General features: G+C 42.7%; 2 protein-coding genes across 3 annotated transcripts; one reads left to right on the forward strand and one right to left on the reverse strand.

Moving 5' to 3' along the window:
• Positions 1 to 70,318: 70,318 nt before the first annotated feature.
• LOC114448122 (teashirt homolog 1-like) lies at positions 70,319 to 104,446 on the reverse strand. Of its 2 annotated transcripts, none has more exons than XM_028424862.1 (3): positions 104,318 to 104,446; positions 101,672 to 102,257; positions 70,319 to 75,166 (listed from the first exon to the last, which is right to left on the reverse strand). In XM_028424862.1, exons 2-3 carry the CDS (start codon positions 101,709 to 101,711, stop codon positions 71,631 to 71,633), a joined length of 3,576 nt encoding a protein of 1,191 aa, XP_028280663.1. In that variant the 5' UTR covers positions 101,712 to 102,257; positions 104,318 to 104,446; the 3' UTR covers positions 70,319 to 71,630. The 2 variants fall into 2 exon arrangements, with proteins under 2 accessions (XP_028280663.1, XP_028280661.1); XM_028424860.1 differs by lacking the exon at positions 104,318 to 104,446 and adding an exon at positions 102,471 to 102,830.
• On the forward strand, positions 103,447 to 107,166 carry LOC114448123 (prostaglandin reductase 3-like). Its single transcript, XM_028424863.1, has 2 exons — positions 103,447 to 104,145; positions 106,022 to 107,166. Exons 1-2 carry the CDS (start codon positions 103,862 to 103,864, stop codon positions 106,950 to 106,952), a joined length of 1,215 nt encoding a protein of 404 aa, XP_028280664.1. The 5' UTR covers positions 103,447 to 103,861; the 3' UTR covers positions 106,953 to 107,166.
• The last annotated feature ends 19,933 nt before the right edge of the window (positions 107,167 to 127,099 follow it).

A 127,099-nucleotide genomic window follows, 5' to 3' on the forward strand; every position in this document is an offset into this window, starting at 1 on the left:
TTCTGAGTGAAAGTGCATGTACCTCTACCATTCCCAGCATAGCTCCTTATGTGGACTTCTGTAGCTGTTTCCGTTCTATCATTTGATGATGTCAGGCAATATTGATCATATTTTATGTTATCCTAAACCTAACCATGTGACAGATCTGGCGGATGTGTTATCCACCAAATATGACGTTTCTTCTCTTATCTACAGCCAGAAAACAAAATGTCTCTTCTCAAAAAGACATCTTTGCTACATTCACCAAAAAAACTGTCTTTTCTACATACAGTTAAGGAATCTGTGAATTTTATACATGAAAAAAAAAAAAGTTCTACCCCCCGAAATATGTCTTTTCTATGTCCTATAAAACGTGTCCTTTCCATGGGTGAAAGTTTCGACATCCAGGAAAATATGTCTTCTAAAAGACTATTGTAATCTCTGTGAGAATTGAGTGACGTGGACACATGCTTCCATTTAAACCCAGCGGTCGAGGGCCAGGGAACACTGTCAGCACACCATGCACTCGTGTGTAGACTTCATACAGTATGTCAGTTTGGAAACAGGCATTTGGCAGACACGTTGTCAACCAGGTGTTGTCAGCTCTGCATGTTTAACACAGTTTGACCTTGTGTCAAACATGAAATGAGTTTGTCATATTTCATCATGCTTCTCCAAGACGCTCCAAAGAACTCTGCAGACATTCGAGCATATTGACTTATCTGGCATCATCAAACGCAGATTTCCAGATTTTCAGTGGGAGAATTGTTGTCAATCACAGCTGTCACAAGCTCTTGTCTGATTTATCTCCGCATATTTGCTTCTTTTATGATTGATTGCCACTTATCAGAGTCAACAACAGTCATTTGATATCTTCTATGATATAATTTAGTTCTTATCTTCCAGCAAGACTGAGAAACAACCAGCAAAGCTTTAAAAACATGACTTCATCTTTCTGATAATAACATCTTTAGACCCCAGAGATGTTATTGATAGGAGCAGGTCACAATGTTTCAGCTGCAAATGACATCATATTTACAGACTTTGCCAGAGTCCCTGCAGAGTCCCACAGAGTTTAGTCCCCCCAAAAAAGCCTCATTAAAAGAGTAGACATGGATTTAGTTTGTGCACTGAGCAAGATGCAGGACTTCCAAAACCACAAACACTGTGCGATACGATGAAAATAAATGTACAACTAATGCCAGAAGTTATCCCTGCTGTGAGCATACTTTTATTTTACCATAGAAAATAATAAAAAAAAAACACACAGAAGGAATGATTAAAGTACATTGTGATCCACAGTCACTAATGAGCTGCAGGAACCTGTAGTGAAGACTTGATTGGGACAAGGCTATAGTATACTTGCATTTTTTATTTATTTATTTATTTGGGAAAAAGAACACCTGTCATCCCTGGCCGTCCATTGCACCATCCGACCATCGGTTCCCAAAAGCCCCGGAGGGAGGAGGGCAGTGTGTGATGAATGAGCGGCACTGGCGAACACCCAAAGCAGTGATATCTGATCCGCCTCCCACATCTCAGCACAGGCAGAAGGACAAGGGGAAGAAAAAAGTCACATCCCAGCCCTCAAAACAGAGAGAGAGAGAGTTTAAGAGATGTGTTTCCTGTTACCCCACCTCCCTCACACACACACACACACACATCTCCCCATTCTCCTCCTCCTTCTTCTATTTTGATTTAAGAGCTGAGCCACTTTACTGGAGATATGTGGGGCTGGGACACAATAACATGGCCTACTGAGAGATTAAGCCTTTAGCCACATGACTGTTATTGGAGAAGATACTCTATGATCGCATCCAGTAAAATACACTTCAAAAGTTTACATTATCCTTTTGTGGTATGTTCACTGACAAGTCACAATATTACAACAGTGGATCGAGATTTCCTTTGCAGCCTAATATAAATTTTGTAATAGTGTAAGAACTGTGTGATCTACTGTATTTCTCTCCTAATAACAACCAGCCATTCTCAGACTGTAAAAAATAGCTGCACCAAACAAGTGGGAGCAAGTACAGAAATCAGTTTCAGTTAGCGAGTCGTGTTTTCCTTTGTGTGTTTACAGAGAATGTCCTTCACTTGGATCTTAGCAGCTGTGTCAGCATGCATCCTGCCTGCAGACGGCTCTTTGATCAACACACAGTCCCTACGAGCTGTTCTGCCGCTGACCCTGACCTCTGACCTTTGTGAAGCCAAATGAGCACACAGCGTCTCAAGACATTCATGAAGTACTGCATGAGTTTTGTCTTGTTTTCCTTGACAGACTTTCCAATTTTTATAACCACAGTGGTCTGTTTTTAGAAGATTGGTGGCTGTGAATCCAAGATGTTATATTCTGTACTAAGAGAGAACTTAATATTGTGTTTATTCCTTTTTATAATTTTGTGTAGGTACACAGTAAAAACCAGAGTGTTAATTTACCTCTTAGAATTTAACTCTGTTCCAGATAATATTTGGTCCCACTCAAAAATAGTACAGAGTAAGATCTAATAGAGTAAAATCTACTCTATGGCCAGTGTCAATTTTTCAAAATTAACAATGAAATGTGTAAAGATATTTAACACTGGGGTTTGTTGCCACTGTCCAGAGTAATATGATTACACTTACATAGAGTTAATTTTACAAGTTTTTCAATAATGTGTAATAATATTTGTTATTTATTTTTACATAGGTCATATGATGCTATTTATGTTGCATTGCTGTGATCCAACTTATCAAATGGAAATAAACACAAGCATACAGTGTTACTTCAACAGCATTTATTATGTTTTGCAAGTGAGATAACATAAATTACCCATATGTGCCTTGACAGTCATTTTTAAAAACTTTTTTTTAAATTATGTTCTTGAAAAGTTACTGTAAATGAAAGTGAAGTGAGCAGCATCAATTTCTCCTTACCAGAACTATCTAAAAAAAGAGCCATCAAAGATGTACATAAGACATAAGACATAATGGGCCGTAAAGAGTTCATCAAGGGCTTCCACTGAACCTGTCACCGTACATGGAGTCCATGCTTGTCAATCATAATAAAGAAGGTGTGAATGCTGCTTCTTGTGTGTCCCTCAGCACTAAGGTAGGGCTGACTGCATTGAGGTGATGTCATCAAGATGCTGCTGTACTCTGGTTCCAGCCTGGAACACATTCAACAGCAGTATTTAGTAACAAACCTCTGACAATAGATCAGATTACCTCAAACTGTGCAAGACACTGATGGTGATGGAAACTTCAGCATACTTTGATGAATCTGATGAGGTGATCCACCGCTTTTGATGCAGACATCTTTCCTGGCCTCTTCCATCCTTGTGCAGGTGTAGTAGCAGATAGTAGACATGTCACTGTCCCAGCCTACAATAAAGCATAAGGTTAGCAGAATGCCACATGCATCTTAAATTGGCACAATTATCTATATAACCACCAACAACGGCAACTATAATGACAACAAGACCCTAACAGGTTGCTCCTGGTGCTAGCAAATGAGTTTTCAGTCCATTTATCTCCGCTACAAATAATTGCAGCTGGGCCGAACTATAATCTATGTGGTTCAAGCGAATTAGCTTGGTTAGTGATTAGCAAATAGCATACTAATAAACAACTAGAAAAGCATTTCCTGAAGAAAATGCAAGTTTGATTGCTGCAGCTGAAGCATTGCTCTAAACACTGATGTGAAGGATTGCTCTCAATTGCTAAACTCAAAACTAGGGTTATGGTTTCACAGTTAGGAAGGTCACACTCACTTGAGGCTCTATGTCTCATAACGGCCGAGATGCTAACACTAGCTCTGCATTAGGGTTAGGGTTGAGGTCACACTAGGGTTAGGGTTGAGGTCAAAACTAGGGTTAGGGTTTCACAGTTAGGAAGGTCACAGAGTTGTGGTTCAAAGTTTAATGCATTCGGCTCACTGAGACCATTACGGCAATGTCTCACTTGAGGCTCTATGTCTCACGACGGCCGAGATGCTAACCCTAGCTCTGCATTAGGGTTAGGGTTAGGGTTGAGGTCAAAACTAGAGTTAGGGTTTCACAGTTAGGAAGGTCACAGAGTTGTGGTTCAAAGTTTAATGCATTCGGCTCACTGAGACCATTACAGAAATGTCTCACTTGAGGCTCTATGTCTTACGACGGCCGAGAACCTAACCCTAGCTTGCCTTGCAGCAATCAAACTAATAATTTGGCTGCTATGCTTGCTATGCCATACGACAAGCAGTATGCATCCACATACCCACAGCATTACAAAAAGACTCATTATGTGCCACATACAGGGGCGTCTCAATAAGAACATGACGAACTTTTGAACTGTTAGCAAAGCTTACAACTTAATAGCTACTTCCAATAGCTACTCAATAATACTGAACAGAGGAGTACATTTTAGCAACATATCCTCAGTCGACATCTATGAAACTATAAAGTTGCGTTTAGTTGAAACACAGTAATTAAATGAAGTTACCGTCATGGGAGCGTTAACGTTACTGACCGGACTATGGCACCGCTGTCTCCTTACTAACAGAGCTTCCCCCCTCACGCAGACAGGCACACAGTTAACACTCCGTAGAGTTATTCTTCTTTTTGGCGGTTGGCAAACACTCTGTAGAGTTAAATTTTACATTAAAGGTTACCGCTGAATAAACACATTTTAATATCATGTATTACATTTAAAAAAATACCTCTATCACCCTAATCATGTTTTAAATCCCAAGATTGAAACTACAAATGATAAGCCAGAGGCATCTGCGAATCACCTGACCAGTGGATGGCTGCACACACACCTCTGTGGATGTCAGTTTTCAGGTCAAAATTGGAGGTTAGAGTTCTGCAGATACACTGAATACACACATGCCAGGGAGACAGTGTGTTTTGAGAGCCTGTCCACACTTTATAATTCATCATTAGAAGAGTACATGGACACACAGATGGTGTTAAACTGCTGGCGAGAAATAATTCCAAATTATCCAGAAATCTTGTCCTTGTCTGCGTACTGTACTTTGGAAAAGAAGTCAATGACAATCTGTTCCCACCAACAAAGTGCTGTATACGATTCAGAGCTATTTTAAAACTGTTGATCAGACGTTGCTTTTTGTATAGTAAGCAAAATATACTATATACATATTTTTCTTTCCTCCTGTTGGAGGAAATACGTCTGGCTGCACTGGAGCATGCACTTCTGCATGCAATAGGAAGATACACAAGCACAAATATATTACAATATGAACAAATCATCAAAAACTCAAACCAAAAATAATCAAAGGACTAATTGTCCAAAGTGTATCTGCATTTATTCCTCATTGAAAAGGTTCCTTTGTGCATTATTATACCCTCTTCTCATTGTTGGGTATACTCTCTTACTAATTCATATTCATTTACAGGCATATTCTTTAAAAATTGTGATTGTTTTCTCACAAAACTGTCAGTAGTCAAGGATAATAAGAGCAGGACAGACCCCTTTCTGTGCTCTTCTGGTGTACATTTCTATGTGACTTTTAGCCTCATTCTGGCCTTAAAACTTGCTCTCATCCAAAAACATTTTTTCTTTGACTTGTCACGTCAAATGACATATTTTTTTTTATCAACAGGTATGAATTAATTTAATCTTTCCTTGAGATAAATGAACAGATTGGTCACTGTTAATCATCTCTGTGTCGCTGACTTTTACAAAAAAAAAGAAAAAGGAGAGATAATCTCTAAAGAACCCCGATAAGCTTAACATTCACTGCATAGTGCGTTTCATTTCCTCCTCTGCAGGGACAGAATATCAAAACCAGAAAAAACATAAAAATACATTGTAAATTACCAGATGATGGGTGACATGGTTGTTCCCAACACACACACACACAGACAGCACTTCCCTTTTCTTTTTCCCCTCCCTTGTACGTAATCTGCAGAACAATCACACAGAAGCCACACATCACAGTGACAGAGATGCACCTCCTCTCTACCTCTCAGTATCGATCTCCCATCCAATCTAAATGACCCTGTTAACCATTCCCTTAGCCCACCCCACCTCTCTCCTCTTTACTACCCCTCGCTGCTTTGAGCTCTACTTAGCAGCAGCCCTAACCCCCCCCCCTTTTTTTTTTCCACACACACCAACCCACCCGCCACCTTACTCCTCTTAGTTTAAAATGGCCCGGTGTGAAATAACTCACATCACTACAAGAGGGATGAGGTCATTAGAACATGTGACGCCCTCTTGAAACAGCAAGCATGATTGAAAAATCAATTTTGATGCCTGTTTTTCTCTCTTTCTCTCTCTCTCTCTCTCTCTCCCCTCCTCTCTCTCTGCTCTCCCCTTATGCCGTCTATGTTTGCATTTTACTTTCAACAACACACTTCCACCATCTGAATCAAGAGGCATAAAACTATTAGAGCTGCGCTCCTTGTTCTTCAAATAGCCTTTATCTGAGTCTACCTCTCTTAGCCTTTTCATCCTGCTGCTCTGATATTTCTGGGTTTTGAATATGCAGAAAGAATAAATTCAGCCAAAGCAGAAAGTTCAGGGTGGGCTCTGGAGTACAAACTAGGCTGTCACACTGAAATGATGCTGTGCTAATATGTTATCATACACATACCATACCCCCCCCCCCACCCCCCCACCCCTCATCCTCATCCTCTCCTCTTCGGTAATATTTCAATCTAGCTCATTACTTGGAGCCTCTCGATATGACTGCGGTCTTTTGGGAGTGCGGCAGTGGCTTTGAGTGATTTCTGAGTTTTTTGATCTTTTTAGCAGATCGCTCTAGGTTAGCTCTTCCGCTCACCTCACATCTCCTATCCATTAAACCGGAGTCATTTTGAAGCATGTTCTTATTAAACAGCTCCTGTGTTCTTTTGGTTGAATATTTTCACGTTAGAAACCCAAGGACAGGGCCTGCCCACGGCGAGAGAGAGAGAGAGAGAGAGAGAGGAGGGAGACGTCAGTGTTTTTTATTCTTTTTTCTTTACCAGCCGTCAACCTTGTTGGGTTCAGTGTAACTTTCATTAGAGAAGGAGATTTAGTGCACTTGAAAAGACAGATGAAAGAGTTAGAGGCTAATTATCAGGAAATTGAAAAAAGATAGATGTACTGCAGCGACTACAATTAGTGAAGCACAGAATATCAAAGACTTATCAAGAGCAAGTGAAAAGGCTGCCTTGAAGAGCGAGCACAATTAAGGCATCTGCAGCCCATGTGAAATGAGAGAGAAGAGGAGGAATAAAAATATGCCGACTTGAATAGAAGTCCTTTTTTTTCAACATTTCAGGGATAGAGGGGGCTTTAGCAAGCCAGCAGATGACATTAAATCACAGTGTTTGATGAGCTTCACTGGCTGTGGCATGAGTTCTGCTGCTCCTCTTCCTCACTTGCCCTTCTTCCATCCTCACTTCCCCTTTTGCTTTTTTTTTTTTATATATATCCATAGTGCTTTTTCCAACCCCATTCCGTCCCCCCACATATTCCACCCACACACACACACACACACACACTTCCTGTGGATGGAAGAGATGGGGGTGATGTCTAGCCTCTGCTCTGACGGGACTCTCCTGCACGCTTCATTGCCTCACAAATTTGCACTGATCGACAGTCACAGGTCACACATGCTCACAAATAGGTCATTTTGGGGCGACGTGTGTGGGAGTGTGTGTGTGTGTGTATCCGCCCATTCAGTGCTAAACATTTTGTCATTGGCTGGCCAACAGTGTCATTAAAATAAATGATTAAATAATTTTCAATATTATAGAATGATAGATTTTCTCAGTATTGAAATAATAATGTATAATTAAATTATTGAATTAATGAACAAAGTATTTTTAACATGAAGAATTTAGAAAAAAAATAATTTTATCTTATATAATTCTCTGATTACAAGCCAGACCTCCCTTTGTAATTAAAATAAAATCCCCAAATAGTCGCATAACATACGTATGTCATTTTTTTATGGTTTGTGTGAACAGCCTTCTACACTAAATGTATGACTTTAACCCAGTTATACCTCATTTTGGAGCTCTGTTTTGACTGTGAGTAATCTCAGGATTAAATATTATCCAACAATTTGACTAAATAAAACAATATTCTCATCTGGTTAAAAACTCCCGGGTGACAGAAAAAAGAGAAACTGTAGTATTTCAGTAATGACCGACATTAGGGGCATCTCACTTTGCAGCCTGGCCATGATTGTGACTCCTCAATATGTGAGAGATGCTTCGGGGGTCTGTGCTCTTTCCAGACAGGCTTTTACATAAACTGCATGGCAGAGGCCTCGCCAAATCTACCATCTGTTGGATCTCTCTCTCTCTCTCTCTCTCTCTCTCTCTTCTTCCTTTCTCTTCTCTCTTGTCTGTCTGTTTTTTTCTCCTTTATTACAAATATGGATCAAAAAATCGCAGATTCTCAGAGTGTTTACAAAACAAGAGCTTTTTGCTGGTAAGAACAGAGAGCTCAGTTAAGGCGAGTCGTCACATTTTTTTTTCAGAGCATTTGTTACAAGAGATCTTTAGGGATACCGCAGTCTTTAGTCAGAGGACCTGCTTTTTTTGCCATTAGTAGAATGATATAAAACATGACAAAACAGCGTCTCTGTGAAGCCGGGTGTTAGACGGGTCTATTCTCTCCGGGACTGATATGTAGGGCAAGAGAGGAACAGCAGGAGGAAGAGAGAAAGAAAAAAAAAAAGGAGGGAGGAGGGGGGAAGGGGATGGGCCTCGACTTGAGAGCTAGGGGGCGCAATAGCACATGCACATCACACTGTGGACTGTGGCCCAAACACACACAGGAGAGTTCCCAATTGGCATCAGTATCCATTACTGCCAAGAAGAAAATGTACAATCTTTGTGATTTTTCTCATGAAAAGTTCTACAAAAATCACAGGGCGCAGTGTGTGTGTGTGTTTTTATGAGTGAGAGCACACACACACACACACACCGTCTCACATTCACACCCGCACATACTGAGACACGAGATGAGATATTGGGAGGTGGTGGTGGTGGTGGTGGTGGTGTCTCTTTGACTGTTGCGCCTGAGGCTCTAGCACATGGGATGGGGGTAAAACAAATGCTAATGTCTCTCAGCCAACTAGCACTCATCTCTTGCAGGGTGGAAGAGAGAGAGAGAGAGAGAGAGAGAAAGTGAGAGGGAGACTGGCATCTGTCTGTTAGCATAAAACTCGACAATACAGTGGAGTGTTGTTTTAGACGCTTATTGTTTTACTTGCTGTACAAGCTCCCAAAATGAGGTGCCAGGAAATTAATTACTCTCTTTGGGAAATTTCTCTTTCTGTCAAGTTGAACACTTTGAATTGTATCAATTGCTAAACATTAAAAGCGTGTGTGAAGTATTGGCAGATCTTCACCAGCTAAAAAAAAAAAAAACAATACTTGTGCATAATGCTGAGACCCTCGTCTTGCAGCTGCCATTGTTTTTCACTCTGACAGAACAGCCATCGGTAAATATCGGTGAGTGACAGTGGAATCCTTCGGCTGAAAAAACAGGATTTGAATTAGGATTTATTTTTAAGGGGTTAGCATCTGCAAATGCCTTTGCATGCATGCATGCATGCATTCATGCACATGTTAATGTCTTCTGTTTGTGTGTGTGTGTGTGTGTGCACGTGTGTCGACAAACCAGAGCAGCTATCTGCTGCCTCCTCATTCATTCCCACCACCTGATCTCCATCTGAATTGACAGCTGTAATGCTGACTCTTTTCATCCGTGCTACAGTTGAAAACAGCCAATAACAGTGAGCACGGCACTGCAGCACACTGATGGCTTCCGTGTGTGTGTGTGTGTTTACGTGTATGTCACTCACCGCAGACAGTGTTATAAAGTCACCCTGTATTTTTAACTCATCTCCAGCAGAACTGTAATCTTGCCCATTGAACCTTCAAATTGTTGGATGTTACCTCAAAGGGAATTGGAGAAGAAAAACATTACCTATTGCTTATCGTCACCTCTCCTACCTCTGTCAAACCTGTGTTTGCTTCCTCGCCACTTCTTTCATTCTACCTGCTACTTTCCCCTGATTTGTTTTTCTTTTTTTTTCTGAATGGGAGCACAGTCTTGTTGTGTTCAAAGACTTTATTGGAATCTGTGTACAATATCTCTACAGCAAAATGTGAGCATTCCTACACTGAAGATGATGAAATCTGTGAAGAGATGTTCATTAATTTAAGCATAAGTCATCAGTTAACAGAAGCAGCTGCATTGTTCAAATGCCAGCGGAGAGCCGGAGACACAGTAACAATGAAGAGTGTGTGTTCTGTTTCGTTACATTACATCTCTGTTTGCTCCGTGCCTTCTCTCTCATGCTTCACCCCCTGCTGCCTCTCTCTCCCTCTCTCTGTTTTGTTTTCTCTCTCTCTCTCTCTCTCTTACCACATGTCTCTCGTCCTTTTCTCTGGTTACAGGATTATAGGGCTGAGGGTCAGAGTCGGTGTGCACTGGACTATGGGGCAGAGATTAGCTTCCAAAGTTCCTACCCAGCTCAGTTCATAAAAAAATGGAGGAGGTGGAGGTAGGGTGGGTGAGAAGGGGTTGGGGGATTAGTCTGAGAGAGAGAGACAGAGAGAAAGAGAGAGAGAGAGACCAAGCTTCAACTCTGTAAGCAGACACCCACAGTCTCTGCCACCTATCCCACCCCTCTATACAAAGAAATGGTATGGCCCTGTTTGAGTTTGTGGCTCTGCCCTGTCAGGCTTTTTTGGTAGGGTCCAGCCCAGGAGGAATGCTAACTCACAGAGCTAGTGCCTGTCACAGCTTCTCCACTCTCAACCTGCAATCACACACACACGCACACACATACATGCACACACGTTTAGCTTGTCACGGCTCCTCCACACCAGGCTGGTAATTAAACTCCCACTGATTTATTGAGTGACACCAACAAATCCCAACCCAGCTTTTTTTATGACAGCCATACCTCCTCAGGCAACAGTCACCATCTTTTTTCTTTCTTTGTGTATATATTTTTTTTTAATGCTGTCTTTGAATGAGGCTTGGGGGCAACGAAATACTTCAACACATAAATTACAAAGAGTTCATGCTCACATGAAAAAAAAAGATCTATAAACTTAGACTGTTTGTACCATGTTGTGCTCTTTCATTGCTCCTGCCCCTCAGCCTCAAGTCACAAGATTGAAATGTGCATGTCTAAGTTATAAATGAAGCCTATTATGAAGCCCTGCATGCCCAAGCAGTCTGCCTCCTCCCCAACATGGATTGTAAAAACTATAATTAGCCATTCCCTGTGACAGGAAGCCTTGTGGGTGTCTGGCTGACCACTCACGTTGACACTGTGGGATGCTTCACCTTTGTAATTACATCAGGGTAAGTGATTGACAGCTAACTCAAAGCATTCAGTATCATCACAAGACGACAATGGGTGTCTTCTAAATCCAATTCCTTTCCCCAACACAAGGTTGCCAAAACCACAAGAAAGCCTCTTGTTTGTCGACAAGTGCTATCATTTACCCTTCCTCAGTCTGGCAGCATTAGCCAGAACACAGGCAGATGAGGGACTGCTGGTGTATCTGATTCCTCTGTCGAGGCTCTGAGACGATGCTTGGGTGGGCGCACCGGTGGGATAAAGCGTCTCAGATCCTTGGCAGCTGCCAATCAAGCGTCTCTCTCTGAAGTGCAATCAATATCATCAGGCAGCTCGTCAACCTGATCCACCTCAGAAGAAGAAAACATGTCTTAGTTTATTTGGCGAGAAAGAAAATATCACTTGTGAAGTAAATGTCAAAACGTATCATTCAAATTCTATTTGATCCGTGTCTTGCCATCGCAGCAGATGTTTTAGTGAAAAAGTTTTGCAGGAATGGCGATTAGGTAGGGGGTGGATGGGTGGGGCTGAAGGATCCCCTAGACTGTGGGACTAAAGGTGTGCCATGGAGGCGGTGGTGGAAAAGGGGCGGGGTGGTGGCGGATTTGTGCTGACAGCTCGACACATGGAGGGTTGCCGGTTCCCTCATGACAGAAAGAACGGCATACTAAATGCCTACCTGAGGTGCTACAGATGGAGAAGTCAAAGACAGAGGATCCTTTACAAGGCATTTTGGAAGGCACCATTAATATTTCATCAAAACTGCGTTTACACACGCAAACAAACAAAAAAGGAAGCGTGTCGCCTTAATCTACCCTGCAGTCTCTCACTCACTCACACACACATATGCTCTGTTCTATACTTCTGATCCCCCCCCCCCCTCCTTCACTCGCTCCTCTTTCTCTCTTTATTGCTTCACCCACAAGCCCAAGCTCAACAGTACAGTTTGTTCTTTCTCTCTTTTTTTTGTTTTACTGACTGCTGTAGCAAATAGGTTAAACCATATTTAGGGATGACATCCTAAACTGTTAGTTGTAGTCAGTTATTTGGTTTAGTCTAATTTGCTATTTTTACATCTCCCAGCATGAGTGGATGTTATGCAGACTTTTGCCTTGCCATTTCACTGTATTTTCTTCTGATGTTCTGCTTTAAATTTTCCTTAAACCTGCTCTGATAAATATTTTATATGCACAAAAGATCAGGTGGAAAAAAAGAAACCCTGCTATTCTAAAACTCCTTGAAACATTTTAACATCTTTCAGCAAATTGTTTTGGTCCTTTATCCAGGAACTTTACTATTGTGGTGGACATTTAGCAGCTTGTTGGAGTTAGAGCCTCTTTCACACTTGCACCACTGACTGAGCAGCATGTGAGAAGTCAAATATCTGAAGCTGGACGTTGAACAGACCCTACCATGCCAGCTCTTAGAGCAGGTAACTGCCTGGACAACTGAGAGTATAAGCAGGCCTATTGATGCTGTTGCACAGAGTGTACTGTAGCTGCTTCATACTCTTTTTTCTGCTCGCCTCCATTCCTGCTCTCCATTCTTTCATCGATATTGCTGCAAGTTCAAACACATGTAGTATTGATATCAGGCAAAAAAAAAACACCAGTCATTATTAACATTCCCATTTTATGTCTCACCAGGCTTCACCTAAACAAAGTGGATTTTTTACAGTAGGTATGTAGAATGTGTCTCACCTACATGGACAATTGTCTTTTGTCCAATGGGCCACTTCAGACAATGATCAAATGATTAGGTCTCATCAACCTGTTCATATAAGAACATGGCATAAAACAGTGAGTTTTGAAGTAGCATTTAGCAGGAGGCTAATAACAATGAACAGTTAAAATGCTAATTGTGGCACCGCTACCATAATACAGTATAATGATGTTTACAGCTTGTTTTACTGACTGCAAATAACTTTAATAGAACAAATATAACTCTGTCTTATTTAATACTAAATGAAATATGATATATAGAACACATGACTTAAACAGGGGTGACTTCAGTTAATGAACAAATCCAGAGATGATGCCTGCAATAACTGCCAAATATAAATAAATTCTTCCTCCTCTGATCACAGTGTGCTTCACTCATGCATTGTGTGGCACTCTTGGATTGTTGGCCAACGTGATCTGAAGCCATCAAAGATATTTATGGAAGCTGTCAGTAACCACGGAAATCAAGAGAGCAGCAGGGTGGCGCTGCATTGGCATGTTATCTAAAGGCATGGACTGTTTAGATTAGAGATTTTGGGAAAGGCTGGAAATCTGTGTTGCATGTTGCAGTCACAGTAAATCTAGTGTAAATAATATTTGCACTGGTATGACAAACAATCACTCCAATCCACTTAATCCAAACACACAATGGGCTGACCTGACTTTATTTGCACAGAATGGAGTACATACAGTAAAGCAAAACAACGGAGAGAACATAGGAAATTAAACCTATATAAAGAATAATGCCAACACACACACACACTCAGACACACATGGCACGGTGGTAGATCAACATGTGACGGTGAGAGATAGCAGCAGCTTGCTGTCTTTGCCGGGAGCAGCCATTAAATAAACATGTCAAGTTGTGCGCGTTTTAATGATGATCAGCCGAGCCCGGTTTCCCTGTGAAGCACCAGCCAAAAAGGATCGACAGAGTGCAACTCCCCAGACCTCCTCTCTCTCTCTCCCTCCCTCTCTCTCTCTCTCTCTCTTTCTTTCTGCCTCTCTTCGACACTTCCCTCACACTGACAGAGATGGAAAGAAAGAAAGAACAAGAGACAGGCCCCTTTGAATCAGGTTTGGGGGTGAAGGGAGTTGTTTGTATGATGATTTTTCATTTGAAAAGAAAGAAAAACATCAGTCAAGTGCAGGCTTTTGTGAGGGCTTTAACACAGCTCTATCCCCGGTAGTGTGTGTGTTAGTTCTGAGTGCTATGTGTTTGACATGAGAGTGAATAACGGGCCGGCTGGTAAACGCTCTGTTTGTGTGTTTACGGCGTTGCACGCCCTTAGGTGAGGCGTCTCTCTCTCTCTCTCTCTCTCTCTCTTTTTCTTTCTTACTTCCGTCTCGGCTTTGAAGAGCAGGGGCTCGGCGTCGGATTAAAGTTTGTTTGTTTTACGTTTAGCGAGCGAGAGCTGCCATTTCTCTCCTCCTTTCTCCTCATCTTCTCCCACTCGCCTCATGAACACTCACACTCCCTCACACACATGCACAGTAAATCTCACAAACACACCCTTACACACACACACACATACACACATACACCTCACATCAGAAGTAGTGTGGAGTGCTGAGGCTGCATATGTAAATGCTGAGAGATTGTCAAGTGTCTGGGTGTGCATACATCAGGGTAATCAAGCCAGCGCTGATGGGGAGAGCTCGCTCCAGGAGCAGATCCGCAGTACTGGCAGTCACACAGCCGTCACTGAACTGCTGCCAATAATGGGTTTGAGAGGTGCTGGAGGAGGGGGGGTAGAGAGCATGTGTGTCTGTGTGTATGTGTGTGTGTGTTTACTCGCACACAAACATGCCCATCTGCAACTTGCCATCTATTTTGTATGGCATGTGTGCATGCATGTATGTTAATGTGACACCTCTATGATAGAAAAGCTGATTGAGAGTGTGAAGGTGAAGCCAATCTGCCCACAGTGGCATTGGAGTTGTAGTTGGAGTGCTGCTGAGTTACAATCTGATAGAAAAATGCCTGTAGATAAACTGGCCTAGCTTCACCTTCCTTTGCAAAGCTAGTGTGTCCAATGCAATAACAACATTTGAGCTCCCAACCAACCTCATTCTATCATGCTCTGTGTGTTTGTCTGTCACACCAATCAAAGCCCAAGGAATGAACAATGAAACAGCATCTATCAAACAGCCAGTTTCAACCTACATCTTAGCTTCACACAAATACACATGTGAAGTGAATACATCAATGCACTTGATGTCAATCAATATGTATCACAGCTAGTGTTCAGCTTTTTATAAATACTTGTATAACTTAATCTACAAAGCCAATTTCAGACATACTCTAATTGTATTAGTTGTGTCTCAGTTATTACATTTTATTATTATTTATGTTTTTTATTATTTATTTTATTTATGTTTATTATTATTTTATTTATTATTTATTATCTGCATCCTTTGAAAGATGCATTTGTGTCACAGTCACACATCTGGTCTGACAATGGAAGGTTGCCTCCTAACCAAGCATTCTTTGTGTGTACATACAACACGAATGATAAGAAATAGCTAAAGGGTCATATTTTGAATGATATGCACCATCAAAATTGATAGGCATGGCTCACTTTGTTTGGTAATGACCACTCGGGTCATGTGTCACTCTCTACATGACCTATGTGAAAGGCATTTGGTCATTTGTTTTGGAGAAACATACAAACCCAGGAAACAAGTCCAGACACCAGATAGAAGACTTCTGAGGACCTGCACAGGCTTTTGAAACCTTCCAGGTGCAGATGGAATATGAGGACAGGGACTGTCAAGAGGTAGAAGAGTAGGAAGGAGAGAAGACTGGTCAGGTGGGTAGCAGCATGAAAGACTTAGAAAAGAATTCCAATCTAGCAGATCTGGTTAATAATATGTACACACCATACTTTTCTCCATAACTGAGAAAGCAATAATGACATGAGAGTGACTGAATGCCTTCCTTATCTATGTTAACCCATGAGATCTTGCACAAACATACTATGTTAATGTATACCAAAGACCGTACCATACTACACTGTCTTGTCCTTTCTTGTGTTATTCATGCTTAGCTTTACAATGCTATTCTACTCAGCAGTAGCCTTTATCTCATCCTTGTCTGTCACGCCCTGCTCTCTTATTGTATCCTGCACTACTCTGTTCCCGAGCCTGGCAAGAGCACTGGCACGTCTGATCAACTAAACAGATCCCCCAGCAGGCCTCGCTCTCCCCTGTGGAGAGCCTGGGATCGGGAGGAATGTTAACATTGCATTACAGCACACCGCCACGTACACAATGTCCTCGATGAACGACATGGCTTTATCTGTCTCTCTTGGGATCTCAGCTATGCCTTCTTCTCTCCCCCTTTCTATTCCTATGATATTCTTACTGTCCCTTCCTCTCACCTCCCCCTCCCTTTCTCTGCACACATGTGCGATAGACAGAATATCAGGATTACAGTATGAGCTGACATGGTGACACAGTGTTAATCGTCAGAGTCGTGTTTGTTTCCGCCCAGAAACTGTCACCCTCTAATAACGAGCCCCCAAAACCCAACACAATTGGCGCTGGAATGGCAGGAGTGGCACAATAGGCACAAAAACCCAGCAATCTTGTCAACATATACAAATGGAAGGCAGGGAAGGAAGCTACACACATCCTCTTTTCTCTTGTTGTCATAGAACACACATGTGTACCCTTCATGTCTTCTTCCTGAGTCGTGTCAGCAGAGGTCTGCAATTAATTTGTGTAATTGCTCACCCCTCATACACACAAATCTACACACACACATATCCATCCCAACCCCACCTATCCCTCCATCCCATCCTTTCATCCTCTTTTGAATTAGGCAGCCCAGTCCTCTTGTTTCAACAAGAAATCCAACAGCTTTGGTTCAGTAATACAACCAGACTTTTAATAATTTGATGACTAATGTACTTACAAAGCAATTTCAGTGTTTACTTACTTTGGACTTGAACTTTGATATTGGATATTTAAATATTATCATTCAGTGTTTAAAAAAAATCCAGAATCCATGACAACGTACCAGCAAATCAGCACACTGTTAACATCTCTAAATTCTAACCTTAGACCATTAGCAAGATCTTGATCCGGATATTTATTATCCAGGTATCTGCTGGCCACGCCAGACGCCCTGTAACATCATCCATTGCCACTTCAACAGAATTTATATTGCTCAACTTTTCTTCTTAACTATCTTTTCTGCTTTCTGGTACTCTTATTACAGAAACAGCAGAATAACCTTTGCCTTTCGATTTGCGAGTGGACTTGCCTTTTCATTAGACCTGAACTGTAACCCATGATGGTCGAGGGCTTATGGCAAATGGTGTTCTCAGAGGAGTGAATCATACGTGACTTATTATGAAGATGAATGTGATTGAAACACCAAGACTGATTTTAAAAACATTCATTTTTACATTTTCTGCAAAACATTAAAAAAAGTTTTTTTTTTCCCCCAAATAATGACTTTTTTATGACAGTAAGAACTTGTTAATTATCTTCCATCCAGGACTAATTACACTGATGATTTCATATCTATATTTGAATTAAAGGCCTCTATTGATGGAACAGTATATCAGTCTAATGTCAGCGTCTGTGTGTTTGTGTGTGTGCTTTAATAGCGGCGCTCCTGTGCTGCCATAGGGAAAGTACATGTAGAGCGGCAGCTGCAAAAAAGGGCCCTCCCAAACCCGAGCTGACGCGAAGTGACAGCTCTGTATATCTCTCACTGGCACTGACAGCTGACAGATGGATAGCACTCATACACCGCAGGAAAAAAAAGACTGGGGAGTGTGAGGAGGGGAGGGACGGAGAGAGAGAAAGAAAGAGAGAGAGAGAGAGAGAGAGAGAGAAAGCCCCCAGGATGATTCGCCAGCATTGCTCTCTGTTCAGAGGGCCGGCGTTTGATTGAGTGCTACAGAGAATAATAAACCCTCCACTACCCGGTGCAGTGCCAAGCTTTCTCTCCCTCCTTATCTCTCGCTTTCCCCTCCCTTTCTCTCTAACCCCTCTCCTCCCTTAATTCTCTCCTTCTCTCCCCAACCCTTTTATTGTCGCCCCTCCTTTGGCGTTTTGCTCTTGCTCCTTTATGCTATGCCTTCAATTCCCCAGGCCCGTCTTCAACACCTCGTGGTCTATCTTTATGTTTTTCTCTCTCTCTCTGCTCTCTCTTTCAATCGTCTGCTATCTGCCTCTATCTGCCATCCCTGTGTATTTGTCTCTCTGTATCTGAGGTGTGAGAGACAGGGGTAAGAGGTCCCTGTCAAACAAACCAACACTACTCACTCACAGCTATTCCCCTGTGTATCTGACTGTGTATCTGGATCTGTACAGTGCTCTCTGTTTCCACAACTACAGATACAGCAAGCACACACACACACACACACACACACACACACGGCAGCTTTCACCACAGCGGGGGAGCATGTGATCTGCAATACGAGCAAAAGCATTATATCAAAGGCAAGTACACATTCATTATGCCTGGAAACTGGTTGTGTGAGGATGAATAAACCCTTATGCAATTTAATGACCTTATCTGAACAGTGTAGCAGTGTAATTTGATTACTGCACATAAATGTAATACCTTAGATAAATAGTAGTAGTTGCACAAGTAATCTTGTAAGCAGATGCCAAAACAGAGAGCTTCTAATAATATAGTAAAAAAGCTCTGCATCTTTTAGTTCGGACCGAACTTATTGGTGACTGGATTGGACTCAGATTAACACCATCACAACAGAAGTCATAAATAGGAAGAAAACGTAAGGTCTAACATGGGACAAGAATACAACAAAAGTTCATGACTATCCACATCTATTTATTGGCATCATCCTCAATTAGTGATCATTGGCACCATCTATCATTTAACCATTAGGGTGTATTGGGGAGACTAAGCAGCTGCTGAGTTGTGGTTGCTAAGGTTCTAAAAAAAGACTCTCATTCATTTGTCAGAACACTGTATCAATAGTTTTAAAAATCAGATCTAAACAACTTCATAAATAGGTGTTAATGTTAGTCTAAACAATCCAAGCAATGCAAGTGTCAGCTGACCTTCCAATCTGAAACTGGATCTACTCATGACTGCACAAACACACACTCAGGTATAGAACACAAACTTCCTGTCACACAGACAGGCTGAACTTTATACCATGTCTATGAATGAAGGTTTGGCACAAACCATCCCCTCTTTGCACCCCCATCCCTGCCCTGTCCTCCCTTTTCTCTGCTGCTTTTATTTGGAAGTGTGAAGGAGAGGATTAGCAGTGGCTGCTGGAAAGGAAGATGGGTGTAGGGAGGGAGAGATGGACGGGTTGCATTGAAGAATTAAAGGTGTGTATTTGCTGCTTCTTTTATGTCCACTGCATGGCAGAGACATAAAATGGACACCCCTGTGTTGTGGTGCCCAGACATGTCTGAATGTCGCTGTTCATTCCTTCTCTGCATTTCCCTTTGCACACACACACACAGAAAAACACACAGGCGCGCATGCACATACACACACGCTTACGTGCAGTTCCGCTCTATTTTCCATCTCATCCATGAGGGTTAATCTGTGGATGTGTTCCAGTGCCCTCCTTCTCTCTTTCTCTGTCTCTTTCTCCCTCCCTCCTCTGCTTCCTTTTCTTTTTCCTCTCATCCCTCCATCCCCTGGGTCTGTAGATGGCCTGTTTCCCTGCATCCCCACATTGAAGGGAGAACCTAGGAGGCCGCCCGACCGGTCGTCCGGCCGGCTGGCATAGAACTGAAAGATGTTTACTAAATAGCCCCCATGTCCCTGTGCCTAGTATTTAGTAGTCAAGACTCTGCTTGCCTGTTACAGGGAAATATGAAAAGGGAGAATGACTCATAGCTTGCTGTAGTGACATGCAGCATGCGTTGTGCTCTCTATCAGGGCCCGGCGTTCACAGTTTTCAAACATTTTAATAAGTCATTTTAATTTAACGCTCAGTTTTGACACATATTTTGTTCTCCTGATTTATCTGGGGAAACACAAGAGCATCACTTCCGAAACACCTGCTTTACAGACATTCACACCGGATGCTACAGCGCCTCCTAGTTACTGAGGGATAGCAGTGTTAAATTGCACCTTCATTAATGTAATTTCAGATGCAAGTGAACCCGAGTGTTCTATTAATGACTTGGGAAAAGGTACATTTTTTGATGGTGGAAGTCATTTGTGGAACATCTTCTCAGTCACACACACACATACAGTACATGCACACACACACATCATCCTGACTGTGAGAGGCTCATCATAAATCAAGATGATAAATCCTGATCATAAGTCAGTCAGGCTGGTGTCAGAGACAGCAGGCAGAGACATGCCCTCGGACGACAGGGACACCGGTGACACCCATCACCTTCACATGTCACCCAGCTGAGACACATACAGTGTATACTCACACACACACATACACACACACACACATTCTTCTCTGTCCACTACCACTTGCTGTCCTGTCCTTCAAATATGCCGCCAAGGACATGGAGGCAAAACACACACTAAGGTACACACAGCACATATTCCACTCAAAGATAGAGCTATCTGTTACCAAGATACAGTACAAGACAGAAAACAATGACTGTGTTCACTCCTTTTTAAGAGAATTTCAGACAGAAACGGCCTCAGTTATTAGCCTACGCTGACCCTCATTAACACATTGCCATTGATTCCTCCCAACGAGCTGTTTACCTAATTAAAACCTGAAACCTCATATTGGTTTGTCTAAATAAATGTCTATTAAAATATCCCTTCACCATGTACAGACAAAGGCAACGAGTAGCTCATTTCTCAGTACTGTGCTGCCAGGCTTTGTAGGGAGACACAGAGCTAAATCACACTCGGAGAGGCGAGTGTTTGACAGACCTGGTCCTTGTGCCGCTTGTCACGCACATTTGATATTTTGATAGCTTCCCGTCTCTTCCCATTAGCCCCTGGGGTCCCAAAACCATTTTAGATGTTTATCGGCAAAGCGCTGGGGGTTAATTTCGTGTCTCGTCAGAAGCGCCGGCGAAGAGCGGTATCGCACTGTCACCCATCGTGGCCAATCGCCGCAATCGGCTGGCTTATCAGGGAGAGTTGTGTTACACTGACTGACACATGACAATGACCCTGGTGACTCTCAGTGGGCTGATAGCATCTGGGTTTTCTTTTCGTTACTCTCCCGCTCTTTTCCTCCCGCTCAACCCCCTCCCAACCCCATCTTTCTCTCCTGACTGCAGGCAATGGAGAAATTGGGACTTTGTCTCTGGGGAAGTGGAAAGAGTAGGAGGGAGAGTGTATGGTGTCTTTGAAGGAGTGTATTACTCGCACACACGCACACAGATAGCACACATAAAACTAACCCCTGTAAGCTTAGTGCGTCCACACACACATACAGTAGCTTTGACTGAGCTGAGTGTGTGTGTGTGTGTGTGTGTGATAATATGCATGCCTATCTCTGGCCATCCAGTTTTATCAGTGACAAAAAGGTATTGGTTTCACTGTTTGGTGTGGAACAGCATGGAGCCACGGGGCATGCCTGCTCAATAATCTGCTAACACACATATACACAAAATGTGCACACACACACAGGTTCATGAATGCAAACCAATATGCATAAGTATGCTGAACACAAATGGGTGGTACATATAAGGCTGTACATGCATGGTGCACACCAACAAATACATATTTAAGAAAAAAGAAAATGCATACACAGTCTGGACTGTGACTGTCCATGAAGTCTCTTCCTGTCATTTCCACTCTTCCTTGTCCTCTCTGAGACATGGACCACTCCTTTTTTCTTTGACTCTGCTTTAATCCCCTATTTACTTTCAGCTGCTGGTACTGAGGTAGGGTTTATCTTCACTCACACACACACACACACACACACACACACACACACACACACACAGTGTGATATGAATTAGCTTATATTTGTGAGACTGATTTTATTTGCAATACATCACAACTGAATGATGATAAAAAGAATCGTGATACATAAATAAAGCGTGATGACATGTTATTAAGATGACAACCATAAAGAAACCAGGCTGTTGCTACATTTGAGTTATTAAATGGTGAATGTTGTGATACATTTGGGGATTTCAATACAAATCAGTAATAGCACTATAAGGAGCAATCTGTAAAAAACAGTTAGTAAAAAGAAGTTATGGGTGTTTGCTGCTGTTTATGTTGAATTGTCCTGAGATCCTGAAGCTACTTTCAGCATGATATGCTGTGTTAGGGTGCACATAGGTGTGTTTACTGAATCTAAGAGTAATTAAATCACTGTAGCAGCAGATTAGGAGGGATTATGTATAGAAAGAAACATGACCTGTGGGGTTGATCGACTGCTCTCACAGTAATGAGAAGTAGCTCAAAACTTGCACTTAGTCGCTGTAAACAAATCATAAAACACTGTGAGTCTTATCGCACTGTGCTACAGTTATGTGTGTAAAAAGTACAAGAGTCTGTGTAAGTGAATGACGGTGTCTCTATCATGTGACAATGAAGGCGCAGCAGTCTGCTATAGTCCAAGTTATTGTGCAGGTAGCAGCTGTCAGTCTGCTCTGTGGACAGATGACAGATGAACTGTGTGTGTGTGAGAGAGAGAGAGAGAGAGAGACTTACAGCTGCTAACAGGCTATGGTTCATTTATAGTGTGGACACCCAGGTTTCTTCCCATGTTTACACTCTTTATTAGGCAAACCGAGGCCTTGTCCTTTCTGAGATCACACATGTCTATGTGGCAGATCATGTGTGTAGGCTTGTTGTTACAATGTCAGCCTGGCTTGAGATGACACAGTCTCACTAGCCTATCTAATGCTATTGCATAAATGTGGTATTCCACCACTACCCTCTTAGCATGATATCTATAGTGGTACTGCTGCAACATAATACAAAATTGTCCATAAGATCATTACTGTTATTACTGTTATACATCACATTTTGCTGTTCATTTTAGTTTAGTTTTAGTTCATTATCCTGAAAAACACTGGCAAAAGTTACTTAACAAGTAATGTCATTGGTGGTTTCCAATCTAAATAAATCTTACATTCAGCAGGGAAAGCTCATCAGACAGCTGTGTTGGAGTATCTCCAAAACAGTATAGTCTTGCTCCCTGTTAGAAGCAGTGACAGAACAAGTCTGATCTGCTATAGCTTCTCTGCACAACTCTCAAGGATGTACTGCTCTAACATCTTGCTGCCAGATACCACAACACACCTTCAGAGGTGTTACAGAGTCCATGCCTCAGTCGGTGGGAGCTGTTTTGGCTGCATGTACAGGTCCAACAGTAGGGGTGGTCACATTTATTTGGCTTATCTGTGTATTATTGCTGGAGTAAATTGAATCAGAGTAATTCTAGTAATTCATATATTGACTCCTATAATTTTCCAGTTGGACTGCTGTAACACTGAATGTGGTACTCAGTTACTAGACGATACATTTGTGGATATTTGCACAAGCAAAGAAGGCAAAAGGCAAATGTGTGTGTGTGTGTGTGTGTGAGAGAGAGATTCTTTGGGCGCCAGCCATGTCAATCAGCCCCCTGCAGCGCAACTGCCCTTCACACTTCTGTTTATCTGCTGCTGCTGAGGACTGGGAAGACTGATAAGAGTACATCACTCCCTGTCTCCCTCTCCTCTCTCTCTCTCTCCCCCTCCCATCTCTCTGTCTGTCTCTCTCACATATTATATACAAACACACACAGTTGTTAGCTGTCCCCTTTAGCATTCTTCATCATCAGTCAAGTTCATCTGGGGTATGTTTCTGCACCGCCGCAAAGACCGTCATGATGTTTGAAGCAAGACCTGTTCATTGTTCATATTTGCCCCTTGATGTTTGCTTTGCTCGCTGCATCCCTGATGTACTCCTCAGAATCAGATGTTTAATCTGTGTACGCTGAGCATGTATGGCTTACAGTAGAACAGTCATGTTTATTCCTTTTAAAGTAAGATTTTAAAGAAAGCGTCACAATGACACATCTAATGGTCAAGTAGAGACAATTTCCTTGGTTTTCAGCTTGCTTGTTCAGGCACTGCGTGTGTTTGAGCTGCTTCAGATTGTGCCCTATATTATAATCAAGGATCAGAATCCATTTTCCCTATCAAAGCGATTGCCAGCGGCAATGTTGATTAGCACAAGCCCCCAAAATGCTTTTTTTTTCTTTCTTTTTTTTTTCTCTCACTGCCACCTGAAATGTTCTCTTTTCATGTTTGAAGGCCGGCGACTGCAAAGCTCCACATTTCCCTGGAGACCGACCATTGTTACCATGGTCTCTGGACAATATTGGCGGCCATTGTGCCACCCATGTACACCTGTCACTCAAGGATGGAGAGGCCACTCTTGAGCACACAGACACAGGCTACTGGGCTGAAAGTGAGTGTATGGATGTGCTGAGTGTTTAGGGAGTCCATGCGTGTACATTGAGTGGGTTGTGTTTGCACGTCTGCGTGTGTGTGTCCTCGCTCAGTCTGTGTGTGTCCTCACTCAGTCAGCCAGCTGAGTCTGCAGTCAGTTTACGTTTGACTGCAGGGCAAAAGCTCGAGCAAGAAATGAATTCTGACTCGCCGAGCGCCTCACATAAATTCCTTTTCTCATATTCCGTCACAAAAGACAACATATCTGCATTGCATTAGCCCTGGGACTCCTTTCTCATTCTGACGATGATTTAGGGATGTTGAGATCTCCCCATGAACATCAGAGCCGAGACAGAGAGAGAAACAGTAAGACAGAGATAAAGAGGAAAGACACAATGAGATGGTTTTGGGTTAGAAGCCTGCTAAGAAAGGATAAAATGACATTTAGATTTCATGTCTAGCCAGGAATTCATTTTTTTTATATAGCAAATGGTTTGTCCAATTATTATATACCTCTAGCAGCATTGATGTTTTGACATGTATTGGCACATTCTTTGCACTTTTTCACGCAAAATAATCGCACAAAGCCAAGATGAATTCCAATGAGAGACATGCATGGTCCGTTTTTGTTTTTCTCTCACTCTTTCTTTTTCACACACACACACACACTCGTCCTTGAGGTGTACAGAGTGACATGCTGGATAATGTTTTCTTTTGACTGAGGTGACAGCCCTCGATTACCACCAGGTCCCAGTGATGCCACTGTCTCAGAGAGAGAGAGAGAGAGAGAGAGAGGAAGTGAGATGTAGAAACAGACACGATTGATTTCAGTTCTTTTATTCAAGCACCTGTTGTTTGTAAAGGTTGTATGTGTGGCAGAAAGATATTTCAAAGAAGGAAAAATACTGTATGTGCTCAGCGTGACAAATTCATAGAGGAAATAGTCCCCGGTTGTGAGAAGGGCCATTTCTATTTTTGTGTGTGTTTTATTGTGAAAAACTTCACTCTGCTCAGAGTCATTTCAAACCATCAGATGAGTTTTTTTTTGTTGTTGTTGCTTTTTTTTAAGTACATCTGTGAGGACGTGTCAGGTTGTGTTGTAAAATGACAGAATGCCCTGTGCTCATATTGTGTTAACGTTCTGCTTTCATGCAGTGCATCACCTCGGCTCTCTGTGCTGCTACCATGTTTTTTGTGATGACTCCTTCACCATTCATTAGAAGTGGATGAATGGAAGAGTGTCATTTGTGGTTTGTGTACAAATGTCACATGAAAATCAATTAAAACACTGATCACAAATTTAAATACTGCAAGGTTGAGTGCCATATAATTTGTCGAGTTAATCCCTATGTTTAAAGCGCTGTAACTGTGTCAGTCAATTTGGAGGACCGTGTAAAAACAAAAAACAAAAATACAGCTTCCATTTTGTATCCAAACATTGACCTTTCCATATTACTTTTACACAACATACTAAAGGGTGACTGCACTGTTTACTATATGTTTATTGTTGTCTTGTCATGGCTGCCATGTCTAGGGCACAGTGGAGTTGTTGTCATTGGTTTTAACCTTCATTTGGAGCTCTGGGAGGAACAGGAGGTGGTTTACAAGAGTGCGTGGGTTTGGGGGTTGTGTGTGTGTGTGTGTGTGTGTGTAGGGGGGGGGGTCCCTTGGTATCAGAAAGGAAAGGGTAAGATGCAGGTGTGAACCTCTCATTATCGAGTGGCATGTGTCCTGTCACTCATTCATTGTTACTGGCCATGTTCACATCTGAGCTCTTTCACATTACTCATCCTCTGTTTGCCCCACCTGACCTCTCTCTCTCTCTGACAAACACACACACACACACACACAACATACAATACAGCTGAGTATTCAGGCAGACAAAGCCTCTCTGCACTACAATATTTATACATCTCAGTTGTTCTTGTGTGCATAGCTTAGAATAGGGAAAATTGTTTTACAAAATACTGCTTATGCATTATTTACCCTTTTTATCCTTTGTTTGCTCTGCTCACCACTCCTTTGTATCACCACTTTGTGAACATGTGCACTGACTATATGCCCATACCCTAACCACTAAACTCTGCTCTGGAAGTGAATTAATATGACATAAAGTGTGACTGCAAGGTTTCATTTGAAGAAATTTGGAAACTATGACACATAAAAGCATGGAGAACCAGAAGTGTGGTCTCTGGAAGCTCTTAGGAGCAGGAGATGAAGTCTTTGAGGTGTAAGAAGGAGATTCTCTTCTCTATATGCTGGATTTAGGTGAAAGGGAAGTGGGTGAGAGCAGTGTGTGTGTGGTGGTGGTGGCGGCAGGGGTGGGGGTGTTGCATTGGGCTGTACTGTACGCATCATTTCATGGGTGACAGAAAATGTAGAGCCCCCCAGTGGGTGCCAGAGGAGACAGACTTTAGGGACTTAAAGAAAGAGTTTAAGAAATGGAGTGAGAGACTGTGGTGGTGAGGTTGGGAAGGGGAGAGTCCGGCCATCACATGGGACGGATCAAACCACAGCTGGCTGATTTCATTCGTCCCTTGCCTCCCACTCTCCACATCCACTCCTCCGTCTCCTTGAAACTCCTCCTTCCTCCTCTGTCTCCTTTCAGAGATGCTCTGTGGCACACAGAGATCATAATGTTTTCAGCCTGTTGATTATGTCCAATGAAAAGTTCATGAATATGACTTGTGCTTTTATGCACCCGCTGATGAAATGCATGAGATCCTATGGCTTTGATCTGCAAAATAAAACATGATGAGTGAAACATATATATGTGCTCTGGTTTTTATATAAACAACAATACAATCATCAATTACAATGTATTTGTTTTTGACAGGTTATCTTGTCCTTAAGTAACAGAGGACGATAGCATGATCTTCTTTGTCGATAACCGCATATACATTGCATGTTCATATAAACATATGCGTGTGTCATATCTACGGGATGTATTATCAAGCAACTGAAGTATTCTTTCTTGAAGACATGTTGGTTTTAGTAGCCTGACAATCCCATAAAAACTGATTTCCTCCATCCGTTACAGTAGGTATATACACATCATCTGCTCCTATGTCCATGTCGCCCTCCATTTGTGTTCTCCTTACCAATAAAGAAAACTACACTCATTTAAACTTGCACAGGGCATCAAGTATAAATCTAGCTTATGATGTTGACCATATTCACCTTCTGTTTATCTTGTTAACGTGAATATTTAGTATACTTGTTGAGACTGATAGAGGAACATCAGTCTTTCTAATATGATGCAAAGTATAATACATTTGTCATAATTACTACTGTTATGTTACTGTCTTATTTTTGTGTTCGAGCGAGCTGACCAAAGTTGATACAGGATTCATCTATTGCAGACCGATGATATGTGTAGAAAGTTTCATACCAGTCTACTCATTGAGTTTCTTTCTATTCTGGACCAAACTGCCAGACGAATTAACCTGCCATCCCTGAAGCTGGCTGGTTTTGCCTGTCATAGTTTATAACTCAATTAATGACATATGTCTGCGCTCAGAGTAGATCTGTCTCTGCCAAGAAGAGATGGTGTGGAGATGTAGGAGCTTCTTAAAATAAAATGTTTGCATTTGGCACTTTAGCTGAGTGTGAGTACTAAATATAAACTTTTTAATTTATTTTGATAAATTCATGCATGGTGCCTTTTTCCTTTCCTTTTAGTCAGGGTAACTCCTTTCACTCCAAAAAGATCATTTTGAAGATACTGTGACAGGTTAAAAACTGTATTAACCATCTTTCTCTATTACTACACATTACCAAGCTCAAGGCCAGAAACAATGAAGGGCAAAAAGTCCACACGACGACCAACCCGTAGCTATATTTCAATCAGCGCTGTTACCCCCACCTCCTACGCTTCCTGCTTCATGCTCTCCCTTTTTTTTCCCATGCAGAGAAGGCGGAGGACGGCGAGAGATCAGACCACACATACAGATCCAGGCCTCCACCCTCCACCCCCAGCCTCCAGTTCCCCCGCCATCTGTGCACGTCCCTCTGCCTGCAACTCCACAACAACAAGGCCCTGAACCTCCGCCGAGGAGTCAATCCATCACCAGAGAAAGAGAGAAGGAGACAGAGAAAGGAAGTAAAAGGACGAGAGAAAGAGGGAATAGGTGGGGGGTTAGGGGGGAGCAGGGGGGCGCAGGAAAAAAAGGAGAGGTGAGGAAAAACGAAAGTGAGATGCCATGAAACTTAATCACAGAAAGGGTCGTGTCGGGCAGAGGAGGGGAACAGATTAAATTAGCATAGCATTAGATATGGAAAATGATCTCTGTCAAAATCATCCGCTGCACAATTATAATATGTTAATTACTTATTTCATTAAGGAAGTTTATTATGGCCTCGCAGATGAAATCATGCAGGCCAAAGACACCTGGAGGAAAAGCACTGATGCCTGAATCTCTCTCTCTCTCCCTCCCTCTCTACCGTCACTTCTCAGTCTCATCTGCGCCCCCCCCCCCCCTCCTCCCCCCATCATTCCTTCAGTCTATTCTCTTTGTTCCTCCCTGCATCAGGAACCGTGTCACACTTTAAAACATGATGTTTAATAATCGCAGCAGTTGTGTTACACTGACGACCACCAGAGAAGAGGTTTGATGTTTACCTCTCCGTCTCCTGTCTCATGTGGTCCGTCAGTAAAAAGCAGGCATATAAATAGTCAGGATGTGGAAGCACAGAGCCAGACACACACATGGTTGCTGTAGGAACATCTTTACATGCGGATTTATTTATAAAGACTTTTCAGCAGCTGTCAGGATAATGTTGAAAGAGTTGTTTAAGTTTGAACTGGTATAAAACTAAATTAAAGATCAGTAAAGGCTTTTGTCAAATGATTATAGAGGCCTTATGTCTCAGTGTATCTGAAGGACTTTTCAGTTAGATCTGTATCGTTGTTACATTAGTGCATCACTGAGCACGATCTTTTCTATAACCATTAAAGTCAGCAAATATTTCCTGTCCCTACAAACCAATAATAATAACCAATGACCAATAACTTCCCTAATACATATTAATTACTGAATGGCTGGTAGTATTCACTCCAAGCCCCAGCGGTTACTAACACACATCACATTCACATTGTTGCATTTCAAAAGTTTGGACTTTTGCTAAAAGTTGGATTTGAACAGGGGACACGGGGCAGTTTGCATTTGTCTCCACAGCTCGGCTGTCTAGTTATAGCTGGCTCACTGCCTTTCTGGCTCGTCAACGCCGGTCGGACAGACAGACGATGATGATGATGACAGTCATCAGGGATGCAGCAGCCTTTCTGCATGTCCATCCGACAGAAGAGAGCGAGAGGAGCAGGTGCAGAAAATCTAGAACAAAGAGGAAAGAGTGAGATTGATCAAGACAGAGGATAACAAAGAGTCTCTTCTTTGTAGCTGGCAGTAATGTGTTCCAGGTTGCGTTGGATTAAAATCAAGGTCAGAAAGACACAGCAAATCCAGGTGTAAGAGTGGTCTGACCAAGGAAGCTAACTTCTAAAGGTGAAATGCATTTTTCCCAAAGTAAAAATCCAGTCCATCCAACATAAGCATAGATAATAGTAACATAGTGGGATTCTATTTTACAACTCCTCCCCATTTGGATGCAATTCCTGCAGAAACTCTGTGTGTGCAGAAACGCTGTGTGATTATTGTCATAAGCTTCAGCTATCTTATTTTTCTTATTATTCTTATTTTTTCCCAATTTGAAAAGTCAAGAGTTGATGGGAGAGATGTTCCAACCATCCTTTGTTGATTCATGTATCACATCCATCTATTCATCCATCCATTGTCAAGCGCTTATCCAGGGCCGGGGGTAGCAGTCTAAGCAGAGATGCCAGGACTTCCCTCTCACTGGACACTTCTTCCAGCTCTTCTGGGGGAATCCTGAGGTGTTCCCAGGCCAGCCCAGAGACATAGTCCCTCTACCTTGTCCTGGGTCTCCCCCGGGGTCTCCTCCCAGTGGGACATGCCCGGAGACGTCAAGAGGGCATCCGAAACAGACGACCGAACCTGTTGTTGTTAACAGTTAATAGCAATCTAAAACAACTTTGTTGTAACATGCTTGCACTGCCTCAAAACCAAATCATCCATGTAACTTGATGCAATGTAAAACCAGCACCAGTGCACCAGGAATCCTCTCATGAGCTAAACTTTCTGTTTTAAAGTTGTATTAAGAGCATACAGCAATCATGCAAAGGCTCAGAGCTGGTGATACTGTGTTAGTTTCAAATGAAGCAAACTGATTTTCAAAGTAAATTTTTAAATATATAAATATGCATTTCACATGTTCATTTTATAACGATAACTGCTACATCCCTCATTTAGTGATTCGCTAATAGATTCAAATGCAAGAATCAGATATAGTATATAAAAAGCAACAGGGAGATCAAAGATAGCTGATAAAAAGCCATAACATCTGATGCATGTACAGTATGCAGCTGGGAACTGGGAAAAACAAATTCAGACGTTTAACATCTCTCCGATGATCCCAAATTTTCAAAACATCTTCGCTGTTTAACATGTTTAGCATTCTAACTTCAAAAATCCCGTAGCTCCTCTCATATTGGCCACGAGGCTTCAAGCGAAAAACGTATTGATCGCAAACTGAGAGGACTTGCAGAACATAAATAAAAGGGAAAAAGAAAGGAGATGAGAGAAGAGAATCAGGAGATATATATGGCAAGAGAAAGAGAAAAAGAGAGAGACAGAGACAGGCCAAATAAACCAGGGGCAATATCTTCAGTATCTGGGGCTCTGTTCTGCAAGGAACACAAGGATGAGGGAGGGAGCTGAGGAGGAGGAAAAAAAGAGGAGAAAAGAGGAGGAGAGCGAAAACATCTTAGGGAGTGTGTACAAAGAGAATAAAAACACACACACACACCCGAAGGCTGGGGTCACAGTCAGAATGCTAGAGAGGTGCAGCAGACCCGGAGGCTACACAGGAACACCTCGCTCTGCCTTTAATATACCCTGCCCACCGCACAGATTTCAAAACAGATAGTCAAAAACAAAAATCAACGCCCCCAAACACAAACACACACACGCCTGTCTCGAACACAGCCTCCACCATGTACATAAACTCTGCAGCCCCCATGCAGATGTTGTGTAGTCTTGTTAGGTCGAGCTCAGAGGGTGGGAATGGGTAAATTCGACAACAATGGCACACTCCTGGGAATTGCAGAGCAGTCTCACATGTACACTAAACACTCTCTCTCCACATCATATTGTCCCTATCTTGATCTCTCTCTCTCCCCTCACACACACACACACACACACACACACACACACACACACACAGGGAGAGAGAAGAAATGAAAGGTAAGCTTTACTTACATTTTCATGCATAATTCTGCCTCACAGCGCTAAATATTGTGATGAATTTTCACGGGGGAAGTTTTTTTTGTTGTTGTTTTCATCCCTTTTGTGTTTATAGTTGTGTATTTTAAGGCCACAAGGTGCCATGACGACAAGATAGTTAAGTTGGTTTTGGGAAACAGCTTGTTTTCAATCAGGACATTTATGAGGGGTTGAATCATTTATGCACCCGGCGTCCCGGGCGTATGACAGATCCCTTGGAAACACAAATTATCATGTTGACTTGCAACAAACACTGTGTAATTACATCATGGCCTGTCGAGAAGCATTAAGGAATCTTCTCCCTATCTCCAAAGTAATGAGACGCTAATGCAGCTACATATGACACAGTCATTGGCAGTTAAAAGATTCACCCAAATACACTGCCACTGAATAATTATGAAACATCACAGTTTTATAGGTTATGATATTAGAGGGGCTCTAGCATTTCAGTTTAATTTCAATAAAGGATTCAGTAATAGATTCACTATCAGGGACAAATGTCTCTGTGGCCTGCTGTTGCATCTGCCATATCCCCTGTGTATCAGACCTGCCTCTGATTTCATTTATACATTTCTATTCTTAGTTGAGGAAAAGAAAAAGCTATTCCGACTTTAAGTCCCATTTGAAATCCAGCAGCTCCTGCCATGTAAAAAGAGCCAGAAATGGGACAGTCCTCCTGCATGTGTTAGCACTCCACTTGATCCATCAGGCATCTATCTATTCACAGAGGTCTCTTTAGGAGCAGACTGCTCAGGGCTGTTTGCCTTCCCAATGTAAGTGTGAGAGAAATTGGGAGGGCCGTAGCCCTTAATGGTGTTGCCCCTCCCCACCCACCCCAAGCCTCCTATCCTTAAATCTGCGGGGAATAAAGAGTGCTGTTAAACCAAACTGGAAGACAAATGGTTTTGTTCAATGGGAAGCCGCCTCAATAAATCCCCACTTAATGCGGTGGAGGAAGGCTGAAGCAGAAACAGGTGAATTCGCCGCAGTGAGGGAAGCCATTCATTACCTCTCAGGAGAGGGGTGGGGGCTGGAGGGGGGGAGGCCAGGTAGATGGACCGATGGATGGACATGTGGACAGGCAGATAGAAGTTAAGGGAATACAGCTGTTTTCTGGTCTTAATAAGACAGAACAACAACAACAAATGTCTTAAAAGTGAGAACATGGACAGTGCACCTTGCAGTTATCTTTGTTGGATTTGTTGATTTATTGATAAATTAGTACAAGTATTAGTATTAAATCCAGACTAAAGAGTAAAAATTATTTTATGTGGACAGATTCAACCGAGTTGATAAAGATGCTTTTACGACAATACAGAGTTAAAAGTGAGTGAGTATAAAAACGTGCGACACATCATTGGTTGTGGTCTGAAAGTGCTGGTAACTCTATCAAAATACAAAAATCTAAATAATGAGGCTTGACAGAAACACTTAATATGTACGATAACACTGGTCTAGGACCGATTTGGAGTCCCTGAATGTTGCCAAAGAGCTAAAAGTGATTTCTGTTCAATAATGTAATATCTGGGCACATATCCGTGGAAAGAAGATATGCTGCGAAGAGATGAGGCGAGGATAAGATGGGACGAGAGGCTATGAAGGGTGAGATAAGTGAAGGGGGAGGAGGGGGGGAAAGGTAGCACAGGGGGGTTTGGGGTGGTGGGGTGTTGGAGAAACAGTGGTACAGGAAAGAGGACTGGAGTTTGGAGTGAGCAGTAAGTGAGTTATATTTAAACCATTAGGCAGCTTATTCGCTCAGTACAAATGCAAATGAACCGGCATTATCATCACGGCCTCTTCCCTGGAAATCGACTCCCTCTGTAATACCTCGGCAGAAGTGGACCGGTCATGAACCCTCCTCCTCTGCAGTGCCAGCTAGCCCTCAAATGGCCTACATAGACAGCTTGATGCATACACACATGCACACACACACATGCTGAGTACCCCTCCTCTCCCAGGCACCCACCCAAATCAGAGATCAAAGGCTGGATTTGTAAAGCTAATGGCTGCTGCGCTGCAGCCAGGGACAGGGAATGAGGGAAGAGAGAAATAGAGGGAAAGAGGGCAAAACAGACAGAAACAGCGGAGGCAGAGTGACACAGAGGAAGAAAATATCTTTGTATTTTTAAACACGCAAAAAATCACTAAACACCACATAGCATGTGGATGGCTACTGCAAATGCCACCCTATTTAAAAATAAGGCAATACTGATTATAGTGGGAGGTACAGTATCTCCAAAACACCTAGACAAACGCCACACTGAGGCGTTCACACTTTAACTTTTGCTGGGTACAGTTTTACTTTTAGGCAAAGTGATGAGAAACACATCCACAGATGGTGACTATCTCTCGCTCATCACTGTGTGGGATTGTGGGATTGATGGTGTTGAAACAGACCTTTCTCTTTGTCTCACACATGGCGCAAGTGCTGCTGCTATTCCCACAGTGCACTGAGGGGCCATTGAGATAAATGGCATGAATACAAGAAAAGGAGTGAAAAAGAAGAAAAGAAAGCAGGAAAAAAATGTGTCTTTGCCATACAGAAAGAGAAATCTTAAGCATTCAGTCTGCCAGTTTGTATTGTCCCAACATTTATAATGCTTTAAGCTTGTCAGTAGTGTTCTGTCACTCCCCCTCATTACATTGAAAATCCTCGCTGTCATGTAAAAAAAACAAAAAAACATCCACAGAAAACAAAAATCATTTTATCTCGTGCAATAATTTGGTGATCACAGAAACATATTGAGGAGCATATTTCACAGCTAAATTTAAAACTCCACAGCATGTATACTGAATCTCATACATTAACAGCTCAATTCTTGGCTTACTGTTTCCAGTTCGCTCAATTAGGAGCCATTTTGGTGGCGAGCGGCTCACTGACAGTGATGAGAGAGGAAAAGTGGCTCTTGCATACATTAGCAGTGGAACCAGGCCAAAATGCTAGATTTCTCCTGATGACACCAACACTGTGACTTCATTATCATGACAATAAACAAGCGAAATGAGCAAAAATAAAAGTGTCAGAGCTGCAAAAAATAAAAAAAACGTGCTTGTGGCTGGTTAGAGCCTCTGCTATGATGTCAATACCTTATTCAATGTGTTAATCAAGACAGCTGGTAATTCTCAATGGAGATTTGATGGGTTTTGTTTCAATTTCTGACAGTGAACCAACAGTATTTAAAGTCCTTCTTATCATTTGTTGCCATAAACAGTCATCCTGTGATGAAGATCACCATTGAGCGTGTTGTAACCCCCACCTTCCTCCTCCTCACCCAGCCCTGAGACTCCATCAGTCATCATGATAGGGTGCTGAGGCCCCTCTATATCCCCGTGAGAGAGAGGATGAGGAAGAGGATGATGCAGAAGGATGAGGGCCAAAGCCAGAGCTCTTTGTCAGGTGACAAAAGCTTTCCAACACAACAATAGCTATCAGTCACTCCCGGAGCCTGTCGGATTATACGGATCACTATACGGCTGCAGTGGTATGTGTAGGTGTCTGTTTAAGGGTTGTGGGGAGTTGGGGGGTGGGGGGTTAGAGGTAAGAAAGGAGGGGGTGGGTATATTGCGTGAAAATCTGGTCATGGTTACAACCTGCTCTGCCCTTCTACACACTGAACATTAGTTGTAGATCACTATCCTTACATAAGAGGCTGTTGCAAAGCAGATCTCTAATGCCAGTGCTTCAGTCTTTCTTTAAAAATCTCATGCAGGTCTAGTGAAAGGTTGATTGACAAATCTGACCTGGTATTCTGGATTTACACATAGTGCTTGTTTTAACCACCAAGACACACTTTGCAAGTCCTTTTCCCCAAATCATAAAGTAACATTTCATAAATAAAACATGCAAACATCCATAATTACTACATTGCTTTGATCTTTCTTAAAAAAAAACCTATTTGTGAGTTATTACCTTGTGTGAAAAAAAGGGATGGAGATGCCTCAGTGGGGCTTTGACAGTGACCTCCATCTCCACTCTCTCTCAGGTCAAAGTTCAGGGTGAGCATGATGCTGAAGGATCCTGGAGTCTGAGAGGAGGGACCGGCTTCTAGCACACACAAAAAAAAAAAAAAAAATCAATGCATGGCTGGTGGTGGGTCTCCTTCTCAATCAGCCACTATGACAGCTGCTCCAGATGGCCACTGGGTAAGTTGGTTGCCAGGCCATCAGTATCATCATTACCCATAAGGCCCTGCACGGTCAAAAGGTCAAGGGGTGGCCCCTGTAGATTTCTCAACCTGAAACACCAGGGAAACACCAAATATTTGTATCACTGTCGATGTGTGTGACATTTATCTGTTTTTTTCCCTTTCTTTCTTTTTTTTTGTAAAAGGCATATTATATTTTACTGCTGAACGTATGCACACAAACTCCAAAGCAGCGGAGCAGAAAAGGATAATTCATCATGAGAAGTCAACATTTCACATTTCATTTCTTTTCCGAATGGCATAAATGGCATACAGACAACTGCAGTAACACGTTTTTCCCTTTGTTTTGATACCATAGTTTATGTAACAGTTACCCTTCACTGAGAAGTGGATGCTCTGCCTGTAGGACGGGTCTTCAAGGAGTGTGTCAATGGCTGCTGGGGGGGCTCTGTGTGTCTTTGAACAGTAGATGACCCCACCGAACTCAGTGGTAACATTGCCCTGATGAATCTGAGGTTACGGGGTCATGGCGTGGTCAGGGGTCACTGAGAGGACTCCTGTCTGACCTTTAGCACCGTGTCTCACCGATAACCTTGCTGTGGAATGAGGAAGCAGGGTGTTAAAAGAAAGTAAAAGGGAAGCATTAGCCCCTTCAATCTTAAGTATTGGAGCTATAGATGCTTTGTGGTAGGTTGACCACATGTTGTTCACTTTCAGAGACACACCATCTCCTTTAACCTCATAACATTCATCATTTCAGCAGGCCGTCTGTTAATAGATGGTGATGCATCTGTAATAAGAAAGAAGAAAAAAATTATGATGTAAACACTTGAATGAGAGAGCAGAGAGAATATGTGGGCAAGAAGGAACAGACCATGCAGGTGGAGGCTTGGAACTACTTTGACTGAATGAAACTATGAGCAACATAAACATCAAAGTGGCCAATGTAAAGTGACAGAAATCAGTCAATTTAACAGATTGATGAAGCCAGTGTTACATACCCCATGTCTCAAATGGATCAGAAGACCTCTGTCAAACATTTTTTCCCCAAATATATACAGCTGGACCCATCAGCTGATCAGCTTAGCTCACTTGCTGCTGCCTTATGTTAACAGAATCTGACTACAACCCACTAAAAGTTAGTTTAATCTGCAGATAAAAATTTGAAATGTTATGATTGTACAGTTGATATCCACTTCATCTAATGCACAAGAACATTGTCAAAATACTTCCCTAAGTCTTTACATCTCAGCTGCTCCAATAATCTGATGATCTTATTTTGAACCAGCTAATAGCAGTCATGTCTGTGATTGGTGTAATTATATGACATGCCACTAAAACACACTATATATTGTGAATGTCCTCATGGGCTGTATTCTTCTAAATACAATGCAAATGCTGTGAATATTCAGTAAAGCTACAATTTGTTATATTAAAAGGCAGTACAAGTGAAGACAATGTTGTAGTGCCACCTTTGACAGACAACAATAATGATATATGTTCAGTTTCTTTTGCTGCCGTTCTCCGATTAAACACAATGATGGATCAACAGCATGTTGTTTTTACGACTGCTGTCTGTTTACTGCTTTGCCTGGTCAAAGATTCCAAGTGTGTGTATATAAACATTATGTGCTGTCTTTCACCAACACACACACATACACACACGCCTGTATGGGAAAACAGCAGTCGTGTAGGAGGGAATGCAGTTGCAGTACATCTGATGAAGCCACAGTCTGACATGACCCTCTAAACAACAGATGCAGACGCACACACTCCAGCAGATTCATGCACGATGAAACACACACACAGATAGCAATTCTGACTAACAGAAGCATGAACACATCCACATATGTACATAGTACACGCACTAAACATGACCTCGCCCCTTGACAGTGGCACCCACCTACACCACAATCTGTGTGGCAGTATAAAAAGAGATGAGATGTCCATTCTTTTTTTCTTCTTGGCATGTGAACGTTCTGGTCTGCAGGCTCAGTACTGTATTTGAAACAGAAATGTAGCTTTTATAAGCAAATGATTCAGAGACTGAGAAGGTAAATAAAGAATTAGACAGGTCAGTTTATAAAGGTTTAAATTCTTACTTTAATTGAATTCAAATTGTTGAATAAGGTCTTGTGTAACCCACCTCAGCTCTAACTGTCAATGGTAAAGCCTGGGTGACACAGATATATTAATTATCTTGTGGACCAGTAAATCAGAAGTCTAAGGAGAAAGGGATAGGATAGGAGAAAAGGGAATCAGCAATTTTCATTGAATTAAAACTCACAGAACCAACAGGTTTATTGTAAGAAAACAGAGCATCTATGAACACATGAAGCATCATTCACATAATAGATCTCCAAATTATACACAGGATGGCAGTTTTTGGTTTGGATGACTCACCATGACCACTGAGGTCCCCCTCTACCTTTACAGAGCAGGGAGAATCCCAGCAGAAGAATACAGATCTTGAAACCAGGAACCCACACAAAGAAAAAGACGGCCTTGTGTAGGCCAAAAAAAGAGTTACAATAATGTTCTCATAGCAAAATATGTCTTTACATATAGATAAGGGGCATAAAAACACATGTATACACATCCATGTACATTAAAACATGGTCTCTCAATGATCATTATAACTATTCTCATTGTCCATCAACTGAACTGAAGACAATTTGGCTGGACCGTTACTATTCTATACTAGAACTACTCATCTACCATTTTTCTTTTTGCCACTACTCTGAGAGAGTGGGAACTGTATCTTAACAATTTCTAAACACAGCACATGAATTGAATGCCTCTTTACTCCATATATATACATATATGCATGTTTTACCTCCACTTACAAGACTAGTATCAATGTTTTACTCACCAGAGGCTCAAACATCATATACACACACACACTCCGGCATAAATGCAATCACACGGCTCTCATCAATCCGGGTTCAGTCTTTGAAGAAACAGGGACACAGGAGTTTAGCAATGCAAAGCTCATGTGGCTACCAGCCCAAGCTAGCGGCATAGCGACAAATAAGCACAACTTACTTTCTCCTTGGTTTCCCTTGCAAAATATACTGTCCACTAACCAACCCACGGCAAAAGAATCTTTGCTCCCCACGCCGATGATCATAGCGACAAAGAAGTACAGATATCAGGCTCTCTAGACCAAAAAAAAGGCAATAACATCCGCAACAAAACAGAGTTAGCGCGCAGCCACCTTGACGTTGGCCCAACAACAACAACCCGTACGCCATTAACAGCATCTGATTGGTCACATCGCATCACGTGAACTCCTCATGTTGCCTGTACGCTTTAGAAACGCATATTCGTCACAACTATAGCCAAAATACTAGTTTTTAACAGATATAACAACTTATATGTATTATTTCTTATTTCTTTGTTGACATTTTAATAAGAAATACTATTCATTCCCTGTTCTCTCTCTTGTAAGGTTATTTCAATCAAACCTATTTATTGATTTCACTATTTATTTCACCAATGAATTGGTAAACTGCACCACTAATACAAATCTGTTAACCTGGGTTACACTTGTTTACACAGACCCTATTTCTAAGTTTCGGCCTTACATCTTCACCCAAATACAGTTTTAGATCACAGAATGTCTTTGGAATCCTGTGCCAGGATCTTCTGCAGCATCAACATGTAGTCATGTAGTATTTTTGGCTTGTGACACCAGAATGAGTGTCGTTATCTCTGTTGTTTACATATTTTCATGCAGGGGTGGACATGAGCAAAATAGTGCTGTTTCTGAGTTGGCCAACAAACCTTTTGTTTTTTACATGTTTATACATAAATTTACAGTTTCTCCTTCACTATTGAGGAGTAGACAAAGGTCATAATCCAGCTCACATGCAGATCAGAGCCAGCAGGCTGCTTTATTTCAGGCTTCTGATTGGACAACATTTGCTTTCAGGTTAAGGTTATGTCATTGTCTCTTTGTTTGGTGTGTTCATGTGGACAACAACCTTCTTTTTTAAGAATTATTGTGAAGAAAATGCTCTTTTTTAATACATGGAATGGGCTATTGACCTTGTCTTTTAGCCTTAATCAGTTTTTCTTTCTTAAGTTTTAGTTTAGTTTTTTTGTCAGAGGTTTGAAACTGAGATAAAGGGGAATAGTTCTTAAGCGTAAGGCTGACAATAAATACACTATATGTGTGTTAATAATAAAATAGTACAAATTCCCCACTTATACGACTTTCCTAAAATTATCAGTTAGATATCTAGACATATCAAATTTATCTGCTTTCATAATCATTAAAACCTTGATCTGCACAGTCTATGTGAAAAACATGTAAGGAAGTGGGCAACATAACACCCTAAAGACTGTTGAACTACATTTGTCTCTCAGACAGCACCTACAGTCTGCTCTACCAGCTAGGAAAACAAGAAAGGAGCAACCAGACAGAGGGGGGCTGTTGTATTATTCTCCTCACAGAGGGGTGGAGGATGATGGTGTGCGTGCGTGTGTGTGTTGTGGGGTGGGGGGGGGGGGGGATCTCTCTGCCATGTTATTGAAATCTCCAAGTCCTGAAGCACTCTGCTGTACTTCTCATTAACCAGCGCTACGTTTGCCGGGGTGTCTCTTTCCTCTTTAATAATAAAACAACGCTCCCCTCTTTTCTGCCGACTTAAAGGATTTCCTAATTTAATCAACACAGGCAGGAACAATAACAACAAAAGCATCAACAATGGTAACATGGCCTCCAGTGTCTTGTCGTACTTTTGCAGAGCAGAGAATACTCCTGGATGTGGGGAAAAGTCATGTGCGTGTATGCTTGTGTTTCAGTTTGTGTGAAGCGGGGGGAAGGGGGGGTGGAGTAAACTGTGCAGAGGAGCTGACAGTTGTTCTCTATGAGCTAATCATGGAGCTGCCAATCCATCAACTGCTAAGTGATTGATGCAGGTGAAAAGAATACCGTGTGTGTGTGTGAGGGAACGTTTACACTAAGGGGTGATTAGCACACAAACCAACAGGAAAGTTCCTCAAAGTGAGCCTGTGACCAGTGATTGACCCACAGACTAAGTGTACATAGGCAACCTGACCTGACTCTCACCCCGAGTATCAACCCAACACCCGCACACTCCCTCACACACACACACACACACACACACACACATGCATAGGTTTCTAGGGTCTACTGACCTCATGATCACCCTCTCATAGTCCAGCTGGCCTTTCTTTCACCCCTGACCTCTGATTCACCCCAGACAACACTCTGAGAGAGAGACAGAAGGGGTGGTGATAGGTGAAAGGTTAGGGTCCTTTTCCTTTCAATGGGTTTGAAGAAATCCGGTTTCCATCTTGGGACAGTTTACAAACTGTAGATAAGATAGAAGAACATAGGACAGGTCCTTGTGATCCAACGTAAGCAATTCACAATACACTTCCGTAGAAACAAATCAACCTTTCACATTTTTTATTGAATTCTTATTGAATAAAAACGTACTGTTGTTCATTTCTCTGCTTTATGCGGTTTAAATAAGCAGTGCTGTGCTATGGATAACACAGTCCTAGGCAAAATCATTCTGGGAAGACAATAGAGCGTGTGTAAGAAAATATCTAATTTTGTCTTCCAGTCAGGTGAAACATGCTACAAACAGGAATGCAGGCAAACATTGCAGTGAAAGGGTAGGATTTTGTGCACAATATGCAATAGCTCCATCATATTTGAAATGCAAACTGGCTCTTTTGGTGAGAGACTAGTGGGAGTTGGAGGTGCACTGCAATGGCTTCTGGGAGTAGAAAACAAACAGCGCTGTCAAAACAAATGCTTTAATGCCTGCGGAGGCTGTCCTGCACTCTGCAGTTAGCAAGACTGGTCCATACCAGCCAGCTTAATGGGCTAATATGGATGAGAGATTTTTTTTTCCTGGTGCTTTTGTAAGCTGAACTTTACATCAAAGACCCATGATTAATTACTGATAAGGGGTTAATAAAACATTAATGCTTTTTGTAATTAACTACGACTGAGATACAGTACACCACCTCCCCTTCCCCCCAGTGCCACCACCACTTCTCTCCTCATTCACCCCCAGCTATGTCTTGTCTTCATCTTTTTATGTCACATTCTGCTGCATCGTGCCATTTTTTTTTTTCTGAGGTTGAAGTGAAATCATTAAAATAGAGTATAGGATGGGCCAGAAGGGAACAAACACAGCCCCAGATTTGTTTATCCTGCTCCAGAGGAGGACGGGGTGGTGGGTTTTTAATTAAGGGCTTTTGAATATTAATTTGGAAGGGTGATGGAGGCTCCAACAAGGTCAAGATAAAAAACAAGAGCTTCATCACGCTGACTTTCACAAGAACTGAGCCTCCAGAAAACAAAACACTTTCATTAATTGTCTTGCGCAGGCCAGTGTGAGGGTTCAGACAGTTGCAACATTGCATCATCTACATGGGGATTCTTCTCACTGTTTTCTTCCACCTGATTCAAACGCACACAGCCAAACTTAAGGGCTGGAATAAAAACATTTGAGTTAAAGAATTTTGCCTGTGGTCTTAAAAGCTGGGTGTACATCACATGCTTGTACAAAAGTGACAGAATAGGTGGATTGGCAACCACTCCACAGTGGACATATATGGTCTTTTGGGTGAAGTAATTTAAAGACTGACCACAAAAATGAAGGTGTCCAGGTCTGGTTCACTGATTTGTCACTCAGCTGTTAATGTTTAAAAACTGTAGTCCAACTTTATAGAAATAGACCTTCCCAATATGCTGCATAGATTACATAGAATAGATTATGCAGAATATTAGTGAGGGAGGGTGGATTTTAAGTAGATAATGGCCTAATTAAGAAATAAACAGCAGCATTGCCAGATGGGAAATGTTGAATTATCATACCAGAGGCTTAACATTAATAGATTAATAGATTCCACAAAAGAACACCTCTCCCTGTGTGGAGGGCTGGATGAACCTACAGCTTCCATCAGCATAGTGTCAGAACTACACATGTACACAAAAGTGACTGCTTCCTGGAATCTACAGCAGTTTCTGAATCAGGTAGTTTAAGGGATGATGCATTGATCGCAACTTTTTTAATTACTTCAAGCGTCAAGTTATCATCATATCTAGATGGAGTGGAAACCTATCATGTATTAAATCAGATAATTGTGCCATAAAACTAGATGTCATGAACTGGCCAAGTTGTCATACATTGTGTGTCAGTCAGTGCAGAACTGAGATGTCTTGTGTGGTCGAAGATATCATGCCAGGGAAAAGCATGTCATTCACTTCCTACAATATATTTGTCATACTTCAGTTTCATTAATCATGGCAGAAAAGCCTTTGGAAATTGGCTACATTTACAGCATAGGTGCGTGCGGTGTGCTTCTATTAACGTCATGTAATGCACTTCATTAATTGCATTAGTGCGTCAGTGTTAATGCAGCCATTTTTATAGTGAGATTTTGCCAGCAGAAACCGACCCCTTACACCCTGAAGGCGGAAACAACAAGGCCCAAGATAGAAGTGGTCTGAGGAACGTCTTTACTATTACACTAGCCAATTCGCATGTAGCAGCTCAAACCCCCCCACCCCACACACACACAAAGACTTGAGGCGCATACAGTATACGTAAAAAAACATGGCCACAAATAGAAAGGTTGCGCACGTAGCTTTCTCTATCTCCCAAACACCCACATGCTTACACCTATACACAGTGGATGAGACAGCAGGAATGTGTGGTTAATATTTAACAAACAGGAACAGAAATAGATGAGCTTGTGTGTTCTGAACTGAATAGGTTTCACCAGAGTGGCCTCTGTGGCACATGAAACATTTAACACACTCCAAACAGTAAATCATAGGAAATAGAAGAGCAAAGTTTATATCAAGATAGACTTGTAAAAGAGGGTTCGATGTGACATGAATGTGACCGTGCTTGTTTTTTTACCTCCCTTTGCGCTTGATTACAAAAAAGTGCTTCTCAGCTGGATTTTATTGCAATCAAAAACTGTATGTGCTGTATTTTCTGTCACAAAGAGGTGAATGAAAGCATAATGATAAATAATCTCTACTTTTACTTGGATGCAGGAACAAAACAGATTCATAGATGCTGCATATAACAGATTAAAGCAATCACCAGGGCTCATTTAAAGTCATCATATCACCAGTTTTACCGTATGTGGGGATCATGTTGCCTCAGAATGAAACAAACATCTGGTCCATGAGTTTGTGAGCATGTGTTGTTTTTGTGCTTTTCTCTGCCTTTTTCGGAGCTTGTACATGAGCTACCTTTGTGTATGATAAATCTGTTCCCTCTCATAATCTATGTGATTCAAAATGTGATATATGTGAGCGTGAACTTTGAATTATGACCCAAACAGTGGATCGTAAATCTCTCCTCCCAAACTCTCTCTGAGTATACACTCTTAGACTCTTTGGTTTGGTCCACTCATAAATCTCTCCAAACTGGAGCGGAGGTACACACTCTTTCTCTCTTTCCAGCATTCTCCTCTCTCTCTCTTTCTTTCTTTCTCTCACACACACACATGCACACAGTTGGAGACTTCAGGTTGGACAAAACAACAGTGAAGAGGCCAGCTGACTTTTTTTAAACACACACAGAGGCAACAGAAAGGAATGGTCGACTTTAAGAGAAGCTGTCTGATAGTTTGCTTTGAGTGAGTGAGAACCTATTTCTGTGCAATCCCTGAAAAGGTTTTGTTTTTCTCATTTTACATATCAAATTACTAGAATTAAACCCCAGCATTAGGAGTATTAATGTACTCATGTAATAGTGAAGAAATAGAATAGAACACACTTTGAACTCAATGAAATAATAACACACGTCTTGGCCAAAGCCTCCCACAGCTTCCAGACTGACCACCGGTTCAGAGACTGGAGCCTCGAGGGTGTTTTCCAGACGGTGTTTTCTCTCTCTCTCTCTTTCTTTCTCTCTCTGTCTCATTTGTGTCACAGCCAAAGTGGATTTCAGGAGAATCACAGCATCAGCAGTTGAAGCCCCAAGTGGTGAGAGGACAAAAGAGTCGTCTGCTATTGTTACCCTGGCTCTCAATAATTTGCAGGTTAGCATGAGGTGCGATATCACAAACAAACGCCCCTAATACAAAGCAAAAAAAATATATTGCTATCTCGGCATTTCTTCTGTCACCTGTGAGGAGAAACACCTGTGATGTGAAGCCAGTCGGTTCACTGTGATAGAATGATTGTTGAGTAAATATTCACCTAAGCTATTTTTACCAACTCATTCAAGATGCTGTATGTGTGAGTAGTCAGTGTTAGATAGCCACAAGATGATCCGGGTTAAATTAAATCTCATTATTTCAGAATGAACTTCTGAATGTCAAGGTACAACAAAGCCTTCCTGTGGAGGACACACACACACACAACAGTAATAAAACATATAGAACTTGAAAAATCTTGAGTTAATATATATCCACTTGAACACCAAAACAGCAATGTTGCGACCTTTGTTATACCCACCTGCACATAGAGGCATCTTTCAGAGTCTTTGGATAGCGTGAACTAGGGATGTCCCAATCAGTATTTTTGCCCCCGAGTCCAAGTCTGAGTCATTTGATTTTGAGTATCTGCTGATACCGAGTCCTGATCCGATACTTTAAGAATTCTCTACAAAGGCAAATGGCAGCTCACTCATTGCGCTCATTTGTGCTGTCTTGCTGTGATGTCCTGCACCTTCACGCTGTCATGGGGCATATAAATGTTACTAGAATAAATTGAGCAAAACTTTGTGTGTGTGTGTCGAGAACGCTTACTGCTGACTGGTCATCGCAGCCGCATCAACTCCCCCTTTCGGTACAATACTTCCACAAACTGCCCAAAACGCATTGCGGCAGATTCTAAATACTTCTGTTCAAACTGGTGACTTTCACAAAGCAACCGCCTCGCACCCAACCCAAAAATCACACCCCTGCACTACAAGCCAGAGAACCATCCTACGCAGCACTATGCTAGATTAATCAGCGTCTTGAAGTTGACAACGTTGAGTCCTGATCGGGAGATAACGGCCGATTCTGATCGAGTCTGAAACCACACAATCAGGCCCGATTTCCGATAACGTGATCGGATCGGGACATCCATAGTGTGAACCATCCACTGCATTGACTTTTCACTAAGTATGTGCATGTGTGCCATGAGTGCATGCAGAAATATCTCAGCAACCATCAATGGATGAAATGATGGTAGCTGATTTTAACATATTGCCCAACCGTAATGTAGTACTCTAATAATGTACCAATCAAAGAGGTGGTTGAAATGGAACTGATTTAAAATATAAAGTATCATGTGTAGATAAAAACACTCTGGTCAACCTCAGAATTGGAGTTAAGTACAGCGTTTGACTGACGTCAGATACATTCCACAATCTAAAATCTGGTCCATTTATCATTTGGAAGTGCTCATCTGTAATACTGCTTCTCCAATTTGTCCCCTCGAAATTCAGGCCTAGTGATTTTTTATATCAGACACAGCTTGCATTTAGTGAACTGATGCACCTGATATGCTTCATTATGATTGTCATTTCCACTTCTGCTCCTACTGGTGCCGCTGCAGTCGTTTTGCTGCCGGTAACGGCGCTATATGGAGTAATTAGTGCGAGTGTGTGTCGCGGTGGGTTTACGGGACGCAGCGCCGTCGCCTCCATTACGGCTGACATTCATCGCTCATCAGTCCACTCACAGATGATGATGATCAACATACGGCGCATCATCGCTGCTAATGAGATGCGCTTTGCTGATGAAAGCCATTCGTCGAAATTCAAGCGTAAAAAATAGAGGCAGAGAGGAAGAAGAAAGAGATACAGGAGAAAAAAACACACACATACACACAGGAAGGCACATTCGGACAGCTCTCATCTTTCAATCTAATGGCGTTAACTAAGATTCATTAACCACCAGCCATCTTTGTCCTGCAGGAATCTTGGAAGTATATTTGTGTGTTTGTCTGTTATCTATTTCTGTTCCACATACACTCTGTTTTGTGTATGTCATCATATGCGTATGTTTGTGTGTGACTACATTTGTATGAGTAGCCATGGGAATCAGTACAAAATTCATCTGTTTCAAAGGAAAGGTTCACTTCATGCCATTATCCATGGTAAAAACAAATTCACAAATGACTTGCTCCTGGAAATGTGGCCATGTGTGTGTGTGTGTGTGTGTGTGTCATGGTGGGTGTGTGTGGGTGTTGTCTGTGCAGACGGGGTGCTCATCATCTCCTGGAAGGATTGATATGAACATTCTGTCACTCACGGGCAGCACAGATGGCTAATTTCCGGAAAAGAGCAGATTTGAGCCAGGTTTTAAAGAGAAAAAAATAGAAATGGCACTTTTTCAAAGTGCATGTGTGTATATGTGTGTGTGTGTGTTTGGGAGAGAGTCAGTGTGTGTGAGTGCCTATAATGTAGCGGGGGTTCAGTCAGGCTTGACCACTGACAGATAAAAGCTTTGTGTTGTTGAGCTGCCAGCCCAACATGGCTGCCTGTCAGAGTGTGAGTGAGCAGTGTGTGTGTGTGAGCAGTGTGTGTGTGTGTGTGTGTGTGTGCCTGCGCAGTGAAACCTCCAATGTGATCTAGGCGCCCACAGCTGTGGAGCTTTTCCAAAGTGCTAACATTTAGACAAACAAACCCTGCTCCACATCCATTGGAGAAAAAAAGAGAGAGAAAGAAATCCAGATAACGTCACTTCAATACCCATTTAACACTCGCTCCTCTCGCCACCAAACATTGGCTGAGGCTTTGTGGAAGGACGAGGGAGAGGCTGTGACAGGATTATAGTGCTGTTTACTGTAAATAACCAATTTAATGACCACTGGCAAGCTTCAGGCTAGAGGCCAGAGGCTCAGAGAGAGAGAAACAGAAATACAAATGTGAGTCATCTGGTTGACTTCCCATTAGGCCAAAGTGGCTGAGGTACTTTGGAGCTGCGCTCATGTGATGCCATCAGGCTTGGCCATGAAATAAGACACTCCTACAGAAGTAGCACATTTACATGAGGAGAACTTCCTCTGCAGTCAGATGCTGAGTGTTTGAGTTGGACTGTGGGTGATCTGTTGCTACCCTAAACCTCAAGAGAGAAAAGCTGGTCTAAAGAACATCAAACGACAAAAAAACTTGTGTGTGGGCACACGTTTATTTTTGGATATGTAGTTGGAAAAGCACAACAAACTCCAATACCGCTTGACATGGGGACATCATTTACACATTTACACTACACAAATGTGTAGGACATTCACATTAATGCACATTTATGTTTTTGTCAGTGTATGTGCATTCACTCACACAGCCATTCCAGCTTGTCTTAAATGGATGAACATAGTTATGTGTGTGTGTGTGTGTGTGTGTGTTTGCAGTGTCTGTATCTGTGTGCTCATATGTGCTAAGCGGATGAGGGACCCGGTAAGCAACGCTAAAACATCTAACTTCTTGTCCTTGCCCTTGTCAACATGGCACCGTCCGTTATCCCTCACCTAGCAGACAAAGACACTTCTTACAGGAGGGATCATCAGTCGCCTTTGCAACTCTGCAGATTCACTCCATAAATCCTAATTATACCCCTCCCAAGCCCCCCTGCTTTTCCACTCCACAAATAAATGGTCAGAAAGTGTAAAACATCTGCTGCGTGCATCATCTCAGTGGCTGCGAAGGTAAATCATCCTCGTCTGTTTCTGTTATAAAGGCAGGCGAGTCAATGGACTTCAACTCTGCTGAATGCGAAGCCTGATTTCACTGACTTGTTCCGCCAAATGACTTGACTTTTTCAGGCACTCAGGCCAGGAACTGCCGGAGTCTCTTACTATGTTGTGTGCTGTTAATAATTAATCTAATGCTCAAAAGGCTAAATACAGGATGAGCACAAGACTAAGACTTCACTGTAATGGATTTTTCTGCTGGTAAAACATCCGCTGCCTAAATGCAGAATATAACATACATACATACATTTAAACATTTTTCTTCACTTAAAAAGGTATTTTTAAATGTATAGTTGCTAAATGGTGCTACTTGTTGTCATTTTTACAACATTTTGTTACATGTTCAGTGCATCCTCGCCGGGAAAACGTAACGAGAGGTCAATATTTCAGTCCTTGAAAACAGAAGACATTTCCCCCATAATAAATAAGGTTACCTATTGAGTATCTGGGTGATTGTCAGGCCAAGCAAAGGACTTCAGAGGGTTCAGTTTGATTTTAAGCTGCTAGGATTTGAACACAATTCCCAGCAAAAAAAGAGGGTTTTTTTTACAACCTGTCCCGACCAGGAAAACATGCACATAATGTTGACGTATCAGTCCTTGAAAATGGAACATGTGTGTGTATTTCTCCAGCTGCTTGTCTACATGTTCACACAGGGGGGAACTCATAGCTGAAAATGGTGAACACACAATGAAAAACAAAACTTAACAATTAGCAAAAACGACACTTAACACCGGGTGAAAACAAAACAGCTGATGTCAGGGGGAGTTGAACGTCACTGTACAGAAAAATGTTTGGGAACTACTGCAGCAAACAAAGGTCACACCTACAAACAGATGCAGCTACTATGTACTGTTTTTGACTACAGGTGATTATGATGACCCCTATATTAACTCTTAATCCATACATGGTGTCAAAATTTGTAAAAATGACTTTACAAACATCGCAGCCCAGCCAGGAGTTGATCGATGACCAGTCCAAGCAGTGTGTTTTCACTTTCTAACAATGTAAAGATGGAGGCGGAAGTAAAAGGGTGAAGGAACGATACTTTCACAACACAACACCGGAGAATAAAAGGAAAACTGTGGAATTAAATAAAATAGAGGGAGGACGTCATTCACTCTATTCAGATGCACTAAATGTAGGACCTTTAACTTCTAAAACTACAGCAATTTATTTCCATTCAATATTTAACAAGAGTATTCATCCAGCTCTGTTGGTATTGACAGCGCATTGTTGTTTACTTGTGTAAAAAAAAGAAAAAAAAAGAAAAAAAAAACAGATGGCCTTAACATATTTGATATTGTGAGGAGGGGAGGGTGGCAGCGGGTTCATGCTAGTTTAGTTTTGTGTGTGTTTCTTGTGCAGGCGTCTGGTATTTTATTTGCCCTCGTCCTTTTCTGCCTGTCTCTTCTCCCCTTCTCCCTCTCTCTCCCTCTCTCAGCTCTCCTCAGCCTCCAGCCAGCCTTGCCACAGACAGGAGGTCAGGCCATGCCACTCCGCTCTGCCTGCTGTGAGCGCTGGGTCACCGAGCCAGATAACACCACCAACTGTTCAATATTTGAAGAAATCAAGCATTCTGTTTGTTTGAAATTTCACTATTTGTTCGCATTCCTTCCACCTCCCCTGATAAATCTTGCACTTTATGCAAAACAGTGGAGCAGTTCAAAGGTGGAAAGTAACAAATTAAGGCTTTGTGAAAGCTGTAAAGCAATAAATCCTTTGTATCCTTACTTTATGAACTAAGATAAATGCATAGTTTGACTCCTTTTAAAACCCATTAATAGCATTAAACTAAATATTTCAGCATTCTGTCCTTGTTCTTTAAAACAGAAAGAATATCTATGTATATTTTGAATCAAATTTACTTTAAATACATATGAAATGTTCTCCTGGATTTTATCACCATATGAGATATTTAGCTTCCCCTCATGAGGGACATTTTGGCACTTCTGTTTATCATGAATATTCAAAACTGAGATGCATTCCAAGAGTGATGCACCAAACCTTCAGATCAGTGAGGAACCACACCACTCCAGGGTGGTAGAAATTAAAGCTGCTCATGTGAATGTTAACATTTCCTTTTTGGTTAAGTGAGGAGAGTCACTAATGTGGGTGTGTTGTGTAAAAAGTTGCTGTGTAAAGAGGACTTTCATGTACACCTGGGACCCCATGTTTCCCCCACCATGAAAAGGCTATTTATTTAGTCTATCAGGCCAAGCAAAAGATTTCAGAGGATCCCATGTTCTGTTAGACGTAACTTAAAGTGTCATATCTGGCGGATATATCATCGACCAAATGTGATGTTTTTTTCTCGAGGATGTGTCTTCTTCCATATACCCCAGAAGTTGTAAACAAACATTGTTAAATAATCACACTAACTCACTACTGTAATAGTTAATGTGGCAGGGAATCAAGATGTTTTTGTCTTATGCCATCTGAGTTGTGTATTTAAAAGCTGATAGCAACATAGGTGACAGAGTATTTACACACTGCTTTCTACTAGGTTTTTAGCAGCTAAATATAGCTGCTAGTGTTATTTAGCTTCCATTTGGTATCAGACAGGCACCACATGGACCACACGGACCAGCGAAAACCAAACATGCTGTTACAAAAATGCAGACCTACTATAGCCATACCAAGAGATAGCATAGCATATGTTTGTTTGTACTGATGGAAGGTGACACAAACTTCACACTGATCACTCTTGATTGTTAGTTAAGGTCGACATTTTAAAGCAGATTTATCATATTTGACTGGCTGTTACTATGCAGTTGTATGCATTGCTGACCATTGAAAATGGCACCATTCCCTTTAAGAGTCCTGGTCATGTGGACACACTTGACAATAAAGGATTTTGTGTTTACCATGTTCACCTATATTTAGCATGTTAAGTGTTAACAAGAAACAAAGATTTAACCTGACAAATAATGTTTGAGAAATAGCAATGTGTGGAAACAACTAGCTAAAGTGTTAAATTTGAAGTCGCCTTAACAAAGCTAAGCTAAGCTACGCACCAGCATGTTATTTGATGTGATCAGTCAGTGTGTTTTAGCTTTATGAGCAGGGTTTATTCCTTACTGTCAGATGATTTCACATCATCCTCTTCTTCATATGGCACCCTCTCCCTCTCTCTCTCTCTCTGCAGGTTCTCTCTGCCTGTCTTACTGACTCTCTCTTTCCATAATGTCCTCTCCAGACACCAGTACACTTGAAGGGTTTAAGGTAATTGCACTCAGGGCTTCATCTTAGCACTGCTCTCTCACATGTGGAATCATTATCCAGGCTAACAATTACAGCCTGCTCTAGTAATTGATCAGAAAACTGTCTCGGGGAGGTTAAAAGGTATTAAATATCACCACTTTCTTAATTTACTGCGCCTGTCAAATAAAAAAGAAGGAGAAAGTGGAGTGAAAATGAGAGTCTTCAGCCTTTTCCCTCTCTCAGCTTAAATAATGACCCCCAATTAGAGTTCTTCTCTGTTACTATGCACTGCTCTAATGCAGGTCTGTTGGCCCTGTGGCTAATTTTGTGTACACAGGGTCATGAAGATTTTAATTTATCGTCTTGGCATTGTAGATGTGTGTGTGTTAGTGTGTGAGTGTGTGTGTGTGTGTGTGTGTGTGTGTGTGCGTGTGTTAGCGTGCACCGCATTCGTATGTGCACACATTTATTTGTGTGTTTTCTCTTATTTTTCAACTTTACTTTCACCAAATCACCAATTCTAATGAGTTGCCACTGGCAATTATTGCCCACTTTAGCTCTGACCCTACAAGATGAGGGGGTCAGAGTGTGCTACTTTGTGTCTTTGTATGCATCAAAATGGGGAGGGGAAATTATCAAAATGTGCAAAAACAAACACAAGATGTTCATTGTAGCCTAAGTGGTCCATTATGTGCACAAATCTCCCTTTGTATACTATTACAGCAGCCTTTGTATTCATTACAAAAATGAGTTCTTGGATGTTAAAGCAAGAATATTAAAACATATCAGATGTTGTTCGGAGATTAGTTCGTTCTGTCATTTTTATGTTTACCTTCTTCGTAGCATCGTAGCAAATTGGTGAATTGTGTTTACTTATATAGCTACACATTCAACATCTAATAAAACTCATCCATTTACACATGCGTGCCACATAAAATGTGTCTGGCCGTTAAAAGATCACACATATGCAAACAATCACATCATCTTTCTGTTGAACAACCAGCCTCAGCCCATCCCCTACCTTTCCTCTCTGTTTTTCTCGCTCCCTCTGTACAGATAGCTGACAATGATAGGCAGGCAGGCTGAGGTTGGAGGAGGTGATGGGAGGAAGACGAGGGAGGAATGGAGGGATAGAGGGTAACAGCAGGGGACAGCGGGGGCTAGCAGGGTGAGCGACGCTCGGTGCCTCTCAAATCAGGTCCATTTTTTCATTAGCTCATATCCTTGCCAGGCTTTACAGCTGGCTGATCAGCAATCAGCGGCCGTTTGTTTCAATCAGGCAGCAACTGCACTGTTACAGACAGGACCAGATTACCGAGAGAAGGAACACGGGAGGGGAGGAGAGGAAGAGGAAGGCGAGGGTTGAGGCATTGGGGGGAGAGGGGGGAGGAGGAGGAGGAGGAGGAGGATGCCTTTACCTCACCATCAACGTGATGAAAGGGGTGAAGCAGGGGACATGCAAATACAAAATGTACAAAATGGAGAGCAAGGCAGTTGCAAATGTACGGTTTGAACAATAGAGTGAACTGTGCTGGAAATGAGAAAATGCTCCCTGTCACTGCAGAAACAATGGAACGAGGCTAATTTTACTTCAGTGTTACCACTTGTGTGCTGCAAAAGTTAAGAGAGAGAGAAAAAGGAAACCTGAATGATTGGTACACTGCAGAAGGTATCTCTTTTAACAAGTTCTTTCAGTAATGTCTTTATTTTCTGTGAAACAATCTGTCAACGTGCAAGATAGAGACAAGAATTTCTATTGTTTCACTGTTTTTTTTCAACCAAGTAGTACAGTAATCTGCATATTTTCCTTCCTTGTTTCGAGAGATTTGTGATGTGTTTGTAGCAAAAAAAATCCTGTGACAGGTGAGACTGCACAAGTAACAAAAGAAAATTCTCATCTTCTCTGTCCAAATTAGCTTCTCATTAGAAGACAAATCAGGAAAATCTGACTTTGCGATCAGAAGTGAGATTTAAAGCCTTGCTGAGAGTGACTTGCTTCTTTCGCAGGGAGGGGAAGTGTGAGGAAATAAAGAGAAATGAGAATAATATCTTTCTCATCCTTCTTCCAGTCACCCAGCCAGCCTCTCAGCCTCTCAGTGTCGAAAGAAGGGAGTGAAAAAAGATGAGAATGAGGGATGATTTAAGGGGGGAAAGCCAGCACCGTGCCCAGGGAGGCCTTGTGCCTACTGAGCGTGCCCAATGAGTGGCGGAGACTGAGGCGTGTTGGATCTATAAGCAAAGTATTTATCCTGCCAGAGACCCTGAGAGATTAGCCTCCGCAATGGTGATTTATACCGACACACAGCCATCCTTTACCTTATACTACAGACATCCCTGCTCTCTCTCTCTCTCTCTCTCTCTCTCTCTCTCCCTTCGTTCCCTGTGGATTGTGTCTGTCAGTGGGCCCTGATGCCCAGTTAGCCTCCAGCTATGATATTTGATCATAGTAACTACTGACTCTGTCACCTCCATTTCTTTTCTGTTCAGATACATTATATATAAGGCTGCTGAGACTTGGATGTATAGTGGAGAGGGCAGGAATCATATGGAGATGGATTAAAACACGTCTGATGAATGGTGTATCTTCAGCCTCTGACAATTTGGATGCAGGTTTTATTTAGCTTCTTGACAAGCCGGATGTCTCTCTGTATAAACATGACAGCGTATGATATATCACAGCAATCAATTTAATGATATGCATTTAAATGATAGTTTTATAAAACTGAAACTGTAGTCAATTACAAAATACTATGTCAGGCTCTGAGATAGATCACACAAGTCTGGTTATGATAAAACTACCATTGGTTTCTGCAAGTGCTGATGAAGAGGTCATAGGTCAACCTTCACAGGAAGCTATTAAAATGCACGTTCAATGTTTGTCTGTGTTCATTTTGACAGTATTCACTGCACTACAAACATCTTACAGTGTATGACAACTCTGCATTCAAGCCACAAAGCCTTTTTTCCAGCTGACGTACAGTCTGTTGTCACGTTTTATGTTATTAACAATGCATTACATTTAAATTGTGTGTAACAGCCAGTGGGATCTGGCCCATCCCTCTATTTGCCCCCTCATTGAAGGCCTCCCCCCACCCCCACATTGCTGCTGTAATTGGCTGGTCTCAGACAAATATGGTGTGACAGCTAAAAGCAGCAGACAAGTTGGAACATTATGCTAATTATGAGATGTCATTACATCTTTAAGGGAATGGCTGGTGGGCTCATAGATGTAGAAGGAGGATGTCATCAGAAGCTATGTCAACACAAGCACCAATCCATTAGATGTCCTGCTCCGTACTACACCCCCCCCCCTTCCTCCCATTTTAACATCTCACCCTTGACACCAGCACCCTAAAGCCTATAATTGTCTAGTCTGACCCAGTCAGGCAAACGCACCATGGCTGTGACATATCGTCTCAAGGCCTCACCTCAACAGGTACAAAGCATTATTAAAGAAGGCAAGCATGTAATTGACAGCTTGTGGGTTTGGTTTTATTACGTTATGGGTTTTTTGGGCTTTTTATAAATTATGTTACAGTTTTTGTTTGAAACATACAAGTGAAACACTCATGCTAACTGTTTCACTGGAGCTTTGATAGAGCACAAGCACACAAAGAATTTGCAGGTACGTGGCAGGTAGGTTATTCCATCAAGCTTCTCTGAGATTTCGCCACAGTTCCTCTGTGGTTTTCAGCTGATCTCAATTACTGTCTGTCTCCTGTAGTCTCAGACTGATTCAATAATGTTTAGAGACCAGGACTCGGTGGGAGCCATACCATCTGTTGCTGGACTTCTGTCTGTTCTTGCCACTGAAGAAAACTCTTTACGAGTCTGACTGTATATTTAGAATCGTTGCCATGATACATGTACAGAATTTGGGAGTGACGAGGCGCCTCGCTGATAACGTTAGGTTTATATTGTGGTAACATGTTTTCTTGTGACTCTGGAAATGCAACAAAAAAGGCGATGCCTAAACACACATGCAGCAGTCAAGTATTGTATGACATTACTGATGTTTTTATGTCTGAGCTAAAGACATCACACTGTGATTCTAAGTGAATTTGAATTGGCAAATAAGAATATAAACTGCCGCAAGTGTTTATTGCATTATTTGTGTGTTAGCAAATGAGACAATATCTGATATTTTCTCCCACTGTGACAACAGGTAAAATGGGTAATCAGCAACAGAAAAGGCATTTACACACACACACAACACACACACACAGACACACACATGCTCACAAACAGGCACAGAGCATTCATCTCTCACTAATCTAACCACAGGGATCCCTCACAGTTATGGCCCCAAATAGCAGGAGCTGTCAATATGGACAAGGTTAGTGAACCCAGGGTCATAACAAGCCAGACCCCTACCACCCACCACTATACACACACACACACACTTTACATCCACACAATACACAGACACACTGCCTGGGCTGCACATTGCCATGCTTTGATCACATGCATAAACATTATGAATATAATTTGAGGATATCAGAGAAAATAGGGATGGATTTGTGCTCTGTACATGGCTTAATACACCCTAGTCTCTTGCTAATTGAAATTTATCCATTATATTCCATAGTGGTATGAGGCACAACATGGCAAATAATTAAGGATTCACATTCAATGACATAATATTATATGGATGTTATCACAAGGCGTTTATCAGGGGAGTTGTATTGATAAATTTAATAAGCTCATCTGGAGTAAAAATCTGAATGTATAGAAGAAGAAGTAGATGTCTGTCAATGTTTTTCTCTCTGCCCATAATTGAGATTAAATTAGAGTAAAATAAAAATAAAAAAAAAAGTCAAAAGAAGAGGAATCATCAAGCCGATAATAGGATTATTGTTTGTTGTTTGTTTGTTATGGATGGCGGATTAAAAAGAAAACCAGGGTTAAACGCAGGGAAGATTAGCACAGCCTGCGTAGTTATCGCCCTGCCGTTTCATAAAATTAGCAAACGCAACAGACTGAGAGCTCATTTGCATGAGGAGATAACGCTGGCATTGTTGTACGAGTGTTGCTGCTAATTAGAGGTTGTGCGAATACTGTTATGATGAATTAAACCCTTCATCATTAACACTGAGAAAACTCACAAATGATTGGACAGAGGGGGAATAGCTGAAACAGGAGCTTGAAAGAGTATTTACAGGGTGTCAACTTGACTGACACCCCCCCCCCCTCCAAAAAAAAAAAGCGCCAAGGGAGGGGCGGCTTTTTCCTTTCGAATATTATCAAAGTCAGTAAAGCTCCAGATTGAAATATTATGGGCTTTAATAAGACTTGGGGGGTGTGACCTGCTTCTCTGCAATGGTTTGTGTGTGCCTTCTGGATTTGGCTAATGTGTGTGTGTGTCTGTCTGTGTGTGCTCATTTGTGAGTGTTTGTGAGTGATGTGTATGTGCGCTTCTGTACCATACTGTATGTGTGTTTGCTTTATCTAAAGTGGTTAATTAAATAGCAGAGTGGAATTGTCATTTAGTTTTAATTATGTGCCATAAATGAGGAGAGCGGCCGACTCGCTTTCCTTCTCTCTATGAACTGGTCCTTCAAAAACATCAGTGAATAAAAAAACCTAATATACGGACGGCTCAGTTCAAAGTTATGCAATCTGAAGAGAGTTGGAGTGAGGGGGGGTGTGGAGAGTGGTGGTGGTGGTGTGTGTGGGGGGGAGTGGGGGCAAGGGAGGGGAGGGGAGGTGGGTAAAAAAGGGAGATGGTGCTAATTAAAGTCAGCTCTCTGTCAGTTCTGGTGGATAAACACTTCAAGAAGCTTTGCAGATAGACGAGAGATGCCTTTGTGTCAGGGAAATCTCTTACGTGGAAACGTACTCCGCAAAGGGTGACAATCCCCAGGGAGAAAGCGTCTGATAAGGACCTTGTCATGATTTTTAAAGAGCCAGAACAGGCCTCATTAAGGCCTAAAGTCATATAGATATGCCCTTCATTTAGTTTATAGCAGCAACAGAAAAGCTGGAAACAATGACAGTTTAGGTGTTTTTACACTGCAGGATTGTACAGTTTTAGAGAGGCCTACTTCTCTCCTGTGCGTTACCATGGCTGGAACTTCTTTTGTAAGGTTCCATCATGTCTGTTTTGGGTAGAACAGCACCATCCAACTGAACATCTTGGCTCCTGTTTAACACAAGAAGCCGGAGAAGTATTATATTAGAAATAGTCAAAGAACAGCAGAACAGAGACACAATAGACACAAGGGAAGCCTGAGACATGATTTTCTCTGCTTGCACTTTTTCAAGAAGCACTTGGAGGCACTAGCCATGAACCTTACACCAACAATGCTATTCTGCCTTTCATTCAAGTTCATTCACTGATTCACAGTTCTTGTATCCATACAAAGAAACATGCTCACCTCAGGAAACACAGCAGATTTCTGAATCACTCTCTGATTGTCTGATTTGCTCAGCAATTCAAATAGGCCTGATGTCCTTGTCACTGACGACTGTTTCCCAGCATTATAGAGAGGCAGTTGAGCAATCAGAGCTGCAGGTGGGATTCAGAATGGGAACATCATCTTACTCCTTAGTCGAGCAGCTACCTAGCTCCATTCAAAAATATGAGAGAAGTGATTTAGATAGTAGGAAAATGATGTAACATGCTTCTAACATGAACAAGGACGGGTAAAGTGAAGCAACTGTAAATGGAGATCCACTCTGCTTCTTATGTAGAACAAACAGGGTAAATACTGATTGACTGATGAAGCAGTCATTACTATACAAACACATTTAGAGCGTGTGTTACTGTTTGTCATCACTGGGAGAGTGTACTGCAGTTATGAAACACTTAGTTAAGCCCCTCCTCAAGTGTTCAAGCAAAGATGTCATGAATATCCATTCACATACCATCTTAGGTTAATGGCAAAGTAACCCCTTTCATGTCGCCAAACGTTGGTCCTTTCCCGATTTGTCTGCTTTAGTTTTCGGACGTTAATATGTTACTTCCCGTTCAGCAGATGTAACCAGGGCCTCAGTTCTTGTAGATGCTGGGTTGAAATGAGAGGCGGCTGCGGCTCCACGGGGTCCCCGTGCCTCCAGGCAAAGCTGACCCCGCCGTCCTCCTCCGACTGTCTGCGATGAGGCGCCGATCCTCGCTTCAGGCTACAAACATACAAGGGGGGGAATGGACGGATGGAGGAGGGATTGAAGGGGGGAGGGAGAGCAAGGCTGCATGGGGGCAAAGGCTTAATTTGGCTGTTTTGTCACTAAATTTAAAAAGAGATCCACAGAAGTGTAACATTTTACACTGTGATTAATCCCACTCTGTCATGGTGAACAAGGGGCTAATGGGGAAAAATGGGGTGAGGGAGTTGGGATGGGGTGGAGGAGAGACTTTTCCCTGAACTGCAGGGAACCAGCTGACTGGCGGTTTCAATGGATTTCCCTCAAGTAGTCTACACCGTTAAGTCAACATCTATTTATATCAAGTGAGTTTAAATGAAACAATGTTGTTGCATTCACAATAATATCCTGCAGATTTCCTGCAAGGTGTCAGGACATTGATTCATTCTGATGGCTAAAATGACTATCAACTGATGGGGTAGACAGTGGGGTTTCCTATACATGGCTTTTAACTAGTTTTATATTCTTAAACAAACATTATACCACACTGGTGATTGGTCATCTGACAGTATTATGGGTATATTTTTTCAAATAATTACATGGGTTGACTGAGAATCTAACCATGTTTAGGTACAGTGTGTTAAATTATTCATTCATGTCTAACTGGTTCTGTAGTCTGTGTCATTTAATAAGGACATATTACAGTAACTGTGATGTTTCAGCATATTTACTACTGTAACACTCATATCCTTGTGGCTGTAGGAGGAAATGATAGCAAACAAAAAGGTATTTGGGGAAGGGTTTTTTTTCTTTCCTTGGAACTACACCACATTTCTCTTTGAGTGACAGCCAGCAGTATTTTCAAGGCTTTCCTTCCTAGTGAAGCCCGGGCGACAAACTGCACATCACAAGCCGGCCAAGATGGCATCCATCGCACAGCCCTGCCACTGATCTCACCGCCATCGGCCGCCAATCAGACTCATCACATAGCTGCCTTCTGCTTGCTGACAGCAGCCAGGGCCAAAAAAGTTAACTCTTGCTCCACCAGCCTGGACAAGAAAAAAAAAGAAAAGCTACTAAAATAACTGACTCTTTCACTACCTCTTTGTTACTGGTCAGATTTCATCTGCAGAGAACAGGATTGAACCACAGCAAGCGATCACTCTCTCCAGGATTTACCTCAGCCTCCTCACTGTCACCAGGACAGCAATGCAGCTGTGTTTTTTTTCTTCTTCTCATTTTTAACAGCTACACCAGACTTATCATCTCAGTTTGCGTACACAACACTGTGGTAAATTATTGTGTGAATGTGCATAGTGAACATTTCCAACTTAATTGGGAATATTGAATAGCAGATAATTAGATATTTGATGTGACACGTGGCGTCTAATGGGCTTGATGCAGTGGTCTCATGTTGTTCCCATAGCGAGAGGGATTTTTGATGTGTTGTCAGGCTCCAGTGTAAAAATAACTGAAGTGACAGCAGTGACTTGGTTGTCAGTGTTGTCGAGGCTGGTGCGGATTTTCACAGCCGTGGGTCCTGTGTATGTGAGTGTATGTGAGTGTACGCCTGTGTATATGCATGTTTGTGTTGTGTGCGTCTACGTGCTTGCGTGCTCTTGTATACGTGTGTGTATGTTTGTGCACTGCAATGTTGTGGGTGACAGTGCTGATCGCTGTGTGATGACAGCCTATCATTGTCGCTGTGCAAGAGTGAGAGTGGCAGGGGGGCCTTTTTGGCATGTGTTTTCTCCACGCCTTCATCTGTGTCTATGGCACTCCGAGCTTGGCTTAACAAAGGAGAAGAAGGGTGGTGAGGTGCAGGGGCGGGGGGTATTGGGTGCTGGTTGTTGGGGAGGGGGGGCGACTGGGTGGGGCTTATACCGTTGAGCAAAATGTGTTGGTAGCACTATCACATGGTGTCACTTCCCATGCACAGTTCAGGAACAGGAAGCAAAATTTGTGGGGCAAAAAGTCACCATGGCAACCAGCTTCTTTTAAACTTCTTGTATGCACATTTAAGGTAAAATTATTATAAATGGAGCACTTATTAGGATCTCTGCATTGGTATGCATACAGGTGATGCTAATGCTACCATGTTAACAGCTACTTTTTGTAATGACAGTATTGCTACTATTCGTGAGCTGAAAATCATTCATACTGTTTGGCACAAAGATAAGATAAGATAAGATAAGATAAGATAAGATAAGATAAGATAAGATAAGATAAGATAAGATAAGACTTTATTAATCCCGAAGGAAATTCTTGTAGACCCGATTTGCACTTGAATTGGTGGACAGTAGCACACAATAGCAGTTGGCATCAGGCTTCTGTGAGAAGCAAGAACAGGTGTTTGACATGTGGCTGGCACTATGTAAGCCTATTATATAAGAGGAGGGCCCTGGCCCTGCTGACATACAGGTCACTGATGCCGGTCCAGTAAGCTAGGGTAGAGTTTATTGAAGCTTCTGTTGAGATCATGCAAGACATAAAATGAATGCTATGAATGTGAGCTGCAGTTCCTCATATGGCCTCTTGAGGCTGGCTCCATAAGCAAGTCAATCTCCAGCTTTATAGCCGTGAGACAGATAAGTGCGGTCTCAGATCACTAGCTGTCTGCTTGCACGGATGCCTGGCCACCTCAGCTCTTAAATATCTATGAGTGATGTCATCAAAGGTTTGTCCATGTATATTTACAGTCCATTGTGTCAACTCTAAGCTCTTGGTGCTGTAGTGCCAAGTCTACTTAATTAGAAAAGCCTTTCAGAATAAATAAAGTAACTTGTATCTGTTGCTCTCCAGCACTATTAAAAAGTACCACAAGTATTTCTTCCTCTGGACAAACATTTTAGATGGAAAAGGACCCTAGTAAAATCTTGCCTAAAGCCGTTATTTCCCTGACAGATCACATGATTCTCTGTCAGAACAAAGCTCTAATGAGAAACAAGCAAAAGGCCTCTCTCTTTTTTAGGGTTACATGAGTGACTAGTCCATTCATTTTCATGCAAAAAGAAAAGCAGCACACAAGCCGGAAATAATGTCTGTAACAAACTGCTCTAGGAGCAGAAACTACCAGAGAGTTTGGTTTTGGCATACCTCGAAACCAGTCAAATGCATCACACATACAGTACACGCATATGCAATGGGCAAAGTAAAATTATCTTGGTGAAGTGACACATGCTGTCCATTAAATCAACACCCAGGAACTGCAGCTGCCTAGCCTACTACCACTGCAGGGATTTGTGGCCATTAACTGAATTGTCTGCCCGTCTGTACTCTGCACACCAAAGCTTTCAGTCGTGACTACTTCATCAGAAAAAAAACTATTGTTCTCTCTTATTGTCTGTCATTTTTACATCTTTAACAAATACTATAAATGCAAACTGCTGTGTTTTTTCTAGTATATATACGTCTTTGCTACTTTCTTACTTCTCATCCCTGCTCTTGGTTCCCCCGTCAGTTATTTATACCAGGCAAACTGTGACAAAACCTGTCATTTACTTCTTTATCAGAAGAAAAACCTTTCAGATGTGTCAGAGACAAGCCACTGTCTGCAAGTTGTAAACTTTGCAGATCGTGAGAAACGTGCGCTTCATAAGTGTGGAGGCAGTTAACCTTTAATAAACAGATGGACAACTCCAACTGGTGCTGTGAAATTAACAGGCTTGAAATAACAACAGGACGTTTGGATGCAAGCTGCCTACAATGGCAGTCTGTTTCACTTTGCCTTCATTTTACTTTTGTTTCCAGGAAATTGGTACCACGATGGTCAAAGGTTAACTGACACACTTTTTTACACCAAAATTTTGGATGTCTGTAAGTTTGTTTTTATGTTTGAAAGGTGAGAAATGTAGCTTAGCATTGCAGCAGAAAAGGAGCGTGTCAGATCCAGTTGTCGTGTTTATATCGCAGCCAATCGCAGTGTTGTGTACTTTCACACTGAAAAGCCAGATGTTAGTGGGTGTTAATGGGACTTTTAGTCAGTTTGAAAGGGACTTTTTATCTATTGGTAACAAGTTTTATTTTATTATAATTGGTGTTTATGCATATTTATATAGACTCAATGGGTCTCAAAGCAACTCAGGTTAAGTATCTCGGCCAGGGACACATGGGCATGCAGCCAGGGTGGGATTGAACTGTCAATCTCGTGGTTGCACCGACCACAACTAAACAAACAAATAAATAAATATCTTTTTGTAACAGTATTATTTCTCTTGATAATTCATTCATTCATTACACATACTATTTTCTCACTTCTAGATTTAAATTGGAAGTTTGGGGCTTTTTTGTTGCTGTATCTACAGCAACAACACAAAAGAGGCCTCCTCGATCGTCTCTGCAGTCCAAGAAACCTCTACTTTCTGCAACTTCCAACTACAAAAGCTTGAAACAATAACGTTAATAAGAGATCACATGGGAGCAGTGATTGAGATGGGTGTGGGAAACTACTTCCAAACACATTACTGTCCTTTAAAAAAAGCAAATGAATGTACAATACATGCCCCAGAGGTCCAAAATCCTCCGGGAAATAATCAGTTTATACAACTCTTGGAAACAGCATTTAGACTTTTATGAGACACTAAAAATCTCCATTAATGTCTTCACTGAAAAAAGGGACTTTTTTTCACTGCAGGTCTTCCAGGTTAAATCCCACAGCCCACCACGGTGAGATTATTCCTGTGGTTTCACATCTGATCTTAACGTAATATTAACAAAAGCATATTGACTGATGTGGTCAGGGCAGAAACCACTGTTAGGTCCACACAGCGTGTGATCGTCTGCATCCTGTCCCATGTGATTGAATGTCTTTCGTGACAAGGGTCTTGTACTAAATGGCTATTTTGTTGTCTTGCCAAGTTTTTGTATTTGGCACAAGCAGAATTTTATTCTGTTGGCACCACATTTAAATGTTTAAAAAACAATGGCAGCTTTGTAGACGTAGCTAAGTTTGTAGCCTATAAAAAGCCTGCGGCTAATCTTCAAAATTCCACCCAATTTGATAGAACAACCTACCAATTGACAACATAGATATCACTGCCTTTGAATTGCCACTAGTCATATATTTCACAAGATATTTGTAGAATAGACATCCCCTTTTTTCAGTCTTCTAGTGCTTTGTGGTCTAGATCTACTTATGCCCTGTGTAATTCTTTGGGAAAGACTTCAATTGTGTTAAATAAACTATGAAAACACAAAGAACACAAAACATTGAATCTACACAAGACAATCTAGGTTCATACTTAATCAAACCTCATTGAAGTCTTCATTAAAGAAGTACAAAATCTGTGTAAGTAAACCTGAAAACCCATGCTTTGTATTCCTACATATAGCCCTTGGGGTTCATGCTAACACATTTGCTGAAGTGAAATGAATATTTCCCATCAACCACCAGCATTGGTACAGTAATATCAGCAGACAGGTGACCTACAGGCCTATAGGACCTCCAGACCTTCATCCATGCCTGCCTAGGATGAGGCCTGTCCAAAAAAAAAAAAAAAAAAAGGCCTTGAGGGCCTATACTGTACCTCACAGTCATGTCTAATCTGGTTACCGCGGCAACAGCAGGGATTAGGAGTGTGATGAGGGAGGGGCTCCTCTAACAAGACTGGTCATATGCATAATTCATGTAAACGAGCCAGGCAAGGGGGGTCTGGGTAGGAGTTGATGGTTGACGAACATGTCCAAAAGACACACACACACAGAGTAACTAAACTAATGTATAATGTAACGTACTAATATGAACATATCAAATCTTTGCTGATTTGAACATCAACAAACATGTTTTTAACGTTGCTGTCAAACCCAGTCAAAATCTAGCCATAGACTTATCAGTTCGTATTAGTTTAGTGTTCTTATAGTGAGAAGCACAAACATAACTGCATGTTCATCATCAAATGCTTTATTGAGTCACTGAAGCAAAAATTATGTGCAGCTGATGAGATGTTGTGTCAGCGATGCTTTAACAACACACTGGAGCTGAAGCCTGGAAAACAATCACATCCAATGGAATGACATGGGGTCATTTCAACAATATTAGTCATTTTCACTCATGAACAGATGTCTTAGGGGACAAGATTATGGCTCTGATTTCACTGTGACTCAACATGCATATCGCCAAAGTGAGAATGTGCTTGCGTGTGCATGAGTGTGTGTGTATGTGTGTGTGTGTGTGTGTGAGAGAGAGAGAGATAGTCTTAGTGTCTGCATTAGTGAATTTGAATGTACTTGTTTATGTATATGTTGCTTCTCAGTGGACATGACAAATGTGTCGCCCCTTCAGTGTGTGCTACACACTGATGCTGCCTTCCACCACCCCTCAAAAGCACACACACACACACACTGCCACCTCTTCGCCCTCGCTCTCCTCCTGCCCCACACCCCCACCCATACCCCACCTGCATAATAACACCCACCCCTCCCCTCCCCTCCCTCCTCTCTGTCTTCCCAGAGCCAGAGCGCCCATGTCCAAACCAAACACAACAGATCAACAACTCGACATGCAGATCGTGTCACGGGATAAATTATGCGCAGCGTGTCAGCTTCATACGTGGGCTCTCGGCTGGCTGTCCGTGACATGTGTCAGGGTGCCCCTGCATCTCCGCTGCACAACGCTAATGACGGGATGCCGGGTTAGCCTCCCATGCACCCCACACCCCACCTCTATGCCCCCCCCCCCCTTAACCACCACAGCCCTTCTACCCCTTCACCCACCCCCCTCTACCACCACCACCCCCACCACACATCACCCACGATGAGACAGTGTGTCACCTCCAGAAGGGCAGAAGATGAAAAAAAGGGTGTTTTAAGGGGATAAAGATGGACACTTGAACACTGTTTGGTCCATTGTGAGTACATCGTGGCCTTCAGATCATTATTTGTAGTCAATAATAAAGCATTAATGGTAATGAAAATATATATGATAGAATATTATGTTTAATTATCAGCTTCACATTAACAGTTTTACAATACTATCCATACAGATACATATTCTTTTAAGTAGAACGCAACATTAAAGAAAATGCCAAAGGGCAATATCAGTTCTGTATATCAGTCTAATCCTTTTATATACACAACATGACATGCAAGACCTTTTTAAAACAATTTACCGGTCTACCCCCCAACCCCCCCCCCCCCCCCCCCAACCTCCCCTTCCCCCCCCAGAATCTCTACCTTCTCCTCTCGCTCAAGATGGTGCATTTTTTATTTATGCCCTCCTTTTTTTGTTTTTAGTCTTTGTATGCAAATCCTGTCTGACTTGTCTGAATTATGTGTGTCTGTCCGGGAGCTTCTGTGATTCGGAGTGACTGAGGATTGCACACACGGTGATTGCATCCACTGGGCCCACTCTGAGCCTTGCATAAGTAATTGAGATGTCAGTATGTGTTCTCATATTCCCACAACAAAACTGTAGGAAAACATGCACTGTTGAAGGTCATTTGAATAATTCCTTAATGGAAGGGAGGCCTTGTTTTTCGGGATGCATGAAAAAGCAAATGTCAATGATCAAAATCAAGCAGCATCATATCTCATGGAGGCAGCACTGATTCCTGGAGCACATCACCCTCTATCTCCCTCTCTTTCTCTCTGAAAAGATAGATAAGGGATAAGTGTCTTTGTGCATATCAAACACAGCACAATCCACTATTTCTCAAGGGTCTTTTTGAAACACAAATTGGTTTTGAGACATTTTCCATGTTGACCTCTTTGATTTGAAATAGGAAATGACAGGAACATGGTAGTTCTCATATTCAAAAAAATAATAAAATAAAAAAAATCCTGAGAGGTCAGTGATTAAATCGTACATGCACACAATGGATAAGAGAAAATATGTGATTAATCTTTCATATATAATGGACTACTATTGTAGCTATAGACATGTCCCTAGGTGAAGAGGCAAATAGAGATAGATTAGCTGCTACACAGAAAAACATGTAACAGATATGCTTGTAGCTCAGAGATTAAGAATTCAAATACATATTTCATGGAAAGGTGCGTGGCTTATAGTGTATATCTTAATGAAAGTCAAAGAAACAAAGATACACGACAAAACAAACAGGCCCAGCACCTCCACCCCATCCCCGAAGAAGAAAGAAATAAAAAAATGACAGTGGGAGAACAGAATGGATAGGTATCGTATCTTGTTTTGTAAAACCACATCCCTCATCCACCAAGATGGAGGAAACATTTCATCCCCCCGTATGCTTTGTGTTTTGTCCGGGCTTGTGATGGATGAAGGGCCTGGCGACACACACCTGCAGATCTCATCCACCACCACATCATAACTAAAGGCTTGGCAGACTGAGATGATCTCCTACATCCGTTAGCCTGCTGCTGTCAAACACCATCATTCTCTGAAGACAACTCTGTCACATCAACCCTCCCACTGCAAAATAAACCCACCTTGATGAAAGACTGCCGCGTGTCCATCAAAAAAATACAAATACACTGCTACTGACACCAGCTGCGGTGCTGCACTCTCAGCTACATCAGCATGCCTATCACACTGCCTGCCTGAAATGCCTGAAATGACATGACATGTTTTTAATGGATAAAGACATGAAAGTTGAGTGTAATGGACTTCATCAGGTATAGCTAATGCATCCATATGAATAATACTCAGACTCATTATGGGTAAAGAATACTATTTTCACTACACTATCAAAGCCCTTTACATGCAGCTGACATTTTAAAGTGGATGTTCAGCCTCCAAAAGCGTATATTTTAGTGTAACAGTACTAGTGCCAAACAGAACCCTTTTTGATTGGTGTTCATGGAGAATGGCGACAGATCCTGCTCATTTTACAGTATGAAGCCTAGCAACATAATTACAATCAAGTCCACGAGCTGACTTAGATGAACATAAAAATAGACTGAGGCAGGTATCTTCTGCAAAACATGAATACTGATAACTTCTTGAATGCAGTTTCTACAATGAGGTGTTTTATCAGGATCCAAACAGATTTTTCCGACTTTAGTTTCTGATCCAGTACCGAGGCTCTCAGTCGTTGTTGCTTTGTTTGTTTTTTCTCTGTCAGACATTGTTTGTTTGGTTTGAGGTATTTTGGAAGGGTATTAAAACCATACATCGGAGTTGTGTGCAAAGTTGGAGGTTTTACAGACTGCAGAAATGCAATGTGATCCTCGGCAGGAGCTTTGTCTTTGTTATGTGCTTGACAATGATCTTCATGCCGTTATCACATACATACCAGGAACAACGACCGAGAACATACTAAGCCCTAACAAAAGGCTTGTAAGGAAAAACCACAGGTGTGTTTCCCCCTGAGCATACATGCATTTTGAGAGGAAATAACACACCTTGAACCACTGAGAAAAGATCAGAAATCATGGATCAACACACCATTTCTTGTTTCTGCATGTCTATGTGAGTCCTAGCCAGAGAGTGACAGCGTTCTGTCAATTCAGTGTGCACTTAATGTAATGCACAAAATCAGAGCAGAGGACACATTCCCATGCAAATGCCAATGCATCCCTGCTCTATCTAGGCAGAGGCAGAGGCAGTGAGTTATGGAGGTTAATACTCCCTCCCCGTGTTCCCACCAGCCCAGGTAATTTTGTTATTCCGTTTGTGCCCTCTGTCTACACCCACCCCTGTCTGCTGTACATAATGGTCCCAGCCCTGGGAGGAAGCAGGCATTTACTTATACAAAACCTTGAGGAAATCCCTACCAATCCTCAGGGCTCACGTTCAGCAGCGCCCAAAACACAAAGGCTATGCAAATCTGCCCAGCCTGCGTTTATCTACCCTCGGTTTCCGTTTGCACCACGGGAACCAGCATTGTGCCGTGCGTGGCGATTATCGCATGTAATTTACATAGAATACGCACAGGAAACAGTGCACTGATCTCTAACAAAGCAGGAAAGAGTCTCTATCGGCTCAGGAGCTATCTGACGGCACAGCAAAATTACAGGTTTAGCTGTGGGGTATTAAACCTACAAGGTGTTTTTTATTTCTGGTGTGCAGGGAACACTATCTCCTCCAAATGTTGCTTGTTTATCTGCCTTGTTTGTTTTATAACCCAACTCTAGCAGCCCCTTTCTGAGGAAGCTGCATCTTCAGCCGGGCTAATCTGCCCTCTGCCTGTGTTTTCTTTTGTCACCGAATCCATGTATCAACACAGCGAGGTGCAGCCAGATCGAGGAGGTGTGTAATTGCACAAAGACACTCATGCTAATATAGCTGGGAGAGTGTGTGTGACTGACTCAGCTGACACAAGACATGTTGTGAGTGTGAGGAATGGAAGTCATAACACTGCAGCATGGCTTCATCCATACAAAGGCGGGTACTGTAAGTACTCTATCAGAAACTTGAGACATGAGGGTGAGATGAGAGATCAAATTCCTGATGCAGACGGTTCACCTGCAGGGCTGCCTGAGGAAGAAAACCCCACTACTCACTGCTTACCTTTAAGTCAGGGTCACGTAGAGGTCATTGTACATAATGAATCGCTCTTAGATCTCACACAAGCTGAATGCTAAGGCAGTAATAGACGTTTAATGAAGTTAGAGATGCAGCTGCACACACACAAGATGGTGAGAAAATACTACTGCCAAAGTGCAACAGCAGAGGCTGAAAGACTTTGATGATGTTGGAGCAGTTTGATTAGCCAAAAAGGTGCAAAAATGTCCTGTCAGTCTCTGCAAGTAACTATGCAAACATTCATTTGGAAGGAGATGAAAACAGTCAATGTTGAAAGTAAAATAGCAATGTTTTTTTTTGCAGCGATGGACATCATATTTGATCAACCTGAGAAGGCAGAAAAGTTGCCAATAAACCTGCAGAGTGACAAGTGACACAAAAGGTTATTTTATCCAAACAAAAAATATATGAAATACGGCATTCACTGCACGCATGCACATCAAATTTGGCTCTGAAAGATGTAGACCACAAATTGATGAGTAGTGTCTTAAGTATCAAATTTAAGATATAATTCAGTTTTGATTATAGCCTCCTCATTGCCAAGTTTTAGTTAAGCAGAACAGACACCCATCTGATTTAGTTCCAAGAGGACAGGCAAAAAGTACACTGCCGTCATTAATATAACACTGATTCTTTCAGAACGGGCCCTCCGAAGGCCAGTCACAAGCCTAGCATGGGTTTCTTACAGTACAATAGGCAGCCTTACAGTCTTATCATCCCCGTCATCTTCATCATTATAATAATCATTGGCGGTGTGATGTGGCTCAGTCATCAGCTATAAGTATGACACCAGTGACGTTTCTTTTTTCTTTTTTTTTTCCTAATAAAATTGGCAAACATAAAAGCGGTCCTGTTATAGCACACTAATAGTGAGACATTGTGAATCTCACCTCTGCAATGCATAAAAGCAAATACTGTTAGAAGGTTAGGATTCAGTTGGCTGCGAACGCTTCAGTTTGCCAGAAAGCAAATTTCCTACTACGTTTTGGTGCACCACGGTGACAAAAGAACACACAAGAACCACAAATATGACTGTTAACAACTGCTTTGGGGTTTATTTTACAATTGAGAAAGAAATGAAACAAACTAATTGGTGCTAAAAAGTTTTTTTGTTTGTTTTTTTTTTACAATATTGTCGATAAAACATTGAAATGTATAGTCATTGTGCATCGCTTATTTATTTTCCACACCATTTCATGCATCAAATTGGATGCAAGTATAATTAAAATCATTTCTGTAAACCAAGCCAAAGAAGCTAAATTTGTATTTTCTTTAAAAAAGGACATTTTCATAGCTCTACAGCATATATCTATATACACCATCTGTTTTTATTTTTTAAGCGTTTTTGTATATAAAATGACAATATAAAAGTTAGAGAATGCACACACCTTAAGATACAAAGAATGTTGAGCCGTTTCAAATGTTAAGATATGTCTTATGGAGTACTGACATTTCACTGGTAGTCATTTACACGTAACGGACTGTTCTCTTTACAGTTGAATAAAGCGACACAATTTAGAAAGAGAAAGTTGTAACAAACCATACAACTGGAAAATTGCTATAAGGTGATACTTCACAACAAGGAAAAGTTTTTTTTTGAGCAAACTTGCATACTGATGGCCATTCGTTTTCACTGATTGACTCGTAACCAGAAGCAGCATTTCAGTTTTTCCAAATGTTCACTTATCTTTTTTTTTTTCTAATACACTGACAGGTTTATGAGCAGGCCATTCATCATCAAATAAAAAAATATATAAAGAAAAAAAAGGAAAGAAAAACATTGCAGTGACAGAAACTCAGGAAGGAGAGGAGGGAAATGATAATCCTTGATCAGATTTTGACAAATGCGAGATATTTCAAAACATGTTCTCTTTACAAATTCAACTGTCTAAGGTGCTACTTCAGTCTTTCAGGGTATTCTTTCATTCTTTTGGTGTATACATTTAATTTTCACCTTCTTCATATCAAGTATTATACAGTTTTTAATCTTCCACCCATTCTCTCCGCTCACCACTTTTTACCATTGAAGCAGTAGTTGTATTTTTGCCATGAAACGATTAAAATCTTGTGTTTAACCTTGATTCACTAAAATACATGCACAGATCAGACAAATAGCATATAAATATATTACAAAATAAGTGTAAAAAAGCTTGGCAAAACAAAAACAAATAAACATGAAAAGACATGGTCCAGTCAGGCAGTTATCACAACAAAAAAAAATAATAAGACTTTTTTTTTTTTTCTGGCGGCTCAGTTCGGCCCAGTGCAGTAACTGTGAACAATGTCATTTTAGTGCAATGAAATTCTAGTCAGTTCCACAGCTGTCAGTCTTCACCCTTAGCTCTAGTCTTGCTTGCTTAAACTTTCTCCATTTTGTCGAGCTTCTCCAGTTTCTCCAGAGCAGTGACAAACACCAGGTGGTCCTCTGGAGACTTGCCATGGGTCTTGCTGAGGTGCAGTTTGACTGCGTGTTTGCTGACGAATGTCCGATTGCAAAGTCTGCACTGGTACACAGAGCCTGTGTCGTCCTCTGGCGTGGTCAAGGCTGACAGAGGGCTACCAAATGTCATTTTGTCTGTGATCACCTTTGAGGCAGCCTGCTGCTCCCGTAGGTGCTCAGCTGACAGTTTGGACAGGTCCTTCAAGCTGAAGCCCAGGTGAGACTCCAGGTGGCTGATGTAGGAGGAGGGAGTCCTGAACTGAGAGGCACAGTCGCCACAGAGAAACACGGGCTGGCACGAGTCCATGTTCTTGAGAAACTTGGTGCCCCCAGTCCGTCTCAGCTGGTACTTGACGTTAGCCAGCCAGTGGGATATGGTGGTCATGGAGAGGCCTGTGAATTTACAGATGTGAACCCTTTCCTGAGGGCCCAGGTCAGTCATGGCATATCGGCCTTCTGGGGTCTCCCTCAAGCTAGAGGCAAACTGTGCCTGCAAGATGAGGAGATGCTGGGGATTCCAGTTGGACTGTCTCCCTTTCCTCTTTTGCACCGGTGAGAGGTCCTCTCCAGCATCCTCAAAAGCACTGCCGTCTGCATCCGACTTCTCTGAAATTGAGGAGGGAGTTGAAGATTTGGGTGTCAGTCTGCCTGTGAGATTCTTTACCATATCAGAAATGTCCATCAGAGCATTCTCTCTCAGAGGAGAGGAGACTGAGTCAGTGAGAGAAAGGAGGGGTTTGTTGCCATTTACATTGCTGTTGGTCAGGAGCGCAGCACTGCTGTTGTTGTTGCTGTTGCTATTAGTGGTGGACTTATTTTTACTCAGGTCTATGGGCTGGTCATTGTTTTCATACAGCTGAAAGTGGTTGGTGGGCTCAGCTTGCTTGCCCTGAGGGGTTGGGTTGAAAGCAGGCTTATCCATCATGCTGTTGCTGATTTTGTAAAGCATAGATAGTGGATCTGCAGCTGGGCTTACTGGTTTGGAGGCCTTCCCCAGGTGTGTGTTCATGATTGACTGGAGTGCGCTGAGAGGGTTGATGAAAGGACTTTCAGGTGAGTGATCAGTGATGATGCCCAGACTGTTGCCATTAGTTACTGGAGACTGGCATGCCTCAGAGCCATTCTTGGAATGGTTGCTGTGGCTATCCAATAGGCTCTCTTTGGGCTCCTTCTTGCAGATAAGCTCTGAGTCTACACTGCCTGGGCTGCTACTTCTCATACCAGACGGTTTACATACAGAAAGGTCATTCGGAGACCCTAACTGCTCTCTCTGGTCTCTCAGTGCAGGGGAAGGGGATTTTACTAACGATGGTGGCCGGCATCGCTCCAGGCTCACCATCTTTTCCTCTTTTTCCTTCTTCACAGTGGCAGCTTTTCCTGTCACTTTCTCCACAAGCTCCTCCATGGCAGTGACATTGCTCCTGAGGGGAGTAGGAGAGGATGGGCTCCGAGGTGAGTGGATGACTGAGTTGGGGTCACTCACAAGACCTCGTAGCCCACTGTTAAACATTGGCTGCATCTGGACACTCTGGACCGTTGGTGGCAGAACAGTAGCTGAGCTCTTCATGGCACCCTGCAGCTGGTAGGCTGCATGAATGCTAGGGTAGCCACCCCATGTGGGTGTTCCTGTCTGGGCCTTGCTGATGGCACTGGATACTGTGTTCTCAAGGGATTTCAGAATATCTAAACCCTCTTTAGGTGTCTCCTCCAGATCTTCTTCTCTAAGGTATTTATATGATGTGTTATCAGCTTCTGATTTCTCTCCTGAGTCATCTTTCTCCTCTTTAATTTTTCTCTCCAGTGGCTCACCACTTTCAAGTTTTTCGTCCTCACCCACTTCCCTCTTTCCCTCTGAGCCAGAGGAGAGGGCAGGGGAGACTGGCTGAGATTTAACACTACTGGGAACTGGTAGTCTAGTGGTGGTCGGTGGTAGTGGGATGGACTGAATCTTCTCTTCCACCACTGGATCAAAGACCAGCTGTTTGCCCTTCTTGGATGCAGAGTTTGTGACCTTCAGAAAGTGACCTGTAACCATCATGTGGGCTGTCAGCTGTTGCAGCGTATCATGCGAGCTCCCGCACTCCATGCATTTGAGGATCTGAGCTTTACGGGCTTCAAACTGCCATGTGTAACTGGCGCCATTCTGGTAACCATAGCGGTTGTTTGGTGTAACATAGGGGTTAGCTACAGTTTTTGAGTCTTTGCCAACATCCCCAAGAGATACACTTCCACCACCACTACCAATATGGACAGAGTCTGGGGAGCATGGAGAGACTATAGCATCTTGGATAGCACGTTTTTTAGCTGAAGGGGGCACCAGCTTAGTGGCCAAGGCTGGCACTGGTTCTTTGAGAGGCACTTTCTGGTAATGCTTGGTCTTGATCATATGAACACTGAGATCTTGCAGAGACTCGAATGAGTGGCCACAGTACATGCACTTCAGGACTTTCTGGGCATCCTCCTTCCCCTCCATCTCCATCAATGAACGCTTGCGTGGTTTGGACCAGCGCTTCCCCTGTTCCTCCTCGTTGTCCTTGTTGTCATCTCGATAGTGGCCTGTCTCATTCATGTGGACTGTCAAACCCACCAGTGTGTCATAGGCAGCACTGCAGTCTTTGCAGCGGAATTTGCTTGCACCAGTAAAAACAGAGCCATACAGCTTGTTGTTCTGCCGGTAGAGCTGCACTGTGCTGAAGAGGCTAGGCTCTGGCAGAAGGTGGTAGGGGGTCTGCTGAAGAGTTTTGGCAAGTGCTGCCTGGTGCCAGTCATAGGCTACACCGCTACCATTAGTGGCTCCACCAGTGCTGCTCCCACTGGTGCTGGTTGCACTATGGCTGCTAACAGAGCTAGCGGTTGTGCCGTTAGTTTTGCCACTCACGCTGCCTGTGTGGTTGACAGTGGTGCTGGAGCTCCTTCCATTATGGTGACTGCTAGCCATGTTGACCCCACCGCTCTTGTTTATGGTTGTAGTTGGGGAAACAGTAGAGGCAGTAGAGACAGGCTCTGATGTGGTGAGGGCTTTGTTGACACTACCAGCAGCAGCAGGCTTAGATTTCATGATGTCCATTGTGATGCTAGACCAAGAGGCATCTGAGATGAGGTTTGCATAGACAGCTTTCATCTGTGCCAGGCTATCCTGGAACGAGAGACCGTTGTTAGGATGGAAAGGCAAAGCACTTCCTTCCCTCTCCTGTCCGTCCCTGGAAGAGGTGCTCTTGAAGTCTGTGAGTCGGTCGCTAGCATCGCTGAGTGGAGACCCGTATCCAGCATCAGGGTTAGTGCCATTGCTGAGTGGAGAGTCTCTGTAGCTAGGTGGCTGGCCTCCATCCACATCTTCCTCTTCCTCATTGCACAGGAACTCATTGTCTTGGCCGTCTAATGAGAGGCCATCATCCTGCAGGTGCTCTTCCTCATCATGAGTGGTTGCCTTGAGCTCATCCTCGGGCACGTACGCTGGAGTACAAAGACAGACAGAAGACAAAAATAGGGGGAAAAAAAGAAGAGAGAAAAGAGGTCAGTTCAGTGAAATTAAAGATTTACAGCACACTAACAGGACCACTGTCAAAATAACATGGAATGAATACTCAACGATGAGAAATGTAGGCTTTTATTCTCATCCAGTGTGAGTGTGTGTATGCATGCATGCATGAGTTTTGTGTGTATTTTATACACATGTGGCTCTGAAAGCCAGTGGTGAAAAAAGCCTCCAAGGGAAAAATAAATCACTGAGATTCTGACAGTTGTCCTTTTCCTTCCCAACTATCTATTCCTCCACACATGCCTCATGTTCCCCAGGAAATGACTGGCTGTTTGGCCTTGTTAGCCAGCTGCATGCTTGCATGTTCACCTCCCCCGTTTGCTTTATTTCTTCTCCAAGCTTTATTTCATTTCGCTCACCCGGTCTACAAAGTTTAGATCTTCACATGTTCATGTTATACAACTGGCCGAGGAGGGAAAGAAACAAAATACTCATTTTGAGATAAAACAGCTTTCCCTAACTCACTCTGATGAGCTGAAGGTCATTTTGTTTTGAGCACAGCAGGAACTGGCCAAAGAATGCTACATGAATTGAGACTGTGTATTGTTCGTATACAGAAGATGATACGAAAAGGAACAAAAAAGGGCTCAGATGTAACAGGTTTACTTGTAAAATGTGTAAAGGCAAATGAGATAGAAGAGCAGACTATGTGAAAAGTGCAGGGTAGGGAAAACACAGCAAGCATCAGTAAGTAGAAGAGACAGGAGGTGGTTAGGGGGGAGAATGAGTGAATGAAGAGAAGACGTGTGGGAGAAAGAAAAAGTGAGCAGGAGGTGGTGAGTTTGCTGGGTGGGGGAAAGAGAAAAAGGAGAAGGAAAAAAAGAGGAGATAGAGGGTGAGGGAGGCAGGGAGACAGGAAAGACGGCCCCCTAGCTTCTTCCTTTATCTCCTTCCTGCATGGTGAGATGTGTGTCCTAGATGCCAGTATCACTCTCTCCTGATGAAACAGATGTGCTGTCAACTTCAAACGGCACGCTAACCTGTCATATCATAATCTAAGTGGACATAATACCTGATATATATACACTGGCACCATTTACTGCTGCCTGAGAGGAGATGGGTGGAGGAGGTGGGGGAGGTGAGCAGCTGCACCATCAACTGTGACTGTGTGATGATGTGCATGTGTGTGCGTGCAAGTGCCTCTGTAAGTGCCTGTTTGCGAATGCGCGTTTGCCCGCACGCTCACCTTCCCATGCGTACGTGTGTACTTTATGCATTTTCCAGCTCATACACATTTGCTCTTACAGTGCAAACCTGAACCCACCGACCATAATATTGGCTATAAGTCTGAGTTCGCTGTGTGCTACTGATACACCCTTCTCCAAATGAGCAACATACTCCCCTAACGCCTGACAGGATTTCTGTGAAATGAGAGCACTACAGGAGAACCTGGCTGCGCTTCAATCCCACTGACAGACTGAGACCGAGACAGTTTCTAAAACTCCTGAAAATCCCTAACACAGCAGATTAGCATTATGTGCTGTACTCTCTACAACACATCTGCAGAGTGTCTTCTGTTACAGTGCCTTCTTTCTCACTTACCCGCATCTAGAGGAGGAGGCTATCAACACATATCAGCCATTTAGTACACTAAGCATCCTTTACAATGGCTATCCATTCACTATAAACCCACAAAAACACTGCAAACATACAGTAGGAATTACCTATGTGAGTCACACACATCAGCTGCAGTCAAAAAAAAGCTAAACCCCAATAGCTGGCAGTGTTTAATACATACACACTCGCACACACACACACACACACAGACAGCAGGAATGAGAAGCAGCAGATCAGAAATATCCCTGGGTGAGTGACAAAACACAGACTGCAGCAGGGAGGGGCTTCGAACGATGAGCAGGTCGCCAGGGAACCCTTTGACGATCCCTGTCAATCAATTCCTGTCCTGCCATGTTGTCATGGAAACAACAAAGAGGGAGATATCAAAAGCACACAGACAAAAGACTGGCAGAGACAGACATCTGTAAAAATCACAGGCAGCAAGTGGACGGTTTCGCAAACCATAAATGTACAATTTTAATGATGAAATGTGGCTGAACGTGAGTCTGAAATAAATGATCTCTCAATCTGTTTGGAGATGCTGCATCTACTCTGACAGGATGCTAAAATCTGAAGCAAGAAGGGGAAATATTAAGAGCTACATATCAAGTCAATCACTGCAACTTGAGGATGTGTGAATCTGACTGGCGAGCAGATTAAGCTCCTTCTCTCGTCCTGAATGCACATATGCGGAACAACACCGGCAGCGAGGGGTGGGCTTGGGGAAGGGGCAGGGCTGTGGCGTGCCGTCCCTGGCGGTTTGGTTTGCCGAGTGGGTGATGGCTGTGAGCAGGGCCATCTGCACAGGCGCCAAAGCGCCTGTCACTTTTGCTCGGGGACGTGCCGCCATCAAGGAGACAGGCGGCAGCGTGGCCAGGATAGGACTGCAGACTCACTGTCAGAAGCAGCAGCAATCAAGCCCGCCACCAGCCACGCCAGATCACCAACAACAACAACACACACCAAGGAAGAGGGAATTAACACGCCTGTGTCACTGATCTCCTAAAGTTCACACGTAGGGTTAATGTACTAATAATAAAAAGGGATGCAAAATAAGTGAAGTACAAACATTGGGTTGAGGTAGCTCCATTTAAACATGCATAATGCACAAATAGATTGACATGCACACTGCTGTAATGCATCAAAGCTTTTCATGTGGGCTATAGAGCCATATTTGATTACAGATAAGAGCTTTAAAAGAACTCAAGTGTGCGTTTTGTTCCTATCTGACTCATTGATTATTATTATTTAAATGAGAGTTCCTAAAGGACCAGCTAACTAATGAAGCCATGAAGCACCTTTCAATCTGACTTGTAACTTAATATTACAGAATGATATGTGTCACTGCAGATTTCACATTTGCAAACTGTGATCAGGTTTGTGCGTTTAACACCACCCCAGAGTAGACTGAGTGCAGTCCCCCCTGTCTCTGTGTGGAGAACACACACAGACAGTTTGATATGATGTTTTTCTGATGAACAGACTGCGGTGAACGCCCTGTATCCTGCCTCAACACAACACTGGGCCTCACAATGGGACAACATGATGGACCTAAGCACAGATCATCTCGAAAACATTCTCCCTCACAGACACACACACACAGTGTAACCTTCTGTATGACTTGATTTTTGTAAATGATACCAAATGAAATACAAGCAACAGACACGTCAGTGTTTTTGGCAGGGAGTAAAGCAGAAACATATCACTCCTTTTCAAAACTTTGCTATCTTTCTCCACCCTTATCCATTTTTTTGCCTTCTCCCTTTTCTTTGCTGAGAGTCTGCTGGTTGTTAAATCAATAAAACTCTCTGTCAGGCTCGCAGAGCTTCACCATTTGGCCGCTGTCAAAGCCAAACAAACCAGATAAGAAAGGCAGAAAGGCGATGAAACGAAGGGGAGAGACAGAGAGAGAGGAAAAAGAAAGGGATGAAACCAGTCAGCCTCCTCTCGCCGCCACCTCCACCACCAGACCCATTTCTCCAACACCCCTCCTTCTATTTATTTACACACATTTCTTTATTTATTTGATGCGAGTTTGGGAAGAGGGGGCAATCACTGCAGTCATTTGCGGCACTAATGTCCAATCACGGGCCCCTTCACTCATGTGATTTAGGCAGTGCAGGACTGGGTTCGCGGGCAGAGAATCGTGGGGAGGGTAGGTGGAGGGTGGGTGGGGGGGCAGAGGCCGTTTAGGCCGGCCCCTAATAGGAAACTGGCAGTCTTATTCCTTCCCCAGATTCTGTTTGTCACCCTGCTCTCCATTACGTGCCTCTCAACCCTGATGGCTTTGGACAGGAGCTGATCAAAAAGCCATCGCTTGACCTACACGCCGTGGCAGAACGGGATTTGCGCCGTGCACAAGGAGAGAGGGAAAGATGAGACAGAGGAAGAGAAGGAGGGGTGTATGTCAGTGTATGGTGCAGAGAGGAGAAAGAGGGAGGAGGAGGGGGAGAAGGGGGGGGGGGGGGGGTGATAGCTCTCGGACCGGGACAAGAGGGCTGTAAATAAAATGACATTATTATTTCCTCTGTCCCGTCATGTAGAAAAGCCAATTATGGTAATGCTGCTGCCGGCGTGTCAGAGGGAATGCTGGGATGTGCTTCCCGTGAAGCGGCTAACATGAGAGCAATGCCCTGATCAGGAACACAGGCCTCACTTTGACAAGAGACTGAACAGATAGGAAGAACAAATAGAGGGGTAGAGGCAAGAGACTGAGATATGAATCTAACAGCAACACTCTATCTGAGCTTTGTTTTATCAATGGACAAATCATTCAGGAGAATTTCTGCTCATAAAATCAAGTCTGAAGGAGGCAAAAGTTTGTCCTGGCCATTGATAGTAGTTTTTTTTTTACATCCACACACTCACACACGCATACATTCCACAGTGAACTGTAAAAAATCAACAGGTAACAAATTAAACATCCCTACAGAATCTCATTAAGTTAAGCTTCATGATATGAAAATGATTGAGAATCCAGGCCTAGAAGAGAAGCTATCGACCTGAAAAGTTCAGGAGTTCATGAATTATACTCTGTCACACCTCAAAATTTGACGAGATGAATTATGCAAAGACGACAGTGAAAGAGCCGGATATTGAGGGTGAAGGCGATCATTTACTTTAGGAGCTAATACGTTCTCATCTCATCTCAGGCTTCTCCCGGCATCCCGTTCTTAAAAATTCCTCTCGTTCTTGATAGGGGAGCTCTCCTTAAAATAATTCCTCAGCTACCTTTCTCCTTTCACTCCCCTTCATTACCCCCTCTTTCTCTTTTTCTCCCACCCTCCTCCTCCTCCTCCTCTTCCTCCTCCTCTCCAGCCTTGCTCACACGCCCACATGGGCCCCTCCCAAGCGGAATAATGGGAGCATATGGCCTAGGCAGCACCTACAGGGCCTTAAATAACTGCTGCAGCATTCCAGCTCGCTGTACCAATTTATCTCTCGCCCCCCTCTGCACCCCATTTCAAAACACTTCTAGCCTGAGTTGAGCTCAGCAGACAGCGGCGGATGGGACATGTTGTTCTTTAGACACATAGCTACATAATGGACTGACGTAGAAAGTGGGGTGAAAGTGAATAAGTGCTGTGCAAACAGGATTAGTGTTGAAATTCTGTTTTATTGGCAGATATTCAGTGAGTCAACCGGCAGCCTTCTTGGTGACTGTTTGCGCTGGTGGCTCCACGCAAACACTTCAAGTAACGCTGACTTACAGCAGACCAGTGGCATTATGTGTGTAAAGTCACAGCATTGATGCTTTAGATAGCAGTGTGTTAGTGTGTTTTAAAGATGCATGTCTGTCCAAATCAAATGTCTTTATATGTGAATGATATATTATCAGCGGTCTGCTTCTTTAGTGAGTCAGCTTAATGTGTGGTCTGCTCTGTCTGTGGCATTCACTTGTCTTGATTACCATTCTGTAAAGTAAGGTGGGGTCAGAGGTCAGACAGGTACCCAGTGCTAAGTAGGTGCAGGTCACGTCCTCATGTAAATATATCAATAAGTCTCATAGTCATCTATAGTCATTTCTATATGACCTCTAGAGAATAATATATGGATTAATAGGCTATGCCTATGTGGGAGGATTTGTGCATATGATTGTGTCTGGGCAGGTGTAAGATCCAAAAGGCGATCCAAGTGGGCAGGGTGTGTGTGTGTGTAAAGTGAGAGAGAGTGAGTGTAAAAGGTGCTGCTGTTTTATTTATAGAGAGAGTGCTATTTATACCCAACTCAAAGATCAGTTCAGAAGAGCTGCTTGTGGGTCACAGCCAAGATCACTCTCCATTACAGTGCACGCACAAATTCAAAACACATACACACACACACACACACACACATACACACACACACACTCATATTCAAGCTGCAGTAGCAGTCACTGTCGTCTCTGCTTTTTACACATGCAGTAACAACACAGGAAGAATGTGGCTGTATGTACAGTAGAGTTGTGTGTTAGCTGGTGAAAGGGTGGATGAGAGATTGAGGGTGGGAGTGACTGACTGAGTGTTCTTCATGGAGTACAGCAGGCTTTAACATGCTCAGGGATCAATACAGTGAACCAGCGCCAATCGATTGCAATTCATCTAGCTTTTTTTTTTTTTTTTTTTTAATTTCATTCTCACCCACTAGCACTGCACGCTGGGCTGCTGCTGTCCTGCGAGGCAATACATAAATAAACATACACACATTTGCATACACAAAAACACATAAACACAATAACGCATACACACACACACACACACCTGAGCGGCTGGAACGATTGCACCCTGCATGCGAAAGCACGTTCAATAAACCCGTATGGAATTTATTTATTTTTATTGAGCATATCAGCCCATCCTGGTCCTCTCTGCATAACAAGGCCTGTATAATTAAACCATAAATTTCAGTGCGCTCCTTTAATTACCACAGACAATGTCAGGAGGCAGCAGAGTAAACAAATGGCTTTGAAGTGAGCAAGAAAAAAAATGCTTTGACACAGCAATGGAGAAGCTGTTCATTTTGGTGGGGATGTTGTTGCACTTGAAAAGGATGAAATGTTCAAAAGAGAGTAGGTGCATGGGGAGTACAGTATGTATTTTCTCCCACCTGCCTTTTCTAAGAATGCTTTTGAGGGATGCAGGTTTGCTGTAGAGTGAAGAGAGGAATAATCAGTGTCTTGGCGCAAGCATGACGATGTGCAAATATATGAATTATATTTGGATGGGAACAGTATGTTGGAGGACAAAAATACATTTACACTGCATATGTGTTTAAACACATGTTTTTCTTAAACACACAGAAGACAGAAGGTGTATTTGTGTGTAATTTACGGGGGTAACCTGGGGGGGCGGGGGGGTTCTAGTCCCTCTTGACCATGATTGGAAGCATCTGCAGAACTGTGTGTCTCATGCAGCATATAGACGCTTGTGTGTGTGTGTGTTGTGTGTGTACGTTTTAGGTCAATGTCAACACGCAGGCCTGCTTCTCAGCAGCTTAGCTAATTACACAAGAGCCCTGAAGGCCACTTAGAACAGGTTAGCTAATTAACAAACAGGCTGATTGCAGATTAATTGAGAGGTGTTCCTAATCTTCACCCCTAAATGCAATGACAAATGCTAACTGGTGCTAATTAGGCCGGTATGGAGAGCCGGGAGTGGAGGTTGTATTTACAGTTGCAGGGGCTCGTATGGATGCGTGGCTTGTATCCAGCTGCCTATTACAGATCTGCCAGCAGGTTAAGCAAATGGAACTAGTGTGAAGCTACGGTACTAGGAAGGTAAAACGCTGTGAGGACAGCTTCATCTGTGTGGGCTCAATATTTACAGTGCATAGCTGCTATTTTGTAGCTTTGCTTTTAATAAAAACATCTACATTTTTTTTCATTATTGAAACTATTTATCTTCCTAATATTACTGTGCTTATAACTGGTAGTGAATAGAGGTGCCATTACTTTGCCATTTATGATACCTCATTTGTTTACTTTTACATTTAGATTTACATGCAGCAATCTCTGACCTGTGATAAAAATCACCGTTATTTAAAAGCTCCCTCTCACATTTTCACTAAAAGCAGACTGTTAAGACTCTAATGTTTGCAGCTGACCTTTCAATGTGTATGTGTGTGTGTTCAGATCTACTCCAGTATCAATGGTGTGCTTAGAACATGAAACCTGAAACGGTGTCAACACAATGGGTTACGGTGGCTTACAATGGCAAAATGAAGAGAAATAGGCCCCACAGCAGGGATCTGAACCAGCAACCATCTGTGGATGATCACCTGCCAATAGAAAATAGACTTTACTTCACCCCCACTTCACACACACACACACACACTCACACGCAGTCTTGCAATTTTCACAGGCACTAAAATGACTCCCCAAGGCCAGACTTCTTCCAACTTCCATCTGCCTGGATAAATTTATCATACAGCTCCCCTGTCTATCACCACACACCTGTGCCTTTTAAGCTGCCCACCTTCCCCACATACACATGCACTCAGATTCCACCTGGCCTCTTTCAACCTCTGACCCCACCCTCACCAGCGTCTCCCTCTTTCCTATAATCCCCTCCTCCATCCATTGACTCCATTGCTTCCTTCTTTCTTTTACACCACCTGCGCTTTTAAATCCCTAAATCAGGACGGACCATTTTACCTGAACACACACACACACACACACACACACATTGCCAATAAATACACACAGAAGTACCTCCATACAAACTTGTGCACACATCCTTGCCCAGATCCCAGGAAAAACACACACAAACATAAGTATGTACAAACACACACTCACATGCACTGTCCCTGACAAGACAACAGCCAGCAGCAGCTGCTTCCATCTCCTAGCAACAGCCAGCCTGATAGATGACCCAACGATGGATAATTACCGTAAATCACCACAGCTCACACACTAAAGGAGTGAGAGGGGTGAGAGAGCTTGAGAAAGACTGTAAAAGAAAGAGAGAGGGAGAGAGAGAGTAAGGACTGAAAGGGATCAGAACTAGAGGGCTGGGACTGGTCATGTGTGCACTAATGCACCTTGATGAGCTCAAATTCATCTGCCTTTTAAAGCACACACACATCCAGAGTACAGCACATGAATACACTGTCTCATATATCAAAACACACATATAAATACACACAACTCATACACTCTTCATACATAAACTCCTGTATGTGTAAAGATGCATCTCTACATAGTTTGAATATGGGTATATAAACCCTATGTCAACACACACACACAGTGGTAGCATTGTGGCTGTAATCTGAAACTACAGGACCCGCCTTCCTGCAGAGGTGGATGTCTGTCACTGATTCATGTCTTTTACTGAGAGGCGCCAATCAAAGGACAGAAGGTGCTGTAAACAAAAACGGACAAAAGAAATTTCTTTTCAGAATATTTTCCTCGTGTGTTACTTTTTTTTACATTTATTTCAAAATAAATGCCTAATAACATCATCAGTGATAAAACATATTTAAATAAAGCTATACCCAGCTGGCATGCAGTCTGTATCCATGAATTCTAAATTTAGCAACATGACAAACTACCTCCAGAAGTTTTAAATAATTGCACTCTGAACAAAGTTTACTACAAATTTTCAACAGATCTTCGATATGCACACGCAGCTGCTCCATTTACTTCTCCTTCATTTTCAGCTCTCCCAGACATGCAATCTGTCCCTCTCTTTCCCTTCTTTCTTTCCTTGTTCCCCCCCTCCTTCTTCCCCCTACGTCCCTCCCTGTGCGAGTCCTGGCTGCTGCAGACATTTGATCTGGCTGCCTTGTGATAGATTGACAGGTAATGAGGAGGTTGAAGGGGCGTTGGAGACAGGAGCAGGTGTTCAGCACAGTCTTTTTGGCCAGCGCTAAGCTGCCATGTCCTTCACTGCTGCACCGCACCACTCCGCTTCCTCCCTCTCTCACTCATTCTTTCTCTCCTTCTTTCCTTCCTTCTTTCCAACACCCCCCCCCCCCCTTTTCTCTTCCTGAGAGAAGAGGACTATGCAATCCATCACGCGGTGACACGGTCGGACATAGACTGTCTTTATATGGGGAAAACGCATGGGCCGTGGAAATAAATAGAGAAACGAACATCGAGTCCCATGCTGGCAGCAGCAAACTAGGCCTCGGACTGATCACTCAAAGTGTGTCTGGGAGAGGATGAGACTGATTTGGAACATCCTGAGTACGGAAGACCGATATGGGCTTTTATTATGCTGATACTGGTGCTGACATGACTTTTATAATAATAAAACATTACATCGTTCCCCTTAAAATGTGTTCTTATCCCCAGTTGATTCACATAGAGGCAGGAATACATGTTGCGCTCTTAGGTGAATGTTTATCATCTCACAGCTTACACAGTATATATCAGTCTAACACTACACCTATCTGAGTCACTCTACATTTTGACCTGTTTCAGACATGCTGACACAGCAAAGCACCGCTGTGCACAAGCGAAAGAGGAGGAAAAAGGAGAAAGGAATGTGATGAGGAGGAAGATGGATAGATATTTCAAAAGGTACAGTTTCCTATTTTAGATCAAAATACTGGATCTTTTTTTTAATTTATTAATTTATTTTGCTGCATTTAAGTGTTGTTATGGTTGAATTAGTAAGAAAAAACAATCAACAGAAGCCAAAATTAAAGTTGATATGCTTCAGTGGTTAGGAATTTGGTGCAGGAAGATTCTTTGTTCTCGGATTGAACTTCTCCTTAAGCTAATTCATTGCGGGTTTAACCCAAAATGACCTCAGCCAGCTGTGGCTGGGCTGGATCATGTGATTTTTATCCACTGTACAGGGAAGCGTCTGCATTTTCTAGTGACATATGGCCACACAGGATCTAAGCAGCCGCTGTATCTTTGGAAACACCTTAAATGCAATAATGGCGGAGCTTGTATTGTCGTCATAGGAGCCGACGGACGGACACAGAGGGGAGAAAAACAAGGCTCCAACCTATAAATCCACCCCTCCAGTTTACTACCCAACATTAAAGGACATGTCACCCTCCTAAATCAGCGTGCCGAGAGGAGACAGCAGGGCTAAAACAGGGAGCATTTGCATGTTCCCTCAAACATTCCTGAGAGGTGAACAAACTCCTCGACCACCTTCCTCCAGTTATATCAACATCATAGTTCAAACAATTTGAGATTACGCACAGCATGATGGATGCCATTGGCCTGCTGTTATGACGGACCTTTCTGAATCAAAGTAAGGATTGGAGAAAGTTATGAGTTGTGTTATCTGTGTTGTGTTTTTATCGGCATTCCTACAAATGGATTTAAACACTGAAATCCAACACCTGGTCATACATCTGACCGGCTCTCTTACTTATTCATGGCAACAAAAACACGCTTCACCTGGACAGTCTTACAGACAGTTTAATTATTTAAAATAATGCCAGATAAGAGAGTGTAGAATTAAAGAGTAAGCCACCAAGCTTAAAATTAGCCTTTCCCAATTGTCACCCTACTCAAAGAGAACCTGTATCCTGAAAAAAAAGTGTCATTGACGTGCAATCACATTCAAACACACTCGCCTGTCAGTTTATAACTCTCCTACTCTCTCTCTCTCACACACACACACACACACACACACACACACGGACCAAAACATCGGCCAACACACAAATAGACACCCACACGTACACACTTTTTAAGCCCTCGCCTGGCATCAGCTGTCACACAACCTGTCTCGGAGAACTAAGCAGAGACAGACGCTGTCAACTTAGAGTGCCTCAAATGCCCACATCCAGCCAGGCAGAGGAGAAATCAAGCCTGTCTCCCAGTATAATTTGCGCTAATCCTTCATGGGAGATAGTAAAGTCTATGGCATATCTGCCTAATAGCATCAGTCACCGGCAGGTTCTAATCTCATATTTAGACCCATTTCCATCACGGACTGACGACAAAAGCACCAGCACAAAGTGTGATTACCTTCTTATTTTTTACATTTCTGCATGACTTGACTCCTGATAATAGTGGTGGTGGTGGTGGTGGGGAAGGGGATTTTAAAAACACGAGAAGCAAAAACTTTGAGGTTCTTTTCTTAGTGGAGAAAGAAGAAAGTTATTTCAGGCAACTTACAGGAGACAGGTGGACAAAAAAAGAAGAAGAGGCAGTAAAGTAAGTGACGAACTGTATCAGGAGGGGAAAAAAGTGGAGGTAAAGAGAGTGAAAACCTTTCAGTCAAGAGCGATTCACACACAAACACACACACTCTCACATTAACACAACCTCATGCATGCACACCCTTACTTACACACTAGCACTCACACACACACTTGCTCACTCCTTTTCAAAGCGTTTACAACCTGTGGTGTTTGTCCTGCTCTGCTGGCTGCTTTACCACGTGCATTTGAATGCCGACTGGAGTGCATCCCTCTCTTTCAGACAGCACCATAAAAGACGACACACACAATGAGGGCTCTTTTCAGAAGAGTGGGGCTGCCTGGGGGTAGGGAAGCACCTCCAAAACCGCCACAGCACTTCAACTCTCAAGGCACAATGAGGTGCTAAGCCTTGATGAATAATGAGAGATTATTCATAAAGATGACAAACAGAACAGAAACAAACTATACAAAGTGCTGGGATGAAAAGTCCTTTAGTTGCAGCTTTCCCCTCAACAGAGTATGTGTTGACTGTGTGACTGAGTGTGTGTGTGTGTGTATGTGTCTCTCTTATAGTGACCTGGCGAAAAAGGGAGACAAAAAGAAGGGGAGGTGGCGCAAGGATCCTAATGAAGCCGTAAATCAGAGTCCGATGAGAACAGACTCTGAAGGAGGATCACATCAGTGGAGATCAATGCAGACAGCTCCTCACACACACACACACACGCACACACACACACATACAGACAAGAATAGAGATGAGAAACAGCCAGACACAAACACATGCCAGAGTTCCCAAGTGAGTCCGACGTATGAAGGTAAAATCAAGTACATGAGCATAAGCACACCCATTCATTTGCAAACACACATACACACACACTCATCTAAAATCTATTAAACTTCCTCCACACTACCCCACCCCACCCACAAGAACTCACCCATGGGCTCAGAGTCCCACCTCCTTGTTCAATCCTGCTCGTCTGAATAATATCTGCTGTGATGAATGGCGCCATAACTCTGATATCCACAATCAATCTCTGCTTTAAAGACACATCCATCTTCTGTAATGCTGAATTGGAGGTGGAGGGGGTGGTGGGGTGCTTGCCTGACCTCCCATGGTAGGGTTGGGGGGGGGGGGGCAGGTTGGAAGAGTGAGGTAAAGGGGGTGGGCTCAAGGGTGCTGAAGGAAGCAAGAAGGGGATTGGTGTTTTTGGAGAGGAGGGGGCACTGAGTGATGTCTGTCAGCTCACATCTGGCTGCAAAAATAAATGAGGCTTATGAAGACAAATGAAAAGAGGCTGTCATTCCCAGTCCCCCACCTCCCTGACACACACTCACAGCCAAAAAAAAAGCTGAGAAGAAGGGGGATAGAGAAAGGAGGTGAAAAGACAAAGAGGAACGAGGAGGAAGCTGAAGAGGAGACGTGGGCAGAGATGGAAGGCGTTCATTCGTGTAAATATGCTTTAAGGATAGTGCAGTTTTTGGAGCTTAAAGCCCTCATACTGTAAACACTGATGTTGTTGAGTATATGTTGGTTTAGCCAACATGAATCAAAATACTCTATAAGTATTTCACTGCACATTTCAGTGCATTACTGCACCATACAATATGCTAAGGAAGACAAGGAAAACAAAGGTATTAAGAATTGTTACTCTGTGAGAGAAAACTCAGCCTTGGACTCACCTATGGCTGTGCTAGAGGGGGGAGGAGAGGGGGAGTATTTAGTGGGCTGCAGGCTTTAAAGAGTGAACTATCTATGACCTGTTAGAGGGGTCACCCCTCGGTGACACCGCCACTGAATATTCTTCTTAATGATGTACCACGTCTTTTAACCCCCTTCAGACAAAGCAAGGAAACATTATACTGTCAGGAGGGCTCCCCCCACGTCTTCTTCTGCTGTTTTTTTTTTTAATCTCCATTCCCCCACCTTATTCATTCACTCTCTCTCTCTCTCTCTCTCTCTGGTTCAGCTGGCCCAGCCCCAAGTGGGATTTTTAATTATTAAAAAGAGAATTCACCCAGTTTTGCTGCTGTTCTTTAGGACTGTCTGAGCCAGGACCTGGCTGGATTCTGCAATATGGGATATGCTGGTAGTAAATATATGCTATGACTGGTACTGGAAAGTAATGTAACATCATGATAAAAAATTACTTGATACTTTATTTTCATTTGTTTAGTAGATTCCCCTTTTTAAGCAACATCTACTTTGGTTTCATTTACTGAAAAGTTAAGTTTTATGAAACAACACGTCACTCAGAGGTGAGCAAACATGACGACAAGACATTGCATTACTGCAGCTAAACACAGGTAAAGAGGAAGATTACAGTGCTCGAGCTCTGGCCTCTCTAAACGCCTAATCTGACCACAATGGAGGAAGGGAAGGGCACCCAGGTGAGATAGTTTATTGATTCTGGAAGTGGCTGGAATGGAGTTAACCCTAGCTGAGGCTGATGATGGGGGTGGATGAAGGGTTGGGATGAAAGGTGAGCCGATGATGGATGAGAGGAAGCTGGAAATGGAGTGCATGCAGTGAGGTAAGACATTAACACACACACAAAAAAAAGAGTTAGATAGGCATGCCGCAACTGGACTGACACCGCTCGTTATTATAACCGACACATCAGTTACAACAGGCATTCCTATGTACAAGCTGTTCTGCAACATAATGTGTTCTTAAACGGGCCCGGAGCGTTCGTTGCCGTGACCCAGCAGACCTCCGATGGGGGCCCGAACAGCCGGGAAAGCTGTAATCTCTCTGTCAAACAACTCTTCAGCAGCAGGTGTGGTTTGTGTGTGTGTGTGCATGTGTATAACTGTTTCCAGACCACACAGAGATGAAATGAATACAAATAATAGCAATAATAATCATAAGAGGGGGCGGGCAAAGCTAAGACCACAATAACTGCTTTCTGTCTTTGACCACACCGGTAACAGACTCCCTTCAAAGATGCATTGACTTGAAGTTATCAGCGGTGCCTGTACTCAGTGAGGTAACCCTACATACACAAACACACAGACACACTCATAGCAGCTGTATGAGTACAGGAGAAGACAGAAAACATTACAGGGCCCTTTTTTTCGGAGCCAGGCGAAGTGAGTAGGGAGGGTGGAGGTGGTCGGGGGGGGGGGGGGGCAGGGAGGACAGAAAACGAGGAGAAGAGTGAACAGCGGGGGCGGGCTGAAGGAGCAGAGATGAGGGAGGGAGGGAGGAAGAGAAGGAGGGAGGGTTGAGCGTTGGAATGAACTCTCTCAGGCTTTGTGGTGCACGTTTCCCAAGGCCCCCGCCTGGCCCCTTTGATAAATGACACATGTCATTCTGTCAGCTTGTGACACTGCAGCTGGGAGGCCCTGTGATGTATGGCTCTGCTGAAAAAGGAAATCAACTTTTTTCCCCTTCTCTCTCCCTCTCTCTCTCTTTCCCTGTGTTTCTCTCTCTCTCTCTCTCTCTCTCTCTCTCTCTTTCTTTCTCCCTCCTTCCTTTCCTCGGCCCAGGCTGAGTGCATGGCCTTTTTATATGAGGATTTAGGTTTCCTCTGGTCCAGTAAGCCCCCCCCCCCCCCACTCCCTCCCAACAAACAAACACACACAGACACACACACACAGCGACAGACAGGCATGCATGCAGCCAGGTTGTGGCTGGTTTGTTCTTTCACACACACACACAGACACACACACTCACGGTGACGCAGCTATTATGATCGTGTTCAAAGCTGTAACCCGAGGAAAAGAGGGCAACGCCACATCGGAGGTGGATCCAGGATTTATGGTAAAAGCCGAGGAAATAAACAAAGTGCACACTTTTTAATAGGCAACGGGGGGACGGAGGGAGGGTGGGGGCAAGATTCCGGTTGGGCAGGATGGCTGGTGTCTCCCACTGGGTCATCTGTCATCCATGTGTCTGACTGAAGTACAAGCGCACACAGCTCTAGAAATGTTGCACACACACACACACACTCCCACAGGAACTGGGATGAACTGAGAAAACTATGCCACACACATATAGCCTATGCACATATATATGCAAGCAGATGAATATTAACAAAAAGACATTTCACAGCAAATGCACGCACTATCAATTTCAAAAAAAAGGAAAACAAAGACATGATGAGATTTTATTTCAAAGGGCAAATGAGTCTAGCCAATGAGCTGCTCCCGTGAGGCCTGCCCTAACCCTCCCTTCCTGGCAGATTAGCCTATCACGGCATCCTATTGACCTCTCCACTCCATGCACCGCCCACGCAATGGGTGAGCTAGCATTAAGAAGACCAATCTCTCTCTCTTTTTTTCCTCATGCACACACACTTTCTTACTCTCTCTAATCATATCCTGGTTCTTCCTGTTCCTCGCTCTACCTCCTCCCTCTCCTCTCTCTCTCTCTCTTTTACACTCCTCCTCCCTCTCATTTCTCTCTCAACGGCTGACCTGTTATCAGCACACTGGAGATTTAACGGCCAAAAAAAAAAAAGAAAAAAGAAGAAGAAGCCTAGCGTGAGTCAGGCGTGACGGGGACGTTTCCCAGTGTCGCTTCTCAATCTTCATGTGCTCTCTCACATTCACACACACACACAATTCAACCACCACTAGAAGGCCGATTTGGGATCAAGCAAATGTCCAAATTTCTTCACGGGCAGTGAGGTAAAAAAAAATAATCCAGATGAAGTGATAGTTGTGTTGGTATGAAATCACAGGACTGAGGTGTGCAGGATTCAGGCCATTCAGCGGGCTGCAACACACACTAATGAGTAAGAGTTCACTATGTGTTGCTATGGGGACCAGGGCTACTTTGACTAAAGGAGAGCAAAAGAGTGAGAGACACAGAGTGACAGGGTGAAGAGAAAGAAAACTGCATGAGAAAAGGAAGTTGGTGAGGATCCAAGAGACAAAGAATGAAGAAGAAAGAGTAGCTTCAGACATAATAACGCCTCTGTTAACCAATATTTGTTACATATTCAAGGATGACCCATACTGCAGGTCTAACATGGTGCATATTACATATAATTAAACACTGCCATGCTGTGAAAGGTAAAGCTCTTTTAAGTACTTTAATTTAATGCAGCGTTTTGATTGGATTACACAACAAGGCAACAATATTTTTAGTGTTATTATTATTATCATTGCTATTATTAATGGCTTATTGGCTTAGAGTATTTTAGCATCATGTAATACTGGTTGAAACACCAAATGTTTGGAATTTCTGGTTGCATGGAAATTGTCAAATTAATACCATGCAGCGATATAAATATCAGCTATGCACAGCTTACAGCGGCGAAACATTGATATCCGCCATAAAAAAGAAAGCGGCATATCTGTTTGAACTTAAATAGAATATAAAGTCAGCTGAGGGAAACTGAACCACAGAAAGAAAGAAAGAAAAAAACAGAGCAAACAAGAACCTGCATCGGCCGGACTGTGGCCACCTGGGGGTCATGACCTGCTTTCGACCTCGTCAGATGTGCACTCTGGCTCGGGTGGGGGTGTGAGTGTGCGCAGGAGAGTGGGAGTGGAGCAGGAGCGACACATTTATAAATGCCAGAAGGCCTTCACAATGCTGTCAACGGCACCAGTGAAACAACTTTGTGTACGAGTGTGTGTGTGTGTGGTTAAAGAAGGGGGTAGGGTGGTGGGTGGTGGGGATGAACCACCACTGGTATTAGGCCCCCTCACAGTTAACAAGCTGCCTCTGTGACCCACAGGATATTGGTATACACATCTAGACAACAAACACATTGAAAACACACAGCGCCGCTGCCACTGGAAGGAACATTCCTACCGCTGATGTCCTTCTTCATGAATAGTGTAGCCACTGTGGCCATTTTGTTTTTGTTTAGTCTCCTTTTTGCACAAAGTTTGGTTTGAGTGGTTTGATTTTCTCTTTTAATCACAGCTGGAGGAGAGGAAGAAAGAGGCACGAGGAAATGAAAGGAGAGATATGACAAGAGCAGCAGTGTGTGCGGAGGCAGGGTCTCGGCAGTGTGTTGTCGTAATGTGTGTGTGTGTGTGTGTGTGTTTGTAAGAAGGCAGCAATTTTGGACTCCAAGGTCAGCTGATAAACACCACATTCACAAGTCAAGAGGGGAGGAAGGTGGAGAACTTGCAACCTTTCATTTCCCCCCCCCTCCCCGATTCTTCTGATCAGAGCCAAACATTCGCCTCAATTAATCACTGAAATTGTTACACCATGGTAATACCGAAAAACAATCTCCATGATCACACGCACAAACAAAATTTCAAATTGCTATCATCCATCTCACCTGCCCCCTGTTAAAACCACAAAGGTGGGGAGGGTGGTGGGGGTTAGATGGCTGAACCATTCATTGGCCTCTCCTATCCGTTCCATAAAGGCCCGGCCAGCGAGATGATGGTGAAAAATTAACGGCAGGCAGCCAAACAAGTAAAGGCGCCAGGGCGAGGGGCTCAATGTGCGGCATCCATGGCGGGAGCAGCTATGTAAAACACTTGCCTTAAGTCAGCCGCATCCGGTTAATATTTAATCCCTCCATCCATCTCCACAAGAGCATTTCCCTTTTAGCTTTAGCTGCCGTTTACTTTGATTACACACAACCGTTTGGGGTGGAGGGAAGTGGGGGGGCAAAGCAGGAATGATAAGAGAGCATGGTGGGGTGATTTGCATGGGGATGGAAAATATTCTCAGGTTTGATAATCGCTCAGAGCAGTGTATAGTGCCAGACAGAAGTGAGAAGGCATGCCACGAGAAAAGAATGAAATGAAATGAGAGAAAGAGGGAGAGAGAGAGAGAGAGACGTTTGGTTTGTGATGATGAGGAGAAGAGAAAGAGGTGATGCAGAATGAAGCTGAGAAAAACAAACCGAATTTCACTGCGAGCGGTTGCCTTATTTAAAACAAGAGATATGCAAATAAAGGCAGGAGCAAGCAAAATAACACTGATATTATCTTCCCCGGTTATTTTCTGTGGCAAATGATTTCTAGGGAGGAAATCCAAAACTGTAACTCCCAAGTGAACATGCAAATCCATCTGTGTATTCCTGGGGAGCCTTCTGCGCTCACTCTCATGTTGCTTTTTTCGCGTTGCTGTTTTTTTGCTTCTGCCTTCAACCGATTGAAGCTTCTCATGTTTATTCTGCACCGACACAGAAAACTGCATTTATTACTGAAGCCGAGTAATAACTACACAGTGTCAACTATAGAACACAAAACATATAATAACTTTAAAATTCGTCCAACATATGTGCGCATAATGGTAAATTATATGGTTTATAAATAGAAAAAACTTTATGTTTCCCTCATTATTACACACACACACACACACACACTGTCACCACTTGGCTGCCTGCTTCCTTGTCTCATACATGCTTTCTATTACCATTAACAATTAAAGGGAAAATGCTGCTGCACTGATTTAAACCCATAAAAATTGAAAAAATATGGCAAATGAGGAACACACACCACTTAAATTTCCGCTTCTTTCGCTGCAAATGCCAGAAGGCTGTCGACCCCAAAATGCTGTTTGTCGGCCAGCGGGTTTACTGGAAGAGAGCCTTCAAGATGGGCAATGGCAACTGTTCATTTTCTCACTCATTGACCTCACCTCCCTACTTTACAATGTGGAATGAAAGCTGGCCCTGCATTAGCCACAAAGCTAAGAAACAGAGGCTCAAGAAACCCAGCAACTGGGTTAGTTAAGCAGCCGCCCGCTTTGCAGAAGGTGAACACACACACACACACACACTATGAGCAAATGCAAACACACGCACAGGCTTTTTAACCTGTGGAATGGACCATTTCAAGCATGCGCCATTTTTGTTTTGGAAGCCTACGTCATTGCATTTTTCTGGTAATATCTCAGAGCAAAGCCGGCTGCAAACAGCAGTTCATAGTTTGTACAGACAGTGCTAACCTCTACCAGCAACACACACACACATCACCATGATCACTAATACGGCGAGCTATTGATCAGTGAGCGTCTGCCGCTGGCTGTCTGTTTCAAAAGGGGGAAAGTGTGTGACAACACTGACAAGGGTAAAGTGTTATTTCTCTCACACGCCGACAGCTGGACAAGGGGTAGTGGTGGTGGGGGGGGTGGTGGTTGTAGGGATGGAGGGACGTGCGCGTGAGCCGGGAGGGGCGTTCGACCGGCCAGGCAGTAATTCTTAATTGACACCTGTCAGGATAATGGCGGCAGTCACAGCTGTTGCGGGAGAATTTGTCCATCGTCCCGTTCATCTGTCAGCTTTAATGCCCATCCTAAAAGCCCCCCCTCCCAACACACACACATATATACACACACGGATTGCATCCTACACATCCAGCCACCACCCCATACAAACACTTCCTTCATTGATGCGGCTACTGGACTAAACATTGGTGCCTCCCCTCTCTCTTGATTCCATTCAGTAAAAACAGGCCTGCATTGCTGTATGTATTCAAAAATCAAGGATGTGCAGTTTCACAGCCTTGCTCACTTGTTTCCTTTTCAGCTTTTCATTCCCCTGACAATCTCCACGTAACTTTGCCTGATGAGGTACAACCAACAAGAAAAAGCGAGCGGTTTAAAAGTAGGGGGGAAAAAAATATATCTCCATTTTTCACCCCACACCACCAGCATTTCTCCTTTTTCTCTTCACTTTTGAGTGGCAAAAAAAAAAAACGAGTGTTTATCCAGAAGAGAGAGGGGGATGTGAGATGAGAAACATGCTGGAGAGGGAAAAAGAGCAAGAAATAAAGGGAGAGGGAGTGCCGCGAAAATGAGAGGAGAGATGAGAGGTACGTGAAAGAGACGGAGAGAGAGAGAGAGAGAGAGAAAAGTCGAGGCATAGAGAGGAAGAAGAGTCGGAGGAGAGGGAGGAGTGTGCAGGGGTTGGGTGTCCCTGGATAGGGCTTCATGCTCTTCTGTAGTGGGCCCATCTCGTTTGTCTTGTTTGTTTGTTGGCATCAAAGAGCTGCCTCTCACTCCCCCTGCTAACTGATGTAATGAGTGGGTAAGCTACATGTTTTTTTTTTTCCCTGCGCCGAGGAATTCAAATACTTATTAGACAAAATATTCTGTAATTGCTCATCTTTTATTGATAGAAGTAACATGTTAAATTTGGCTCTAGCAGACTTTCTCATAGCCTCTTGAGGAGGCCCAGCGCTGATCAAGAGAGCAAATTTACCCTCGGCAAATGTAATACTTTACTTAAGAAAATTTGAGATGTCAATTTTTTGCGCCTTAAATGTTGCATGACTACTTCTCTTGAACGCTTCCCCTCTTATCTTCTTCATGTCTCATATTATATGCCAGAGAGAGAGAGAGAGAGAGAGAGAAAACACAACATATCAACAGTTTTTTTCATTAATGAGCTCTTAAACTTTACATCCCTGCTGCGGACCCTTTACAAAATGTAATTACTCAGCACAACACAAATATTGCATAGTAATTAAGCACACTTAACAGAGAGCTGATAAGAACGACAGTAAGCCATTTATCAAAGCTTTTGAGTCCTATCTGAATTTCACGAAAGTAAAAAACATTAAAAAAAAATAAAACAGGTTTGTTATGCTGCTGCAACATTGAAAAATGAGAACAAAAATTCTTTATTTGGGGGGAAATTGTTTTTCTATGGCAGTCAGGAGTAAGACTGCTTGTCAGCCCAGTCCCAGAGGGCTGCTTTCTATCTGTTTCAGACTTGATATTCTCAGACTTGGATTTTTTTTTCTTTTCTTTTTTGGATCCCATGACTTGCTGCTGTTTTTATGTGCTGCAAGGCAGGCAACAAAGCACATCTGGCTGCTTTAATGATATGATTTCCCATCATACTAAGCCACCTCCATTATGACCTCCCACAGAGACATGCTGGCTACACTTAAGCATTAGGTGTAGGTGTGTGTCTGTCTGTCTGACTGACTGTCTGTGTTTATGGTTGACGATGTGTGTGTGTGTTTAAAGTGCAGCAAGGGCAACACGCTGCTAGTGATGGTAGAACCGTGCCCTGAGGGCAACTTTATGTCGAGAATGCCCTGAAAAGAATCAGAAAGAGAAAAAAAAGACAAGGAGGTGCATTAGAGCTATAGTGTAAAATATTTCCTTATCTATTTGAGCAGAAAATGCACTGAAAATACCTTCTGTGTAATTATTATCTTTCACTAACTATCAATAAAAACTTGTTGATCTCTTTTGTAATGTTACTATAACTAATGTTGTGCACAAGAACTACTAACATAACATGCATACTACAAATACCACACACTCACAGACAAATACCGGGGGCATTTATGGTGATTCGAGGCATTAGAAGAGCGACTTGAGCATGTTTGACCTCTGACTGGCTCAAATCCCAGATGTAAATTTAACTATTAGTTTCGGAGGGTGGCGGAGGAGCAAAAGTGGCTATCGACGAGGTCGATCGATGCCACCTGCTAACGACACCACCGCTCCAATTAGCGTAACCTCTAGCTGAGTCCTACCGCCAAACACACACAATGCACACACACACACACACACTCCGACTCCAAAGGAACACCTAGGAAACATACATTACAGCTGAAGTGTGGAAAATAAAACAGGCTGTGGTGGATCAATAAGTGTTCACGCTCTGTCTGATATTCCTCCATTTTTTTTGATTGGGTATAGTGCAAAGATATGACAGTCACAAGTGAGGAACATGTGGAGTCACTGTTAGAGGTTGTTTTCCTCTTCCTGTGGGGGGGGGGGGGGGGGGGTGAGCAAAGAGGGGATTTGAACGCAGGCCATGCTAAAGAGGATGACTAACATGGCGTGGTTACCGTTACACTCGTTCGAGTTATTCATTCCAGGAAAACTAACACCGGTCAGTGCTAAGCTACAAACACACACACTCAAACACATGCTCTCACTTTGCCTCGCCACTTCTTACTCACAAAGAAGCATACACACTTTTTTTTCATGAAATTCAAACATAAACTTCTCATTTCTCAGAAGCTGCGGAGCCTTTAAGCCATCGGAAGTTATAAGTTGCTCCAACTTTCAAGACACTAGTTCCTTTGCTGCAAATCAACTTTTCATCAAAACAAGACTGTTCTAATTCTCAGGAAAGAGGGGGATATTCAAATCCAGCAACATTATAAGTGAGGAAAAAAAACACACACCTAGAGGCTACTACGCACTGCTGCACACTGGTGTAGACAGGAGGGTAGGGGTAGGGGTGGGGTGGGATGGGGGGGCACATAAATCTCAGTATGCTGATTATTTCGAGGGGAGAATATCACATAACAGCATCGTCAAGTAAGAGCACAAAGGTCGCTGTGTAATCTTAGCTACCCCGGGCATGCAAAATCATTAATCCCTGGGCACTGTGATTCTACAGCTCGGAATAAACTGTAGGCCTTCTGCGAGGCGGCTACAGCAACGAGCCGGGAGGAGGAAGTTGCTCAGCCAAAGTACGTGGAGGCCACGTTATGATGTGGTGCTGATTTACTAGCAAGAGCTGCAACACATGCAGAAGTGTTAAAACTTCAACAGAATGTCAAGTTTTTTTCTAAAAAAACTTGGTGACCGGGACTACTTTGGAGTGCCGTTATATCAAGCGGTGGTTAGAAGGGGCCTGAGCCGTGTCATTAATACAAAAATAAATAAATCTCCTGCAACAGTTGAAAAATTTCCACCCGTTACATTCCAGACACAAACAAAAAAGAAAACTCGAGGAAAAATGTACTGAGGCTTCTACGGAGAAAATGAACCACCACGGCTGAGAAAATTCAAAAGAATACAAAGGAATGAGATGACAGTAGAAAATCAGAAGAGGAGTGGAAGGAAAGGTTGCGATGTTCTGCAGCATGTAGGCTTAGTTTGCTTATTACAAGGTTATAAGAATGGTGGGGGCTGGGGGTTGGCAGGGGCTTACTGAGGTCATTAACTGGCATTGTCTCCTGACGTGATTAGTCAGGTAGCAAAGTCCATTTGTCACCTGCACAGGCAAATTGAGTTGGTGCTGCACTAGGGGCTATGGGGACTGTATAATATCAACTTGATTACATCAAGGCAGCTGCGGACTTGACACCTTACTGAATTTGTCAGCATTAATCGTTAGGGCCTGTCACAAATCCATCAGCTCCACAGATAATTAGGGCTCTCTCTAATGAAGCCAATGGGAAGCAACCTTACCACCACCACCACCACCACCACCCCTTTTTCCACTGCACACACACACACACACACGCTGTCTTTCTTATAATTAACCATCATGCTCCACAGAAATTAGAGCGACTATCTTATCTGCTCTTCATCCTCATCTTCCTCATGTAAAACCATCCAAGCCTGCCTTTAGGTGAAAGGCGGCGCCACTCCTTCCTACTTGTTTTAGCCTTCTTTCACATCCACATCATCTTTTAATCCAGTCAGTTGGTGAAAAAGTAGGTCCACTAAAGTGTAATAATGCACATATATATGTTCACAAACTTGCTGAATCAGATTTTTTTAGGTTCCTTCCCATGCTCTGATAAAAACAACATAACAGCTACATGTATTGAATCTATAGACACTTCCTAGTTATTTTGAGTGCCATGTTAACACACACACACACGCTTCAGCATAATACTAAGCAGTAGTAATTACTGCTACAAAATCAAACTCAAATATTTACTGTAAATAATAAATAAATATATCATTACAATTTGGAATCTGCATTGAAAAAAAAAATTCTTTCCCAAGAGGCTGTTTGATTAGAGTCTGTCTGAATAAAAAAAAGAAATTAGTATTTCTGCTCAAGTTTTTTTGTGCCCTTGAAAAATGCAACAAATAATATCCTCCAAAAGAGGTGCAGTGTTAGAAATTTAAAAATAAAAAATGTCCAGAGTGGCTATTGTTGTTTTAATTGTCTGACTTCTGATTTCAGTCCCACTATAGGCGATTTCCTCTTTGAGCAGCAGCACAGAGAGGAAGCCACAGGTCACTACCAGCTCCCAGTGGAGCATCAGGCTAGCCTGCTCTGTGTGTGTATGTGTGTGCGTGTGACTATGTGTTGGTTATTTGCTGGTGGCAGTGTGGAGTGGTAGGCGTCATCTCTAACTGACCGTCATGTTCATGGAAGAATGGAAAACATCCCGTTTGCCAAGCAGTGATTGACCCTTACAAACCAATGATGTGCATGGCACTCAGTGGACAGTGTAATGGATCAATGGTGTGTGTGTGTGTGTGGTAAGAGAGGGAAGGGAGGGGTCACAGGGATGTCATGTTTTTCATGCCTCCATCTACATGCAGAAACCTAACGGGACTCACTTTGCTCCCACTGTGGCCGACCTTTTCCAGAGGGATCCTTTGCCTTAACAACCCCAACGACGCTCTCTCTTTCACACACACACACACACACACACTCATAAAAGTACAGCGAGGCTGGATATCTAAATCTGAATCCTTGCTTCTCAGTGTGGGCCAGAAATCATGTGAACAGTGCTTTTGCTAGAAAGGCAAAGGAGAAAGAGAGAAGTTAACAGCGAGCACCGGTTGAATGCTCTCCATCCTACACTCCTTCTCATCCTCCTCCTCATCCTCATCATCCTCACCACCACCATCATCACCAGCTCCCTGCTTAAAATGATAAAAACCTGCTGAGTTCAAAGTCTTCGTCGGCTGGCCCTCCTGTTCGACCCGCTTTGCACCTCATATTTCAAAATCTCTTTAAAATTCTGTAACTGTCTTTTGTTCACTCCAGTTGTTAATGCCTAACTTCAAAGGCTCGGCCTCATTAGCACAGAGGTAGAAACCCCTGTCGCTCATTTACATTTGTTTAAAGGCTGCAGGGAGACGAGAGGAAAAAGGGGGAGTCCAAATCCAAACCACTAGAAGTCAACCTTGTCGGTCCTCTGCCAGCACCTGGTTTTATCAGTTGGTCACATTGCAAATACCATACTCCCCTCCAGCAGTGGATATTGATTTCAACACTGGGCTGATTCTTACAGTGAATGTGGGATGAATTTGTAAGGGAACATGCAAAAAAAAATTATCTCTAACAACAAAACGGAATAACACCTGATGTTTTTTAAAACAGGAGTGTTTCGGTTGATTCTTCTTGGGAACACACACAAACACACACACAGATACACACACCGTCCTTTCATCTACTTTTAGCACATCCACGACAAAATAAATGACGTGATTTTCCACCATAAAATTCACAACTTTTTTTCCCCCCCTTTGCTTTTCAGTTCCTGTCTGACACAACAGGAGGGTTGTGTGTGTGTGTGTGTTTGAGTGGCTAAACCTACCAGAAGCATGCTTGTCTTCATGGAGGGATTTATTGATGTTTATCAGGGATGAATAGATCAAAGACTGCCACATGACAGGCGATCAATCACGCATCAAATCAAGGATGGCAATCCTCTAATAAAATAGAAAGAAAGGAAAAACCGGCTCTCACCAGTTTTCTCCCCCTCTTCTTTCTCAGTCAATTATTCATCATTACTCACTCTTGAACCTCAAAACTCCCTTTTATCCCCCATAACATGCCATTTAGTTTATCTCACCATTCTTAATAGAACTTTCCTGGCAAAGGAGGATTAAAAAAAAATCTCAAAAGTGGCATTGCGCAGATACGTGCGTCATTTGCGCAATTAGATACATTTTAAGCACAACTGTGTGTCAGGGAGGTTGAGTTGCGCGCTGTGTTAATAACACCACAAAATTAATTTAAAAGGAGTTGTAAAAATAAATCGCAGCATGCAGCACAACCAGGGGAATATGATGTGGGAGGAGATATTTTCATTTTGGCACTTGTAAAATAAGAAAACTAGTTGGTTTCACAGCTACTGGAATGAGACATGGTTGTAATGGAAGGGGCGGGTTATACCTGCTGATCGCCGCGGCTCTTGCTGCTTTCTCCTCGGCATAGTGACCGTCACGTTCCACGGTGCTTCTCATGCAGGAATTACAAACAAATCAAGTCTTATCAGTTTTGGAAAATCATCCCGTATTCAGGAGGGAAGGGCTTTTGTTTTTGATCTCGCAGCTGAAAATGTCAGATTCTTCTTCTTTTAAAGTCACTGCTCTTTTTTTGGAATTAAAAACTGAATCTGCTTCTGTGAGAATAAGCTGGAAAAATTACGAAGGGATTCGGCCAGCTCCTGTCACCTTCATGTCCATTAAAAATCATCTTCCTTCATCTTTCTCATGGCAGAGTAAAAAACAGAAGAAGAAGCAGCAGCAGCACCTTGAAGCCCAAGTTTTCAGTTCACTCCCTCTGGGAAAAAAATCCCCCTAATCTCCAGTGCTGTTTTGGAGGGGGAAGATACTTTGTTGCGTCTTTTTACGCACACCAAAACTAAAAAATAAATAATTTCTGGCGGTAACAAAACAAATAAGTCCCGTGTGAGTGCACTGCACACCTCTGATAAGTAATGTATCCTCGTGTTTCCTTCTCCTCTTCTGCCACGGACCTGAAAGAGAGAAAGGGAATATGGAGAAAAATAGATAGACAGGCATTAGATGGGTTAATGTCAATCCCGTCACCACCACGCCACCTCAGCCCGGATCCAGCCTTCACCAGTCCGGCGGAGACTTTTTTTTTCCTCCCTCCCCTCCTGCCCTCTTTCGCTCCCATTGAAGAAAAAAAATAAATGGGACGAGCAGGCTTTCTCTTTTTTACTTACGTTTTACGAGTCGTGAGAATGATTTCCACCGCTCATCTCATCGCATCTTGGACAGAGTCGGTTTTTTGGATAGGGTGGTTGATGCGGTGGAGAGGATATCACTTGAGAGAGAGGGGGGGAACAAACAAGACGCAGGCGCATCCAAAGCTTCGCCAACAACAGATCAGATCGACATGGAGTAAAATATTTGTGTCTTTTTGAAAAGAAGCAAAAAAAAAAATAGAGAGAGAGAGAAAGGGAAACTCCAGGGACTGATCCGAGGTCTCTCAGAAAAGAAAAAATGGAAACGCGGTGGATCCAGAAGCTGTTTCAGACAGTCTCAACTGATAGACAGACGCATCGAGTGGCTTTTCCTGCTACATTTTTACTCCTCCCCTCTCCACAAGCGTCACCCCTGACAGAGGAGCCTACCTGTCAATCTTTTTAATTGTCTTGTTTTCCCCCCTCTCTCTCTCTCTCTCTCCTTCTCCTTTGCTTTAAAAATCCCAAACCTCCGACAAAGGACAATAATCTTTCCGAACTCATCGGGACACCAACTATAAAAAAACATGACTTATATGAACACGTATCGCAAACTGTTTTAAGTATTGTTACAACTTAAATGCCATCTTTTAGTTTAGGACACCGTAGCGGTGACATGGCACGAGTTTAGAGGGGGGGCTTGACTCCCAACTGAGGGTGGGACAAAATCCGTCCAGTGCGTTACATGATTTTTGGACTAGACTCTTCCACCAAATGTCAGTCAGATGATAACACAGAATGGAGTGTAAAAACACACACTTTGACAAATCGCAGCCCCTTGCGCTTTTTTGGTTACAGGTGTGGGCACAAACACTGCGGCAGCGCGCTACAAATAAAACAACAAGAAATTAGGACGGAAGCGCATTTTACGCAGCGTGCTTTGGAGGCGTACGTTTGTATGTTGAGGGAAAAAAATCTGGTAGGTTTGTGTTGTTTTAGTGGGAGTAAAAACAAAAGGCTGAGGATACGTTAGGAGATGAGGATTGATTTGTTTCACCTTACTAGGAAGTGAGTGCTGTGTCCGGGAAGGGGAGGGACTCTCCGACTACAAGTCTGGGGCGCTGCTGTGCTTCTGCACCAGCGCTACGCTTTCATCCTAAAAACTCCATTCACAACGTGTTGTGTTTTTGACTTAAGTAACCGAGAGCCACGCTGCAAAGCATCGCTTGGTTTATCTTTGTTTTGTATGCGCGTTTTGGTCCGGATGTGCCTGGTTTGGCCTGGTCTGCACGCTGTGTGCATGTGCAGAGGGGAATAGAGCCTGATATAGCGCAGGCTAATGGCAGACGGGCTTTATTACTGGCCACACACACACACACACACACGCACACACGTCAAGTTGCCCGTGAACTTTGTAACATATCGGAGCCATGTCCAGCCTGCTTCTAGCGAGGAACGGCAGGAGAGCGATATCGTTTATCGGCGTGGGGCGCAGAGGCACCGGGGCACTTCCAGGAGTTCATCCGGCTCCGCGACGCTTCATCATAGATATGTCCTACTCAGCGCACTTTATGGATTTTAAAGGATCCTCCATACCTAGCAGCATGAAAAAGCTGGTCGTAACCAAGCTAAGTCCTAATTTTAAAGAGGCCGTCTGTGTGCAAACCGTTGCCGTTCCCACACCCGGAGACGCTGAGTTGCTCATCAGGAATCGGTAAGTTGTTGTTTTTGAAAGGTGGACATGAAATAGACATGCTGTTTTCTATCAGGGCGCGTTCGTGGAATAGCAGTATAGGTGACCCACGGCGTGTTACGACACTATTTGTGGATCATGTTGTCGATCTATCATCGCATTGTTGAGAAGTTATAAAAAGAGCTCATCTTACCTCGATTTACCCATGTCCAGCACCTGCGATCATCATCATCATCACAAGATGGCAAAATACGTGAGGAATAAGCGCTGTACTGTAATTCCAAGTTCCGCCCTCTCTGCATTTGTCTATCAATCCATCTCGGCATCTCTCTCTCTCTCTCTCTCGCTCTCTTTTTCCCTCCCTCTCTCCCTCTCTCTCTGTCCTCCTGTGTCTCTCTACGTCACCAACCTGCAAACAGAAAGTCATGGGGGGGCTCAGACTGGCATCCAGAGATGGAGATGATGGAGAAAGGAGGAGATGCAGTGGTGCTGGGATTGCAGCATCATTTCTCTCATTCACAGCAGCAGCAGTGCATCCAAGAGTCAGATCTGTAGAAATGACTTGAATAGATGACAAAAACATAAACTTGTTTTTTGTCATCTGAGTGTAACGCTTTCCTTAATTGTTAATTTACTACAAAATGATGATGTTTTTTAAAAAAAAAATCGAAATCGGCTTTACACAAGCACACTCCATGGTTTATTGAGGTATTTACTGCCAATAAAACGCAGTTTTCCATTAGCCTGAGCGTAAAACACACCACATCTGAATCTTATTAGCCTTTAATACAGTGATCAGCTGCTTGTGAACTCAGACCTTTGACCATTCAGTCTGCCTGCTGCAGCCGACAGGGACGTTTATTTTATCTGTTTGTGGAGTCACCTGCAATTTAGAGAACGCTTTGTCCTGTTTTTAAACGGCATAGGTGCCATCTTAATGGAATTTAAAGCCTGTTAAATGAGGAAGTTAAGAGCGAGTCGTTGTAAAGATCACGTCTGTGGTGAAAACTGCGGATGCATGCAGCGACTGCAGCATCACATTTCATACATGTGAGATGAAAAACATGGCAAGAATGACATCAAACTTTATGATGTGTCTTCTGTGTAACAAATAGTTTGCGTAAATGTGTCATAACTGCACTTTACTTAACATAAGTGCAGATTTCCATGTTTTTACTCTATCCTTTGTTTTTTGTCAGGTTTAAAGTGTAGTTTTGTGACTGTATTGCCACAAATATCCGTTTATTGTGCTTTATTTGAACTGTAGAGGCTCTGTGTTTTTAGTTTTTTTATGCACATCCACATAGTTATGCCTTTTGATAACGTGTCTCTGCGTGAAAACTGATTCCATAGATGTAAAAAGGAAGTGAAATCAAGGTGTTTTGTTATATCATCGTTACCCATCTATAAACCACAGCAGCATTATCTACAGGCTCAAAGTACACGTGTGACATGCACAGTAATGAGCCCCAGCATGCGTGCCGCTCTAAAAGACAGTAAATGATTTATTTATACATTCCTTTCTCACATATTTGTTTCCAGCATGTTACAAAAGTAAGATGAAAAAACAGCCGTCTTCGTGTTGAGGCAAGAGGCAACTATCTAAGATTTTTTAAAAAGTGCAGTTTGTTGTGGGTGTCTGTGAAGACAATGAATCGTGACATCATGCAATGTGTTTTGTGATACAAGCCTTTCCCTGTCAGCGCAGGACTGTTCTTTTCATGAGAAAAGGGAGTCATTGCCAAAACAAAGCAGAGCGTTTGTGCCCTGTGCACACATGTCGAGACAAGGAGGCTGAAGTCCTGACCTTCAAACGATTTCAGGATATATGTCCCTTTGCCAGTGTGGCTCACCACATCATCAAATCTTTGTGTTTTTCTCTCTCTTTGTATTTCAGTTTTGTGGGAATCAACGCCTCTGATATTAATTACTCAGCGGGCCGCTACGACCCCTCGGTGAAGCCCCCCTTTGATGCCGGTTTTGAGGGTATCGGTGAGGTCGTCGGCCTCGGCCTCAGCGCTAGCTCCCGTTACACCATCGGGGACACGGTGGCCTACTTCGGCAGCGGCGCATTTGCCGAGTACACAGTGGTAGCAGCCAAGGAGGTTGTCCCTGTCCCAGTGGTGAAGCCAGAGTTCCTCACCCTGCTGGTCAGCGGCGCCACGGCCTACATCGCCTTGAAGCGTCTGGGTGACCTGGCCAAAGGTGAGACTGTGCTGGTCACAGCGGCTGCAGGAGGAACAGGACAGTTTGCTGTGCAGTTTGCCAAAGAGGCCGGTTGCCACGTAATTGGGACCTGCTCGTCCAACGAGAAAGCCGGCTTCTTAAAATCCATCGGCTGTGACAGGCCAATCAACTACACTGCAGAAGACTTGGCTAAGACACTGAGGAAAGAGTACCCGCAAGGCATAGACGTTGTGTATGAGTCAGTCGGAGGCAGCGTCTTAGAACTCTCAGTAAACAGCCTGGCCAATAAAGGCCGGCTGATAGTGATTGGCTTCATCTCAGGGTACCAGACGGCATCAGGGATCCCGCCTTTCAAAGGAGGAACACTACCGGTCAAGCTGCTGCAGAAGTCAGCCAGCATTCGGGGTTTCTTTCTGCCCCACTTCTTCAGTGACTACAGGGATGCTCTGAGTAGCATGATGCAGATGTTTGCCAAAGGGAAGCTAGTGTGTGAGGTAGATTGTGGGGATTTGGCACAGGAGGGGAGGTTCATAGGCCTGGAGTCAGTTTTCCGCGCTGTGGACTATCTGTACGCCGGGAAAAACCTGGGCAAAGTGGTGGTGGAGGTGGCCCCACCCTCTGTTAGTAATAGCAAGCTGTGATTTAACTGATGTTGATGCACTAAAGGTATGATACTTACTGATTTACTTGAACTAATTGATAAAACATTTATTTTTGTAAGATTATTGATAGAATCGATATATATTGCTTTAAAAAATAAACGTGCTAAAACTTTTATTTTCGACTATCATATGAAAAGTGAATGATTTTTAATGTATGCAAACAATTAATAATAAATATTCAACAATAAATCAATCAACAATTCACATCTAACATTTTTTATGGTGTGTCCTAATCTGACACGCCCACCTTCTGTCCGGCTTTAAAATTATTTTAGACCAGCTGCCATAATGCGCCTCCCTTTTAGCACTCCCAAGCACTTTATCTACCATAAATGTTTTATGATGGACTTCATTGTTTTCCTAATAGGGGTTTACGTTGTTGGTATGTGCTTGTCAGAAAGTGAGTGCTGCTCCAGGTGTGCTTGGCATTTCATTGCCTGTTTGTGGCTGACAGAAACACCATTCACACAATCAATCTTTTCATTCACATGCCCTGAAGCCGCACATAATAAAAAAAAAATTAGTCCAGCTAACCAGCACTTGGGCTGGAAAATGTCATTATTTTGCCGCAATGTGCATTAAAAAAATACTCATAGTGAATGCTTTGTGGAATGCCCTTTGACAGACTTTTTTCATTTCCATTTTTTGTACTTAATGTAGTTTGTTTTTTTTTTAAAAAAAAACATGAAACAAAGCTTTACAACATGCTATATAAAGTTTAAGTCGCACACATTTCATTTCTGTTTAAAATGCAAAGAGTACCATTCATATGTGAAGGGTTTTCAACATTTCATCGGATCGAACTTTTAACTAAACGAGATGTTGTGTTAATGTTGGTTGTCTGAAACAAACACCTGTTCCTACCTGGCAGGGAGGGCCGTGGTCTTCATGCACTGTGAACATGTTATTTCCTCATCCAGGTGGCTACTCGAAATATAACCCAGTGTGAAATACGTTACAGGTGTGACCTCAGCATGCAAAGCTGCTACCTTCACCAGACGGTGCAGGAAATCAGAAACACACCAGGGCAAGGCCATTTAGAATTCATTGTGGAGGAAAGTCACAACAGCAGTCAGTAAAAGCAGTGGTCATTTTTAAATGTGACTGTGGCAATATAGTGTTTTATCAGGCCTGTAATATAAGATAAGATAATATAGTGTTTTCACATTTATTTTTCATTTTTAATTATCCCTTATTAAAATAATAAGTGCAGATTTACAAACCTGACTTGTCTGTGATGTGTTGTCTGTCACTCTAAGATACAAGATTAAAAAAATAAATAAGGTTTGAAGGTGACAAAGAAGAAGCCATTTGTGGAAAAACAAACTGACCAACACCTCTGAGCGCAACCACTGTTTGCTCAGGTGTTATGAACCAAAAAGCAAGCTCTTACATGCCAGCCACACAAAAGGTGAGAGAGGTGATGATGCACATGATGATGTTCAGATGAATTTGGTATGCTTGAGTTCCGCGTGCATCCACGATGGACGTCTATAAGAAGGAGTGGTGAGGAGGACGCCAGCATCTCTTCAATTAACAGGAGAGGCCTCGTCTGTGCGTCCTCCAGGGTCTACCTGTACCTCCGCTGATTAGTGAGCAGTCACAGCCCCAATTAGAGAACACAGGAACCTGGAGAGACAACACTCTTTATTTAATTGGATTGTGTTGCAGTCCTAGGCTGCTAACTGGCATCCCATTGAAACAACCTGGAACTGTGGAGCGTAAACAAGACATTAAAGATAGAGAAAGGTCTCGCAGTGAAGTGTTTCACTGGCTGCCGTGTGATGGTAAAACTGGGAGTTAAAAAAAAAACATTTTCATTCAAGAAATTATACTTGTCTCATTTTAGTTAAGAGTGCTGCTGGGTCAATTTAAATGGTATAAATGAAAGCAATGGAGGGTAAACTAAATTCACCCTTAAATGTTAATGTACCTAAATACATAGCACAAATTATATGCTTTAAATAGAGGTCTTGTGGAAGTGATTGCACATAAAAAGGTACAAAAATGTGCCTTTTTATATTAAAACAGTAAGAATTTAACTGAATGTGTGTTAAGATCAACAGTTGCTACAGCCATGAAAGACCAGCAGATGTAGTGGCAGTTTGTTTTCCTTGTTTTTCATGCTTTATTATGTTTAAGCATTTTAAATACTGTAATTGCCACTTTTGGCCTCTCAGCAAATTTTCACCTTTACACTTACACATTTATCTATTTCAGATTTCAGTCCAAGACAACAGAAGAATGCTGGTTTCTATTGTTTCATGCTGACACACAATTCTCAAAGGTCTCCCTCTGTCTACCCCACACTAAAGTATCTTTTTTTTCTAGAGTTTCCTCTCACTGGAATATGTGGCACATAACAAAGACATCACCCTCATAGTGTGGGTTGGTAGTCTACCTCCGGGCGCCTAAGGGACACTGGCTGGCTGCTTGGTGCTGCCAGGATCCAGACAGTCCAGTTTCTTTTTCTCTGCAAGTCAGTCAGACCCCTTCAACTCCCCAACTCCCCGAGCCCCCATCACTCCTACCTCTGCCTAATTACCAAACCTAAAACCTCACTCAACTAATTAGCCACAGCAGACCCGAGAACTGTGAGTAAAGGTAAAGAGATGGCTTCATTCAAGTGTGTGTGTGTCTGTGTTTAAGAGAAGGAGAGTGAAAGAAAGAGACAAGAAGAAAGGGAAATGGAATATTCAGCATCCTTTAGCGAGCACATCTCTACAGCCAATTAAAGTCATTTATTAAACTCTTTGCAAAACCTGAGTTGTGCATGACAGAAGGATGGGGAAATGTGTTTGTTTGTGGCTGTGCATGTGTTCTGGGTAATGTGCGTGCAGGTTGCATTCATGCACAGACACACACACACACATCCACATGTGTCTCAGTATGGCTGGCAATCTGTTGGCTTTTCAGTCTATCAGTGGTGCGAGAGCTCAGTGGGACATAAATTACAATATGCAGCAGCACCACTTGTGTAAGTCTCAATGAAGGAGAGGAATAACTTTCTTAATCAAGTCCCCCTGATTAATTGTAATAAAGGTGTCATCCGTGAATGTGTCCTCCTGATTGAGTAATTCGGGGCCGGAGACAGTAAGCGCATCCCTGGTGATTGGGGGGGTTGGACAGAGAGTTAGCGGGAGGGAGGGAGAGAGAGGGAAGGTTTGTGGAGGACATACTGAGACACAAATAGCTCCTGGGCACACTGGCAGCCTTCGCACAACTGACAGTTATGAAATACAATTATCAGAGTGATCTGCTTAAGAATTCATCAGCGGCTTCACTGGCCAGTAAAGACGTTCATAGAGAGGGAGAGAGCGAGGGAGGGAGGGTGACACAAGAGGGGAGAAGGCCTCACTGATTAAATGAGGGTTTTTTTTTTTATTTTGTCCAACAGATTGTTCACATTATGTTACACTATTGTGTAAAGATTATCTTTGCAGTCATCATCACCTGGCTCTATACCAGCAGCAACAATTTGATCATTTGTAGGCCAAGAGAAGCTGGTCAAACTTTTTTAATGGCGTTCTCAAATGCAGTTTTCTAAGGGAAAAAAAAGGGGGAGAATGATTGAAGGAATAGAGCAGCATGAGTGAGTGGAAAGCAGTTAATCTCCATCCATTCCACCATTGTTGTAACCAGCTTTGTCCTGTACTACAGGGTCACAGGACGGCTTGAGCCCATCCCAGCTGTCAGTGGGTGAAAGGCGGGGTACATCCTGGACGGGCGCCAGCCTATCGCAGGGCTAACATATAGACACAGACAACCACTCACACTCACACCTAAGGTGAATTCAGAATCCCCAATTACCCTCACAAGCATGTTTTTTTTGTTATGGAGGAGGCCAGAGTACCCGCAGAAAGCCAGCAGTGACTCTCAGATTTTAGCAGATCAGAAATGCCTTAAACCAAAGTAAAAAAAAAAAAAAACTTTAACTCAGAAAGTAAATAAAGCAAAATCTTCTTCTGACCACACACTGGTATCACTGTATTTGAAATATTCTGAACATTTTAGATAATTAGGGAATTATGTATAATGCCACACTCATTGTGTGGTATGACAAGAGCTGGATACATGAGGAGCTACTATATCTGCAGCAACAAGAAGGTCAAGAAATAACAGGTCCTCACAGAGATCAGCATCATCAAACTGAGGCAATAGCTCTGTAATTGTTAGACCCACTCTCCTGCCAAGTCTGCCCAGAAGAAGTGGTGCTGTTTTTAAGGCAAACTGTTTTCACACCAAATCAGCAGCTAGCAGGACACACACCGGTATTCATATCGCGCATGGTAACCCAGCCAATACTGCTCTTGTATTTGACAGACAATAATTTGCAGGTGGTGGTGGCCAAGTTCAAGAGGAACCCAAACAAGCACACAATTTTAACAACATGATTTAACAGTGTGGATAAAAATCATATTAGAACAGCTTTTATTTACCACTATCAAAACAGTATGATAAAACGTTACTCTAACTCGCCGCACTACCTGCAAACATATTGAATAAAAGATCAAAACAAGCGCTAACATTTCTATTTGACAGATAAAATCGCACTCAACAACATTCATCATCTCCTTCTACCTACATTAACCCCTTAGGGCGTCTTCTGTGGCCTCTGGAGGGGAGTGAGGGTCCCTCACTGTGTCTGTTCAGATGTAGATATATATTCAGGTGAAAGGCAAGGGCACTATCCACCACCTCAGGATTAATGACAACATCATAACCATGCTGACCAGCCCCACATATTTCCATTGGCTGGATAAAGAGGAGAGGAAAGATGGTGGTGGGAGTAGGTGGAGGGGGGGGATATGAACATCCTGTCGGCACAATGACGGACAGGTCCTCAGTCCTGCTCCCCCAGGTCCCCCCCTGTCCTCATTCTTTACTGGCCCTGAGTTGGCTAGTGAGGCAGCGTCTCTGCGGCCAAGGACACAGGGGTGTCAGCAATGCGTCTGGGTAACATCGTTCATCAGGCCGCATCGGTAATGGGTAGCTCTCTGTGACAGTGGTCATCAGGACACAAAAGCAAAAGGGCCCATAAACATCACATGACAGATGGCTGGGAGGACAGCTTTGGACAGGGAGGGAGGGATGGAGAGCGAGAGATAAAGTGAGATAGAGGTAGAAGGACAGAGGTGGAAGAGAGATCTCAGGCTGGATTGTTAAGTCTTAGGAAAAGTCTCAAGCGTAGGATGGTTTATGAATGCCCATGTTCAATGTCAGCCATGAAGGAACAAGCTGGAAATCACTGGGGGAAACACTGACGTCCGACAAAAAGCCCTAAAACCAGCAAAGTCAGTGCAAAATAGTCCAATTAAATCAGTGGCTAAGCTGAAATGAATGCAAATGATTTGGTGCTAAAGCAGCAAAAAACATAGCTGCTTAAAGCCAAATCATTTTCAACAATAGTTCTTGTTAAAAACATGAGGTATGACTGATTAGAATTACTGTTCTGTTGTCCTTTTTAAGGCAAAGTTTAATTTTGAAAATTCATATTTTCTATCCAAGTGTTAGTTTAACTGAATTTCAGCAGTGACTTTGGCCAATTAGTGCAGTTAAACCTTTTAACCTTCAGCCTGGTGAAAACAGTTTCATGGAAGCCCGTTATGAAAGATGTGTTTGCTTCAAAATTACCACAGAGTGAAAAAGTAGTGCTTGGAGAGGATTGCTGAGGACACATTTTCATAGATTCAAGCCTGAAGCACTGATATGTCAGAAGATTCCATCAAAAGGATGTTTGGCTCCAAACTCCGACTTTGAAGAGTTTGACAGATAAGCACACGTTGTTGGGAGAGAGGCCCAAGGAGGCTTTAAGAAATTACGGTCTAAGCAGAAGAGGGAGGGGTTAGAGTTAAAGAATAATTATGGAGGTGATAGCAATGACAGAAAGCGAGAAACAGGTTGTGCGAAAATGAGGTGAGGTGAAGGTGTCGAGGGCTGTCATAGACGTGACTGCAGAACCTGTTGTAGGCCCCCCTAGAGGGAAGACAATTGTTGTGTTAGCAACACCTCTGTCACCTCGGGATGTATACTTTGTCTTCACGTGTTTACGGGGACACATCAAGTCCCAAATGTGAGGTATCATCTTCAAAACACGAGGAAACGTAGCTCCCTGCCCTCCATAGTGACGCCGCAGGCCGTGCCACGTCTTTCTTTGTTTTGTGGAAGCAGCCTTGCCCGTCCATTAATCGTCATCCATCCATCCCGTGCACCTGTATATAAAAGGGAAATTAGAATATCCATCACTTCAGCAAAACGTCACAGTGATTGATGGGTTAGTCACAGGATCCCCTCCGTTTCCTACTCAAGTCTGTGTTTCAGGAGTGAGAAGTGAACATTATCTAGCACCATGATCAGATTTAGTCCACACATTTCCATCTAGGAGGAGCATTTTTGAGCGGGTGATACACAATCTGCACGAGGAGGCAGCCAGCAGAAGGTTTATGGAAATCTAATATCATAAGGCTTTTTTGGTTTGTTAGACTTGTTATTCACAGAGTGGGCTGGTGACACGTTTGATGTAACAGTATAAGACAATGTAACGAGGCAGAATCTCATTTTGTTGAAGTGTTTCTGTCAAACTATGGTCTGAAGGATGATGGGGAAAATCTGTGCAAACAGGTTTTGAGTGGGGTGTGCTAAGACTAAAATACCAACTGTTCTCAGAGAAAAGCCTTTGGTAAATAACAGGAAACATCCTCTGAGAAGGCGATATGAATGCCAGAGAGTGCACAATGCACAATTGGAATAAATAGATGGAGATAAGAATTAAACTTTAAATCGAGATGCTACATTGATACAAAAAAACTGGTGTTTAAAATCATCTCGGTCAAGCATATGTCTCTCTTTCTGTGTGTGTCTGTGTGTGTGTGTGTGCTTTGACAAGGTGGAGACAGGAGCCCTAACGCTGCAGGATGGAGAAAGGTGAACAGGAAACAGAAGGTGCCCATGGAGGAGGTATATGACATCTGTCAGGATCCAGGGTGGGTGGGGGATTCAGCGCCCCCCTTCTGCCGGCCGAGGGTCACCCATCGCACTGCAGTCGCTGAAGTTGTCACGACACGGTGACACTTCCTTGGCAATGGTGTCCACGAGCAGGACAGCCACGGACACACACATATTTTGAGTAAATTTATCTGAGGGGAGTTGGGTGGGGGCATTTTGTATGTGCTGTTTGTTCCTTCTCTGAACAGAAATGTCAGCGTCTTCCTCATTGTTGTTTCGTTTTTTTTTTTCTCTCTCTCCTTTCCCCTCTCTCTTCAGGGTCCTGGATAGAGGAAGGTCAGCTGACATGGCAAGGTCGACAAACAAACAAACAAACAGAAGGAATTAAAATAGAGAAAAACAGGGCGGATGAAATGTGGCGGCGTGTTTTTTTTTATCGCTGTGAGGATGATGGCTTGTAGCAGCCATTACTCTCTGTTGTGTCCTCTGCCCCCCATTGGTTGCAACAACACCGCCTGGCACGGCTGCCAGTGTCACGTCATCTCATACTTCTGCTTAACTACATGGACAACAAGGGCCACTTCACACCAGGATCAGTTTACTGTTTCTTACTACTCTGGCAGCTGTGTTTGCTTAAGGTGGCAAAGGTCATCCACAGTAGATTTGATAAAAAATTATCCTTCCTAAGCCAGCGTGAGTTCAAATTCGATTTTGTCATTTTTTTCCTCTCGTGTCTGTGGAGGTGAAAAACAATAAAAAAAAAAACACCACAAAATGTATTTTTGAAATCATAATAGCCTGCTTCCAGACCTCTGACTCGCTGCCAAATGTCACATTTTCCTCCCCCCCCCCTTTTTTTTTATGAAATGGCGATTGAGTCTGATTATCTAATCAGGCTAATTGGAGCATCACCGATGTTCTGTCCAAATTGATGATGTCTGGTGAAGCTCTCCTTTAATTACCACACAAACCAAGTGATAATATATAGTCAAACAGAGGTTTGTATGTAAAAATATGACATTTTATTGCACTAATATTGTGTTGTGAGTGCAGAGATCTTCTCAAAGCATGCAGGAAATAAATATTTTGCACCATTTATGTAATTTTATGGTCATAATAAACTACTTCTAGTGCTTCACCAAACATATAAATCACAGATTGTGTAGTCTCAAGTGTATTTTAAAAAAAGGAAAACATATGATTTTATCCTTTATAAATAATAACCCTTACTTATAAGTGAACAGAATAATATAGTGTTTTTATTATTTCAACCTCACCCAGTAGAATCCCCCCTTCAGGTGAAGCCGGGGCCTCACCCTCACAGATCTGTATGCAGAGTGTGCCTTTAAAAAAAGCATGTTTCTTTTGTTTATTCTTTGCGTTGTCTTTTCCTTTCTCTGTGCAGTTTTGACATTGGAGATGACAGGTGTCTGTGGAGTGGAGGAGGAGGAGGAGGAGGAGGAGGAGATGCTGGTAAGAAAACAATCTTTGACTGCCTGTGGGTGAAGGCAGACTCCTCTAGGCAAGGCGGCCTTCAGCGTTTAGCTGGGGGCGCAGTATCAAAATCACAGCCACTGCTGTACCCCTAAGGCGCTAATCTCAACCAGTTACCGTCAAGTGCTGCTTCTTCTTTATATAATCCTTCATTCTCCCCCTTTCCCTCTCAGCTCTCTCCATCTCCACCGTTCCTCCATCTTAACAGACCCAATCCACAGAGGTGAGAGGATAAATGACAGTTTGAGAAGGTGCAGGAGAAGTCAGGCATCTTGATTCCGACATTGTTTCATTTGCTTATCAGTGTTAAATTCAAACTGCACTGCATTCACAAAATGGTTGGCTGGAATTGTAATATCATAATTAGCAGGGCTTCTGTGCTTATCTGCACCAAACAAGGCATCTCAGCAGATGCTGAGGAGACCTCTGCCGTCATTCAGTCGACTAGACGGAGAAGGGCTGTTGTTTGATCACTGGATGACTGCTAATTTAATAAGTGTTAACTATGGTGCAGCCAAGCGAGGGAAAGAGGGGAAAAAAGGAGGGAAAACTGTAGAAGTAAAAAAGCATTAAGATTAACTGATGACATGTTCAACTGTGCGCATAATATGAGGCTTAGTTAAGTACGCACATGCTGTTTGTCAATTATTTAAAACCCCAGGAAATTAAGTCCAGGTAATCTCATAAGGTGTAAATAACATTCTTTTTCATGGCAGCTTAATTGAATTCATTTGACGCTGTTTAGAAATAACAGAATTAGATTTGCTTTCACATGCTTACCAAAGACCGTCATGAGGTGTTCTTTGTGAAGGTGAATAGAGGAGGAGTTAAACTTTGTTATTTCAAACAGATCTGAAGGGATCAGATATGGAAGTAATTGAAAGCACAGATGATTCCTCATGCTTTCCTGCAGAGCTTTACATCCTACACGCAGCACAGGAGCTCGGATACATTAATGTTTATGATATAAGATTATTACATAAGTTAAATGTATCAGATGACTCAAATCTAACTGTAATCATATCAAAGCATCGCTTAATACCGGATAAATAAGTGTGGTGCTTGTGAGGACTGTATGTCTCATGCACAAAGGCAGCATCAGGCAGCATCAGGCATTTATGATTTGGCCGTCCAAATGCAATGCAATAGCTATTTACACACAGACACACACACACACACACACACATATGAACACGTAGACAAACACCCACAAAAAAAAAAAGTCTTCTTGATGCAGACTGTAGGTGAAGGCCGGTATATGTCTGTATTGTCTTGTCAGTGAGCGGGCCGGAGATGGAGGCGGGGCGGACAGATTGGAGAGACGGAGGGGAAGAGGGGAAATGGAGGGATTAGATGAAACCTTTCAGTGCGTGTCATCATCCCTGACATTCTGTAGGGCTTGACCTTAACAGAGCAGCATCGTGTCAGAGACAGGGTCTCATCACGGCCCACACACACACACACACACACACACACATATATATATATATATATATATCCCTTTAAAAGCCAGACAGCTTCAACAACCAACATTATATATTGAAACTGATAAGTGAGGCACTGCTAGATCTCAAGTATCAACAATGAGCTTGTTACTTATCAGTGAGCGATAATAATTATTCTTTAATGCAAATTGAGAAAAAACAAGGAAACTAATTTGTGGGTACTGTGTGTTGCCTCTAGTGTTGAGCAGGGTAAAAATCAGGATGTCTTTTAGTTCTGGTCCAGTTGGCTTTTTGCACATAAACACTCATGTGGAGTGACTGTCAGTCATGATCATTGTGGCATCAGATTTGTAGGTGTTGCAGCTCTTTGTTGATTTACAGTAACTTTACAAGTATCTGTTGACATGGACGGATACATACACACACTAAGACAAGAGGAGGCTGTCTAGACAGACTTTTACAAAGAACAGTCATGCTGTCAGAGCAGCAGGAATAGAGATACTCCAAGTTTTAGCTATCAAGTATAGGAAGGCAGGGCTACACAATTTCCAACTCAGCTGTGCTGTCCATCACTGCTTTTCTAACCACTCACCACCATGTTGAAATATCAACAAATGTTTTTAATTATAAGTTGAAGGAGTGCTATGATGAGTGATCCACATGTTATGAGTATAATTGGTGGCATGCCCTCTTAAAAATAATGCAGCAAGTATTCTTCTTTATCATTAGGCAGAGTTGTATAAGTGTATTCAGAGACCTGAGAAGCATGACTGGCTTATGGCGGCTGATGTTAGTGAAAACTGGCACCTCATCACATGGCTATATTTATTTTTTTTTTACAGACTTTCCAATAGCTTAGTATTTTATTCTAAATCTGCAGGTAGTGAACTTTACCTCATCCATCCAAAGCAGGGACATAGGAGAGCAGCAGTTTCCAACAAAGTGTTAAAGCTCCTGTCGTCTTGTTGGAGAGGAACACACCAGCTTTGACTGTTACATCTTCTGACAAAGTTGTACACTATAGCAAAAACTGGCCGTTTAAAGTTCTGAAGCAGCACTGCGTGATTCTTTTATGTATCACGAATGACTGCTCCTGCTCTTCCCCACATGACAGAAATTTACTTAAAGCCAGCCTATAAAACAAAAGGCTCCATCATTCTATCCTGCCCACCTATAAAGAGTGTGTCATAACGATGCCTTGCGCAGGTACCAGACTTTATCCCCTGCCTCTTCTCGTTGGACGTCTTCCATATTCTGGGGACAGATTTAGAGTTGGCCATAGGGTGGCTATTATAAAAATATGGTTGACCTTTGAGAACCAGGGATGGTTTAGAGCAGGATTGTTCCTCCCCAACGCTGTTTGGACATGCTGCTCCTCTCAGACTTATTAACATATGCCAGTCTCCCTAAATGTGCTCGGACACTGTATTAAAAAATTTAAGTACAACAGTATAATTTTTATTATCCCTATAAAGGCAGTGCTAGCTCATATTAATTTTTTCATGAACAGTGAACTTTCGGGGTACATAAGTAATGTCTGCTTCATACATTCTAAAGACCTTCTATCTATCTATCTATCTATCTATCTATCTATCTATCTATCTATCTATCTATCTATCTATCTATCTATCTATCTATCTATCTATCTATCTATCTATCTATCTATCCTTTTTCTGCCTGAAGAAAGTTCCAACATATTTTGTTCCTAATTTGACACATCATAAGTCACGCAGAAATTGCTGGATGGAAACACTTTTTGGTGTCTGTGTGTTTGTCTGTAAGAATGCTGCTAGGAGTTTGCAGAAGCGGTGCAGTAGTAGATGTGTGTTTCTGACCCCATCATGCTATCTGTTCTAATGATGCTCAGGCCTCCATCAAAGTAGGGACCCCCCGTGGCTCCTGGGGGCCCCTGGGCTCAGGCACAGTTGCTCTGGTTCGGGTTTTTTACTTTTTTTTTATTATTTCCCCTCACTGCTTGAGGCTGGGTGCAGTAATGAGAAACAGAATTTAAAGAAAAGCAAAACAAAACAACAAAAACCCCTCCATCTTAGACTGACAACAAGTCTGTGTTCAGTCAGCTTGCTCTTTTTCTCCTTGTCTGTATCAAAAACAAAGATTGTTTTTATGGAGCAGTTCAAACACACTGGGCAGCTTTTGTTCAATGCAACGTTTTTCTTTTCTTCTCGTCCACACACACATACACACGTGCGCACACAAAACACAACTCACACAAACAGGGAGGATTAGTGTAGAGTGTGCACACATATGGATTGATATGTTACAGTTTACTGGACCGATGCAAGACAGAGGGAAAAAGTATTGATTTTTTGCCAATATGGATGCGTGTTGATCCTGGGGCCACATTCATTTTCATCACTCAGATAGAGGAAAGGGGGGGGGGGCAAAGCTATGGAGTGTCACACTTGTTTTGCCAGTTTCCATGGTAACGAGGATCATCTAAGTCAGAGGAGGTCAGGCCGCTGGTGAGAGGCGAATCTGGGTTCACTGAAATCAACATTACACGAAATGCCCTCCACCCTTCACTCTCTGTCTGTTTCTCTTCTGCTTCTCACAAACTGCCTTTCCACAGGCATCATACAGTTCAGATACATTTCTGTTGTTTCCACACCAGCTCGGGAGAATCTCACTCACTCATGAATAAAGGCACTGATTCCCCTCCGGGTGTTCCAGTGGAACCATCCAGCACCTACCAGTAAACCACTGTAGACTTCTCTGCATGAATGAAGTTTAAACAGATAATATTTCTCTCACTCTGCTCTCCTTTCACTCAGACCTTCATTCTCCATTCTTCTTGATAAATTAGACTTTATTACTGCAATGCCAGATTTGTTGTCACTGTGTATTTGGGTGAATATTTGTTTCCTGGCTCCTCATCCAATTTGCTCGGGGCTGACGGGCGGCTGACTTGGGGAGAGGCGTGAGAAGAGGGGGGGAAGGATGGCTGCCAACTGATTGTGGCCAACTGACTCTCCTCAGGTGATAATTGGCTGCTGATGCAACATTCAACTCCTTCGTGATTAATCTCTAGTTTGTGTGTGTGCATCACAAACACATGATTATCTTAGGTAATGTAATCGTTAATGTACAGCGTTTATAATACAGGAAGGCTCTGTTGGCATGTTTTCTTTTGTTGAAAATACAAGTTTAATACACAAGTGTTTATTCTTTGGAGTGCCAGCAATAGCGTTTAAATACTAGTATTGTTGTGATCGTGGAATAATCTACTTTGTTGCTGACACTAAAAATAATCATTGCAATGTAATGTGTTTAACCAGACATTCTATTGTTATATGTCATTGGTGGGACAGTGTAGCAGGAGGTTAGTTGGGTGGGATTACAGAAGGAAAATGGTGTAGAAGCTTGTAGTTAGTTAGTATTAAAGGTAGGGTAGGAGATTTTGAAAACTCAGTGAGTCAGCCAGATTTTGAAAGTAAACACACGCCCTTTTCTCTCGGAGCTCACCCCGAAGCCACGCCTCCCAACCAGTCTGTGACTTCGGCCATCATGCATGTACCTCTCTGGTGCGCGCAGAGCAGGAAGAGAGTGACAACCAGCCAACTAAACGCACAGGGGCGCCTCGCAGGATTGGCTGATGTTTTTAGCGTTTTATAGCTTCCACAGATGATTCATATTCTTCGTTTTAAAGTGAAACTGCCGAACTAATTGGCTACTATCGGATTGTAAAACTAATTTAACAAAAAGTGCATCAGAATGAAATCTCCTACCCTACCTTTAATGATTGGCAAACCTCATATTAAGATGGGCCCAATTAATTCTGGGTACGGAGATCGGTGGGAGATGGTAGATGGATTTTCAAAGTGGTGGATTTTCACTGGGGAGTCAGAGGTTTGAGTCAGTTGTCACTGATTCTTAAGTTTCATTTTGCCATAGTTAACTTTTTAATGTTTTTAATCAGCAGCTGGATTTGGTATAAAAATGATTGGTTAAGGTTAGGTATTAAAACCAGGGTAATTAATTTGTCTACAGGGAAAACCACTCCTTTTCGATCAGGATGAGTCCCCGGCCCCCCAGGAACACGTAGAGATGCAGAAATACACTGTTTTTTTATGAACTGAAATATTGACCTCATGTTTTTCTGCATATTATTAACAAAGTGAACAAGTTTCTACTTCCACCAATGATCAGAAAACACTTGTATACTTACTTTCCTCCCTCATCTAATAGACTCCATCTGCCAACTACCACCACGTACTGATGTTAATATCTGTAGTGCAAAATATTGTTCATTTATCCAAAAACTTAATCACAAATACATTTTACAACAACAATGCTGCTATAGCACACATCTGGCAGTGGAGTCAGTACATCGCAGTTGGCGATAAGCCATGAAAATTACCTAACAAATACAAGGCAGAGATAAGAGGCAGCTAGATAAAATGAGCATCTATCTTACTGTGTTAATTAAAGATAATCAGTCCTTAAAGACATTCAACTATTTAAATGAACACAAATTGGTGAGTTCAGCACCATCCTCAGAAGGAAAAACACAAATAAAGCAGAAACAGAGGCAGCTTCTATCCAACTTGTTACACACTTAATGAATGCAATGTAGATCTTTAACAAAAGTTAATGATCTGATTAACTGATAAGCATCATATTCATGATTTTCACATGTGTTAACATTATCACACAAATATGTGTGATAATCAAGATTTGCAGGGTCCAACAGAGATGTTTTTGGACAAGAAGTCAGTTGTCTCCTGAAGTCTGTTGACTGTTTATTTTTTATCCCTTTTAACAAAATCAACAACTGCCTGGTTTTTCTTTATGACAACACGTAATTGACACACAGAAAAAAAAGACAAAAGAATTGTGTAACATCACCTTTGTCTTAGACCAACCTCACAACCAAAGCTCTGTCCGGGTGTTTTTCAGTGATCCAGTGGCTGCAGCAGTAGGAAGCCGGGCTTCCTCGCTAGGCTTTGTTCTCTGTGACTCCCCTACGGTAGCTTTCATTTGACTCCCAGTGTGAGCTCTGTGTTAATTAGGTAAATGAATACGTGTGTACAGACGGGGCGGCCCCACACTAATAGTGACACCAGCACAGTCGCAACAAAAGGGCCCCACCAGCTAAGGCTAAGTTTGTGATTAAAGGAAAGGCCTCTATGGCGAGGTGTAACAAAACGGCATACAGAAGGCTTTGAAGCTTATTTATGGCGCTTTATCTAATCCCTACCACCCATGGCTATGGAGGAGATATGGATGTATTATTCATGATAATGTATGGTGGTGACTCTTATGCAGATTCACAACAAAGGCAAACTTTCCTTTCGTGCCACAAAACAGCCAATTAAATTTTTTTCTCTTTTAGACTGATGCGATGGATCAAATGATGAAAACAAAAAAAACCTGTGGTTTGACGTTTGGTGGACCCACTCACTGTATGTTCTTGTCTGTCTTGTAAGAATCTGAGCCCTCCAGAGACGAGCTTCCTTGGCAGAACTTCTGACTACAAATCACAGTTTTATTCTTCTCACCTTTGGGGATGCCTGAGATCCTCCGTAGTCCTAGTAAAGAAATTTGAACACAATCCAAATCCACATTGTGAACACAGGTCACAAAAAATGGAGAAACAAATAGCTGAAAGCCTATGAAAATAATTGGCAGAATACCTTGCACTTCTTCTTAGTCCTGTTATCTGTTTCAGGAATCTATATCAGGTTAGCATGTCAGTCTACCTTAAACCCTACAGTCCTATAGTCATGATCACCAACTCCAAATTCTTAAAATTTCCAGCTTTGTTCTTTAGATAAAGACAAGTAGACGATATAGAAAAATATTGTTGACAGTCCAATCAAAATCCCTGTGATATTTTTTTTGACTGCAGTACTTTTGAAGTCTGGTCTGAAGGCTGAGCTGACAAACAAATACACAAATATAGGTAAGTGATTTCTGATATCTTAGAGATAAACAGGCAGCTATTAATCCCTTTGGATAGATCTACAGCCAATCAGAGTCAATGATTCTCAGTCATTCAGGTCATTTTCATTCAAGAGGTTGAAGTGAGGCAACGTCTCCTCCAAGCAGCTTCATCAGAACTGATCGGAACTGATGAAGCTGCTTGAAGGAGCAGCGAAAAGTCTTTGGGACAACTCTACAACTCTATAAGTCCACAGGTCTGGTTGCCTTGAACCAATATCTCTTGAACCAATCAGAGCAATAAAGCACTCTTCATCGCTGCTTTTGTTGGCACCATGGTAGGATTGTGCATTGCATCACCTTATGCATGCTCCTGCATGTGAAGTATGTTGTTTTTGAAGTTTATTAGGATTAAACAGCTTAGTTTTTGGTTGTGCATGTAGCTTTGTTTTTATACTTTCTTTGGTTGCCAAGAGCGTGCACACAAGCAAACCTATGTAAATAATTCTACACAGTTTCCCAGGAGAACCTCTATGAGGGATCGGTTCTTCATCATTATCTGCAACTGATATTGGCAAATATATTTTAGGAGACATTTGTTGACACAACCACACATTTGTGCATAAAATAAAGTCAAATTCATAGAAACAGAGCTCCCATAGCATTAAAGCCTCCATGAAGAACCATTAGTGTTGGACATTTTTTAAATTTAGATAACAAGACTTATTTTACTCTCTCAAAACCATTGCTCTGTTTGAATTGACATCATTACACTGAGTGCAGAAAGTCGTTCTTAGCTTTTTTTTAACCCTCATGGCTTTTGGGGCAGGAACAAGTCAGGTTTAAGTTAAAAGGATTCCCAGAGAGTATCCTACTCCAAGAAAATCCATCAGTTTTCATGTTGTCCTAATCAGACAACAGGAGAGCAGTGCTACTGGATGGATAAGTCAACGCCAAACAATCATGCATGCGCAAAATAAAAGACTGTCATTAATTCAAAAGCAGTTAATAATGGATGAGGGAAGACATCACGGAAAAGCTATTTACAGTTTGAGGAGGCAGACATATGAATAGATGACCCTTCCCTCTCTCGCAGTGACAGTGGAGGGTTACTTTACAAAACTGTTGGCAGCAGAAGATCTTCCTGTAGCAGACAGACAGAGCTGCTGTCACTCAATGCAGAGCTGTCACCCTCTACTGAGATACCACGAGTGTGTGTGTGTAGGTGTGTGCATACGTAAGTGTGTGTGTGTGTGTCAATGTGACAGGTCGGAATTAATGAGAGGTATGTGTCAAGGGGAGAGAGAGACGTTGAGGAGTAAAGAGGGCAAAAATGGCGGCTGAGTAGTGGCGACTACATCATGTGTGTATGTAGAGGTGGCACTTAAAAGGATAATTTCAGTGTTTCCTGCCTGGTTATTTCAGGTGTGGAGAGAATCAGATGAATCGTTAAAGGCAGAATCGTTGACAGTCCCACATTAAAGCATCTCTCGATGCTCAATATTTCTGGTGTTAAGATAACCAGGAACCAGTGCTTCAGATACCAGGGTTTGTATTCTTTTGTTGGTTGGGACAGAATCTGTGTTGCACAAAGAATAATGTCCTTTATGTTTCAGCTTGGAATGAAAGGTAAAACAGACAAGAAGCATCTCCAGCTACACAGGCCAGACTTAAATCCATACCTTACACATCTGTGCAGACCCACGTCACAAATTCCATCATCAGAGCGAGAACATGTGCACACCCAGGCCAAGTGAAACAGTCCTGCATTTGTAAAGATTGCCTATACAAAAAAACAAATACAAAACACAAATATAAGCATATATTCAGGTGAATTAAAAGTGTGTGTGTGTCAGTGTGCTACACAAACCTGTGGGCATACCGCATGGTGGTATGTAGAGGACATGGTCTCCAAGTGTACTTTAATGAAAGTAATACGGGAACACTTGATGATGCATCTGTAGCATCTCTTAAGCTGGATTTACCCCAGTATGGAAGCACCGCGCAACAGTGTGACAGCGTCCCTGCTTTACGAGAGCTACGCGCCAAGACACGTCAGTTTGCACCAACCTCCACCAGAACACCAGAGAGTTTACACTAGATTTTCAAATTAAAACACTGTGAGGCAAACAGCCACAGCTATGTACAAGGAGAGATTCATTTTAGGAGTAGAGAAACAGCATTTTTATATGATATAACATGCTGTTTTCAAAGTGGAAGATGAGAAGCTGCCCTGTGTGTCTAACATGCTCACATTAGCTACTTACACATTTAAATGGAATCTGATATGTGGGTGGCTGTGGCTCTGGCTATGGTGGTTGAGTCTAATGACGTGGTTCAATTCCTGACCCTTTACTACATGCTGATGTGTCCTTGGGCAAAAAATGTAACCCCAAGTAGTACTTTAAATACCCAGACTAAATAAAAATGCTCTATATAAACATTGCACAGCCTAATCAGTCATTTGTTTAATAAACATAATATGTATAGTATGTAACATTATAGTGATTTCAAAGCCCTATTTAGCAGGAAAATGTGCATTTGGATTCTCAAGGTTGTTTTGTACAGTATTTCTATATTAATAATTATTATCATAAAAAATCAGGGTGGTAAAGGCTAAAGAAATCAAACTTTTAATCCTTAAACCCTGCATACTACACTTCCCATAATGCAGCTGGGGAGCACTTTTTTTGTAATATATCTGGTCTATCCAGCCAGTTCTTGTGTTCTTGCATAGAAGAGCATTAAAATAAAAACCTCCACCATCACCGTTTACTTCAGTGTTAATATAGGCCTCACTGTACAGCTTTAGTATCTTCACTGCTTTCTTTCCTAAATAGCATGTCAAATATGACATCTTTGCCTTTGAAACGATGTGATGCTCCACATAAAGATGCATGTGGGTGACTCAGATGGGTAAACCTCAATTTGTGTGTATGTATCTGTGCCTCACTCTGTGTGTGTGTGCCAGTTTCCCCTCCTGACTGAAGGAGAAAAACAGCCAGGGAGAGTCTATCAGCATGGCACCCTGCTCCAGAACATTCTTGATGAAGCAAAGGTTGTCTTCATTAGGTGCATTAATATTCATGACGAATGGTAATTTTGACACAGAAAAGGTCTCAGTAACCTTTTCTCGTGCATTTTTTCACTTCTCAAGGAAATTACAGTCCGGCAATGACTTAATTAATGCTTGGTTTCCTCGCCAAGTCGTTTGAGGGCCTGTCACTTTGAGGTTGGGGTATCTGTCTCACACCGACAGCGATTGAGAGAGAGAGATAGAAATAGAGGGAGAGAGAGAGAGAGAGAGAGAGAGAGAGAAGTAGGATTTCAGAGAGATAGGGAGGGACAGGATCAGTTGCTTCTGCACAGGCTTATTTACCAGTAAATCCTCCACTCTGTGTTCCTTCATATGCTCCACCCCTCTCCTCTTCTCTCTCTCTCTCTCTCTCTCTTCTATACCATCCGCCCCCTCTCGTTTCTCCACCTCCTCCATTCACTGTGTTCACTGTGGTGCGTTGGTATATGGAGGATGTCACCCTCAAGGCCCTGCAGGCCTCACATTTCAGCCGAGAGATCATGAGATGTGACAGGATGTGACTTTTCACTTTCCTCTCTTTATCATCTCAGGGATCGTTCTGCAACATGGCTTCAATGCTGCCGAACAGCGAGGCGCCGCAGTCCTCGCTGCATCTGCAGTCCAGGGGCTAGCGCAGAAACGAGAGCAAACCCTGTCAAACAATGACATTCAATCAGATTGTTAACACAGATTTTTAATTCCAAATTAAGCAAAGATTTACTTTTTCTTTTAAAATTATTAGAAGGTAAGAAATATAAGATATATAAGAAGAAATATGTGTTTATATATGTGTGTGTGTGTTTTTTTTTACTGTTACAAAAGTCTATTGTTACCACACTGCTATGAGGACATGGATACATTGTTTGGCAGTGTATTATATTTTAAAAGCTTTATTGCATTTTAACCCTGTTAGGAACACCAATCATTATATTACCCATCAGCTGTGACAGCATAGTTTACCCCCCCACACACACACACACACAGATCAAAACACAGCAATCTAAAACACTCAATCCTTCCCATTTCCTCTAAGACAGTAACATAAGGCAGCATTTCCTTTATCATGTCCCATAAAAATAGTAATTTGCCGGAGCCCCTTGTAGCACAATATGGTAGGCAGTGTGTTTTCCTGATAATGTAGAGATGACAGATAGGTCCATACTGGGAGGTTTCACTTCACTCTGGATACCAGTGTAATAAATTGCAGAAAAAAAGGAAGAAGGAAGAGAGAAAGATAGAGCAACAGATAGAGAGTCCGCCAACAT

The sequence above is a fragment of the Parambassis ranga genome, chromosome 16 (assembly GCF_900634625.1).
Source record: "Parambassis ranga chromosome 16, fParRan2.1, whole genome shotgun sequence".
In the NCBI taxonomy this organism is placed as follows: Eukaryota; Metazoa; Chordata; class Actinopteri; family Ambassidae; genus Parambassis; species Parambassis ranga.

Coding starts and splice junctions, on each gene's coding strand:
- LOC114448123 (XM_028424863.1), top strand. CDS start 103,862: ATGTCCAGCCTGCTTCTAGCGAGGAACGGCAGGAGAGCGATATCGTTT. Junction 104,146..106,021: donor GAGTTGCTCATCAGGAATCG/GTAAGTTGTTGT, acceptor TTTGTATTTCAG/TTTTGTGGGAATCAACGCCT.
- LOC114448122 (XM_028424862.1), bottom strand. CDS start 101,711: ATGCCGAGGAGAAAGCAGCAAGAGCCGCGGCGATCAGCAG. Junction 75,167..101,671: donor AGAGCCGCGGCGATCAGCAG/GTATAACCCGCC, acceptor TTTGTACTCCAG/CGTACGTGCCCGAGGATGAG.